Here is a 144,179-nt window from a genome sequence, read left to right on the forward strand (position 1 = left end):
GAAATGGTTTTTGTGGGTTGAGGCACTCGTATTTGGAGATAGTACAGTATCTTTGTTTCTATCTATTTCCATAGCTGACGTTTTTGTTATTAGGAGGGGGGCACTGGTTGGAATGACTTTATCATTCCTAATCATTCCCCCCTCCTTCAGTCTATTTTTTCTAATCACTCAAGTCTTTTTTTCCATTCGTTAGTCCTAAAAACCAATTAGTATGTCCTTCAGTCCTGGTAATCTTTTTATTTTCTTCACTTTTAGCTAGGATTGAATAAAGTAAAAACGAAGAAAACAATTAATGATAGTAAAACTTAAAACACTTGTGTTTAGGTATTTAACCTACACACCTAAAATGACGTAGTTAATAACTGCGTCATTTTAGCTGTTGTAGTTACCAAAAAGACCGATAAGGATCGGTCCTTTGACAGAAAAAATTTATCATGGTCGGATTGTAGTCTTTTTAGACTGACCAAACTCTACTCAACCTTAATAGACCAATAATTACTACTCCTGAAAAAATATTGGAATATCAGGCATCTGTGATTACACAGGGGTGTCTGCAAGATTTTATAGTTTTTTTTGTTGTTGGGGGGAACTTATTTTTTTGAATTTTTTTTTCCAAATTACACATCTGTTCAGAAAAAAAAATTCATATATTTAACTTTTGGAAAGAAATTTCAAAAAACTGTAGTTATTTACATAAAAAAAAAATTTATTGGAAAAAAAATTAAATTTTAATTTCTGTTTTATGCTTCCTCTCGAAGAACTGAAATTTCTCAAGAACAATAGGCAATAAACGCGTCTCTTAGTAATTATAAATCCTTTATAGCACAGAACATTACTGTATACGGGGCTGTTAATCTTTATGATAGATCTATACTTATAGCCGCTGCTACAAGGTATACTACACTCTCTTTGAAGAAACCAACGTCTTATGGGGTTACGTGGAATTATGCATCAGATTTAATAAAATACATAACGCACGCCCCACCAGTGGGACATGGCAATTTTTTGGTGGGGCATGCGCAGGACGTGTTTTTTTAGATTACTATACTAAACCACATAAATAAATAAACAGACAAAAACAATAATGTGAACTTTAGTTTTGATTATGATGTTTATAAGAGAAAAGTTCCGATGCCTAAAATAAATTTTGGTGCAGTTATTGGGCTATTAGATTTATCGACGTAATATTTGTTTAGTTGCTATATAATTTTACTCTGCAGTGACGTCATCACTACGATAACATAATACGGACAAAGTACAAAGTGTAAAACATTCCGGGAAACATCGTTATCAGAGTTTTTGTATTATATAGATATACCAATCCAACTCTGCAATTATGTAAATTCAATTATATCTATGAATAGCCTACTTTGTTAATTAATTAATAATTTTATTCCTTTCAGTAACAAACCCTATGCATAAAATGAGTAGTGCAAGTTGAAAAAAGTTTGTCAATATTCAGAAGAATATTTAAAATTTGGATTCATCCCTGCTGTACATGATGAACAGTCACCTTTCTGCCTCTTATGCCAACAATGTTTGACCAACGAACCAATGAAACCAAGTCGTCTTGAGTTGCATTTGAAGGTAAAACATAGTAGGTATGTAAATTCAGATTTAAATTACTTTAAGTCTTTAAAGGAGAAGTTTACAAAAAGATCGACAATAAAGTATCTGTTGTACTCTTGAAGTTAGTTATGAGATATCTTTACTCATTGCTAAATGTGGAAAAAATCATACTATAGGAGAGGATTTAATAAAACCATCAATATCAGTATTTCTCAAAACAGTCATGGAAAAAGATGAAAACGTTGTTAAAACCATGCCACTCAATAACAATGCTGTTATTAGAAGAATAGTTGAAATGGGCGAAGATATTGAAACAAAACTTGTCGAAAAGTTAAAATCTAGAAATTTCTCACTCAAATGGATAAATCTACCCTGAGATACAGTGAAGTTGTATTGTTACCATATACAAGATATATTGATAAAGGCGAATTTGCTGAAGAAATTATATTCTGGAAATCATTAGAAACCACCACTTCTGCTACTGATATATATGGTAAACCAACTAATTACTTATACGTCAATAATATACCTATGGAAAACATAATATCTTGCGCGGTAGATTGTGCTCCTGTTATGATGGGCAAGAAAAAAGATTGCCTTAAATTGATGTCCAGAAATGATTCTTGTACACTGTGATATTCATAGAGAGAACTTAGTGGCCAAAAATATTACTCCTCCTCTTAATGAGGTACTACGCTCAGTTATAAAATGTATTAATGCTATCAAAGCTAATGCAAAATGTGAGCGTCTATTCAAGCATTTTTGTGAAAATGAAAATGCAGACTATGTGAGACTTTTACTTCACACTGATGTAAGGTGGCTTTCAAAGGGAAATTGCTCAAAAAAAATTCATGGTTTTATATGATATTCTTAGTGTCTTTTTAAGTGACAAGCCTGAAATGAACCAGCTGCTAACCGTTGATGGTAAATCATTTGGGAGTTATTAGACAGATATTTTTGAGAAATTGAATATATTGAATAAACCACTTCAAGTATCAAATAGAATTCTTGTGGATGCAAAGACAAACATATTTTGATTTTGTTACATTTATTTAGGTATTTCAAGAAAACATTGCTCACCAACTTTTTGACCTGTTTCATGCCCTAAAAAAATGTAAGGTGACTTATAATGCTGTACTTCTCATTGTCGATCATTTTAAAATAATTGCCTCTGATTTTAAAGAACGATTTTCTGATTTAAAACACATTGAATTTCCAACATGGGTGATGCAGCCAATGCTAGTGAATATATCTGATGTTTCGATGTAGTACCGAGAAGAACTCTCGGATATGCAGAATGAAGAGTCAGTTAAAACTTTATTTAATATAAAAGGAGAGATGCCATGGCTTTGTGACAGACAGAAACCAAATACCCACATTCAACTAACTTTGCAAGAAAATTGTTGTTACCCTTTCCATCTTCATATTTAGCGGAATGTGGCTTTAGTGCTGTCAATGATTTGCTATTGAAAAAAATAAATCAACTGGATATTACTAAACGAGGAGACTTGAGAATGAAGTTGACTAAATTGGAGCCCGATATAAAATCTCTCTGTCGTAGATATGATGCACAAGGATCTCACTAACTTACATCTTTAGGTGGGCTCAGTTTTTATTTTTATTACTTCAATAATTAAAATGATCAAAGTATTACAGAATAAACTTCAGTGGAATATTTCTACTTCTGATTTCAGTTCTTTATTATATGTTTGGAATCTTTATTTATTTAACTGTTCCATCGTTTTATATTTTTCTCTTCATGTTCGTTGGAATTTTCTTTAAGTTAATGGTTTTTTAAGCATTCTTACCATGAATAACAGTTAATTTTTAAACACCGTACATCCGGAGCATCAACATTTCAGAAATGCATTGGTGGGGCATGGGTAAAATTGGTTGGGAACTACTGCTTTAGAGGGTGTTTTATGTATTATTTTATGTTTTTATGTGGTATTATTGAAGTTTCGATTGCCTTTGTTTTTATTATTTTCAATGAGCATTTTACTTAATTTTTGTTATGAATAATAAGGTTATATTTAAGAATATTAATTTTAAACTATAATTTTTAAATATGTTTTTTTACATGAACACAAATATTCTTGAAATAAAAACCTTGCTGGTGAGAAAAAAAAAAAACTTCAAATATTAAATTTTTTGGATATTTTTCAATAACCAAAACTATTTACAACAAATTATATGTTTTGGAAAAAAAATTCAAAAACCACAGCTATTAACAAAAAAAAACTTGTTTTGGCAAACATTTTCAAAATTAAATTTATAATAAAATTTTCTAGTAAAAATCAATAATTCCTTCTTTTTTCTTTTCTTTTTTGGTGGGGGGGGATTAACCCCCAGCCCTGCTTCTACTACAGACGCCCATTTTATTTCCCTGATATACTACTGCCTTAGTATGCCTTACTACCAATCAAAATCCTTTTGTCGTTTCTATGTATTTATATCTATTTCAATTTGGAGATAAGTCCAGTAGCAGAGTGGCAGGAGGCGGGATCCATGCCCTACAGCAATAAATATTTAATAGGTTGGTAAAAGTTATGAGGGCGCGAAATTAGAACAAGAATCAGGAAAATTTAAATTCTAGAAATCTTATCAAAAAATAATTTTCTAAAAAAGGCCTCCTCGAAAGGTCTTATTAAAAAAGTAATTTCAGAAAAATGGAAATGATTACATTAAAAAAGATAGATTTTTTCTAAAAAGGCAAATATATATTATTATTATCTAAAGGAGATTTGAAATTTTTTATAAATAATGGTGGGTTCAATGAAGTACTTACACAATCATTTCGCACGGATATCTTCTCCTCTTTCAATAATACTATCATTCAGTCCATCTTTATTGCATGCAATAGCTCCTTCTATTTTTTGAGAACCGTTTGATAAAACCTTTCTTTTTTTTAATAATTTCATTTATTTTCTTTTGATTTCTCCTTTTACAAGCATGGAAAAAGGAAAACGCAAGAAAATTGGAAGAAAAAAGGAGGTGCGGATGATGTTGGAACCTTTTTAATGATCTAATTTTAAAAAAAAGACATATGTAAATATGTAGTGAAGGGGCAATAAAATTTACACATGGAGGCCATGTTGAAATTGTGCCACTCTGCCACTGCTCATCCCCTTTTCACACCTTCTTTTCTACTATTAATTTCTTCTCTTCATCCATTTTATATGTACCTTTCAAACTTATTTACCAGTATATCGAGACAATGTCGAAATATTAGTTTGTATAACCATTTGCTATTCATTTATATACATATGTTACCGACATAGTATGAAAATCCGAAGTATAATGCCGGGTTCACATGTCGGCAAACAACAATAATACATGTAAGTTACAGACTGTAAATAACAATACAAAGTCAACATAGTGTATAGGTATTTGTGCTTTGTACGCGTTAACATATTTTGTGTAATCAGCAACATATTTCGATTACATACTCATCAAGGTGGCATGAACTGAAGACTTTGAATTAGATCAAGGAGGGAATACTTTCAAATATAATAATAATTGTCCCAGACCTTGAGATATAAACAGAGCATTCGTCCGCTCAAGAAATCTTGAGCGTGCTCCCGCTGGGTTACTAATTTTGTGCGCATTCTACCGCCCCTTTTGATTTTTTAAAGAATAAGAGCGCTCCTGCTCTATTAGAAATGAGCAGCGCTCACTTTTTTTGCTCGTGTAGTAGTTTTTTAATTTGACAACTTTTTATGATTGCAATTAATTTTCAGAATTGTATATATTCGTATACGAGTATAATTTATTCCAAAAAATAAAGACAAATAAAGAACCAGAATAAATAAAACTTTAAGATCTAGAATTACATTTAAAATTAAAAAATCAATAATATTATTTAATTCATTGATAAAAGTTTTTACTTTATTTGTCGAAGTTTCTTTTAAACTCTTGCATCTATCCTTAAATAATTCGCCACCTGTAGAAAATACTATCTGAATGGTAGCTGATGACAGCCGTGTATAAATCAAAAGGTAACCTTTGTCCTCGATTAGATTTTTTTTTAAATTCTGCCAAATATTCAAATATTTTTGAACAACAATTATTTAATTAATAAAATTCAGATTACCACATGCAAATAAGATAGTATTAAGAGCTAATGGTTTGTACAGTGTGTTTTTAGGCAAGTTCAAGTGTTCCGTACGATTTGTGAAAAATAAATTTTTTGATGTTATCTCTTAAGATGCAGAAACAGAAAAAGTAATACAAACTTTCATAAATGAGGAAAAATTCGAACAATTTGATCGCTCTTTTAATATGGCGAGCGTACTGCCGCTCGTTATTCAAAACAATGAGGGTGCTCCCGCTCTCCTTCAATAATATTGAGCGGCGCTCACTCATGCTTTGTATCTAAATATATTCGAAGATGCAAGAAGAGGGTTTTACCGCACAAATTGAAGTTTGAATATAGCCAACCTAGGTAATTTGTCCTTTAATCTGCTTTATATCTTTATAAGTTATATCTTATAAGGACACCTTTCGATGACATCATAATAACGAAGTAATATTTGATGAGTTTTAAAACGATGAGTATCATTGTGATAGTAGCGTACATTTTCCATCAATAGAAATTAAGCATCAATTATAAATAAAGGTTTCTTTTGCTTGATGAATCAGAAAAATAAGACAAAGAAAATAATATCTATTTTTGAAGTTTATTATTTCAAATGCCTAATTCATACTAAAGTTTTCTAATCTCATCTTGTCAACATTTAATACTTTGCCTAAACAGTTACTGGTTTACACGTATATATAATATCTAGGTATTACTTAGAATACTTAGAAAAAGTATTAAAAAACTTCATTTATTATATAGATTGCATGGCAGCATCAGGCATTATATACATTACCTAGGTATTCTATATAATGCCTAATTATACACATTGCCGGTCACATATATATATATACCTATATGTACATTTTACAAGAGTAATCAGGGGCGTCTGCAGGATTATATTTTGGAGGGGGTGCTACAGGCCCTCCCCTCTGCAGATACCCCTGTATAGCGTTGTGTTTGTTCTTATTTATTTGTCCAATCCAGTTTTAGGGCCAGTCCTATCAGTCCTAAAGACCTTTCCGTCATTTGGACTGTCATTACGAGAACTGATTTAAAAAAAAGAAACTAAATGGAGTGACGTCATCAAGAACTGAACTTTATCAGTTTTATAACTTATATGCAGGACTGAACTTTACCTTACCTCACATAGGGCATGAGCAAACTAAAAAATATATACTATTCGCCAGGTGGTGTGACAGACCGTAGCTTGTTGCTTAAACTAATTGTTTAAAAAATGGTACATGCTGAAAAGAATTTTCTCAGCGTCTTCTATGAGTAACATTTAGGGAGTCGTATAATTTTACCGCACTCTCTGTCGCTTTGTTTACAAGCAAATATAAATAAACAAAGCTCAAGCTCTATCATAGTCTCTCCCATAAAAATTTAAGTCTAAATTTTTAAAAAAATGTTATTCGTCAAATTTAGCATTTATAAAAAACATTTGTCAAAAGGGCCCAACACCCCCTCTCAAAAAAATTATTGCGAACGTCCCAGATATGTATCATTGAAAATTAATTCTGAGAATGTAGAAATGATGTATACTTCAAATTATTTAATTTTAAGTATGACATAAAGAAAATTTCATTCTTCTACTCAAAGAGAGTAGAAGAATGAAATTTCATCTTGATCGAAGTTTAAAAAAAAAGGCTAAAAATAATATAATAAATCAAATGGGATTAAAATCAAACGTCATTCTTTATTTTTAATAATACCTTTTTGACAGACATTTTTCTTACCTATAAAGAATATAAATAAATTTATTTAAAAAAATCATAGTACTATTGAGCAAAAAGTGGAAATAACCGAAGGAAATTTGATGATCCGTGTATATTTCTTTTATGTTATCAGAAAAGGAAACACCATATAAAAAGAAATCTATTATTTTTCCAATAGATGGCTTTAGTAATGTGTATTTCGCGTTGTCTAAGTGTGATTGGTATACTATAGATGGTGTTGGAAAGATAAACTTGTGTAGTAAGTAATTTTTGTGACAATTTTGTGATTCTTTGAGGTCAAAGCAAAGATGAACACGAGCAAAGAGAAAATACGACATATTTTACAGTTTTTCTTAGGTAAAGGCGAAAAAGAAAGCAAATTGCTCCTGAAAATGTGTATAGTATTTATGGTCTTAATAAAGTAACAGCTAATCACGTGCAATTTTGGTTTCTTCAATTCCATTCTAAAAAATTTGATGTCAAAGATGCAGCTAGCTCTGGAAGGCTATGCGTCAAAAATGCAGATAAAGTAATGGATATCGTAGAGTCCGACTGTCAAGTAAGTACTGTTTTGATTACCTAGAAAACCCAAATCTATTTAAAATAATGGATTTTTTAATAATACATACACTTATTATAATACAAATTTCGTCTATTCATATTTTATATATGTATGTTAGGAAAAAGTTTATCAAAAAGGGTCTAATGCAAAACAACTAGTTTTAATCTCTGCATTACCTGATGACATCTTTTCCACATTAGCAATCACCATAGTACGAAAAAAGTTATAAAACAAACAATCCTACTAAAGACCCTTAAAATATGCGGGAGATGGAAAAAAATCTGAAAAATACTTACTTTTCATTATCTCTTTCACCCTTTCCTCTTAAGAGAGTAAGAAAGGAAGCCCAAAATAAAACAACGTTCATGACAAAAATAGGTGTTTAAGTAAGAGGGTAAGTAGGGTAATGCTATGAGCTTTCTTCAAAATATATGTTTTGAATGATCCTATGAAAAACCAAAGAACATTGGAATGGATTCGAAGAAATCTCCCCTACGGAGAAACGGGGGCAATACAATACTGATAACACTGTCCAACTGCAAAAATGGTATAAAAACAGTATATGCTTTATTCAATAGAGTTTGATCCCCTAATTTCAAGTATGGCCCTATTTTTCCACTCATAGCCTCGTGTCCTTTAGAAAAAGGCAAAACATTTTTTGTTATTTTGGATATTTTTAAAGTTCAAAGCTGTTTTAAGCCCACGGTGTTGAAGATAGGAATAAATTATACTTTTAACTCTAGTTAAAAGTATGATGCAGAAATTTTAAGAATGGCTTTAAAAACTTTTAACATTCGGCAGGCAGCTAATATCAAAAAGAGTCTTAATTTATTAATACCATATGTTTCGCTCACGCCTTTTCCTTTTCCTCCTTTTGTCATTACAAACAGTTCAACTCTATTGATAACGGTTGGTCAATCACAGTAAAGGTCAGTTTTAGGGCGGCAATTGCCCCAGGCCCTACAGGACCGTTACTAATATATACATATATTTCTTTTTTTTTGACAAATCTTTGACAATTTTGGCATAATGTTTTCTTTTTAACAAATTTGACAACAATTAGCTACAACTAAAAAGGTGTGTTTACCAACTAAATCCCTCTGGTCATGGGTTTGAGGCCCCACTATTATAATTTTGTATTTTTTTTTTTAATAGAAATAAATTATATTCTCAGAGGACACCATTTATTTTAAAAAAGACCATAAGAAGATCTGCCCTTTCCTATAAAAACGACCAGTGAAAATTTCAGAAAAAAAACCCGATTTGATTTTTATTTCCTTTAAAAAAAGGGTCATTTGAATGGAACAAACAATCATCTACTAAGGATTTTATATTAATAACTATGTTAATAAATTGGTTTGAAGTTCATTTATCAGAAAGTTTTTACTAATGAGAGTCACCACGTGGCTTTTATAAAAATCAAGTATATTTTGAATGTTTCTAGCATATTTAATAGTATTGTAGACAAAACATTTTATTAATATTATATGGGCGCTTAACATTACACTCCTTCCCGTTATGGGTTCTTCAAAAGTAATACATTTTAGAGTGGTCTAGAAGGTCTCATTTTCACTAACATAATAATAGCAAAGTACCTCAGTTTATCAAATAAATTAGTATTTTTCACAAGGTGTTGCTTTTCCTACGACATCATTCATTTATTTATACTGAAGACAATAACAACTAACAAGGGTTTATCAAGAGTATTTTCTTCAGAAATATTTATACAGTAAAGTTGAGTTAATTAAATTATTTTTCTTTTTATTTAGAAACTAATTATGTCAGATGTTTGTTTTTTGCCTAAAATAATTTATTTATATTCTACAATACAAACAGTGTAAATAATGAATACACATCTAGATAAAAGTATAATTAAAAAGCAACAGGACTATTACGTTTAAAAAAACATAAATGAACAATGTCAGATGTTAAGATTAATCTATCGGAGTCTTCTGGTAATGGTTTAGTCTGTATGCTCTGCAACCTGTCCTTTAAGGGGAGCAGACGAGCTTTTTGATCGCGCTAAGTCTCATTTTGAATGCAACGAAACATTCTCAAAAGATTTATCAATCCCTTCCGATCATTTCCCCTGCAAAGATTGTAAGGCTTTACTGCCGACTGTCGGATACGTGGTTGAACATTCTTGTTTTCATGTTTTGGAGGAGTTCGATTCCTATGAGGAAGTCCAAATTGAAGACTAAAACTTTAATGTTGAGGAAGGAATTCTATCGGTACCCTCGTTTCCTTCGAAATCGTCCTTTGTATAACCAAAAAGAAGTGTGGGAAGTCTTCCACCAGCTAAGAAAAAAATACATTCATATCAAGTCAATGAACCTTTTGATTATATTGAAGCAAAGGAACCGGCTGTCTCCTTGTCGGAGGATACCCCTTGTTTTATAAGAAAATAAATTTTCTCAGATGAAAATAAACATCGGCTGGGTTTGGCATTTCTTTTTCGAATGGGTGGTTCGAGTTAGGATAATGTTTTCCAGAAGAAATAAAATTACGCATCGATATGCCTAATGGTATAACTTTTGCTGAAATTATGAGCGAATTTGCGTGTAACATCTTTAAATAATACAATTGTATACCTACGGAGATGAAATCAGGAGAGCTGAAGGCATCTTTTCAGACTCGTTTTGCAGAGTGAGCAGTTTCAATGAAATTCAAAATATAATTTATATTATTAAGACCCCAATTTCTTTGTATCTCCTGAGATAAGTGAAGTATGACCTCAGTGTTTCATTAAAGTGATTCACTGGCTTTAATTGTCTACCAATATATCTTTTGGATCTTGGTTTTCCTATGGAATTTGATGAGTTGTGTACACGAAACCCCTTTTACAGACTTTATCCACCTTCAGAGATACCCAATCAAATTATTTCATGAAGGATTTAAAGATCGAGCATTGAAGAAAAAAAAAACTCAATTTGTCCTACTCAAGAACTTCCTGGTAAATTTTAGAATGGAACTCTTACATAACATGGAGATGGGAATGTTCCAGTAGGTATCATATGACAGTGGATAGTTAAGTCATAAAGTACTTGTACGGGTCAGTTGACTAGCAGAGTTTCTCTCTAAAATTACTGTTGATATGGTCACAAAGCTCATTTGCTCCATTGAAGGACAAGTTGCAGAGCTGTCAATGCAGACCAAACATACACCTATCATCCCACATGATTTATCACTAACATAATTTAACTATAGTCAGAGTTGGGCAAAGTTAATGTAATTTAAACTTAACTTAATTAACTTTTAACTTAACTAGTTTATTATTTAAACAGCATTATTTTAACTATAAATGAACTAATTAATTTATATTTATCAAAATTAACTTTTAACTGAATTAGTTAATTTTTTAAACTGCATTAGTTTAACTTTAACTTGACTTGATTAAGTTAAAGTTTAAGTAAAAATCCGCAGACATGTCATTGAACGTGTTTTATTCTATATTAGCCTCTTCCGGTAGTCATCATATGAAGCAAACTTCCCTTGCATTACTCTTTCGCAGAAGATGTTGGGAATTTGATTCTGGATTTTTTCTTGATCGTTCATTTGGAAGTGGAGAAAATCCTAGCCAGACAGACAGACCGACAAAATAATCTTTATTATGTAGCCTTGATAAATTTCTCAATTGACTTGAACTTAAATAGTTATTTTTTAGTATTAAAATTAACTGAACCAAGGTTCGGTAAGTTAATTTAACTTAAATGTGATAACTTATCAATTATCACGGATATATTTCATATGGGGCATCATAACGGTTGATGAGTGCATATTATTTTTGTACGAGAGGCAGGAGGGGAGGGATGAAAATTGTATCTTCGGACACTCATTTATACAATTCCACACACACCCCTGTGCATAAAAAGAAAAGAAAAATATGGCGCCATTTTCCTTGATAAATTCCAAACAGTATGACTGAAGACGTGTCAGGGCGACATGTATTGTGTTTTTCTTTTTTTCAACAGAAAATATAAAGGAGCACACACCATAGTCGGTTGGTTTGTAGCCAGGTAACAACGTCAAACAACAACAAAATGGGTTCGTCACAAATTTTAAGGAGAATTTAAATGCTAGGCCTTTCAACACATGTGGTGAAAAAACAACTGAACCCTTTTTGTAGTAAATAAATAGACTATCATTCTTTTTTCTATATTTATGATTCCTCTCTCTCTCTCTGTCGTTTGGTTGTTTTGTAAGGTCAACTATGACAAATCCATTCAGACTGAAGCACATCTTTTCAAACTAGAGCCAACATAATTTTTAGAATGATTATATCCTTATAAATATAGGAGAAATGTTCTTCTCTTTTTCCCAAAAAAAAGAAAATAAAGAAATGAGATACTGTTAGGTCATTGTATAATCTATTCTCCACCAATTAAGATTGATAGTTACGAATGCGAATACTTATTGTCGTATTAAAGTCCCCTTAATCCACCACATTGATGATTGCTTCCTAAATATGATAATTGCTCCTTGTAAATAAAGATGACAAGCTACTAAGTTTATAATTTAATTATTTTTGTAATTTGTAGAGTAAGAAAAAAATCTTTTGGAATAGCCACCGATCTATATAATAGGTCGGTTGGAATATCAAATATCCTTAGCAATTATAATAATAATGATTTGAGTTCCAAGGGGAAAAGAAGAGAGAGGGGAGAAAAAAAAAGAGAGAGATGATCCGCAATGTATAGAGTCTCTCATCTTCAATATAGATCAAATAATATCATTCGAATATATATCTATTTTGGATACTTGATTTGAAAATTACATAATAATACGAAGTGAACGGTACTAGTTTTTTTGAAATATATTGTAATTTTGCGAGGATTTTTGTATGTCAGAAACATCTAAATAAAGTAGAAATAGGGGTCTTGAAAGAAAACGAAGAAGTAAGCAGTTTACTTTCTCCGTGAGTTGATTTTTGCGTGTATGTATGTTGGTCACTTATTAGTTATTATCTGTAGAGTCCCATAGTGCGTAGATTAAAAATTAGGAAGAGAGAAGGAGAAGGAAGAAAAGGAATAATGATATTTGAAGCACTCACTGAGCAGCATTTCATACATTATTATTTTGTAAGACACGTACTGTAGTACTACAAGGACTATACAGCAGCTAGGGAGAATAGAGAGAGAAAAGGGAAAAGAAATGATGCTATCATCGGTGAATGGCGTCGTTTTTCTCGGTTTCTTAGCAGCATGGTGTTACGTGGTTGCTAGCGCCCTCTGCTGATAGTTACGAAGGAAAAGAAGAAGCAGCGGTGTTTGGTTGCCTGAGCTGCGGGCTAGCTCTTTCTTCTTCTCTTCTCTTTCCAACGTTTTTTTTCTCTTTCTTTCTCTCTCCTTCCCTTGCTAGTTAAGCATGAATTTAATAATTTTTCCCACTCCTGTTCGAGAGTAGCGACGACAACTTCGTAGACAGGCACAACAACGACGACGACAACTACTGTTGTAGGGATAATATTCAATAAATATATTCCTGGTTGCAGATATTTGATCCTGAATTCACACATCGAGGAAAATGGGTCGAAAGCGAAAGGTGGAAGAGGAAGAGGAGAAGGTTCTGAAGCGGGAGAAAGAGGAAGAAGAGGTTGATGTGGCTAAGGGTAAAGGAGGCTCGAGCAAGAAGAAGAAGAAGAGTAAGGACAAGGAAGGTAAGTGTGGACTATTTCTGTACTCTGAGGGGGATTCCTATTGATAATGTTGGTTTTGCATTGTAGCCGTGGTGGAAGAGCCGCCCTCACCACCCAAAAAGAGCAAAACTCCCCGAAAAAGCTCTTGCAAAGTTCTCAAGACTGAAATGAATGAGGAATCCGAAGCGACTCAAGTAGCCAAGAAGGGTGTTTCACCCACAAAGCCAACCAAACTCAAGTCTCTTCCTATTCCCAAAGAAGAAGAGGAGAATGAGGGGGAAGAAGAGGGGAATGATGGGAATGAGGAGGAAGAAGAGGAAGTGGTGGTCCCTCCTGACGTGGACCCAGAAAATCTACCTCCAGTAGATGTTCTCTATAAACTCCTGGAACGCATGGAATCCCATCTTCCCAAGGAAGATAAAGTCAAATATGACTCTCAAGTTCGTAAACTGGACTGGGAAAAGATTGCTTTTGAGGGCTTATCTGCCTCGCAGTGTCAAATGACTTGGATGTATATTCAGGAAAGGATACGGAGATTCAGAGTTCTAAGTGAAATGATCCCGGACGCTCGGGAATGGATTCAACATCCATGGACCAATTTCTACAAGTCTCGTACTTTTAATCGTCACCCGGATATGCCCAAAAAACCACTAAGTGTATACATGTTCTATTACTCTCAACAAATGAATAAAATTCTTAAAAAAAATTCCGAGCTTTCCATGCCTGAAGTTGCCAAAATATGCTCTGAGCAATATGCGCAGCTCTCTGAGGAAAAGAAATTGAAATACAGGGAAAAGTGCGACGAAATGAAGTTAGAGTATAATAAGAAATTGGAGGATTTCTATAAATTTCATCCTGAGATGGCTCCGTCAGCTAAGGGTAAGAAGGCAAAACCACCACAGCCTATACATTCTGAACAAGTGAACATTCAACACCCTCAACAGACGCAACCTCAATCCACTTATGTTATGACTTCTCAACCTGTTCTTACAATCCCTACTGCGCCCATGACTTCTACACCTAATAACATCGTTTATGATCCGAAATACTTGCCAAAATATGATAGACCCATTTATCCTGGTGCTCCTGAAAGACCCTTCAAACCATTTGATTTATTCTTTAAAAAAGAACTAGAGACCTGTGGCTCTGATCCATCATTTGATCGACAAGTTTTTGCCCAAAAGTGCCGGAAAGAATGGAAGGAAATGAAATGTAAGAAAAAAGCAAAATGGATTAAAACTGCCTTTGAAAACTACAGGAAATATGAAGCAGAGTTAAGGGAATTCATGGAACAAAACCCAGGATATGTTCCGCCTACAACTACTCACAAAAACTTTCTCACAATAGAAGATCAAAAAATTCTTGATAGATCCATGGGCCGCCCGGAAAAACCCTCATCAAGTGCTTATTCTCTCTTTTCTAAAGAAATGTTAAACAACAATGACATTAAGAAATATCCCTCCAAAGAAAGGATGGCACACATATCTGAACTCTGGAAAACACTCCCTGAAACAAAGAAAGAGAGGTAGACTATCTTACATTATCTAGTCATTACTTTACTCCGTATTTTGTTTTTCTAATTTTCCTTTATAGCTATCAATCTGAAGTTAATGAAGCCATGGGAATTTATCGCCAAATGTACGAGGATTGGTTCAATGGACTAAATGATGACGAAAGAAAGGCCGAGTCGGATCGCAATAACTCCAAATCAATAGAAAGGCAGCAATAAAGGAGAAAAACAATCCTCCCCAAGTCATACAGATTCAAGCTCCAAATCAATACATAACGCTACAAACTCAGCCTCAAATGACTAATGTGGCTCTTCCAACAGCTCCTGTTATGCATGCTGCAAATGCGCCCCAAACTCCTCTTATCATGGTTCCAAAACAAGTTGATATGTTCGATGTAATTAAAGACGATATTCTTAAAAGGGAGCCTATTGAACCTGCCAAGTCCAGGAAGCAGTTGTTTATTGCTGAATGGCTTCTATCTCATAAGAAGAAGCGTGTTTCTGATGCTAAAAAAGTGTGGAGATCTATGGGTAAGAAAGAAAAGCGGAAAGCGCAAGCGAAACTCGATCCTCAAAGACAAAAATATATAGATGATTACACGGTTTTTGTTCGAGGATTAAGCAAGCAAGAGTTGGAAATCTATACAGAACTCAAACAGAAGCGGGATGAAGAAGAAGAAGCTAGACTAGATTCAGACGAGTCAGATTCTAGTGATTCAGAATTGAGTAGTGAATCGGATTAAATCCTGTATTTTATATATTGTATATATCTTATACATGATCTTTCTTTTTAGAGCTTATAGAAGTAAAACTAATTTCATTATTGGTTTATTATTAATAATCAAAGGATATCTCTCATAGTCCCTTTTTATAATTGATATATCTTAAAATGTATTTGCTCGGGAAATGAGTAAGCAATATGCCATAATCAAGGTTTTTTGTTGGGGCCTGATTGAAGTGACTATGGATGACTCATCATTAATAGGCTGATAAATATTACATCTGACCCTCTGTGTTACGACACTGCTACTCATTTAAAAAAAAATATACCGTTGTACGCTATCCTATTAACACTTTGAACCTACACTAACACATATTATTATTCAATTAGGGACGACTAAGTCAATATTTTTTATGAAAATACAAAAAATTGTTGGTATGTTTTATCAGTACCAATCTGCTCTTTGATATCTATATATAATAAATATTTATGTAACGTATATTTTATTTCCTTCCATTGATCCATATTTATATCAATTATTGTATAAATTGTAAATAACTTTCCTTAAAGTCGAATATAGAAATTGAGACTCTCATATATAATTATGAAAAGTAAATCTTGAGGTCTTATAAATTCACTCATGGGCTTCGTTCAATATTTTTTGCAGTAAGATAATAAAAACAGATAAGAGCCTTTGTCTCCTGCTGTGATAAGTATGTATTCATGTATATTTACCCCACTGAACGCTGCTGTTAATTTCCTAATAGCTTGAACATTTTCCTAATATATTAAATTATTATAGTGACTTGGACCATTTCCTTCTTTGTAATTGGCAAATTTATTATTAATTGACCTTATAGCTTCTTATTAAATCACGTATATTTTATTAAAGATTCGTCAAATAAGGATAAAAAATTGATATTATTACAGGTATACTAATGCATCATAATTTGCCTTTTGTATGTATCGGAATCGGCTATATAATACTGATTCCACCGATACCTTCGCATAATAATTTACATGTATAATATGACTTATTTGAGCTCATTTTTGGAGACAAAATTACAGTTACAAATCAATAAAATGGTTCACTGTAAAATGATAGTGGGTAATATCATTGTAAGCAATACTATTGTGAGTAAATTCATCGCAAGTCAATATTATTGTGAGCAATTTCGATGCAATGTATTATTAATATTATATTCGGACGATAAAACTATTGAATGATGAAGGGTTGAACCCTTCTAACATCCTGTAATACACCCTGGTCCACAGATTGTGTAGAGAATTGCTGGGCCCAAGGCAGTTTAAACTCCCACGCCGCCGCGTTTTTGACCACTAAGGTAACCTTCTAATATGCTATAATATACCACGGGTTGTCCAGGGCCAAATCCACTTGATAATCTTCATACTTAACGTTTTAATAAGAAACAAAAGATAACTATGTAAACTCTTGGTAGTTCTACATAGAAACATTGATAAATGGAATTAAAAAAACATTCAGGGGTGTTATATATTATGTATATATATACTTTTTTTTTAATTTTTCACCCCATAAACGAATTACCTTTTAAGTACAAAAGAAGTCATAATTTTTTTTTACAATATCCTTTTTTATATATAAATATATATAAATCCTTTAATTTATTTCGGGGGAACTAAATTTTTTTTTAAATTTCTCTTTTTTTTAGGGGGGTTAAACTTCCTTGGAGCCCAGTACTTCACCTTTACAACTTCAGGGCCGGGCATATTTTGGGATATTAGAAGGGTTCTATCCTGGCATATTTTTTCATCATTCAATAGTTTTAATTTCCGAATAAAATGTAAATTGCTGACGAAAATATTGTCTTTCGATGAAATTACTCTTAATCATATTTCTTACAATGATGTTGCTTCACGATAATATTACCCACAATCATTTTACCTCACGCCCATTTAGACAAATTCATAAAAAGAAAAGAATGTGCGAGGGGAGAGTACATAGAAAGATTATTCAAGTTTCCAGGTTTGTACATGAAATAATCAGATTTTTAGTGCACCATACATTTGAACTGTACCATGAATTGTTCAAAAAATGCTGTAACGGTAGGAGTTGGGCTTAGTTTTGAAACCATTAACCCATTTCTCCCCGATGTACTTATAGGAATATAAAAAAGTACATTTTTTAATTGGCTACTGTTTTTCTCCTTAATCATTTACAATAATATACACATTTACACATAATATTTTGTACTTTCATTAGATTAATTATTTTTTGCAGTCTATTTCTGTAGTTTTTGAACAGTGACTACATAATTTTCGTTATTGTTCATAATGTCAAATGATATTGATAAATCATTGTTGGTCTACAAATCTCGGATAGTATATGTGCTTTATATTTATAAAGTTAGTTTCACTACTATGTGCAATAACTGATCTACACTTTATGTCCATATGAACGATTTTTCTCTCTGAAAAAATATGTAAAATTTTTTAATTCTTCAAAGTACGTGTGGGCAGTCATAATAAGAAATTCACTTTAGTATTCTTTTTTTTAAAAACTTTTTTGGACCTAATGGATTTATAAAGGCTGTTTAGGACTATGAGAAGGAACAAATTTGAAGTTCTAGACTTACCCAATAAATCAGCACGGTCCATAATGAAAAAAAGGATATATGAAAACTATTTAATAGACCAAGATTTAGCTGCAACCAGGACTCTACGCGTGTATTTGTTGGCTCAAACTTTTTAGGCCCTCACCCATTTGGATCTCTGAACCGACATACTCAAAGCCAAAAGAGAAAATCGAGTATTCCATACCCAAATTTTCATAATGAATTATTCAAGTTATATGGGAGGAGTAGAATTTTTTGACAATGATGTGGCCAACTATAGAATATCAATAAGAACAAAAAAAAAATCTTTGTAATGGGCATTATACAATTGGTTCCCAAGTATAATAAGAGATCAAGCTTGGAGACTCCTTAAAAAGTTGTTTCCCGTTCTTCGCCTTAAGCATGAATTGAGACAATAGACAAGTGTTACTCCCTTTATTTTCACTGATATAAAATAACAATAATGCGTACATTCTGATTACATCATTTTCACTTCTGAGACATATGTAATACCAGTAAATACATTGATTAATTGAGTGTTTTGTACGAGCAGAGGTTACTTTAATTGTTCTGTGGTTTTTGAGGCTATTCCATTTCTTGAGGGTCTATAGGCGTATCTAACCTTAAGAATTGTGTTCCATCTGTCGAGGGTTGGTGTACACTTTTTGATGTAAATGGCCTACGATTATCAAGAAGGATTTCTCTTGGTAGTCCAATTTGACTGAATATTTCTTCCAACATAGTCGTTCATCCACAAAGCAGAGCATATACATATAGAGGTCTAGTTACAGGCACTATTGGTAAATGTACGACAGTAGCCCCCCCCAACGTTTAGTGTGTATCAACAAGACAGATAAGTAAATAAATCTTCAAAAAATTAAACATTTCAACGAATATTAATTAGAAAGTTGGTTATAATAAACTTTAAGCCCCTTAAAAGACACTTTAATATCGCTTCCATATTTTAATGGCTTGATTAAAAATTTGTCACTTCAACAAAGAAGACTTAGTTCATTGACTTTTCAGTTTCCTTAATCCAAAATGAAAATGGGCGGGTGACTTATTGTGCTGCGATAAATTTTTCAACAATTAGAAAGCCAACGCCCCAAAAAAAGGACCGATACCTAATGCAATCCCCACTATGTTTGATTTACCTAATCCTCCCCCAAAGTAACTCGATAACCTCGTCTTTTTCTACGTTGTATTCAAGATAAGAGCCCGATTCGTCTTACTTTACTTGAAAAACATTCAGCAGGTATGATTATGAAATATACTAATAATAAGATATAAGGCTTTGAAAAACATTTTTTGCAGATAATATTTTCATGGATATCTCTACAGTCTCTGCACCCGGTAAATCCGAAGAACTTTATCTATTGCTAAAACTCAAACAGCATATTTATCTCAAAAATGGGGCGATAAAAAGAGTGCAACAAGAAAAAAAGGCAAAACTCACATCTCTGACAAATGCGAAACACATAATCTCTACAATGCAGCCATACCTTTCTAAACTGCAACATTTTCTTATATCTATTCAGGTCCGTGATGCAGTCGGATAAGTTCAAGACTTTTACTTTCAGTGCCTACTACAAAAGTTCATCGTGCTACAGATTTCTCTCAGCAAAGTTCAAACTACCCAATGTTTCATCAATACAGACTGAATTTCAAAGTTTCTTGAGATTGGGGGTACTGTCCTAACTTGCTAAGACCATCAGCATTGAGATGTAACACTTTGGACGAAAAGGATCGAGTGTGCAATTTAATTGTAGATGAGATAACATGGTGCAAATCTGTAGATTTTTACCCCATCCTTGATGGGCTGCAGAGAATCAAGCATTAAAATATTTTGCTGAATATTGTTTATGAACTCTCAACAAGTTGCATGTTGTTATTTATGAGACATACAGTTACCTAGACTCAAAGCTAACTGTGTTTTCAACTTAGATTGAAATAAGTGAAATGTTCTTGTGGCTGAAAAGATACGATACAGACTCATCAACCTTTTCCGTACCTCAGATGCCAAATATGTTAAGAATATTTTACTTGAGAGCAACTTCTGCTTCTTCCGTCACTTATTATGCAATGGGATTCTTAAGGTAGGTTCACTGAAGTGTTTACGCACTTATTTAGAACGCATAATTTCTCCCTTTTTATTATTATTATCTTTGAGTCTATCTATAGCTTCTTCTTTATTTTGAGGACCTTTTGACAAGACCTTTTCCTTTTTAAATAATTTCAAATATTTCTTCTTCTTCAAGAAGAAAAAAGTTATGAAATTAGATAAAAGGGAAGATACGAATGAAATTGGAACGGTTTCATCGGTTTAGTGTTCAAATCAGTGTGATTTACTTACAAGTTCGAACCATATCGTTATAAGGTTGTTACCACCATTACGTCATAGAAAAACAAATACATTACTGATTACTCCGATCGATGGAAATTTAAATAAGATTCTTTGCCGGGGCTTAAAGGAAGCCTTTTGTCGCTCTTCGTGACATCCATCCAGTGAGTACTATATACTATATACATGGAGAGTTCACGCATTTTCTGGAAACACATAGTTTGAAATTAACAATCTTCTTTAATATGTCTACGTGACTAAAAAACTCTTTGATTTTATCAGATTATGGCCATGGGTTGTGATTTGATTAATTATTCGACCAAACGACATCATATTTGGAAATCTATCTCATTTATTCGTGAGGAACGTTCGTTTGGCAAGAAAAATTCTCTATTCGTCTCCTAGTCTCAGTTTTCTTATTTCTTCGGAAAGAGTTCCAAGAGGAGCTTCGAGTGACTCTCATCATCTTCACCTCGATGCTAATGTAAAAGAAGTGCAAACCTCAGAATAGGTTTCTTTGGTGACTAAGGAACGATTAATGAAGAAAGTCAAGAGATTTTTATTGTTTTGAATGATTTTTCAAGTGAATGATTTAAAAGTTCATTCATGAATTACTCCTTGACACGTAGTGACGAATGATTAACATAAGCAGACTTCTAAAGAATATTAACTGGCAATGATAAAGGGTGATTCAAAACGAGCGGTTTTTTTCCAGTAGGGATTTTTTGACAGTCGCTCACGAGTTCTGTCAAATTCTTACGTCATTTTTACTCAGTATTGTTTTACAATTCTTAATGGAAAGATAAACGTCACAACAACGTGTACAAATTGTCCAATTGTACTATGAAAATCAGCGTTCGGTGAAAGAAGTTTTTCGCAAATGACGCCCAACTTATGATCCAGATAATCGACCTTCAGAATCCACAATTCGCAGAATAATCGAAAAATTTGAAGGGGCAGCAACTTGTTGGGATGTCCCGTCGTCTAGTAGACCGCGTACAGCTCGTAGCGTAGAAAATATTGCGGCCGTAGCCGAGAGTGTAGCCGAAGATCGTGAACGTTATCGCGCCATGGTAACATACTTTTTGGTATCTCAAATTGAAGCACATGGTCTCCACGATATTTAGTTCCAACAAGACGGTGTCATTTGCCACACAGCGCGTGTAACAATGGACTTATTGGGACATCATTTTGGTGAGCAATTAATTTCACGTTTTGACCCGGTGAATTGGCCACAAAGTTCGTGTGATATCACACCTTTGGACTTTTGTCTATGGGGCTACGCAAGAGCAAAAGTATATGTGGATAAACCAGTGACGATTGAAGCATTAGAAGCAAATATTGAGCGAGTTATTCGTAAGATTTTGGTCACAATGCTCGAACGCGTCATCGAAAATTGGCGCGAAAGAATGGACCATTTAAAAGCCAGTTGCGGCCAACATATGAAGGGCATTATTTTCTAGAAATAATTGTAAAGGATTGTTTTTTCGGTTCATAATAAAGTTTTGACCATAATATAATATTTTATGTGTTTTATTTCTACAATCCAAAGACTACTCTTTTTGAATCACCCTTTAGATTTGATACTTTTTGATATTTTGAGTTAATTATTATTAAATTAAGCTTTACAATATTACTTACAAAAAATTGAATTATGACGTTAAATTTAAATAATATAAAATTTTAAAACATGTTTAAAAATTTCCAATTATTTATTATTTGACTAAACTATTTTAATATGCTCACTTATAAGGAGCTCAATAAATATTCAATCCAGATTTCATTTCTCATATTCAGTTTTTTACTTACAAATATATTGTCTAAATGATTTTTATATAGTTTCTATTTGATTGTTTAAGAAATTGTGACTGTTGAATATCCAATAAGAACCGACAAAAAGTTTTAATTTTGATATTGTTTAAAATTTAGAAATTATTATATTTTATTTATATTGAAATATTTGAAGTATGGGAGGGGGGGGGGGGTATTAATTAATGAAAATGAGTAAATTTAACTTTAGTCAAAATTTTCTAGTGACTACGTTTGTTTAAAAAAAAACAGCCGCTAAAATCTACCCCATACCCCAAAAATTACCTTTTTAACCATGAATGCGTTTTTTTAATCGATTTTCAATAAGAAGAAACTCGTAATTGTCGTAAATTTTTTTTTTTTAAGGTCAGTGGTAACAGAAAAAGTAAACTTCTTCTAATTTTTTATTTTAACGTGTGTATTAGGAAGTCCTTTATGTAGGGTGACCTGTTAATTCGATTTCTTGTTATATTTGGATGAAAAAGTAATGTTTTTAAAGTTTCAAAGAGCGGTTTTTTTCCTCTATAGCCACTTGGAATTTACTTTTTTTTAACAACATTCTCTTCTTGTAAAGGGATTCAGAAGTTTCAATTTTAAAGTTATGTGGTTCAATTTCAAAAGTTTCTTTTAAGTTCCTTTTCTCAAGTGATACTTAAGAATATAATCAATATTTTTCATTTCGAAGAGAAAAAAAATTGTAGCCCAACGAACTAATTCGTATACTCAAACGATCCAAGGCACTGTATTGACTTCCAACACGAATAAAAAAAAGTGTTAGGCCTAAATTTTGTTGCAAGTGGCTCAAGTAATAGAAATTACTCTCATGTGGAGTGTCAAAATCAAATGTACACATAGTTGGACAACTGATAATGAGAAGAAATAAAAAATAAATTTTATAAAAAAGTAATTTAATATTACTGAATAATTTTAATATTTGCAACGTATATGTTAGGATTGATGTACTCGAACTTTTCTCGAACCATCAGAAAAATAGTTTTTATGACTTCATTTTTTTTGTGTTAAAACAATTAAAATATTATTGATGCAAAAAATTTCCTAATACAGCTTTATAATTTCTGGATGTCCTTTAAGTACTTGCTTAAAGTGTTAGGGTACATCATTTGGGTTTTAGTTTATGACTCTTACTTTTCTGTAATTTCACGTTTAATATACACTTAATATATTAAGTATAAGTATTTATTCTAAGTAGTCTGTTTGCATTGAAGAGTAATAGTTACTGAGTATAGGATAAAATATAAAGACATCAATAATGAAGAACATTGATATAATCCCGATATAACTATATTTATAGTTTCATGATTCCGATCGTGACTATTAAGTTTAAGGTGAAGTGCTGTGCCCCTGGATGCCGTCAAGGTTATGACGGCACCCACAAAAATCCTATACATTTATGATCAAATCCGTTGGAAGAAACTAAATGGATGTGGTTGTCAAATTAAACGCTGAATTCCTCTTCAGCAAATATACTCTAATTATGAAAACCCTCTATCAAATCTAATATATCGTTGTTGCCGTATTAGTTGATAACTTCCCACTCAACAGGAAGTTTCTTTGTGGTGGTGAGCTCCAGACTTCAATTAGTCACCCACATAACATCAATAGAAAAGTTCACCTCATCTTCGACCCTCTATACAATTTTAAATTTATTTATATCTGCTTCCAAAGACAAGAATACTTCAGCATTCCTCTGAAATGTGTAGGAGTTACACCCTAGCTTTGCTCACATCAAAGAAATCCACCATAAAGAGTCGAGAAAGAGCTCAGTAACTACAATCGAAGCAATGGTTGATACTGTGCGTGATCAAGATGACAAACGGGAAAGCATTCTTGCCAAGATTTCACAAATCTTTTTCAACGTGATCGGAAAAAATTTGGTTTCTCAACTCAATGACAACATTCGACAGAAAGGCAGAAAAAGATCATCAGCAAACAAGCTCAAATCTAGAAAGGTTGCCAAACTTTAATTTGATAATGTTCAAGTTATGAATATTAATTTTTCAGGCGTGTCCTTCTATTTTTGAAATAATTAATGAATATTATATTGCAGCTTATTTCGTCTTGAATTCTTTTAATTGTCCTATTATGAATAAATATTTATATATTTTAACTCATAAAATCTATATTGAAAAACCGTATTACTATATTTTTATTTAAAAAAATAACATATTCGTGAACTATTTCTAACCAGCGCGCGTTTTCTTGTATGTTGTCCAGGTGCCCGAGACGTGCAGAGTTTTATGTAAGAATATGTAATCAACTTTTGCTATATCACCCCCAATCACTCCTTTTTGAATGACCATCCTCTGACATCAAAGCGCCACTCCAGGGGGGTTGTATCGCTCACTTTGGAAAACGCTGTAGTAAATTGACATAAGATCTCAAAATATCACGCAAGCATAAGTTCAAAAACTTGAGAACCCTGTGTTCAATCTCAAACTAATTATCAGGCTTAACTGGATAATAGTGCATGAAACCTTGTAATTAAGTGTCCTCTAAGATAGTGGTTCTCAAAATTTTTGTGCACTATGCACATCAAAAGACTAATTATAATTATACCAATTTAATAATTGTTATTAAAAGTAATTTGAATATTTGTGAGACTTGCCGTTAGATCAAGCACAAATGCTATCTTCTGATTTATACACTGCTGTCGTCATAGCAGTTGATAGAGTATTTTCTATAGATCTTCAATTATTTAAGGATAGATGTAAGAGGTTAAAGTATGATAACTTTGAATTTTTTTTACTAATGGCTACTTGAGATAGATTTTTACGGTTATCTTTTCACATGTAAAAATAATGTATGTATGTATTCCAAGTGTATGAAATGACATATTTTTTTCAAAAATCATATGCCAAACTACTTAATTTTTGGCGGTACCGCTGACATTGTCAGGGAGCACCCAGTCTGCCTTGGCACTCACATTGAGAAACGCTGGTCTGGGTAAACATTTACACATACTTATTTAGCACTTTTCATAATGCTATTAACATCCCTGCCTCTAAACTAGGAACCTCTCTCAATGCAATTCATCAAAGATGTTAATTAAATATCCCTAAAGCTTTAAGTAAGTCCAAAAGTCTACATGTCTCTATAAAAGTTGTGAAGGGGACCAATTTGAAGATGGTGCAGGGAGCTCAGAACTCTTTATTAATATGACAAATATATATATTTTTATTGCTGATCTTTTTTTTTAAGTTGCACAAAATTTACCTTAAAGAATAATTCAAAGCGTCAACTCTAAAAAAAACATTGTTAGGTCAATTTGCATTACCCTCATTGCCGTTTCAACCCATAATTATAACATGCATTTAATTTTTCTTCCATAAATATATAAAGGAATATATTATTCCACAACCTAATACACACTTCAAAATGATGCAAGGGCCTTTTTCACTGAGCCCTTCTTCCTCTCCAACGTTTCGGACTTGCTGACGGTGTAAATGGTGGTCCTGGAGACGTACAACTGCTGTGAGTCTCTATATTTGGAAATTCGTTGATCACATTCAAGTGTCATTTTCTCGACTTACACGTAAGCAAGAGAGCTCAGGTTTTGTTTTGCTTCGGAACTAATTGTTTATGCTTTAATATATTTAAATATTAATTAATTTCAATCACTCTAACTTCATTAATTATTGAATAAGAAAGGGTTCAGATTTTAATAAGCCTCCCGGTATACCCGTATGTATATTAACTGACTAGCCAAAGAAATAGGAAAATACTTTTTTTGTGTTCTCCATTTCTTAATAGGTATACTTCAATTAGACTTTCATGCCTGTATTGTATACACATGGAGTAATATTCAATTAAGATCACAGTCGTACATGCATTAGTTGACATAATTAATAATTAAATGAGGGTAAAGGTAAGAAATAAACGAAAGCTGAGAGATAATGAACAATTAAATAATTAATAACTAAAAGATATATGTAACTCCTTGCCGTTCATGTTGAATATTTATTAAAAAAAAAAAAAAAAATAGGGAGAAAGACTCAAACACTTGGCTCACAGTATCTTCGGAATGGGTCCATTAATCATTTTTTCTGCATTGGAATAGTAGATAAGCACTAGGATGTTGTCCAAATTAAAGTATTACTTTAAAAAAGATACATAAGATAAAGGAGAGAGTACTAGAATACGTCATGAAAATTGGAATACGCAGCACTCTTTTCTCCCTTTTCGTTGTTCATTCATATTTAAGGAAATTATTTCAGAAAAGAACAATACGCAGATATGTATAAAATATGACCTAGAATGTGAGAGCGTTTTCTTCTAGTTAGCAAAATGAGCAGGTTTTTAATTTTCCAAAGATGCTATCATTATTGTTTAATCTTTACGAAGATAGCATCTAAGTACAAAGTTATAAGTAGAGCGTGTGCTCATGAAAGACGGAGAGTTACAATGAGGGTTGGCTCAGGAGTTATAAATAGTGATGAAAAGCAGGAGTATTTTTGCAATCCGCCCGGTTTTTTTGGAGTTGGCAAATTGAAGAGTAAATTTTCTTTTACTAAGATTATTTCATTCATTAGAGGTGAATATCTTTTCTACTACATATCATATGAAATCTGATGGAATATTTCCGTGAGCTCATAAAAGACGGAATTTAACCTTGAGGATTTTTTGCAGAGTTATAATTGTATGTCCTTGCTGGACTTGTAGGCATTACTGCTCTCCTCCAAAATATTATCAAATTATAAGGGTTACCATCATGATTTTCGTTTTTTTTTTTAACATGCCCAAAATGCTCCAATAACCCATGACTGATTATAAGTATAAGTAATTGTTGGAAACGGAGTAGAATTGAGAATCAACATCCGAGTCATTCTAGGCTATACGTCCTTGCTATATACGGAGTTGTATTGTCGTTTATTTACTTCCTCTTATCAGTGGCTTGCTGCTGATATAATACGACGTCATGACATCTAAGCTGCTCTCCTTCCAAATATTCTTTAAATTGTCAGGATTAACTCGTTTATTTTAGGTTTCTTTAATTTTTACATACCGGCAGGTACACTGACAATACATACCTACTAGAATAACTATAAATATATGCCTGTTGGTTTTCGGTCTGGAAATCCTAAATCGGGCTGAGACTGTTAAAATTTTAATTAATTCGGTGCAACTTCGGTTTGGACAAGTTTCGTTGTAAAATCTAAAAATCTGATTTTTTTTAAAAATGGAGGAAATAAATGAGTTTTTTCTAAAAAAAAAATTTTTTTTTTTAATGCACTAACTAGTGTTGTATTGGTCCAAGGACTGATTTCCTTATCAGTCTCCCCCCCCCCCTCTTTAATGTTTTCTTTTATTATTTCTATCATTTTTACTATTCATCAGTCCTTAGGAATTATTAATCGGTAAGATTGAGTCCTACTCGGTCTTACGGTTCCAGTTCTTGAACTCCTAGAACCAGAACCGATAAAGTCAAACCGATACCTAGGGTAGGGAATCGTATTTTGCGCAAGCGCGCCCGCAAATACAACTTCAACTATCTGGTTCCTCTGTTTTCTTTTGGACGTAAATTTTTTTTAACATTACAACTGAACTGAAATGTTACTACATATAGAAGCTTTCCTTTACCAAAATTTAGCTTTACTTGGTACTATTTAATCAAAATAATATTATCAAGAAAATGTGTTAATCTTAGTTATAATTTATTGTATGATACAAATAGTATTAAATATTAATTGTCATAATATAAAAATTAGATTACAAAATCCAGACAGAAGGCGACGTTATATTTGGCATTTTATTCAGTTCTCTATCGACTATCAGCATCTAATATTATATTAATATTGAATAATAAAGGCGGAAATGATAACGTTCTTGATAGAAGAAGATGTATATTATTTAATCAATGATGCCATGCGTATTTATTCCTTTCTCCTCGCACGCTTTTCTATTCTTAGCAAAAATATCACCCTTACCTATATTATAAAAGAAAAGTTTTTTGTTTTAGCCAACGTCTAAATACTTCAGACAATGCCAGTTACTACAGCTATTATATATATATATATAAACATAGGAGGTCCATGCAAAACAATGTTTCAATCCCGCGGCTTTTGAACGATGTAGTATTTTGAATGATTCTGATTCTCCCTATAAATTAAGCTAAACAAGAATTTTTAGTAGTTGATGAGTTCGTTCATAGTATGCATATATATATATAATTTAATGGTATAATTTTGATTAGATTAACAAGAAATTGTACTCATGTCCTTTTGGAAACGGAGCAAAAGTAAATTATTTCGCTTATTTATCAAAAAGAATAGGTTATGAAATAGCCATATAGTATCAAGTAAAACGAGGGAATCAACAGCTGATAATAAAATACATAGGATATTTTTTTGTGTTAGTGAAGTAGCTCTATGCTAAGAAATAACACTCTGTATAACTGTAGCTCAGCGTGTCATATTAAAAAGAAAAGAATAGGGGTGAACATATCTACGAGTATATTATTAGAACAAACTTTGTCTGTCTTTTTGTCGACACTCTAGTTATCCGAGCTATTCAAGTGACTACTACCTGTAACTAACATAGATCATGAAGTTCGGCATCCACTTTCATAAAATTAACATAAATAAGATATAATATATTAATTATTGTTCATAATTAACTAATTAGGTATTATCATTGATTTATATTGTCTGGTTGGATTATAGGTACGTACAATCTACATCTGTCTGTAATTGAAAGAAAATTACATCTAAGTGTATTTAATAGACAGTCAATTTATTTTATCCAAATCCTCCAACAATAAATTAATAGATCTATATGAAATGAGAGAAGAAACAAGACAGAGAGAGACATAATAGTAAGTACGCTGCATCACTCCAACCAATCAACCAACACAAAAGATTGATTCCTCCAATAATATTTTTCCTCTCTATGTTTAACAAATACACATCGATTTTACAATGCATATTTGCTACTTAGAATCAGTTGATATTCGTTGTACCTCTACCAAACAGGGGAGAGTAAAGGAAGTATGGATCACTTATGGTGCTGCTCAGTCAAAACTTCAAAAAATACATTCGATTCCCGAAATTCAAACAAAATAAGATTAATCTGGAGACGCTGGAATCAAAAGGATATAAATACACAAATCAACGTATGTTTTGCTATTAATACATTATTTTACAAATGATGACATTCCTAATTCACTATTTAAAAAAAAAAAAAAGAAGTTAAAATCCAAAAACCTCAAACGTGAATATGTATTCTTCCGCTTAAGCATATTTTTGCGAAAGATGCATTGTACTGGTGCGGGCTTTTGATATTTAAATTCCAGACTGGTCTGAGACTGTTATCATTAGTCTTGTGTCGGTCCGTCTGTCCAGCCCAGTCTTAGGGTAGGTCCTTAGGACTGCCAGTCCTTAAGACAACTTCTTTGAATTTTTCCTAAAAATGTCGATGGTCTATTAAGCCAAATATAAGATATTAAGATCATTTCACAAAATATTTATGTTTTCATTATAATGCAATATAAAACTAATATAATATATACTTATTTAGTTAAATGATAAATTATATTACATATAATACAGAATAATTAAGAAAGAAAAATGATGTGACGAGGGATCGATTTTATATTCTTTAAGTACTGACTAGTAGTTCAACTGGATTGAACTGGGTGTTACCAGACTTGACTGGACTTTGGTCCTCAGTACTAAATAAGAACTGACACAACAAAATTCAAAAGTGATCCATATAAACAAAAATAATTCATTTAAAAAAAATACTTTTTGTGTATAAAGGATAATGATAACTTTTGATTTCATTGGTAAATCTGCTACCAGTTTCATTTGTCGATTTTAACATTTCAAGGGACTGTAATACATGGTTTTGAAACGTAGGAGGACTTCAATAAAGTGCTCGTATCTAATAAACGGATACTTTTAGTAAACTAAAATTTGGTGTACGTTCTTTGAAAAAAAGTCAAATGATGACATGGTTGAGTAACATTTATGTCTTTTCATTTTTTGATTGCACATAGAATGTGGGAGACCAGTTTATCTTTTACCTATTTTATTTTTAAGTAGATTTTTTTTTTGGTTATCATTTGTTGTGCAATACTATTACTTATGTAAACTAGTGTTAAGTCTACAATGTTCATTAGGGTGGCCCTTACTCTGTACTAAAAAAATCAATGCTTTTATTGTCCTTCTCTCACACTCCGTTTTTATAGTGAAAATATATTCTTGTGTCCAAAGTGTAACATTTGAGCAAAAAATCAAATAAAACAGTAAAGACAGTATTGATAGAGTTGAAATTTTTGTAAGGAAAAAACTACATTTAAAAATCGAGAAAGAAAAAAGAGTTGTTGCGTGTTTTCTTTCTTCATTTTTGCTAATAATTTACTAGGTAGTCGTGGTGTTAAGATCTCCCTTTGAAGTAAGTATTATCGCCTATCTTTAGTATAAAGTGTTGTAAAAAATTGATATTTGAAATTGCACTTTTGAAATTTTTTTCCAAATAATTTAATTCTTTTATATTCCCCTCATGTGGTAACATAAAAGTCTGCATGATTATTCCAGGTCTGTAGAATTAAATGCTATTGGCACAAAATATATTTATGCCTGCTCACAAAATTTGTGTTATTATTCAAAATTAGAGAGGTCAAATATTTTCGGCCTAATTTTCAATATAGAACATTAAGGAGTGTTAAATAAAAAAGAAAGTCAAAAATATTTTACAGAGTGAAGCTTTATTATAAGAAGAACAAAATAGAAGTGTGAGACAAGTCAAAGTAAAACCTTGATTATTAAGGCTACCCTAATGTGTATATCCTTAATCTTAACTACTATTTATCAATACACGCCTATAAAACTATGTTTGTCTCAATTGTTATGTACACACATTTGTGTTATATAACAACAATAGATGGAACGTGTTGACTTTAGCAACAAATAACAAATCATTACAGTGATAAAAAAAAAAATATTTTTGTAATAATTGTAAGTATTTTTATTTTTCAAAATCTAGTTGAATCCAAACCTGCATGAAGTACAACGCAGTCACTCAACTATAGAGCGAGCTAAAACTCTCCCAATCTCCGGTTCGACATATATGGTTAATAAAATGAACCCTTCCAAATCTGGAATTAGTCATGGTAGATCACAGCCCATTTGCACTGAAGGGATGCGATTTTCACAAGAGAAAAAGTTTACCATGAATCAAAGTGGTCTTTCAAGAGCATTCAACTTCAAGTCCAGTAAAAATAATCTCGAGCCAGCACAACTAAATCTAAATTTTCTTGGGCAGATATATAAAAATTAATTTTATGTTCATTTTGTGAATAATTGCGTTTATTTATGTAGTTATATATGAGGTTTACAAGTTGTTATTTGTCCGTTCAATAACGTCTTATAAAGTTATTTGAACTCCAATTATTCTAATTACCAACTATTAATTGGGAGTAATTGTATAATCTCATTTTGAGCCAACAATTTGTCATGTTTATTATGTACTAGCGGGAGAACTCGGCATTCCCGGGTGTTATTAAGAGGGCTCGACAGCTACACTAACCTGCAGCTGTAAAAAACCAGTTGGGCTAGTGCAGGTTGGCCTGTATCTAGTCCGTTTTCCTACATAATAAATACTACATATACGCAGGCAATATTCGGTTCAATTCAAGAGTATTATCTTGTGTCAAAGTCGTATAAATCTTATTTATTTAGAAATGATTAATTTTTACCTCCTAAACAAGGGCAACGACAGCAGACGAACATCTATTTTTCATCATACAATTTATAGAAATATAAATGTTATGTTTATCGGAGGGCTTTGATCCTTCTGCAATGGAAGGAAATATCGATGTTTTAATAGATTGATGTTAATTTCAAGGGTGTTTTTGAATTAGATGCTCCTTTTAAATTTATTTTTCATATTGAAATTCATTCCAAAATATTGATTGAGTTTATATTTTTTTCATTAAGTTATACTTAAAATGATTTATTTCAGAATCTATGGGTTGCGGCTAATTACAATTAGTTGATTTAAATTTATTCGATCACTTGTTGGAATATTATAATATTAACAAAGATTAGGGAGACTTTATTTGTGATTTCCACACTATGGATAGAATTTCATAATTTAAGAAGATGAAGTGGATCAGAAAAAATATTTAAATACTCTTATTTAATTAGAAATGAATAGGGCCCTTTTGAACCTAAGATTGAGAATAACAATGCATTTTTAAATAATAACAAACTTTTAATAATTATCAATATAATTTTCCGATGTCAAAAATACAAGTTATTGTTCGTTCTTGTATATTCCTGAAAATCGTCCACTCTCTGTATAAATCTATATAAAATAGAGTTTGTGTCTGTCTTTTTGTTTATAGGTGCCCACACAATGATACTTAGAAGGATGAAATTTTGCAAATGTGTCTCTTTGAAACCTGGTCAGGCTAAGACGACGGTGGCGAATTTCAGGGCTGGAGAGGGTCCTATAAGAGGTCTTATTCTATACCCAAAATCCAAAAATTGTTTTTTGAAGCTCAAGGAGACTAGATTGGGGGTTGAATTATAAATCAAGAAGTTTTTTTAGGTGCAAAAAATTGGATTTCCAATAAAATATTGGATTAGTATATGAAATAAAGCTTGTAGAAATTAGTCTGGAGATTCGTTTGCATATACAATTTTTGCTTAACTAAAATATCTGTCTTTTTTTGAATAATTTTTCAATTTTTTCTCTCTTTATTTACTCACTTTATCATCGAACGTCAATTTTCATTTTTTTTAAAAGAAATACCCTTTGACATAAAACTTAGAAACTAACATCACATTAAAATATTTTTAATACCCAGAAGATTTTGTTATATAATTTTTGTGATATTTGCAAAAATAAAAGAGTTATCGAGAGTATTTTTTTCCACAACATTATTCTTCATAACTTTTTTTTGTTTTTGCAAGTACGAAAAAATATTGGTAGGTTTTTTACTATTGCAATAAATGCTATTTAGTACTTCATTTGTAAAAAAAATAGTGCAAAAGCCCCCCCTCTCCAGAGGTGCTAGTGACCCAATTGCCTAGAGTATTCAATTGTATGTGATTTTTAGAAAATTAGCTTCACTAATTAGACGATTAATGATTAGAAACTTGTCATTTGAAAATGTAAACATTTTCACCTAAAAACTAAATTTATACAAGTGACTTCTGATTTATATAGTAAAAACATTTATAATACGTATCTGCTCAGAGATGATCAAAATCTCAGTACAATCATTATGACCAAGCTGAATATAAAATACGTACAATTGTGAATGGTTAACCTATTTATGGGGGTTCTTCTCGTAAAACTAGAGAGAGAGAGAGATTTACACTACAGTTTGAGAAACCCTGATAATATAGAATACTAATCATTTCATTTTTCTTATCAGAAATAAAGTGATATCTCATTAATTGTGCAGCTCCCATGTAGAACAGTTTGGTAATTGATCCCAAAAAAGTTTTGATTTCAAATAGTTTCTGAAGTCAAACCAAATTTCATAACTCGAATGATTAATCTGTGGACACCCTAATAATTTATTGAAAGAGGCCTGTTGATTTTCTATAATTGGACTTTCCTTTTAAATCAATTTTCAACATACGCTGATTGTCCCAATTAAAACTGGAATTTATGTATTTTGTTCTTATATGCTTTTTTTTTTTTTTTTTTTTGCTTCTTTTCCCCTTATCAGTGTTCTGAACGTTGATTGGTTAACTTCAAAATAACCATTTTTTATAGCTTTGAGCTATTCCCACCAGCTATGGAATAGTAATTCTAAAAGTGGGGAGTTGTTGGCTTACTAACAAGGGATTTTAGGTCTTTTTTGCAAGAAATATATATCTAAAGATAATGACGTGTTCTATTGTTAGTGATGTAAATCGCTTGCATTTTTAGTTGGCCTGTTTATTTTGGAATTGGTAATTTCCTTAGCAGTTGTCATTATTATTTAATTTCTGAGTAGTAGACTTCCATTCCTACTAGACGAAATTATATTCAAAATCTAATCTATAGTATTTACAATAAGATTTCTTACAAATATAATTTCTTAAACTAACTTTTCATCTATGACAAATACAAACATAAGCGAGAAGGTTGTATTCATTTCCTAATAAAATAGATTCATCTAACTGCAAGTTAAATGATATTGCACCAAGAATGTTGCTCAATTTATTTTCTACGTTTTCTGGCATTTCATCTATTTTTTCTTGAACTGAGTTATTCTTGAGAGGTATAGAGTTCATAATTTTGTCTGATGACCTATATACAACTGTATATATAGTCTTTGTTACTACCCAATTGTGTAAGCATTACCACATCTAGCAATCAGCAAAGATATGTTATAGGAAGCACGCAAACCTTTATTAGATTGTTGTGAAGGGATCAACGACATATTTGTAATAGATTTTCGCCTCTTGAACTTTTCTAAAAATCTGAAGACTAATAGGTTTCATGAATCTCAAGGACTTTTTGCTTAAATAGTTAAAGAAATAAAAGATTATTGATGTGAAATTTTTTTAAATATAGTTTTATAATTACTTTCTTGAAGTTTTAAGCTTCAGAATTTGGATTTTATTTTATTTTTTATCTTAAGTATAAGTATTTATAATAAGAAATCTGTTTGTATTTGAGAGTAATAAAAATACTGAGTATAGGATGGAATATAAAGGCACCAATAATAAGTTGTTACATTCATAAATCTCGATATAGCGTATTTTTATTCTATCCACGGGATAATATTCAAAATATTCATTGCTTTTTGTTACATTTTCAAGAAATTTCATGTTTGAAAAAGTAAAAAGAGGTATTTTTCATAATTATACTTGAAAACGGATCATTTTGACCCATAAGATAAAATAAAGGTTAATAAAATATATACATATGTGGTGCGTCAACATAAAAAGTAATCTTTCACAAAAATAAAGAAAAGCAAGAAGTCCCAATTTATTATTTTTCTTTGTATAATAGGCGTAAAAGTATAATTATATCCATTATTTTTCCAATAGATGGATTTAGTTATTGTATTTCATATTGTATAAGTGCGATCGGTATACATTACATGGTGTTAGAATGGTACGATTTCTTACAAAAAAATCTTAAAAAGATTTTTGAGATTGTTTTTTCCCAAGAGAAAACACTTTTATTTTATAATTATTCTTTGAACAAGGGTAAAACGCAAGGCAAGCTGCTGAAAATGTGAATAGCGTTTATGGTCCTAATACTGTAACAGACAATAAAAAAATGTTAGAATTAAATCCATTGTAAAGATTTAGTGCAAAAGCTAATTATGTAGTAATGAGCTTTCGATATTAATCCTTATTAAGGGCATCAAAAAAGATTCCCCTCCCCCCCCCCGTTATTTATACTTGTATAATAGATTATACTATTATGATGAAAGATACACACAATTGTTAATTATAATGCAACACCCAATGTAACTACCCCCATTGTTGTGACCATTTAAGCAGTTGTTTTTGCCTTTTATGAGTTTTCTGAACACCATTTCTGGGAGCTAATGGTTAAGTGATAAAAAAGTAATATTTATTGACTATGTAATATTGGAAAACCTAATGAGCATACCCCAATCTTTAACTGAAGAAACTAATGTCAGACAACCTAGTTACGAAACATCCAAAGCTACTACCCCCGTTGTTGTGACCATTTAAACAGTTGATTTTGCCATTTAATGAGTTGTGTATCATAATTCTTGATATGTTTAGCTAAAATATAATCATATTTTATGGTTAGATTTAAAAAAAATTGAATACTTACTGTTAGATAGTACAAAATTCAGAGTTCCATTTCGAAATTAGTAAATATTTTATACTTTTTACTGATAACTTGATCGTAATTTAGTGTAGATGACTCAAAACATGCTGAAAATTATGCTACCGTTCCACAACCAGTAACCTTGAGCCTTCACTACCCTTCTTCATAGCAGTGGAAGCACTCTCTAATAGTAGAATAACATCCTTAATTAGCGGTGATAAAAACGAAGTGTCGTCTCTTGTCGTCAAGAGAAGATTGGAGAGATTGGGCCTGAAGTAAATGGTAAAGGTATTAAAACCAAAAACAATATTGGAAAACTATTTAACAGATTCCCATCAAAAATGGTTAAGATACCGGTTCTTCTTTATTTACAAATAAGTCAAAACAAATGGTTGAGTCTAGAATGTGCTCTTTTTGTAAAGAAAACATCGAGACCTCATTCTATTTGTTTTATTTTTGCTTAAAAGTGGCTACCGTTGTAGAATGGTGTATTGTATTATCCGTGGAAAGTCAGATTTTAACTACGGCTAAATAATATATTATAAAGAATGATGGAACATGTTCCAACTGTCGTCATTCCCTTGTAACTTTAATAACGAAACTTGAAGAGGAGGATGTTCATCAACGCTACAAAGATAGGCTTCAACCTATCAAACCTTCAAATATTGAGCATGGTAAAATTCTGAATCGTCATGATATCTCGGACATCATCAAACAGCTCAGGGTCAATTGCCACAACAGTTTTAGGAATTTAAAAAAAAAATTCCAAAAATTGAAATTTTTTATTTTTTGGTTATTAAATGTCAAAAATCCACAGCCATTCAAAAAAAAAAAAAAATCAAAAATCCATAAGTCTTTTAATTTAATTTTTTGGAAATTTTTTTTAGAAAAATTAAATTTTTGCGAATTTTTTTGGAAAATTAAATTTCAAATTTTCTAGCAAAGATCAAAAAATGATTATTTTTTTGGGGGGGAGGGTCTAATTTTTTTTTGAACATTTTGTAAAAAAAAATAATAATACGAGCCAGTTTTACATGCATGTAATAAATGCATCTTGTCTGATAGAGAAATATGTCTCAGTATTTTTTGAACGGGAGAGAGATGTAATAGTTAAATGAGATTAATTCACATGATTGTTGTCGAAATTACTAATAATATTCGTAGTAGTTGCAATAGGCTGAAATATAATGTATTTTCAACCAACTAATAGCAATGTGTCCATATGTACACTATTTATGTTATTCAAATGAACAAGGTCTAATTAAATATACATTGTTTTCAATGTTATTGACGCAGAGTGACATGAATCCAATGCAATTTACGAATACCTGAGTAATGTATATATTCGTAAGATCAAGGCATTGGGAAAGGACCTGATTGCTGGAATAATGTTATTTTCAGCAAGTGTCCTCTTAGTTACATTCATTTGTAGATATGAATAGTATACGTCCCAAAAAGTGGGAGTAGCTTTTTTAGTTGGCATTTGAACAGAATTTCCAAAGCTGAAGTCATTATTATTTAATTGTTGACCAAGGTTCGAAATAGGTGCAATCTTTGAGGAATCTTATGTAGTAAAGCCTCAGAAAATCTGGAAATACAACTTGGTTTTTTGTTATAAAAGTGGATTGCACCTTTTATGAAATAAAAAACCCCGGAAAATAGCAGTGAAAAGTGAAAGAAAGTAGATACTGGTATGTAGTACAACCCTGGACTAACAATATTAATTGATAACGTGAATGTTTAATTGTGGGGTCAGTATAAAAGCATGCCCGAGTAAATTTTTGTAAAGCCATTATAATTAAGTGGTTCTTGACGCTATTTTGAATTTGACACGTTATATGGGATGCTAAAATGAGTAGGCATAAGTATGATGCACTAGGGTTAAAGTCTTAGTGCCATGAAGCTTCGAAATTCTCGAGTTAATTTTTTCTTGACGCCATTTTGTTTTTGACACGTGATATAGAAGGCTGGAATGAGTAGACATAAATGTGATGACAAGTCTAAAGACCTAGAATCACATAACCACAAAATAATCGAGTAAACTTTTTTGTGTTTAACTCCATTTTGAATTTGACATTTGATATCAATAGCTGAAATTAATAGGCTACAAATGTCATAAGATAAACGATTTAATCCGAAGTACTTTGACGATTTCAAAGTAAAAAAAAGAGAATGATAGGTTATGGTGTGGGTGTTGCAGTACAAAACTTCGATTGAAACCAAGAGTGCAAAAAAAAAAAAAATGAGAAGTATCTGACCAAGACCAAGGTAAATAGAAATACAAGGTTATACTATTGTACTATATAGTGGTTGACTTCCACCATGTTTTTAATAGTGACGTCATAGTATCTAACGTTTCAAGACAAACTTGATTTAAATATAATATATATATGGAAGGCCAATTTCATTATTTCTGTATTGACACAATGATATCAAAGATTTTGAGGAAATAATAATACCCTTTTGGTAGGGCTTCAAAGCAGATGACTTAGGTAACACCACTTCACCATTTTTATTTCGCTTAATTTGCTTCCTTATTCTAATCACATTTATCGTGCATTGTAGAATATTCTTTTGTATATCCAAATTCACTCCAGAGGCTCCAAACTATTCTAAAGTCAGTTTTTGGATTGTCCCATGAAGAAAAGGTGTTTGCACACAGATTTTTACTGTTTATATTACAAAAGGGATTGTGTCAAAATTGAATTGATGCTTGTATTTAATAGTGACTCAAGTTGAAGCTATAAGAAATCAAGCAAGTAATCTGATATTTGACAAATCGCAAGATGATATTAATATTATGTGATAACCTGTCCGCTGTAGATAGTAGAAAATTTAAGGTATGTTAAGACAAGAAATTCCTTGCTGTAAAAATGCTCTCGATAATTCCATGTGCGATATCATAGTTGGATAGATCAAGGCTCATAATAATAGCACAGTGAATAAGTTCGCTGATGTTTTGGCTAAGGAGGGAGTAGGAGAGGGTACACCAATCTCTGTCCCCAATTCTTTTTTGTCAAGGTAAGAATGCTCTCAGAAAAACCACTTTGAAGGAGCGGTGAACTATTTGGCAACAGTTGGACAGCTACCGCCAATCTAAGCAGTTTATCATCGAGCCATATATCGTAATAAAATACAAATACAAGAGACATTAAATCTCAATTATAGTGGCCGCATAAAACTCAATAGACATCTTTTTAAATTGTGTAAAACCCTGAGCCCGATCTGTCGACTCTATCAAGAAGATAAGGATTCATTTTCATTTCATTTTATCCATGACTGTGGCCGCACAATATTGGAAATGACTGGACTTGCTATGGAGTCCTTAGAAAAGAAAAGATCAATAGAGGAGTTACTTTTGAGGGTTTTTTGTGTAATTATGGTTTATTTTGCAATAATAAAATTAGAAACTCATAGATGAACCTCTACCGGGTGATATCGGATTGAGTTTCACTGTGGTGGGATGTATTTAGGAGCTAAAAAACAAATTATCATTCCCTGTAAGTTTAAAAAGAACCCAACATTGGATTTGCTTTTGTGGTGAATATGAAATACCTTTTAATCCATTTTTATAAGTTCAATTTGAATATAAATTGTCTAAAAAGTCAGCCATTAGTTTTCCTTTGTTCCAAAATACACATTTTACAGATATTTGGTGTGTCAACAAAACAAATGAAGAAAAGAATAAAATTTAATTTATTTTATTACTTTATAAAACGTATGAGTCAATATTTCATAGACATATTCGAGTCAATATAGGTTTTGTATTCATATCACTGCGATAAGAGTAATAGCTAAAGTTGAAAACCTTTATTTGTTTTAAGATACTTATATGTCTTGGGCTGGATACGGCCCTTTTCAAACATAAAATCAATCAATTTATCATTCTTTTGAATGTCCTTGACTCCAACTCTGACGCCAACACACAATTGTTTGATAAAATATTTTATAGCCTATATAAGTACTATTAAGTCATTTGAGTCTAGAGACTCTAAATTTAACTTATAGTTATATGTAGTGAATAATTATGCCAGGCATTAAGAAAATATTTGGAATATAAGATATTTAACAAGATGAACAACAAATGAAATGGATCAAAAGGTATCTATTGCTTATACATTCAGCTAGTGCCAATGCTGTATAATAATTTAGACTTAAGAGATATTCGAAAATTGTAATTGTATAGACTATCAAGCACCTTTGAAATTTGAGAAGTAAACTTATAAATGAGTAAACTTTTAAGGTTAATAAATTTACAGTACTTAATGCTTATTATTTATAACAATTTAGAAAAAAAAAAACTTTAACGACTTTTATTTACATGAATTAGACTAATGTTTATAGCTGGAGTTGGAGTTGGCACAAATTTTCGGACTCCTAACTCCGATTCCACAAAAAAAAAATTACTGACTCCAACTCCTACTCCACGATTTCGACTCCGCGCCCCGCGTCGAAGAATACAAATTTAAGCCAAACTCAATTTTAAGATAAATAATTTGAGTTTGTGTTTACGTTGACGGATCACATATATAACAATAAATATAAATGGATTAGGAGATTAATTATACTTAGTACTTAGCAGAAGTTGGGAAAAAAATCAAATGCCAAACTCTGATACTTAACTATAAAACAATGTTCATTTGAAAATCCGTACAAAGTCTGGAAGATGGCACTACTGGGACGTCTCGAGGTTATGTTTAGTTGGTAGTATCTCTTCGAAGAACACACAACAATTTTCAGCCAAATCGGTCGATTTCTTTCTGTTTGGCATCCGTTTGAATTGAGGAATCTGTGGAAAGATTATGGGGACTGTCTTTTGGATTTGCAAGGAATAATCCTCCAATAATACTTTCAAGAGATGCTACTAACTAAACATAACTGGATACGCGCCAGTACCCTTGTATTTGTGAAAATTGACGCCAGATTGAGGGCGTTTTAAAATTTGGACGTTATTTAAGGACCAATGGTAATAACAGAGACAAGACGATACTTATTTTAAGCCACACATTTAGGACTGATACAATCATATAATTTCCAATTTCAATTAACCAGAATTAATTAGGGATTTTATCATCCATGTACATTTGGCATTTGGTACAATTAACTCTTTCACCATCCCTCTATTTTTAGTTATGCGATCTCACCTACACAAGTATATAAAAAATTATTTATCTAGAACAAGGTTAACCAGTGGCGATTTAATTTTAGGGATTGGGTAGTTCATACTCAAATGCACATTGCAGAAAAAGATCAAACCAAAAGTGTAGCTGAGATCAAATTGAGGGTTGTGTACCAAATTGTCATAACTCAAACATTACAAATACTATAGTTATTGCCTATATGTCATCCTGGTAGTTTAATATTCAATGTTTATGTTTAAGACCAGTAAAAAATCAGACTGCTGAAATGAATTTTTCAAAATCATTTTATTGTAAAAATTGGAAAATACAATTATTCATTATGAAAGAGTAGAGTTTCCAAGCTTAATTCTGTAAAGTAAATATTTGAATTACGACAATTTAGCTCTCAAGCGATTTTTATGTCATATTTGAAGATTTTTTTAATTAGTTTATACACTTTGAGACACTTTAACGTATAATTTGGTAGATAGCCAATTTTTTCGAATTATATAATTATTGTTTAATAACTGTTCACAGATTAATAATAGCTAATTTTAGTTCAATTGAACAACGTTCAGAACACTGATAATGAGAAAGGAGCATTGATAGCTGACAACAAAATAAAGCTTTAATTTTTGTGCTAATAAGATAATAAGAGTCTCAGTCTCGGATAAGGGGTCTAAATACAATACTTCAATATTTTTTTTTTTAATCTAAAGTGCTCTTTTCGAATCACCAATTTTTATATAGTTGAATGATATGAATGTTCGTCTGAAGCCTAAGTCATGAATGTAAGTCAAACATCCGTCGTACATGCCTTATTTCTTATATTTCTATTAACCTTGGTTGCTCGTAGAGAAGGTATTGTGTAGTTTGAAGACTACCCAATCTAGGGGCACAGGGTGGGAGGAGCTTTTAAATAAAGACTAAGACATTTCGAATATCTTCATATACTGATTCATATATTTCATATGTATAAGATGTGAGTACAATATTTGTACCATAAAAGATATGTACCAAAAGCCCCTCTGAAAGTTTCTGAAGCCCCCTCCCCTCTAAAAAAATAAAATATACATATATTGTGTACAATTTGCGAAGTCTGTACGATTTGCAACTTGTATAAGTACAATTTACTAGCTTTATAGAATGCATGTATAGTAGCCAAATTCTCTTGTCCTAGAATGCATTGTTATTAGCTAAGAAGGTTTGAGTTATTTTTGCAGTGAAAACAATGGCTTATATTGCTAAAATTAAATAAAAAAAAACCTATTTTTAAACACGAGAATGAACTAAAAGTCTTAAATTGGAATACTTCGGATTTCAAAAATTAATGTAATTATTATTACATTGTGGGGATATTACAAGGGCTATTTGATGCTCAGGGAAGCAGGGGCAGATAAATTTTACTTGCATCGGGGCCCAGTAGTCCACTTACACAACTCTTGGGCCAGGGTGAATTATAGCACATTTGAAAGGTTCTTTTATACTTAGAAACGTGGCGGCAGTGGAGTTTGAACTTCTTTTAGGGCACATTACTTCAACTGTACAACCTGAGAGCCGCTGTGTATTTGGGATATTATAAAGGTTCCTTGATGCTCAGAGAAGCTGTGGCAGATAAATTTAACTTGACTCGGGGCCCAGCAGTTCACCTGCATAGCCCGTGGGCTAGGGTGCATTATAATATATTAGAAGGGTTCTTTGTTCTTTGGTATTTATAAATGCGGCCGCGGTTGAGTTTAAACTGATTTGGGCCCCCAGCACATCACCTGTACAACCTGAGGGTCAGAGTGTATTTGAGAATATTAGAAAGGTTCCTTGATGCTCTGAGAAGCAGTGGTGTATAAATTTAACTGGACTCGGGGATCAAAAGTTCACCTACGTAACCTGTGGGCCATGCTGTATTATAGCATATTACAAGGGTTCTATCCAAATGTTTCTTCTTGATGCAATAGTTTGATCGTCCAAATAAATTATAAATTACAACCAAATTGCGCACGATAATATTGTCTTGCAATAAAATTACTCACAATCATATTGCTTACAATGATATTACTTCACGATGATATTAACCAAATTGTTTTCGTCTCTCAATGGTAATGTACACCACGATATTACCCCAACGTTTTTACCACAATCATCTTACCGGGCACCCTTCTTCCTCGCTACATTTTTGACGTGGTCTTGCCTCTTCTTAACATTGTATTTGTATAGGGTCTTACGAGTCGGCCTGTTGGAGTGTGACTTGCACGAAGAAGAGTTGATACCCTTTGCAATGAATCTCACTATGATGCAATTTCACGCCCGATTTAAAACATTCACAAAGCAGCAGAGGCTTGAGACAAACGAATACATGTACAAATACAGACAATTTTAATTTATCACACAGAACCTCTCAAATCAGTATAATAGAAGTGAATATAAAAAAAGCTACAGCCATAAAGCTTATGTTTGTATAATATAATATAGATAATGGTGGAAAAAAAATCAATAATTTTTATCGACTTTCCCTAGAGATATTTAATAAAAACTAACTTTGAGAGGTTAAAGTAATCCATTGTAAGAACTTTTCTTTTGTCATAAATCATTTATTTTATTCATTGTTTTAACTGTAACATATATATATATATGTATCATTGGAATTATGGATTAATTTACTGTCAGTTGATATAATTTTGTCAAGATTCAAAGCTCAATCAGTAATCCTTTTTTTACTTCTAGGATTGCCCTCGAATTTACATTTGTGCATTTAAGAACTAACTATATATTTTGCACGATAGCTTAAACTATCATAACGTAATTCCTTTATTATTAAGAAATTTAAAGCATGGATAAAATATAAATGAACATACTCAAATTTTATAAATACTTATCTTGATTTATGTATTTGAATCATACACGGTCAGTTTACTTTTCTGCTTACCTATGGTATTTTCATTAAAAACCTTGGAAATAACATCTTTTTAAAAGTTTCATTTGATCAGGTGGAAGGAAACATCTATATATATGTAATTATCAAAATAAGAAAATTCCCAATGTCTTGTTTGAAATAATAATTATAATCTTTTTAGTTCAATCAATACTTTTTCATTTAATTATATATATAATAAATAATTGGTAGCTAGTTAATAGTTATGTGTTTACTATCTGCTTATCATAATGTTGTATCAAATATCTAAAAATACAATTATACAAGTATAAATTTCGATAATAACCTTTAGAAATTTGCCAATGTGAATTCGAATATTAAATTTTTTGAAAAATAATTTCAAAAATTTATAGCTATTTACATAAAATTTCAAAAATTCATAGCTATTTACAGAACATTATTTTATTTTTGGAAAATAATTTAACAATTAGATTTCAAATTTTTTGAAAAAAACTTCACAAAAATATATATTCTCAAAGAAAATTAAGTTTTTTGTGAAAAAAAAAAAAATAAAAATTTAATATAATGAAAAAAAATAATTAAAAATTCATAGCTACTCAAAGAAAATTAAATTTTTGGGAAATTAAATATGTATATAAAATCAAATTTTTTGAAAAAAATATTAAAGCTGGAGGGGCTGTAGCCTGCATTTCAGTCCTAAAAACTTATAAAGTTCAAATTTGATGACAATACTCATAATTATTCTTTGTTTAATCAGTTCTAGTTCTGATTGTCCTAAAGACCGGTACTAAGACTGGACTACCAAATAAATAAAGACCGACACAACACTACGTCCGAGTATTGAGTAAGTAGCTCGGTGTGAGTGTATTCATGAAAAATTGAGAGTAACACCAGGACTTTTTTTGCTAGTTTCTTTTAAAGTTTTAAAGCAAAATTTGTATGTTCTTCGACCCTTAATAACTCCGAGCAATGATGGGTACTACAGCTAGTCATCAATAATTTGTTCTAGTCGAGACAATACTAATTTTAACACCTATATTATGTCATCTTTCCTAAAATAACTCAATTTGAAGAGAGTAACTTCTCAATTAGCTAATACATTAGAAATGCATTTCGGTCACAATATCCTTTACGACATTGTTTTTTAACCCTAAAAAATGATGGAAAGTAACTTTATTATTTTATAAAGTAGTCATAGGTGAATACATAACATGTTATGCAAGTTTAACAAGGGGCATCCACAGAGGAAGGGCTGTAGTTGCCCCCCCCCTCCCGATATAGGAATTTTTTATTCTTACTAGAAAATTTTATATTCAAAATTTATTTTACAATAAGTTATTTATTTGAATTTTAATTAAATTTTTCCAATTTTCTTGCAAAAAAATTAATTGTCTGTGAATAGCTTTGGAATTTTGAATATATATTTTAACAAAATTTAACAAAAAATTCCAAAAACCAAGTCTCTCTCCCCCTCCCCACCCCCAAAAAAAAAATAAAAATATATATATATAATTTTGTGGACGCTTCTGTTAACTGTATAATTTTTTATGCTAATTAATTAATTATCTATAAACTATTTGTTATATACATTATGCAATATGCAAAAATTCAATATAAACTTTATAAAGCCTATAAAGTTGTTTAGCTAACTACTATACATATTGCTTATCTCTTGTCTCGATATCTTTGATGATGTTGTTCACATTGACATCCAGAGTGTTCAAAAAGTTATCAATAGCATCATTTAAAAGAGCCATGCCCAAAGACTCATCATCGTCCTTCAAGCTACGACTTGCATCATTTGGAACTCCAAAAGCAGGAGAATCTGGTAGTTCACTCAAAACAGACCAAAAAATCCATTTACCTAAAAACTATATAATCGGTTTATTATTTGTTAATAAATAAAGGACATAAAAAAAGACAAAAGAGATGGATTAGGATATCACGTTTTAGCGTTACCCCAAAAGAACTTGTAGTAAAAGTAATTTACCCCAAAATAGGGCAGAATAATTAGCAGGATTGTATTTTGTTCAAAAATACCTAGCTGTTCACAAAAAATTACTAAAATCCACAGCTGTGCACAAAAAATTTTCAAAACTCAATTTTATAAATAAAAATTTTTGAATTTGAGTTTCAAAAATCCATACCTATACATAAAAATTAAATGTTTTGTAGAACAATTTGAAAAATTAAATATTTTGCAGATAAAAAATTGAAAAATTAAATTTTGCTGATAAAAAATTTGAAGAATTAAATTCAGAAATTTTTTTTTTTTTAAATCTAAGTTTTTGGAAATTTTTTTCAAAAGTCTACAGTTATTCACTGAAAAATAATTTTTGGAATAAAATTTCAGACATAAATTTTTTGGAATTCATAAAAAATTTAATTTTACCTCTAATTTTGCGTAAAAATTTTTCAGCCTGACCAAATAAAAAATCTAGTAAAAAAGCAAAAATTCCTTAATTGTTTTTAGGATGGGGGGGACTACAGCCATCCTGTAGACACCCTTGCTGTGTTTATTTCATTTACCAGTAGGAAGTAGTACTCCCATTACCCCTAAAATTTTAAATATTAGTCAATTTGGGGTAATTTACCACTGTTCCTCGACAATGGGTTAGGATCTAACATACCAAAAGAACGTTGATAGATATAATCACGGATACACATTGCGGACACAATAGTCTATTGTAGATATCCACAGAGTTCCCTCCGCTACGAACATGGTCAATGATGTTATATAAACGTGATACACGAGAATCCGTATTTTTTGTGGGCAGGGGTCGACCACTCCAAAAGAATGTTGGAATGATCCATAGGAGTAACGTAAATAAAGTCTGAAATAGTTTGTGGAAATCATGCGTAATCAATACTCTTTGGGGTTGAATGAAAATAACTTACAAACCCACCACTGATGATTAAATTCTGAGTTGCTACTTTGGGATCCGTGTAAAAGTTAATGAGATCATTTCCATTAATTTCCCCCTCTGAGTTCTGCAAAAGCCTAATCAGTGATTTAAAAAAAATAAAGTTTAAAAATGAACTATTATTTCAACATTTTTTTTACTCACAGCTCATCCGAGTCCCCGGAGTCATTTGAACCGAAAAAGAGAGTAATAATATTGAAGGGAAATTGAAGTTCATCACTCCTTGTTACTGTTCCTCTCCAGAAAAGAATGTGGACAATCAGCCATCCAATATTTGAAATGAGCAACTAAAAAAAGAATGTAATTAATCAATTTTAAGAGAATTCTTATTAAGTATTCATAACGTGTGATTATTAACAGAGATCACATAAAATTATATCAAATTATTGCAATTAATTAAGTATAATTAAAAAGTGTATTTTGCTTCTACAAAATATTTATGAAGTAAAAAAATATGTTTGTATATAGAAATACATATACCTATAATTAAGTATTAAGGATAATGGACCCGTCAACACAAAAGCAAGGTAGAATGAAATAGAGTGTAAATTACATTAATATTCTTGGACAACAAATTATTGTCAATTTCTATCAACAAACACCCTTTGGGTGTGCCGCCAATTCCCCTTAAAGCATTCAAAATGTATCGTCAAAATAAAAGATATTTATACACATAAATTGATAGATTCTATTTGATAGGGGCCATATGGGGCTAATATAAGTCTCATAAATTAAATAAAGGGTCTAAACTATAGCCCAAATTCTTGAATATCTATTCAAATCCATTATTTGAATAATAAATCTATAACTTACTATATATATATATATATTGAAATATTCTCTTTAATTTTTGTTCGAGATTGTTTATATGTTGACGCACGACATATAACGAATGAGTTGACATGAGGATGTTATAGAAAAAACAAATCGTCCCCCTTTATACCTATATTTATTTATATTTTCTATTTTTCTTTTCTTTTTTGTTAAGGAGGGAAATTTAAATTTATCCTAAGGAGGAAAATCTCTTTTTAATAATAGGTACTGTATTTATTTTTTACATTTTCACTCGTCAAAATAGAGGTCATAATATAATATACACAACAATAAAACAGCCGTGAAGGGACCTTAATCCAACCCCCAAAAAGACATAAAATTTAATAATACCTTCAGGCATTATATTTGAGATCTAAAATGAACCAAGTATTTATTACCGAAGAAAAAGCTCTAGTCATGAAAAACCCGACATCTTCGGGGGATTTAATTGTATTAAACTCTCCTCCAATATTCACTCCTTTCCATTGGGGTAAAAACGGAAAGTACCATGGAAAAATGGATCTCCCAGATCCCACATCCTCTTGAAGCACTTTTTTTTCACTCTCATTACCAAAAGTAATAGATAAAGGAACACCAAGAATTGTTAGAACAAGAAGGAGCACAGATAAATTCATGTCAGCGTTGTTATTTATGTATGTTGGATCTAAATAGCTTCAGTCTTCTTAAATGTCTTGTATTTAAATGAGCCTCCATCGAAATAGGGGTTTCATTTTTATCAAATCGTTTCTTTTTTCCCCCGTTGCTTTCGGGCACGCCTTTAAAAAATAAATTTTTAGGATTTTGATTTATGAAGTTTTTGTTCCTATAAACCAAAAAAAAAAAAAAAAAAAAAAGCGTCTCAAAGAAAATCATATTTAAAGTAAAACAAAAAAAGTTCATTAAAAAGAAATCTCATTTTTTTTCTCCCGAAATATTATTTTTGTTATTAATATATTAAATAATAACATTTTTAAGAAATGTTAATCAAATAATCCCATGATATAATCTTGGATATTTCTTATTTATCATATTTAGTTGTTCCTTTTAATTTTGGTTCGATATTAAGGTTATATAAAATATGTGTGAGACAATTGTTTGCAAATATATGTAGCTCTATAAATAAATTTTAATATTTAAAAATACATTCCCGCCAACGAGTTGTGGGCTGCTGGTTAAATTCTTCCACCACCACTCCCCTGAGCAACAAAGATCCCTTATAATATCTGAATACACCCTGGCCCTTAGGTTGTACAATTAAACTTCTAAAAAATGTAATTTAAACGCCATCATGTCCTTGAAGGCCCAAAAAAATCTCATTAGAACCGTTTCTGGACCCCTAAGAACCTACTTGAAAAATTTCAAGAAAGTCCATCAATCATGTCCGAACCAATGTTCAGTCGTGATTGAAGGACACACTCACATACACAGATATTCACATTTAATAAATAGAATATAGCCCAATATTACGTAGGAATATTTGAGTCAATTATAGGCTTATTATTCAAATTTGTAGGAAGAGTAAAGATATCCAAGAGTTATAAACTATTGTTTCTCTCCAAACATACCTCATGTCAACTCCATTCTTTATGTAAGTCTCGTCCTATACCTATCTACGTATATGTATAGTCGTTTCTTGATTGTCGTGACCGGTAATTTCATTCCCATTAAATGCATTCCCTGTAAAATTCAACCCCGGCCATTTCGTTCCCACTTTGAAAAGGGTTATTTAGTGACGTTATACGGTTAATGTTTCTAAACTACCTAGTGGTTTTTGTGTAGGGCTGTAGAAGAAGGCCTGGGAAGTGGGTGCTGGAGTTGAGTGATTACTAGTGATAGATGGGAGACGGAAATGAATAATATATGGTGTTTATGGATCATAAATGACGTCATGATAAATTTTAATAGTGAGTAGGAATAAAATCCCGATTGGTGGATAATATTTATACTTTGGGAAATAGAAGCAAATCCAGACATTACTCTTCCATCCATCACTAGGCATTAATGACTCACCACTCATCCCCAGTGACGACAGCCCTAGCCTTTTTCTACAGCCCTACACAAAAACTCATATTAAAAAAAAGAAAAATATGAGAATATTAATATAAAATTGTATAAAAACGTTATGGAAAATTAAGAAAATCTTGAAGGCGTATAAGTCAACTCATATTAAAAAAAGAAAAGAAAAGAGGAAGTACTTATATAATAATAAATGAAACTTTCCATAATGTTTAGCGACGAGCTAAAGTACTCCCTGGCTCATCAATTCATATTAAATATTACTTTTCTCAATCTCAAAATAGTGAAATGAAAAAAACAGATTTTTAATGATTTTTAGCTTAGCCTAAAAGTAAAGTTTGTCTCTTCGCCAACACCTACAAACTCAGGGCAATGATGGTTACAACCCCTCACTAAAAGAATAAAGAAGAATAGACAATACGAAAAAAGTTGATGCAATTGATCCCTTTGTACTGGATGTTAAAAAACTAAAAATTTCTCCTCAATGGGTAAGTTCTGAATTTTGGAAAAAATTATATCAAGTGCCAGTAAATTAAACCATAATTCAAAGGATCAATATATATTACTGTTAAAACCATGAATAACTTTAATGAACAATGAAAACAATATTGTTCTTCTATATTATTACTTTTGGCCATCAAAATCAGTTTTTGTTCAAATCTAGATGATTTTTGTGGTCTTAGTTTTTGATGTTAAAAGTGTCGCCTGTCTCCCCTAAGTATGTACAACTCTTAATGTGTGTAGAATTCATTTGATCTAAGTGTACATATTTATGGAGAAGTTGTGTCTATGAAATATAATTTTCATGGATGGCTAGATGCGTCGTTGTCTAATAAGAACTCCATCTCTTGATCTCCCTCTCTTGTAATTCCATTACTCATGGGTACCTATCGGAGAATGGGAGGAATCAATCGGTAAATGCACAATTTCTACAAATTTTCCATAACACTTACCCACGTATTATTTATGTGATGTTAGTTCCCACCCCCATTATATATAATGGGTGTATGTAAGACAGTACAAAGGATAATGGGGTAAAACACTATACTTTGTTTTACATATCACATTATATTTAATAATATTTGTAATTGGGGCTTTTAAGCGTCACAGAAGCGTCAGCAGGATTACATATATATATTTTTTAAGGGGGAGGGGGCTCGTTTTTTAGATTTAAAAAAAATCCAAATATTAAAATTTTTTAAAGAAAATTTAAAAAATCTTGTTATTCACAAAAATAAAATTTTTTGATTTTATTTTTCGAAATTCATGGCTAATCTCATAAATATTAAATTTTTAAATTTTTTTTTCGAAAATCAACAGTGATTCTCAAAAAAAATTCAAAGATCCGCATTTGTTTAAAAAAAATTAAATTATTAGGAAAAAATGTCGCAAATCCAAAAATATTCCCTGAAAATTAAATTTAAATAAAAAAATGAAAATTTTTATTTTTTTGGAAACAAATTTGAAAAATTAAATTAAATTTCAAATATAAAATTTGGGTTACTATGAGGTGGACCAAATTTTGGAATATACATAAAAAATTGCTTTGTATAAGTTGCAACCAAGAAATGTGAGGAATCATTTTAAATGAAGGATTTACTGGACTTGGGATTAGCGTTGTGTCGGTGTTTATTTAGGACGTAAGACTGTACGCAGTCCAATTCAGTTCAGTCTTGGTCCGTTACAGTTCATTCCTGCGTATCAGTCCTAAAAATAATTTATCAAGATCGGTCCTTTATGATATCAATCAACTTTATTTCTTCTTTGTGTAATCAGTTGTAGTACTGATAGTCCGAAAGACTGAATATCTTTTGCACCGGTCCCCAGGAACGATAAGACATATCTAAGGGGCGGACGAAGGGGGAGACTGATTACACAGGGGAACAATTAGGGGGGGGGGATTTGTAAAAATGAATTGAAGACAATAATCGAATTTATCCATAAACGTAGAATCAAAAACTGCTCTCAGTTTTGATCTCAGTCATCTAAATTCTGAAATATCTGAGATTCTAGTAATTCCCAAAATAAAAAATGAGATCACATAAAAAATAAAAAATGGAAGAAAAATTCTTGGAGATGCATATTTTTTAAATAGATCTTTTTTTAAATTATATACATTTTTCTATTATATAAGCTATGATATTCCTCATCACTATGTATTATTCATAAGTAACAAGGGTCTTCAGAAGAGTGTTGTGTTTTTCAAAAAAATTCAGTCTAAAAGTGGAAATAAATAGAGTTCAGAACAAGATACAGAATCAATAACAACACTTATGTATACGTTTTATTACTCCGTCCTTTAATTTGGTGATAAATGCTCTGTTTCAAAAAAGACAAGAATGCAATTTCTTGTTGATCCCCCGTCGTATATTATATTGGCTATTTTATTATTAAGCAATGTTATAATTCAGTTTCCAATAAAATACTATAAGGATTTTAATATTATGAAATATAAAGTTATATGTAATTCATTTTAAAAATTGTGGAGAAATAATATGGCAATGATAGTCTGGGAGTACTTATGAGATAATTAGAAGTGGGTATGATTCGACTTATTTGACTAACTACCAGATGATTTCGGCTCTTTTTTTCCTTTTTAGAAGAAAGGTTGCATAATCTAATATATGTAAAAAAATAGCCCCCTTCACTCCCCAAAATAAAGAATTTTTCCTTTTTACTAGAAAATTTAATAAAAGAAATTTACTTTCATTTTTCAATTTTTTTCAAGAAATTTAATTTTTTGCAAATAAATATGTATTTTAGTAATTTTTCTACAAAAAATTTAATATTTGAGTTCTTTTTAAAAAAATTGTTATTAGAAATATAATTTTTGAAATTTTTTTTCCAAAAAATTTAATACTTCAAATTATTTTCTAAAATTTTTATTTTGGATGAGCTGTGGATTTTGTTAAAAAATAATAATTTTTTTGTAAACCACTCTAAATTTCTATCCAAAAAAGTTTAATTTTTTCAGATTTGCCGTAAGTTTTTTAGATTTTTTTCCAAAAAAAATTTGTTTTATAAATAGCTTGAATTTTTGAAAAAAAAACTAAAAATCAAATTGTATATTTGTATTTTTTTTCAAAAATATTTCAAAAACCAAGCTCCTCTACCCATATATACTCCTGTAGTCGCACGTGAGAGAAAAAAAATGTATTTTTTAATTACTATTTAAAATATTAAAGTAGCGGCATTGGGATTTTTTTGGAATCGTCCCATCACTACTAATGAAGAAGAACATAGGCAAATTCACAAGCAATGTTCTCAAATACCTATTTGTAAGGGAAGAAAAAAAGTACTTCATCTATAATAAAATCTGATAACTTAAAAATAATAAAAAATATATTTTCTCTTTCCTTCGTTCCTTAAAAAAATCTTATGGTCACTACAGAAGGGAAAAAAAAGTTTATATCCTTGAAAATATGTTTACATGTTACTCACATCCGTCGAGCAAACTGGATTTTTTTTTTTAAACTAAAAAAAAAATACAAAACATGAAAGTACTAACACATATTTGACAAAATTCAATATTATTACAAACATAGAATGTTATATCAAACTAGTAGATGCAGGAACAGTGTATTTTTGTTTGTACACGCATTTGTTGTCAACAAAGCTCTTCTTTATTGAAAGAGATGAATGTTTAAATACAATGTTTATTTTTATAGAGTGCATAATAATCATTTTCTCAGACTCATTACTAAATTTAATTAGTAAAATACTGAGGTTGAGATAACTAAGAGTGTTGCATATAATTTAAAAACTCTATTTGAATTCAACCTATAGGTGAATTTGTGAAATTTCTTTTAAATTTATATAACTACCGAAAATACGTTAGAAAATATATGTTTAATTGAAGAAGCAATAATAAATTAAGGGTCAGAGGATCATATTTGCAAGGGGGAATGGGTATTTAAACATATTAGAGTGTTTCCTGTTAGACGTTGTGTTGAAATGTTTGGATCTTTGATTCAAATCCGTTCCTTTTGATAAAAAAAAATACATTTGCCAAAGTTTGAGCAAATTTGAACAGTGTTAAGAATTATCTGAAAGGCCTTAAAGTTTTGAAAAATACCCATTTTCTTGATTATCGTGAAAATTTGCGGTTTGATAATTTTTTCCTGATGACTTAGTAAATGATACATTTACGTTGTTCAGAGAAATATATAAGTGAATTATAGCTTAAAATATTTAAAGGTAAAACTAATACATAAACGAGTATAAGGTGTTGCGTGCAATGTTTTTATGTTTTCCTTCTTTTTTCACTACAAAACACAAAGATTTTTTATGTAATATTTTCATTTTGTTGAAATATTTAAGTCTTACATTGACAATTGGTTCTTTTTGATGAAAAAAATACAATGGTAGCTCAACGGCTTTAAAAATGGATAATTATCCATTTTTATGAAAATGAAAAGCAATGAAATTGAACCAAGAATATTAGTTATATTTGAGCGCAAAATCCAAAACTGATCTTAGTTTTTCTCTGGGTTGTCAAGCTTCAGAAATATTTGAGATTATAGTAATTTGAGACTATTATTGTTCAGAGACATTTTTCATCATTAAGACAATCCCCAAATTGAAGTACAATGAATAAAACTGATGTAAAATTTATTTTATGATTATAAAATTGTTTTTTTTATTCTGTATTCTCTTCTAAACTCGACATATTTCCATTTTTAAGCTGAAAATGATGAAAAACAACACTCTTCTTGGAACCATGATTACTTATTCATCATCCAAAGTGATAAGGAGTAACATAGCTCATATAATTATAAAAAATATTTTATCTTTTATTTAAAAAAATACCAATTTAAAAAGAAGGATCTCCAAGGAACTACGTCGATTAGGTATTTTTTTGAGTGATCCCATTTTTTTAGGGGGGTGAACAAGCAAATATGTAACACTATCTTATATTTTGTACGATTCCAATGTCCTCATAATGACATCATATCCCGTGACAAATAAAATCATAACATAAATATAGTGAATACAGCGCTTGGCTCGAATTCAAATAAAATAATTATTAATTACTATTAGGTATATTTTGAATATTAAAATTATCTACACATCATGAATGGATCTCTTCATTGTTTCTATCCTGGAATCCCCTTTCCGAATAAAGGAGTCCACTTTACTCTCTTATGAAACCTTGTAGTTTTTCTCGGACGAATATTCATCACATCGTCCCTCGTAGAATACGGAGCTCTGAACAAGACTAAGAGCCTCTCTTGAGATGGATGATTAAGTTATAAGTATCTACCTTTAGTCCAAATTCTTGAAGAACAAAAAAGTCCACTTTTTCAGGTATTCATGAATGAATCATAGGCTCTAAAAATTGTCTAAGTAAAATTGCATTTCAAATTCAAATTGTAGTATATTTTAGTTTTATGGCTATAACTCCTCATTGTTGTAGTACCTAATTAAGAAATTATTAATGATATATTTTACATCTAGAGCATTTTATCTGAATCTGAAAGTAAATGGATCCCGTCATAGTTTCAACCGTTGAATATATTCATTGTTCCATATGGACGGAGAGATTCGCACTAAAGGAAAAAGTCGACTCTACTCTAGTATGAAGCTTAGAAGTTCGTGTTTCTTCTTCGGCTAAATTTTCATCCTGTCACACTTCCGTATATATTGGAATTTGAGCATCTGTTGTTTAGGATAAAGTATCTCGGATCTCTTCTTTTGTCCTAACTCATAAAGACAATTTTGTCTTTAATTAATGAAGATCAATGGTGTTATCCGAACATGAATATTATACATTAGCTACAATTATAGAATTTAAATATATTAAAAATAACATGGAAAAATATTTGAGTAAATGGAGCGACAAATTATAAACATAAAAGTGTTTTTCATTTGCTTAGATTGATTTTCATTAATTAAAGCCAACATTTTCTTAAAGCATCAATTATTTCAAGGGATCTCTTATAATCATAGTTATTTTAAAATAAAATGGATCGAATTTAAAAAACTCTTCTGGGAGTTTCAACATCTGAACGATATTGTTGTCTTTTTTATTGGAAAGTCTTCTAATTTATTTACAGATAAATTTTTCCATAGAATTTTGATCTTGTTTTTCCTTATTTTTCATTTCAAATTATATTTTCTTTTTTGTGCCAAACTGACTCAACTACCAAATAGAGTAAAACCAAAAAGCTTTTCAAATCAATACAATAAATTCTTCGAAATTTTTTGAGACGCTATTTTTCTTAAGACTATGTATTTCGGAATGATTATGTAGTGGTTTCATCAAATCCAAATAATTAATTGGAGCATCTAAGGCTTGAGGTGCTGAGATTTATGTTTTCAAATATATTTGTACCATAAAAGTACAAATATCCTCGTTCCTCTTTGAATGTTAATTTAAACCAAAACTTTAATAATCAAATTTTTAAACTATACAACACTTCAAACAAAGCCAATAAGCCTCGTGCATTGAAAGAGTAACATAAATTTAATTTCACGTTTTGTAGTACAACTAAGAAATATTATTTAAAGTTCCAAAATTATTTTTAATCATCTCTTGGAAGAATCTGTTGAAAATGTTTATTGGCAAAATTGATAATTTCTTGTCGTTTATTTAGAATCTGACATGCAATTCCAGGCTCATATTAAGTTTTTGGAATCTTTTAATTGTAGAGCCTCGGGAGAAGAAAACTTAATATTTCGTTTTTTTGAATACTCTTTTTAATTCAAAATGATAATATAGGAAAATAACAAAGCCACTTGTAATGAAGGCAATTTATTTCCAGTCAATTTGGTAGCAAATATCCCATAAAGATATTACTTATTTTTAGATTGTGTTGATTTTTCCACAGTGTCTGTCTTTGCACTTTGATATTTACCCTACTTTTGTCAAATAAACTATGATCTTTAACTAAAAATATGCCAGGAATATATATATTTTTTACTTGTAGGAGGAAAATGGGGAAAATGCAAAAAAATTGCAGGCAACACGTTATCCATGTATAAGTTTTCTCTTCAAATATTGTACTTTGTAATTCACATTATATATATTTTTTCTCAAAATAACATGAATATTTCTTGGAGTAAATTAAGTGATCTTCAAAAAATTATTAAACAAAAAAAGGCTATATCGTGAACTGTTTTCCATATAATCAAGAAAGAAGTCATTCTTTTTTTCAAAATTGGCAATTTTCAAAACTTTGAGGTCGTTGAGCTACTTCTAAGCACTGTTCAATTTTGCTCAAACTTTGCCAAGTGTATTTTTTTATCAAAAGGAACAGATTTCGACTAAGCGACCCGGACATTTTAACAAAATAAAAAATAAGAAACACTCTAATATATATATGGTGACTCGTAATTCTACCTTAAACTATTTTCCTCAGGACATTTCGCTTTAAATCTATTTTCACTCATGGATATAAAATATAAATAATGAGGTTTATATTGGTTGAAATTGCTCCCTTTAAATTTTTAATAAAAATATTTAATGTATAAATACTATAGAATACATTCAATGCTTGTTTTTTTTGTTAGAATAATGTTTTCCCTCATATTATGTCAATCCATGAGTCTTTTCTAACATGAATAATACATCAAGTCATAACAGGCTACTAAGCAGGCTTCTTCCGTTGGAATCATTGCCTTTTTGTTTATTTTCTTAATATACTCATTGTATTTACTAATTTGTTGCTGGTTCGAGTTCATTACATAGTAAATTTGGATAATATGTATTTATTGAAATTTGGGGCCATATTTATATTTTAAGACGAAATATCCTTGAGGATAATTGGGTTTAGGGCGAAATGGTTTAATTTAAGAACTCCTGAGTCAAAATAACTTAAAGCAAAAGTACCTAGCACCTATATATATACAAATATCTTTTACAAGTTACTGTTTTGATCATGTTACAACTTGTATAATCAAATTGAACAAGTTGCAACCAAAAAATGAGATGAATAATTTTTAAATGAAGGATTTACAGTATTAGAAATGAGAATAATGCAATAATTGAATATTCCATGAATGACCAATATACTAATTGTGTAATTTTTTACTATTTTAATACAAATTACTATAAAATAAGTAGTTTGTGACACATTATAGAGTTCAAATGCTCACAGTTCATAAATACTCATTAATAAATAATAAACAAGGTTAATAGAAATCCAAGGTTAGACCATCATGTAATCGGACTTGCTAGAATTTTCAATTTGATGCACCGTATCGATTACTGGGCAAGACCAGAAAGTTTTTGACGTCATAGAGTATGACAATGGAATATTAACAGCATATCTACTATAATATATATGTATGTTTTTCTACTAATAACGCATAGGCTAGGATATTTATTTCAAAAACGGAGACGGATACAGACTTTGGACATAAAAAAATAGTTGTTCAAAATTCTGAGTTACGTACATAAGTTTAATGTTTATGTTTCATTCTGATCAGGCCAGATTTCTGGGCTCTGGATGACAAGTTTTTTTTTTTCGCGAATAAGTTAACTTTTTTCATTAAACAAGATCGATTCCCTTTGTCTCAAACTTTTTTAAGGTTCGTCATCCCAAGTGTTGAAAATACCATATCTTTATTCAGTAGAAATACCAAGTTACCATTATATTAACATATTTCCGAGTAACATGACTTCCCGACGTTACTTTGAGTATGTCTTTTATTTACAAATGAAAGAGTGCCTCAAATCCACGTCAAATATCATGTCACTGATGTCAAAGGGCAAGTTATGATATAGTGTAACAAAGCAACATTAGCCCCATTTTGCGGCAAAATAATACAACTTCTTGAATGCTAATATTATTCAATAAAAATATAGATGTATGTTACACATATAGAGGGCTCTTTGAAAATTCTTCTCAGTATGTGCCATTTTTTAAACAAACGTTTTAACAAAAGGTTATGGACTGTTATACCACCTTGGAGATGATATTTTTTTAGTTGGCTGATGTCGAACAGGGGTGTTAGTTGGATTATATCTATCTATGTATATTTTTTTTTGGAGGGGGTGCATGGTTTTTGATTTTATTTTTAAATCCAATATTAAATTTTGTTAAAAAAAATTTGAAAATTAAATATTTTTGAAAAAATTTCAAGTATTTAACGGAAAAATTTCAAAAATCCACTGATAACTAAATTTTTTGTAAAAAATAGAAAAATTAAATTAAATTAAAATTTTTGGAAAAAAAAAATATATTAAATTTTCTATTAAAAAGAAAAATCTTTATTTGGGGAGTGGGGCAATCCGCTCCAGCCCACCCCATGCAGTCGCCCCTGTCCTATGAGCGCCTGGTTTTTAAATTACTGATTTAGGCTTTAGAGTGTTTTTGAAAACACTGACATTCAGATAACTACTTTGAATATTTAATAGACATTTCAAATATGAATGCTATCTGTAGGATGAACCAATTGTGAAAAAGGGAAAGTTGAGATCCATTATTACTTTTTCAAGTTTGTTTTTTTATGGGGTGGAAAACGAAGAAGACGAATAATAACTTTACTCATTTTATGAGCATAAGGGCTTCAAGCACCACTATAGTATATTTCTTTATTAAATAAAGTCATTGGATCGAAAGGTTAACTTAAGTGGTCAATATTAATATGAGTATAATCTTTTTGAGTTACAAACAAAGGGGATTTTTGTGGTTGAAATCACGACAATTCCCCTAATATAAACAGGGGGGGGGCCGGAGAGAGTGGGATATTACCCCCCCCTTTATTGAATGTTTGCTTTTTACTAGACAATTTAATCCTTAAAATTTAATTTTGTGTAAACAGATGTCAATTTTTAAAAAAAATTCCAAAAAATTAATTTTTTGATAATAGCTATAGATTTTTTAATTTTTTTTGTGAAAAGCTTTGGATTTTTTAAATATTTTGCCAAAAAATTTATTTTTTCTAAATAGTTGTCGATTTTTGAAAAAATAATTCAAAAAATTAATATAATATGATCCGGCAGACGCCCCTGATATATGACCATATATTTATAACACGAAACTTTTATATATTGATAATTCATTGGCAAATTTTGACAATTACTGATTATGTCATATACTGGATGCGTTGCCCATTAATTTTGATGTAAACTATTTATCTGAGGGCACTTTGCCTTAAAGCCATTTTAGCTCAAGGATATTTTGATTTAATATATTATATAAATGTATGAAGTTTATACAACGTTTGGTTTATTTTTGGTTGAAATAGGTGTTCTCTTTGAATTTTTAGAGTCAAAATATATCATATTTATTGCTATAAAATGTTTTTTTTCTGTTGGAATAATGACAGAATATGATCTTGACTCCTGTTATGATTGTTTATCACTTCATGAGTCTTTTCTAGTACAAATAATTCATTAGACATGATGGATGTTGGTGTATGTCTTGACATTTTGGGGCATGATTCCATCATTTTTCCAAAAGAAAACAAACATTTAATTAGTTGTATAGTAATAGAGAAGGTTGTGTCCTTATCGGGCAAGCGGTTCAAGTGGTTCCGATTCTTGAACCGCTAGAACCGGAACCGACAAAGTCGAACTAAGACTGGAGTGACCCTGAAATATTTGCTATCAGTCTCGATTCTTTTGTTCAGCGTTTTCCAATATTTTTTTTTTTACATTGCCAGGGTGATATATCTGTATCGAAGTTCCAAATAGCTAAGGGCTTCTTATGGATCTGGAAAAGTTATTTTAGACACCCGACGGTGTCAATAAAAGAGGGAAGGGGTTGGGTAGATTATGGATCCAGGTCCACTAAGTTTGTCGGGGATCTATAATATGATAACTATAATACTTTTTTAAGCTATGGTTACCCAAACGTCACTATGACTAGGCCTACTACAATAATTCATTTTGAGCTGAGACTTCCTTTATACGAAACATGTGTTCTATGTATGTGTCAAATGAAAGCAATCCTCCATTCTCCATCTTGCTGCACCCCTCTTCCTAGCCTACTCTCAATATCCCCACTTTGAAAACCATTGTCTCAAGCAACCTTAGTTTTAGGGCCCCCTACTAGAGCTTGGGGCACTATGCACTCTGCGTATAAGGTAGCTGTGACCTTGTTTGTATCTTATATCCTTTCTTGGGTCCGAATTTTGTAGCAATGCCCTTGTTTTAAGTGAACTGTCACCAAACTGAGCCTTTATAAAGAAGAAGTGAGACCGAAGACTGGAACCGAGACAGATAAAACTGAACTGGAACCAAAATAGAAAATGTTGGGATGAAAGAAAGAAGACCGGTATCAATATACACCGGGACCGATAGAACCGCTGAACTTGAACCGGGCACAACCTTGGTAATACACATTACATATTTTGAAATAAAAAATCAAAGGGAACATCAATACAACAAAAACAAAAAAAATACGTATCATTCTCATTTATTTATAAATTATCAAGCACCACCGGATGCGACGTTGAAATTTGAACAATCAATAGTCTAACTTTAACGTTTTATTTTTATGGTTTTTTTTATTTAAACTTTGCGCAAATTTCATTGAATTTTAATTTACTTTTTTTAGAAAGGTAATATTCGATATTTTTTATGGCTTTTTCTTGTAAATTTCATGTTATTTTAACAACAAAACCCCGTGCTTTTGATATATTAAATTTAAATTAACATAATAAGGTAATTTTGTAAGATGGATTAAAAAAACAAAAACTGATTTGCAGATACAATAATTGAAAACACATCTCACCCAATTTAGGCAACAACAACAGCCTCGATTTGGGTTCTAAAACTCGCACAAGTCTGTGGAAGCAAAAGCCCGACCTATTTTTATTTTTTTTACATTCCAGGACGATGGAGTCGACTTCATGGGTGTTTGACGACCTCTGTTAGACTCAAAGTAGCTTCAGACAAAATAATCCGTCGGATTCAGGTCGGAGGATGTAGGAGGGCAAACATACTTGGTCACCGAGTCGTAGCAGTGCTCTTGGATCCAATGCTGAGTCGTTGGTCTCCCCCAGGGCCTTCTCCTTTCGATCCGATTCATCTTTGAGACCGTAGCATTGCTAATATCCAGATTACAAAATTCATTACAACAAAGAGCCTGCGTTCGCCTCTCAAAATATTGTAGGGTTGAAATTTTTGTTGACTCCATGGCGTTGTTTTGGCTACCGAGTGAAATATTTATATGTATATTACAGAACAAAAAAAGAAAAAAATGTCGTGTTTCGTCATCATATATGCTGTAAAAATCCAGAAATCTTAAGTGCCCTTTCCCTGTTCACCTTGTATAATTGTGCTAGAAAATTTCACGAGGAAACGGAATTGACTAAAATTTGGTATGTGGTAAAATTGATAGTATTCCTACTCATAAATAAAATATTGGATCCTTCACTCAATCCAACTCTGAGTTCTGAGGTCTTAAAGAGGAAGAAATTAGCATTTTGATGAATTTTTGATTTGTGATGTATCGTAAATGTGGGGAAGTCTATGGTGATTAGATAAAATCGGTGAATTTTTTAAAAATCTTTAAATTGACACTAATTTACATTTTTTGTCAAATCTACTTGAAAAATTTCATAAATTGCACATATGAATGTCGATTAAGAGCTCATTTTATGTATTCGCCTCCAACACGAATAATGTTTGGTTTTTAGCTAAAAATATAATCAATATATTAATACTCAGTCTTGTCTCCAACCCAAAGGGAAGAAGGAGTATAAAAGAGGAGACTCCGGACGAGGTATAGTTTAAAAAGAGTATATTATATGGTTGCACGGACTAAAGTACATAAGAGCTAAAATACAGGGAAGTGACCCGACCCACGTGAAAAAGGGAGTGTAAAATATATTAATTTTAATATATAAAATATTCAAAAGTACGCAATGATAAAACTACTTTATGAAAAAGGATTTACAAGATTAAAAAAATAAGATAATGAACTTAGTTTATATTTCTTTATATTTCCAGCTTGGTATCTTTAGCTTTTCACAAAAATTTTGCCATCTAAATATAAACCACTTATACTTCTTTTAAAAAAGTATAGAGTGGTTAAGTGATTGTGATTTAAAAAAATAATAACTTCCTTTATATTTTTTTTTTTTTGGTTTTTTACATTGCTTCTATGTTACGCTTTAAAAGGCCTGTATGATTAAGTCTTCTTTTTTTTTTTGACAATATATATATGAATTTATTTTTCTGCTTGGGATATTCAAACAACAGTTGGGCTTTGGGCGTTTCCACCTAAAATTAGCCCATAATGTAAGTAAGTAGATTACTTTTCTATTACAATTCTTTTTGATTTATTGAAAAAATCTAATTGTGAAAATATTCATTCTATGTCATTTATAAATATTCCAAATATTTTATTCTTGTTATTCTATAACAAATTTTTTCTATCTCCCCCCTCCCTTTCTCCGTAAATTCCTTGGATAGTATCATGAGGATCTCTTTATACAAATAGTATATAAAATGTATAATTGTATAAATTCGAACAAGATATGTACCAATCATTCAAAAATTAATTTATCATGTCTGATCATACAAAATTATACAGTATGGTGATTTTAAATCCCGAGAATTTAAGGATGATGCTTATTACTAGTTATTTCACCTTAAAAAAATAGGATCCAGATTAAAATTGTAATAATATTATTAGATACGTTACCGTATACCCCTTACCGTATCTTGCATCCTTCGCCTAGAAAAAGGGCAAAATTATTTGGTAGTCGGAAAATTATTCCCATCTATCAAATTGTTATTCAATAATCACTGTCCACAACTTCATAAGAACTCATTGGAATTTAACCAATCAAAATTAAGTAAAGTATTTGAAGGAAAAGAAGAAGAAACATTAACGACTGACAACAGTGTGTCGGTGAGGTCACACCATGCGGAATAACAGCGGGCACCAAATTAAAAGCTAACACAAAATATACTGTATATTTTGATGAGTCTGCTTCTTTTCTTCTAATTAATGTTTGAATTTTGATTAGTTGATATAGAATTAGCTCCTTTTAAGCTGTTAACAATTCTCAACAGCTATTTAATAATAATTCCATAGTTGGCAAGAATTGACACTAATAGATTTTGTACCTTTTTTCTTGCATTATTTCTTCTTTTTTTTTTTTTGAGAAAAGGTTGCGTGGTACAATAAAGATAATGCCGTTTGGAATGCAATTGTTTATGTTGATGTCACTCCAAACACTCATCAAGATAAATATAGATGCTACGTTCGATATTTATATATATATTTTTAACTAGGATTAAGTAATACTATAAGCTATTAAAGACACGAAAAATCTCTCGGATCTTTTTTAAGATCCATAAAAAGTTCGAGTACCCTAATTCGGTTCGAAAAACTGATCTTTTCGGATAATGCAAGCTTACTGGGTACTTTGGATTTGGGTCCAAGATCTATCTTATCTCTATTCCCGATCCATGAGACTCCTTGAAAGCCTTGGAAACATCACAAACAGTTGATTTGGGGAACTTTATAAACTCAATAATCTCCTGGCACGGAATGCTACACGGCGTTCGTATTTGGAGGGCATTTCAAGATTTTTTTATTTTTTCTAATACAATTTTGTCAGCTAAATCTGATGAGCACACTTTCATAAACATAGATTTCATAGTTGCCAAGATATTGAGGTCCAACTTGTTCCACATTTATAATCACCACCTTGTATATGTTCTTCGTTTTTTGACGAATTCAAAGCGAAACAACAGGTAAAAAGCTCCTAGTATAGTTATTAACTTTACTAAATCAATTGTGTAAGATAAAAAAAGTATGTTATCTTTAAAATATTATGATGGGAGCATAACTTCTAAATATATATATATAAAGGTACATAGATAACTTAAAATTTCCTTTTTGAGGTTTTTATATGTACTGGGTGGTCCAAATAAATTGAGAACATCTTTAAAGGCTTATATCAAACGAATTAGATAGGTTAGAACCATAAATTTGTTATTATTCGGAAGCTGCGTTTAATGAAATTCAATTATTTATAATAAGATCTGCCTTTCTTGATAACCTCAGCCACATGGCTCCGGAAGCTTTGATAGGTCTGGTCGACCTCCTGCAGATCCAGCATTGCCCTTCTACGGTTAATAGACTTCTTCAGGGCCACCACTGACTAATGATACTTGGCACAAGCCTCATGCCCGACCCTTCCCTTTTAGATAGAAATTGCATGGTTTCAGGTCCAGGCTGTTTGCAGGCCAAAAATCAGAACTCCAAGAGTGTGGCCACCATGTGCTGGGCCAAAACTTCATGAACTTTTTTTGGCTTTTTGCCCAATGCACTGTCTTGTTGGAAGGTGTAATTTCTTCCTTTCGCTTTTTCATCCATCCACCTAATGTAAATTAAAAGTGAAAAACCAAAACAAATACTAGGACAAATCTTTATCCGATCGATGTCACCCGGAGTCTTCCAAATCTTCCTGTTCCATGTGGCCGAGGTTATCAAGAGAGGCAAATCTCGGAATAAAGAATTGAATGTCATTAAATTTGGCATTCAAATACTACAAAAATTATGGTTCTACCCCCCATATAGTTCTTTCGTTATAAGCCTTCAAAGATTTTCTCAATTTATCAGGGCCACCCTTTAGTATCCTGATGTGATTTCTGATACTCTGTGTTTTGATTAGGACATGGAATTCAACCATATTATAGCTTTTTATATGGTAAAAAAATATAAATGAAACGAATATATATACAAAAACATAGGTATATGAAATCCTTCAAATATGCCAGAGGCGGAGAGAGATACTTGTGTTATTCATAAAATAAATTGACCCCTGCTATTTATGTAGTCTCATATCATTTTGGAATCGGATCGAAAAAGTGTTGATGGTATCCTTATAACATCAAAAAGTTATATTAATTTTGTGTCAACTCACTGTTGAAATCTCTGTTTTTGGTTCTTATTAGTAGAATAAAATGTGACCTGCAATTATGTAGAAATAAATCCAGTGGCTTAAGGGAATTAAAGCAAGGTCTACAATACTTATAGAGGTCTAAACACTGGGCCTGAAACCACTGCCGGTTTTAAAAGAGACCATAAAACAGAATTGCCCGGACTACTCGCTTAATTGTCCAAAAAATATATGTCCCTTGTATTTAAATCAAATCTAATATCTGTATTTATATAAAATAGAGTTTGTGTCTTTCTGTTTGTGTGTGTGTGTCCTTTATGGGTGCCACACCGTTGTACCTAGGAGGCTGAAATTTTACAATGCCAATAAATGTTTTTTCGTACTTTTTTGTGTGCAAAATTAGTGCGAAACTTTTTTTGCAATTATCTTCCCGAATTTCGATTTGGCAATTTTATTACAAAAATAAAAAATGAATTTCTCATATAGACACATTTTTTCATTTATATATTTTGTTATGTTGAAAGAAGTTTTTAACGCATTTTATTCTTTTTAAATTCATAATAACACATATATTATTATTTATTATAATGCTCGTTCGCACCGAAGGGGTCAAAATTTTAGAAGAAATAATATTTACTATTGTCAATGTGATTTCCCGCTCCCCCCTTGGTCCGAGGAAGGCCGAGTAACCCCGGTTGCAAGTAACTACATATAAACCAAATTCAAAAAAAAAAAAAAAAAAAAAAAAATTCCCAATTGTTCACAAAAAGTTAAATTTTTTGGAAAAATATATTTCAAATATTAAATTTTTTGGAGAAAAATTCCAAAAATCTATAGCTATTCACAGAAAATTAAATATTTCAGGAAAAAATTAAAATGAAATTTTTGGAAAATTTTATAAAATTTAAAATATCAACTTTTTTGAAAAATCAAATCAAATGTTAAATATCATATAAAAAGCAAAAGTTCCTTAGTTTGGGATGGAGGTCTACATCCCGCTTATTTACAAACTTATATAAGTAACCAACGCTCATGTCCTATTCATATGTTTGTAGCTAAAAAAAACAAAAAACAAAAAAAACGAATACACACAACTATAGACAATTGGTCAAGTTGCAATATAATATCACCTACCGGTATGCTAAAAAAAAAAGAAACCATTTTTTGAATATTTTGCGAATAGTTTTCACAGGGTTTTATTAGATCAGCAATAAACAGCTGTAATAAGGAAGGAAATAAATATAAATAAATAAATAATAAAACTGCGGACATAGGCAGAAATTACTCTGATATCGATCCTCAATTTTATTGGACATACACTTCCTCGAAAAATCCTCAGTATTATCCTCCGTCTTTCATGAGCACACGTACCAGTGATTACCTTATACTTGATTTTAAATCTTCAAGAATTAATGAATGATGATAACTACTCAGTAAAAAAAAATCTCTTCAGATTGCCAACTACAAGGTTGGGCAGCAAAACTAATTAATATTATTTATGTTAATTAATGTAAATTTTCTTATTAATATAGAATGTTAGTTTTTTTTTTTTTTTTTTTGACATTTTGGTTCAGCCATCCTTTGTTCTTAAACAAAGTATAATAAACATTTCTTCGTCATCTCGTCATCCTGAATGAGCCAAAAAAGCCAAAAGCATCTCAGATGATGGCAAAGTTGAGGAGGCGAATATTATGGACATTGTGTTGTGCTACAGGGGCCTGGTTTTCAAGGCAGCCAAGATGAAGAATGATAGAGAAGACCTCTCCAAGAAAGCAGGAAGTGGAAAGCACGATTTAAAGAAGTTTTTGTTCAGTTTGGAGAAATAGATCAAGGAATACTCCACTTAATCGATTTATGGCCTTACCAACGACTTCTCTTGGGATTGTTCTCATACACGATGATCCAACGCTACCTTCTGACAGAGGTCATGAAGGCCAGGGTGCTCAAGAGGTAGAAGAAACTCCTGAAGATTGTGATCCAAAGATATGTGGCTCCCTTCCTCACCAGGTTTGAACCCGCTGGACTTTGCAGTGTCGGGCACTTTTGAGAGGAAAACCAACAAAACTCCGCACACAAATTTGTACTCACTGAAGGCTGCCATAGTAGATGTGGATGACAAATTGTCTGAGGGGTTTGTCATCAACTCCTGCATGGCCTTTCGACGACTTGTAAAGGCTGTATTTGAAACTGAAGGCGGCCAAATTTAGAAATTATTGAATTATTCTTAAATCAACCTCTTGAGTCCACGTTTTGCTGCCCAAAACTGTAGAAAAAATCTTGCACGTGTTCTAGATTATATTTCATACAACTCTGAGATGTATCTACATTTTATAATAAAACCTCTATCAATGACCCATCAATAAACATCCAGCCCGGAAAAACATCGTGGTTATAACTTATAAGAAATTGGATTTAATTGTGAGTTGGTAAGTAAGCTTTTATGTTTATAACATCCCCTTATAAAAAATGACTAATCAAAAAAAAAAAAAAAAATGAGTTTCACAATCCAAACAAGTTTTGAATTGAGTTTATTTTCCTCCTCCTTGAGAAAATAATTTTCATTAATAAAAGGAGTGAGACAGGGAAAAGAAATCTACTTAAGAGGAGTGAGACAGGAAAAAGAAATCTACTTAAGAGGGATGAATGTTCTAAGAAAACAAAATGTACGACTTGTAATGAAATAAAGATTAGGCCAGAAAGACATAGTCATAGATAAGGGTGATAATTTTGGTAAGAATAGAAAAACGTGCGAGGAGAAGAGAAGAAATACTTATGGCATCATTGAGTAAATAATATACATCTTCTTCTATCAATCAAGAACGTTATCTTTTTTAAGCCTTTATTATTCAATATTAATACTATCACCATCTAATATTATAAAATTTTATATCATTCCTGCCTTTATTATTCAATATTAATATAATAGTAGATGGTGATAGTCGATAGAGAACTGAATAAAATGCCTAAAATAACGTCGCCTTCTGTCTGGATTTATGAAAATGGAGGCCCAGGAATTTGGAAAATACTTACCGGATGAGAAACAGATGGTTTGTCGGATTTGTCAATATAAATGTGACTTTAGTCCCCTGTCTAGAATAACACACCCCTCATTATCCTCATCTCATATCAAGAGCATAGATATTCATCTAAAAAATCAAGTTAATGATGAATACATCAAGTCACACTTTAACTCTGATCTCACAAAGATTAATTTTGTATATTTAACATAAATCTATGATGGTGTATTTTTTATTATGTAGATTATATTTAATTAAAGCCTTCTTTTTTAAACTTGGAACTTCAAATATATTTCGAAATACTCTACTTTGTCGTTTCATTAGTTCTTATTCTGAGAATAAGGTTAATAATGAATTACAATTTTATGCAGTGTGACGTTATAAAATCTACTGTAACGGATAAAAAACGTCTAAGTCAATTATACGTAGTATATCTTCATTAAACATTTTGCTAATATATACTTTCGTTATACCCTCAAAAATCATAATAAAGTAGGCAGATGATAATCACATCAGTATTTTAAACAATGATACCATATGTATTTTTTTCCCCTTCACCTTGCACACATTTTTCTCTACAATATTATCAACTTTAGTCATAGATAATAAGCAATAATAACCACTGAAGTTAATGTATTAACCTTTTATAAATAAATTAATATTATTCTTGATTGTATCTCGCAATCTTTCTATATCAAATTTTATATTAAAAAGGAAAAAAATCATTGATTTGGGGGGGATACAGCCCCTCCAGCCCACCCCTGCGGACGCCTCTAAAAATCACAGGATATCCACGCTTTTAGGATAAACAAAAATACAAAAAAATACTATCTTCATCTGTTTTTTTCGGTTTTCTGAAAAACAGTCAATTACACATATTTATATATTTAAAAGGGGTTTAATAACAGTTCGGGGACTAAAATAGTAAAAAACATTTATTTAGCAAAATTCGATTTATTTATTCATTGTAGTTAACTTGGAGGGCAATACAACGATTATAGGGGGTTATAAATTTTCCGATAACATAAGTAGAACGATTTCTCTTTATTCTCAAAATAAAACTAAGTTTCAGCGATTATCTCTTCTTTACCTCTGAATTTTTTTGCAGCGAGTATTCTTTTGAGGTCTGCAAACAGAAAAAAGTCACTCGGAACCAGATATGGAGAATATGGTGTATGGGGAATTCGTAGTTCGTAGACTAATCCATCATTTTCAGTGATTTGTGACATGGTGCATTGTCTTGATGGAACAGCATTTTCTTTTTCTTATAATAGGGCTGTTTTTCGTGATTTCATCCTTCACAACAATGTAATGTAACAATCGCTGTTGAAGGCCTGACCCTTTTTGAGGTAATTAATGAATAATCATACCAGACAAGTATTTCCACACTTTAGATTAGGCTCATCGAGTGTAGTCTACTCGGCTGACTAACCATTGCACTCTGGAGTGTTGTAATGGAGTCACGTTTTATTTATAGTCGCACGTTATCTAAAACGTTTTTATTTATTACGGTTGAATTTAGCTTAAAATCATGAACACGGTGTTACGTTTGATCGTTTGCAAGAGAGGTTTAGTCACCCACTTTGACAAAGCTTTCGATCGTCAAAATATTTAAGCATTGTATGTCCAACACGTTACTTGATATTTGCAGAGTCTTAGATTTGTTAATCAACTTCACATTACAATGATTCAAAATTATTTTGAAGACTTTTTTGATGTTTTCGTCGGTAACTTACTGCCTCTTTCGGACATTTACCGTGTGCATAGTCGACACTCATTTTACCTCGTTTAAATGTAGCAAACCATTTTTAATGGTTGATTTTTTGGGTGTAGAGGTATTTTTTTTTTTATTAACCAAAAAATAATGCTTCATTAACTAACGTTATTATTGTGTATTCATATTTTTCAAAATAACGAAAGTTGCTTCACTCAAACTGCTATATTTCACGACCAACTGTTCAACAACTGGCAAACTTGTAGACATATCTTTTTAAGGCTCATACTAACTAAAAATCATATGATCGGTCCAATTTAAAACTAGGTATGAACCGATTCTATAAATGAATTTTTGATGATGTCATGTGTTTTTTTTTTAATTGTGAACATCGATATATACCTTAGTCTTAATAATAATAGCTAATACAAGTTTTTATTAATTTTTTATTTCTGAAAAGAGAGGTTGGGAGTGGATAAAAATAATTGATGTGAGTTAGATCTATTCTTTTCAACTATCAAACTATTGTTTAGCCAATACTCAGCGACAATTGCTCACTTCAAAGAGCCGATTTTTTGAGCTGGATCATTCGTGATCGACACATCATTAATAAGCATAATGCTTCATATTCCAAATTAACCATGGGTTAGATATATATTAATGAATCCTTTACAAAAAAGATTCAGTTGATGAAGATATATAAAATATTTCATTAGACATTTGGGAAGCAGTCAAAAGTATAGCTTCAATTAACATAAAATTACTGTTTAAATTATTGGTATAAAAAAAAAAAATATACTTGGTCTGTAATAGAAAGGATTCCTAAAGGGGAGGAGGATTTCCGACATATCGATAAATATTCCATCTGGAATTTAGAGTTTACTAAGTAAGTGGAACTTTGGTGCAATAATTACAATTGACTTTTGTAAGGTATTTGATACCATTTTACTTATATGTGGAGAACAATAAATAAATTATTTTCTAGAAAATATTTCTACCCTATTAGAGCTTTTCTATTCAATGGTACGTCGACTATTACATTATGTTATTGGAAAATTAATACAACAGTTTAAAAAAAAGTTGAAGCCAAGGTTGTTCTTTTCTCTTCTAGGCTTAAAGATCTTGGAGATTCCATAAAAAAAAAAGTTTGGTAGTTTTGGAGTTGGTTTTGGAACGTCATACAATGTTGTTGATATGCAGGCTGACGATATAACTTTGATATTGGAGATAAAGTCAGAAAACCAACCAACAAGGAGGATTGAAGTTTTAGTGAACTACTTCAAGAAATATGAAAAAAGGTCAGGTTTGAATATTAATAATAAGAATACAGTTATTATCCCCCTGGGTAAATGGGATCCCTCTGAAGGATTTAAAATAGCTGATTGCTATATCAAAAAGAGTCTCGATATTTTAAGAATTAAATGAGACAATAAAGGAGCCTCTTTTTCAAACTGGGCCAATCTAAAAATTTTTTTATTAATTATTCTATTCAAAAATGGAAGGTATTAAATCTCCAAGAAAGATTTTACCTCTTTAATTAACAAATTTTTCCTAATACTCCTCATAAAACAACGTCTATTCTATGGTTAGCCGAAAAGGTCATTGACGAAGAAAATTACTGGCTTAATAAGCAACACAGATTCCATAAAAAGACAAAATAATCATTTAGGAGGAGGGTTGTCGTTGCTCTTCGGAATTATTTAGAAAATTTATAAAAATATTCTAGTTTATCTTTTAAGAAGCTCACAGTCCGAGTGGCGTGCATTTGTTTCGTCCGATCCTACTTACAAATGGGCAATTCTCTCATTCGTGGGTAGTGTTATCTATGAATATAATCATAATTTATGATCTAAACTTTAATTCTTTGTTCAATAGTGGAAAGTTTTTCTTTGCACAGAAAAGAGCTGCAAAATGCAAACATCCATCTCCCTCCAATTCTGTTGCACTTAATAATGAATTTTCCCTCCAACTCTGAAGAAGAGGAGGATAAAATCTGTGACGGATTTTAAATTGGTTAAATTTACCTAGAACATGGCAGAAGAGGATCGCGAAATCCAAAACTAAAGTCAAGGATTGAAAATGATTCACTGACAAATATCTACGGTGGATTTACCTGACTCATTGTTTATTAGCCTGTTGATACTGTTTTTTATTCTTTCTTTTCAAATATATATATATCAATCAGTGTATTTCGTAATGGTGGAGATTTGACTCCGCTAAAAGTTTTAACAAATTTAATAAAATAGATATATAATTAATGTTTCTATTATTATAAAAGTTAACAAAGGAGTCCATTAGGACAAGTCCTAAAGATCACGGACAATTCATTCTATTCTAGTAGTTTATTTTTTATTACAACCTGTATATAATGTGGTAAAATGTACAATAAAGTTACTCATACGTTTGAGAGTTGTGACGCCCTCCAGATTTTTAGAGATTTTATCATGCAGAACATACCTCGAATTACAGAAAAATTTATAAAGCCTTTAATTTTATTTGGTTTCTCCTTAAAAAATCAAAGCGAAGCAATAAAAAAGAGCTATGGAGCTATTGTGATCGTAACCACACCCCCATATTCTGCCTTCTCCTTAGTCTTCATGGAACTATGCTATGGACATATTACAGTACTGCCACTCATTGTCAAATAAAAACTTTAAAATTTTTGCGCCGTTTAATACACAATCATAAAAAATTAAAAAGCTATTCCGGATTTAAATAATCATTATGGTCGTTTTTTTATCCTTTTATTTTAAATATTATGAAACTATTGGTCCTTATTTTTTATTAAATATTTAGATATTTTGTGCCTTTGTTTTTTTTATTTATTACCGTCAATTTTTTTAGAGGGAACTTTTTGCTGAAAGTGAATTGATTAATAACATCATATCCAGCAATATTTTTCTTAGTTTAGATAATTAATTTTAAAATAGAAGGTTTATATATATATTGTATGTAACTTCTGTAAATGAAAAAAATAAAATCACATTAAATTACAACAAACAATGATTGATTTTAACAATTCAAAATCTCCTACAATTTTACTCTTCCTGACATTGAAAAGTAATTGACCTCAAGCATTGTATGCATGTAATATTTAAAAATAATAATAATAAGTGTTTGTGCTATAGAGGCAAAGTATTTAAATGAGTCATTCATTAGAAAAGTTATCATAAGTTTAAAAAAAACGTAGAGAATATTTAAACGTACATACTTCCTTAACAAATTTTCAAATTTGCGTCGTTGAATTTTATACTGTTTTGACAAAAATTAGGTCATTGTAAAGAATTTTGTTTGTAAGTCTTGAAATGACACAATGATTCAAATTTCCCAAGTTTACATTTCCAACATATTTCTGTAAAAATACTACATTTATGACTCACTTGGATCGTAAAATACGACGCTTCACATATTTTAAACGTGAATATCTCTTAAATAAATAAGGCAATTTATATATAGTTTATGAGAATTCAATGTTTATTCAAAATCAGGCATAATTAATAAAGTTAAAGACTTTTCAAAACATATATAAATAAATCAATCAAAGAACGGAAGTTTTAAACATATTTCATCACTCAACTTATGATTCAATTCTTGTCAAAACGTAACCATACAAGGATCTTAAGTCATACCAAAAGAATGTTAAGGTATGTGGCTAACTCATTTCTATCGAAAAGACCGATTTTTTTAAAATATTTGTACATAATACCAGAATTTATTGACACAATCTTCATTCAAACGTATTGTTTCAGATTAATTATATAAAAGTTGAGACTCGGAGATTTACTAGTCCACTTTACGCACAAATAACCCGGTGTTACCTCACTAACTGAAAAATGTACGCTACATTTTATTGTCAGTTGTCGATTTTTATGTTCTTTCCTATGATCAGTATTGTATAGGTATGTTGCAAAATGCCAATTTACGGAGAAGAAAAATCTTGCAAAAGGTGTGCGCAGAAGTCTTGAAGTGTTTTTAAGATTCCCGTAGAAATGCTGGATGTTTATTACTTTAATTGGGGAAATCAATTTGACGTCATTTTTATTTAAATGACAGTAAAATCTTAAACTAGTTGTTTTTTTCCTATCTGTTGAATCAAACCACTCGCTGGAAAATAAGTTATTTCAAGATAGCTTACAAAATCATAAGTAAAGTGTAATAGATTAAATAAAAATTGTACTGGAGTTTACAAATCTTATTTATATAGTGTTGTGTAGAGTTTGCAAAAATATTTGTTAATGCGACATACATCAATTTTAACCCGACATTTGTACTTTCAATCTTTATTTCTGCGCATTATGAAAGTACTTAGTCTTAATTTTTAATTTCTTGGTTTTTTTTTTCAATAACTATCATTAATTGTCTGGAGAGCGTGGATAGATATTCATATACTCAATTTTCATTTTGTACAATTCAATTGTAGGCATTTAAAAATATTATCTTTAGCACAATACTGTACTCTGTAATTCCTGAAAATATCATTCAATTCCCTTGATATTGAATTGAAATATCATATTTTATTATATCACAGATTTTGGTGTAGGTTATTATAACATAAACCCTGCCAAAAAAGCTGCGAAATTTCGATGATAAATTGGTCATAACTTCCTTACTATTGAAAGTTGAGACAGGATTTTCGTATCAAAATGTCTTTTTTACCATTATCTATTAGATAAAATTGGTTTAAAGGGACAAAATTTAATTTGATTTTTTTTTTGTAACTTACCTATGTATATTGTGAACGTTGATTGCTTGAATTTGAATTTTAACTATAAAAACAATAGAAATTATAAATGATTATAATATAATATAATTATATATATTCTTCGCAACTATAGAATTATTCTATAGTTGCGAAGAATAGGACATGAGCAGGCTAAAAAATAAATCTGCAAGGTGGTGTTACTTTCTGTAACTTGGGGTAATGTAAATATACATTACTTGAGGGGGCAGGGGTCTCCTCTATGTGACAAGAATAATTATCATCGGGGAATTGTATAATTTTGTCGGAATACGGCGCCATTCTCTTATACTATATTTCAAAACTAATATAAGCAAACAACGCTCATTCCCTATTGACGAACTATTGAAATCATTTTGGAGCCTTTTTCTGTTTCTTTCTAATAGAAAGATTGCTCGATAAAATATGTAAGGCAATGGCATGATAAATCGTCTAAAATAATTTTTCTGCGTTTTCAAGGGAACTACGTAAGTTTACCTAGGGACGACGCTAGGTGTTAAATTTATTTTTATATTTTCCGACTGACATTATATGCGAATAAAAATAAGCAACTGAAAATAAGCAAAAACATCTACAGCTGACAACAAAATACAGTCTATATGTTGATGTTAGCAAGGTAACGACATATTAGTGATCCTAAACTATTTGTTGTTAAGTTGTAAATATTTTTTATTTATTAAAAAGAGAATAGCCCAACAGTTTCAGAGAACAATGACGACATTGGCTAATAACCAGTTAAGTTTAGGCCTTTTTTCTTTCTTATTGAGAGGAAAAGTTGAGATATGGAATAAAAAATGGTCAAACAGTTTGTCAGTATGTCGAAAAGGACAAACTACGAGTTAAGCTCAAGTCTTTACTCGTTTTTCTCTTTGAGAAGAAAATTTGATAGATGCAATTAGTGTTTTGTCAGTCCATATTTATTCTTTTTAGTCCTGTTCATTCTTAGGAACGGTCCTATCAGTCCTTGGGATCGTTCCTTAAGTTTATCGATCCTTCGGACTGTCAGTACAAGATCTGATTTAAAAATGTAAGAAATAAAGTTGAGTGACGTCATCAACTACCGAAATTTATCAGTTTTAGGACTGACATGCAGAACTGACAGGCACATAACTGGACGGACTGCAGTCCTCAGTCTTGAAAAAGGACTGACACACCACTAGAGGCAATTACTATTTTTTATGTTCTCGTAAAATTGGTGTCCAACGTTATACAATCCTCTATTTTAGCTTAAAAAGAGTAAATTATTGAGATATTTTTCAAATTTTGATTAAAATAAGCATGGTGTATAATGTTTTTGCTCTTTGAATAACGAGTTTTAAGCTACTTTTCTTCGATTTTTTTTTGTCATTTTAATAGCAATCAGGTATGCGTTTACAAATTTCAGTCTCTTACTCTGGTTTTTGAGATGAAATGATTTTTATACTATCTACAGTGTAATTGGGTTGCATATTATTCATAGAGGAGTGTTTCATTAATGAATTGTTTTGTTATTTTTCTTTTTAAGAGTGTTTGATTACAATTTATTCTATTATTAAATTGCTTACGTTAGTACATATTTTGTATCTAGAGTATATATATAATTGTTCTCGAGAGGTCAATGGAGCTTATTCCTGTCTTTTTCGTTTTTTATAAGGAAAGGGTGAATCAAATAGATATAAGTACATCTAAATATTAACTTCAACACATTGCTGTTCCTATTTAAAACACCGCTCAGTGTAAGGAGTAGTGTTATATTTGTAGACTCGTCAGGTTATGACATTTTTATAGTGTACATATGCTTAATGCTTATTTACATAGAAAAGAACTGAAATGAAATGGAAAAAAACAAAAAACACTGACTTTCTTTCCATATAGGTATATTGCTTTTACGGGAGACTTGAGTCAGGAGCAGGAGCGGAGAAGCTCCTCGGAGACAACACACACACACCAAGGGAAGCAATTCACTTTCTTTGCGTGTCCGGACGGGGAAGGATATCTTATTCTTTCATGCTCATAGGATGAAACTAGAAATAGGAAGTGGAGGTGGTGGCGTTGGAGTCCTAACCTCCGCCACTCATCAAATCAGTAAGAATATATCTTCATCATCCTACTCCAGATCCAGAGAGGGAGCCAAGCCACGAGGAGCATCTCCCGTCATAAAGAATGGATTTAGTGGAAGCATTTTCCAAAGAAAGATTGCTAAAAAGGCGGAGATGGATCAGTCAGAGGGTAGTAGGAATGGTCTTAAAAAGACCACTGACAATGACATTGCCAGTGACTATTTTAAAAGCACATATGGGGCAAATGAAGAAGTAAAGGATTTGAAGGAGAATCCCTCAGTAGTTGCTAATGGAAGCGAGGGAGTAACGCGACGAAGGAGATCCGTATCCAAATCCACGAACACTCCTGGTTTGTATTATTTTCAAAATTAGAACTTTATGATCTCTTTGAGTAAGTTTGACGAGTTTTGTGTAACATATAAACATAGATGAATTATTATTTTGGTGTGTTTTCAGTCATCCTTACTTGGCTTTCTATATTTATAAACTTTCTTTCCTTTCCAAAAATATTAAAAACGACCTTCTTTTTTTATTCTTGAATACTTTAAATACTTTTTTATTTATATATATATAATTGACTTGTAGGCACATTTCCTTATGCGAGCTACGAACAACATGACTTGATTTAGTATCCATTTCTCACTTTCTAACAAATCCCTTAACCTTTATATGTATACAATTGAATATTCTTGATTAATTTTTTTTTCAGGTTCAATAACATCCTCCAAGCATGACTCAATAAATAAATTCACTGCATACATAGTAGTCAATAGATTTATCTATACATAATCGTCTAAGTAACGACAAAGTATTTTGAAAATGTTTCAAAAATAGCATTTGTTTGTTGTTAAAAATGGATGCAAAAGCTCCAAAGGAAGGATAAAGTTTTTATAGTTATTTTTTCATGCAAGTTTCTGTTTGTCAAAGGGTCACTCCCCGCCCCCCCCGCTCTACAAGAGATGCAAAATACAATTTACTTCCACTCATTTTGCAACAAATATATATCGATATACATTGGTGCAATTCCTTTGTATATTTATTTTAAAAAGCTTCAAGAATTTTATATATTATGTAGTTTGACTCTATGGTCACAATTGCTATGTTTTACAGAATTCAACGTTACGTAACAAGTGTTATAGTAAAATTCCTTCTAATGATAGTTGGCCCTGTTTCAAGACTTTTTCCGAGTTGTTCTTGATAGGTTATAATATCAATTTCGTGAAAACAAAATTAAGAACTTCCTATCTAAATATAATCTATTCTTACATACTTTTTAAAAAAAATCTAATACTTTTGTGTAAAAATTATCTACAATGTTTTTAAATTTAATATTTTCGTTTTTTAAATCTATATTTGTCTTGTTTGTAGATCGTGAGAAATCTATTGAACCTCAATCCTGCAAGGACTCTCCAAGCCGTTACTCCAGCTTCTCCTACCTAAATCTCCTTCCCCCGGATGGAAGCTTTCCTCATCGGACTCAGCCCATAGGAGACTCTATCACAAAGTCCCGTAGAAACTCAGAAGTGGGTGACTCTGGACCTTTAAAAGAATTCACTAACGTGACAAATAATAGCAATTTTATGGTTCGTAGTAATCCTATTGGATTGGCTGAGCCTTCCAACAAAAAAGATGGATATGCAGTAGGAAAGGATGGATCCCTTTATAGAAGCTCTGAGAATTTATACATTTCTTCTACCCGAGATTCTAGTAAAGAACGATCCTCTTCTATTTCACTAAGAGAAAATGGAAGTGGTAATTGGAAAGAGAGGAGATCGTCATGGAGTACAACTGTGTCGACGGGTATTGGACTTGGTAGGGGGTTAATTGAAACAGGAAAGCCGGCAAAAAGCATATTTATGCCCTTTGGCTCAACCAAGGGCGTTATTAAGAGCTATTTACAAAAGCATATGAACAAAAATAAGAGCGAACAGAGTAGTAATACCTCTTTGAATACCACATCAATGACAATTAACAAGAAGAAACCAGATTCGATTGAAAGAAAGAAGGAAGAAAGTTTGGACATCCAGAAAGGAATTGAGGAAATTCGTTCACTTACTAAGTCTCATTCGTGCTCTTCTTCCTCCTACACCATAAAAATGACTAGTAGTAGTAACTTCAATAGCTCCTCAGAGCGAAAATCGAGAAAAAGCGAGTTTGAAGACAAGAAACAGCAACAGAGCCATTCATCAACCAAGGTTGGAATGGCTTTTAAGGAATTGGACGTCTCTCTCAAAGCCATTCCATCTAAAGATGACGTACAAACAGTCACACTACCCACTAATAAACGTCGAACCCTTAGTTTGAATAGGAAGTCGATAAACGAATTGCCTGAGGATAATGTTACCATTTCTCTTCCTGGGTCACGCAGAACCAGCAGGAATCCTAGTATTGAACGAAAACCTTTACGCAAGGACTCGAGTGTTGAGATATTTCGGGGATCTTATGATATAAAAGTTGGAGTAGAGAGAAATAGTAGCAAAGTGAAGGAAATTTCAAGTGATGTTGTTCTCATGAAAGGAAATTGTCAAGAAAATGAATCTGCTCACGCCGTCCTCCATCTTGATCAAAAAGCGTGCAAAAAAGTTGCAAATCTCGATAGCGGTTCAAAGAACCAAAAAATTATATCGATGAAATCCATAAAAGATGAAACCAAGATATTTAAAAAGGATGAATCTACAAAAATCGAAAAAGATGAATTCAAAAAGAGTGAGTCCACAGAAACCGAAATTGAATCTTCCAGCAACATTTCCCATAATTCAGAGTCCAATGTGACAAGAAGTATTCATCAATCCATGGAAAGTGAGAATACAATCAATATGGAGAGTCACAGATCTGAGACCTGCTCTCAAACACTTACAACTACAATTTCCTCTACTCTGCAACAAAGCTCGACCACAACAGAAAATGAAACGAAACACACATTGACAAACAACTGCGAAGGCGTGGGTCATGCATTGAAAGGCTTGGATGTTGCATTGGAAGCTCTAGCCAAGGAAAGAAATGCTGCCGTTCACTCTGATTTCAAAGCATTGAAGGGTAGAAAGATGAGTGCTGGAGCCAAAAGTTGCAGTAACAATAATAATAGCTCCAAAGGAGGCAGTGTCCTAAATATCACTGTAAGTCTTCCTGCTTCTCGTAGAGGAAGTCGATGTCCATCAACGGACAGAAATGGAACTGCATCACGGAGTCGAAGAAACAGCATGGACTTGTACTCTGCTGAATACAAAATGAAGCTTAGTAAGGACGGAAAGAGCACACTAGAACAAAAATCCGTTTGCCACATCAAAGTGGATGAAAAGAACAAGGATGACTTAAATCTCTGTGGCAGGTGTCATAATATGAATCATTTTACTGCTCGGTGCACAGAGTTCGGTAATCTAAAATGCCCTCGTTGCCTTGAGTGGGATCATTGGGAAGATACTTGCCCTACAGCTTTGATTTCTACGGATTGTTCTATTTGTGATAAATGTGGAGCTAATGGACATGTGGGTATCATTCATAGTGCCACTGACTTCAATCAACGTCGATGTATCGTAGATATGTTGGGATGGGTGTCATTTCAAGAGTGGTTCTATGAATTCAATTTTAGATCTTGGTGGCAATTAAATGGATATGTGGGTGTTCCTCTCTACAAAATATACAAGAGAAATACCGAATGGAGGTTAGAGCCAAAAGTCGAAACAGATAAGAAACCTCCTTCTAGCTCTTTTCGAAGTGAACACTCAACAAGAGCCAAAGGAGGGTATGTTCTGAGTAGAGATGACTCCATTGATGAACTCATGAAATGTGTATACACTCCTCGTAAAAGAGTGAATATCTCAACACACGAAAACGATTCCGGGAGGTCAACTCCTGAGTATTTGAAGAAATATCCAGGATCTACAAAAACACCTGATGATGCTTCTGATTCAGAGTCCTCTATTAAGCCCACGAGGCGAAGAAGAACCTTTTCTGAAACACTTAGTATGCTAGACGATGATATTCTGGCTGAACTTGATATCAAGTAATTTTGTGTAGCCTACATGACATGGATTGTATGTAGTTGTTTTATTTAAATGTACCTTTATATTTCTATATGTACGTGTTTAGAGTGATCACAAATTATTTTTTGTTAAAAAAAAAACCTTCGTAAATTCCTCTTAATAAAAAGATGCAAAAATATATGATAATACAATATGCTTAATGTGTGTTTTTAACTGTATTTTTTGATTTGTATTTCTTTCCTATCTCATATTTATCAAAAAGATTTTCACAACAACAATTTTATCAAAAAGATACAAGGAATGTTAAGGCATGCATATTACATAAATAGTTTCGGCCTCATTATGAAAAAATATATAACAATGAAAATGAAAATATTTCACTCATAAATAGTAAGTAATTATTTCCTCTGTAAATTATGATGCATTGTGCATCAATTGAATATCTCTTTTCTTCTTCCTCATGGAAAAGTCTATAATATATATATTTTGGTTCATGTTGAAAAAAGTCTAGGGTGGATGATTGTATGTATGTAAGTCAAATGAAATACAGGAGCAGCGATCCAGGCTCTGGGATACAAAAAGGGATCAGTGTATTCGAACTCCAACAAAATGAGTATAATGCCATCCGCCATCACGGATATTTCCATGATAGGCAAACACTCCTACTTCATCCCCCTTTTCCAAATTGAGGAGCACAGTTTGACTCAGCATTCCCTCTGCTTTCGAGTTCTCGAGTCTCTGCAAAAATAAAACCCAATAGTAAATAATATATATATAATATATACAAATCATAATAAATATTTTACATCTTTATAGTCTGGCATCCCTTCTGGCATTTCTACCTCATGTCGTCGATAGGAACCAGCCACGTTTCTACCATTGTGATTAAGTTTGACATAGGAAGGCTGTCCGTCCTTTGTAAGGGCATGAAAGGAAAAGAGATAAATACCCGGGAGAGGAGCTACAAATATCCCCGTATGTGGATTTAATCCTCGTCCAATATTAACATTCGTACCATCGTAATTAATGTAGCTTTGAGGGCGATAAAATGGCTCATTCCGATAAGCATCAAAGGCTACATTCATGTACTGATCCCGATCCCCTGAGAGAACCCGATTTGAGTAACTTCCGATAAAGTTACGAGGTTTCCTTTTATTCAAAATAGACTTGGAGTCTGCTGTTTCTTCAAGAAGAAATTCCAGGTTTAGAATACGAGTCTCAAGTTTTCGAAATTGTTCATCTGAATATTTATATGAACTTGCAGCACCTTCACATTCTAAATTAGGGATAAAATGAAAATGACGTAGAAGCTATTTGTGTTGTTGATAAGATAACCGATTTATTTACTTTCTTGCACTGTGTTTTCTAGTAAGGCAATCCTTCTCTCCTGTTCGATAATGATGGATTGGAGATCATCTGTGCTGATTTTGGACAAATCTTCTGTCTGTAAAAAAAATATATGCAAAATATTAACTAGGGAATAGTTGGTAGAAACATTTTAAGACAAATACAATGTATTTACTCGTAACTACATGATATATGTAAGTATGTAAATAGTTTCATTGACTCGTATTGTCATCATTTTCTCCTTTAGCTTAACGACCCAAAGACATGACGTAAATTTACTCGAAAAGAAATCGGTTGCACACCAGTTTGTTATCACAACAACTAGTATTGTATCAGTCCTTATTTAGGACTGAAGACTGCAGTCCCGTCGAGCTCAGTTCTGAATATCAGTCCTAAAACTGATAAAACTCGTTCCTTCGTTACTTCACTCAAAGTTTATTTCATCCTTTTTAAATCAGTTCTGAGTGTCTAAAGGTACGTCCCGATAGACTGAAACGAATAAATGAGGACGGACACAATGCTAAATACAACCACCTGAATAGAACTCTTACAATATATTCCTTTAAGAATACGATTTTCTGTTTAAAAAAATATTTAATAAAATCACACATATGATATAAAGTCATTCATACATATATATAAGAAACTGTATATTGAACAATTTAATGCACTTTGTTAGTTAGTAAATTAAAATCTTGAGGCAAGGTAAGAGACTGCTATAAGGGAAATATATTTATAAATAAATGGCGAACAGTTAGATCTTCCTCAAATATCTACAATATATTTATAATTCTAAAGTCCCTCTGTTACCAATTCCACATACTTCATATTCATAATATCACAATATGGTATCATCACACTATCCTTGACATACATAGATTTTCGATTTGTACATATTAAATACTTCAAAGTGTCGACACATTACTGGACTTAAAAAAAGAACACAAATTCTAACAAGACAATGGTATAATTAGGGACTTACAAGACTTTTTGCTGAAAAGTCCGTCTCTTTTAAAGACTCTGAAATATCTTTTAGTAGTTGAACTAATTTATCATCCACTACACTAGTGTTCTTCATGTTGCTATGATGATGGACATATGAGGATTTATTTTTAGCTCCAAATAAACGATCCTCTCCTCTGATCTCCAAGGAAAATATGCCCCATAATAAATAACAAAACTTTGCTTCAAAAGAGTTTACAAATTTCATATTTCAATCACTCATTTATTATGGCCTTAACTCGGCTTTTTTTTTTTAATTAAGAAAATATCACCAATTTAGTGGAGTAAAATTAAGTTCCTTTAAAGCTCTTTTAGAAAGTATATATTTTTTTTTTATTATTCTAAAAAATCAACTATAACAATATTTTAATTCATTAACTAACGAAAAATTTTATAAGTATGCTGTATTTCACTAAGAATGATTCACTACCTCTGATGTTCCAGTTCGAACGCTCGCGTTAGACTAACATCTATGTAAAATATTTTACCACTTATTCTTGAAATATTTCTTTTTTTTCTTTTTCTTTCGGCATATAATGTGACGCTTGACTCTATGATGATAAAGAATACACGAGAATAAACATTATTAATATTAGGTGAGGAGACGTACCCATCTTCAGTAGAGTAGTTACGTTACATCTACAATTGTGGGAATAGACGCTAATTTTTTTTCTATCTGGCATACAAATTTCATGTTTGGCATTGTTGTCTTAATGGTCTTTAAATAGTTATATAATTAGTAGGGTTTCTCATTTCTAGGAAGACTATCCTTAAGGAAAAGCGCGGGATCCCAAAATTATAAAAATGTCAGGATGAGATAGTAAATAATAAAAGGATAGGGTGGGATCTAATGAGTAGTGTTATAGCGGTTATTATTTAGGACTAAAACTCTAGTCCTGTCCAGTTTAGTCTCGATCCGGTCCAGTTCACTCCTAAAACTGATAATGTTTGGTCCTTGATGACATCACTCAACTTTATTTCTTTTTAAAAATCAGTTTTAGAAACACGGCGTTACCTCGCCAACACAAAAAATATTTTGTTGTCAGTTCCGTCATCTCACTTTATACGTTATGGCTATTTCATAATTAATTCTTTTTGATAAATAAACAAAATAAATACTATGTTCTACTATGCAATATTGCCGCCCTAACTGATTTCCAGCTAGATTTAGCTGATTTTTGACTAGTCTAAGTGGAAAAAATATAATCTAGCTTATGACTGGAAATCTTACCTGATTTTTGAAATAATTTAGCTGATTTTTGTATGATTTTCGGTCTACAGATAACCAAAAGAAGACGTTTCTGCATTAATACATATTTTCTGTGTATGTCATTTAGCACAATTGGCTGTTTTGCACGTACGTTCTGATACAATGCTCAGAAATCTAGAATTTCTGGTTAGCGACACCTATTTGCTAGATCTTCCACAAGACAGCAGGCTAAAATGTTAATTAATTTAAACTAATAAATGATGGACATGAATCTCTGAAAATTGTGCAGGCTAGCCTGACAAGATGGTTATCTATAGCTTCCTTCTGCTTTACAAAGATTGTGAGACTCTTGGTTGGAGAAAAAAACTAATTTTAGTTAAATCAAACCAACCGAAAGGTGTTACATATCGGAAATGCTCCACTCTTAATACTGTGATGAAAATAATCATGGTTATTGGTTATTTTTGAAATCTATACGAAGGATGTCCAAAGAGTAAACAAGATTTTTGTGTCCAATGATAGTGATCCTACCAAATTGCTTGAACAATTGACTCTTTCGGTTGAAAATTTGGTAAATAGGTTTACTTCCTACCAATCAGCCTCGGATGGTTCATTTCACCTGTAATCTAGAAGAATACTTTGTTCCTAAATTGTACTTAGAAAGCTGAAAATTTCCTCTCTATTTTGCCCCATCACTTATTGGAGGATGGAGATAAGAGCCTCGTGGATCGATGTTCTCAATTTTTGATGAAGCTTATTAAAGATCTTAGAAATAGACTTTCCGACAATGTGAAATTATGAAAAACAATTTCAACACTTGGTGTTGGTAACACTTTGTTTGTGGTGAAAAAGTATATAGTAGCCTTATTAAAATCATTGGATATACCTTCAGGACATATCAAAAACAGAAATTCAATGGTCTAATATAACCCTTGTCAAATGGCTGGAAACAAAAGACACAGTAAAATATGGGTCGTCTAATCTATACCTTTTTGCTTAGCCTCATTATGTTGCTTTAACAATATTGAGTTTGCCTAGTTCCAATGCTGAAGTCGAAAGGGTATTCAGCCAAACCGATTTAATAAAAACCAAGTTAAGGAATAAAATAGATCCTGAAATAGTAAATGCACTACTTCATATTATAAGATATGATAATAGATTTATAAAAAAATATTTTGCCCATTTTTTAGATGTTTTTTCTTGAATGTAGCAGATTTTAGAAGTACAGCTAGCTGATTTTTTTCTTACACCCACCTGGCAACACTGCTACTATGCTTATACTCCGTTTTCAGAGAGACAGGAATACAATTTCTTGTCGATCCCTCGTAGTCGTATTTACATATATATATATATCACTTCTATGAACAAATTTTGGCTATCATATAGAAATAGAAATGTATAGCTACGCACATATTAAAATATTACTAAGTAATATTATAATACATTATCGATAAAAAATACTATATAAGATTTTAATATTATACATACATTTATGTAATTCATTTTGAAAATTGTGGAGAAATACAACTATAGTCTGGTAGTACTTAAAAGATAAATAGCAGTTTGTATGATTTGCATATTTGGCTAACTATGATATCGGACCTTTTCCTCCCGTTTCTTTTCGGGGAAAGGTTGTTTGATACAATAAAGGTAACGACGTGAGAACTCACACGGTGTTACCTCGCTAACACAAAAAACAAAGAAACATATGTATAAAGGTGAATATGCATAGAGTGTGTCGATAAAAGATTTCTTTGCTTTTGTTTACAATTGTACTGGCTATTTTGATGTCGTCATAGAGGAGTCAACTGAGGAGTAAATTCAAGTCTATATAACTAATTCTATTAATACATCATATAATAGTATTTTCTTTTCGTATCAGACAATTATATTAATGTAAACTTTTACCCTTCTACGATAATGGTACTAAAATTAATTAAAAGATATATTAAGAGTTGTTTTGAATAAAAAAAAATAGTTCAGAATACACATTTTCAAATAAATATAGTATTATGAAGAAATCAATAATATATTAAGAATAAGTGGATATTATGCACTAAATATGAAATGCTCATTTGACAAACATAAACTAAAAATAAGATCTTAATTTGTCATTTATCTTTAATATAATAAAAATAGAGTTAAATGTAATTATTTTGCTAACATAACCGAATATGATGCCCTGAAAAAGCCTCTTTTGCCTTGTGATTTTGACTCTTTCTTCCAGAGAGAGATATACATATATATTAATAGTTGTAGGGAAATCAAGTTTTTTATAGAATCCCCACTTTTATATAGCATGGAATAGTTAGTAATACAAACCAACAATAGTTATTTAACTAATAATAGGAATGATTTTGAAGTATCTACTTGCTTGACAAGAATCTCAATAACCAAATAACATTTGCAATTAAATAACTTATAATTAGCTCGTATGGAACACACTTAGTAATTTATTTATTTATATAAAGATTCCAGATTTTCGAGAGAGTAATATTCTAATAAGCTAACAAGCAATTTAGCTACTTAGAAGATGATTCCTGAGTCAATAAGTTTGGAAATTGCAAAGACATTCAAATATTCCAATAAAATCTACAAAAGTTAAGAAGTCACTTATATTTTTAACACATAATCACTTAATAGTTCCGATAACTATTTATAAGCAATATCAGAATAAAATATGCTTTGCAGATTAAACTATCTTAAAAGTCTAGAATAATCTTCTTCTTGTTTTCCAATCACAAAAGGGACTCACAAGTAATAAATAAATAACTAATCAGGGTCAACTGAGGTTTAACGTGTCCAGGTTATATAATTATCTATATAGACCATTCATTTCTGCATTATATATACCAAGGACACTTGCCGATGAAATTGTTTTCTTAGAGTAGAAGACGGATCAGAGTTAACTTAAGGAGAAAAGGACTCAAGAACTTCAATTAGGGAGCAGTGGATGGAGGATAAGAACTAGCCATGTGTTTCCCAGAATCTTTCAGTAGATTATTCGGTCGTTTTATGTAACCCGACTACAACTCCACTGTTTCTTATCGACACACCTTATATAAATATAGTCACCTTGTTCTGTATTTTGTTGTCAGCTATCGATGAACTCGTATCATTTGATACGTCAGGGGTATTTCATAATTTATTCTTTTGATAAAAAAAAACGAGGTAATAATTCATCCAATACTTATGCTTAAGCATAGGAATACAATTTTTTGTTGATCCCTCCTCGTATATTTACATTTACTTACATTTACTTATTATTTCTATAAATAAATTTTGGCTATCATATAGAAATAGAAATGTATAGTTACGCTTTTAATAAAATATTACGAATCAATGTTATCGCAGGGTGACGATAGGTCTTAGGACAAATTTAACAGTCATATATATTTATTTCTCGAAACATCTTTTTAGACTATAGAAATCACGGTGAAATTCCCTTCAAAATAATTCTCAAATCATTCCACATTGCCACCATTTTTGGCAACATGACCACTTTAGCTTAATGATAGGCCACAGGGCGGAGAAGATTCGTAGGTTCTACCTGAGATAAATAGCAAAAAATATAAATTTTTTTTTATTTTGTTCTGAATTCGATATATTTCCATTTTTAGGCTGAAAAAAATCAATTTAAACAATATACATATCAAAGGATTCTTGTTCCATGCTGTATTTCTTTGGAAATGAGATACAAGGATCGGAACGATAAAGCGATACATTCACGATGAGTAGAGAACTTTAATATTTCAAAATGGGATAACTTAAAAAATAAAAAATGGAACAAAATTTATGTCATATTCATTATTCATGCTGACAGTGAGGACTTGTTGATTAGTATAATTGTTACCTTGTATATTTATAGTCCATTTAATTAATTAAATATATCTCTTATATCATTATCTCTTCCTAGGAGAAAACGAGTATTCCATATCTACAAATAAATATGTAGGTATACATCGGTTGATCAAAAGAATAACTTTTTGAAACACCTGCTACAATATTTTTATTATTTTACCTGAATTTTTTAATATTAATATATATATAATTATGAACTTTAATTTTCTATTTATAAAAAAGGCTAATGTTATAATTATTGCTACCTTATATTAAAAGGCATAGAGAAATAAATATATAGAAGCGACAAGATACTTTTGATGGCAGTTTGGCATTGTGTAGTAGCCATCTTTTTGAATATACAGCTCGCTAGAAGAGAGTTCATCTGCTATAAAAATGGCATGGGTAGAATTCAACGTCGACCCTATTTATTGTTTTTTTTTAAATCAGCTGAGTTAATGAAGTTGATAAAATAATTGGCCAAAACAATATCCCAAAAGGAAGAGAGAAAAAAACTCCCAATGTGAACGATTAACTCGTTAATACTGTGACTGTCTTGGGAAAAAAATGTTGTGGACTGCCTAAAAATACTGATACATACATCTAATTCATAGTGATGGATTTTTCGTACGAATATATACATTCTTTGAGTTCCTAGGAATTCATATTGCATTTGGATATCCAATACGTCTTCTGATCCTCTCTTCAATTGCATGTAAAAGTGGTCTTGCCTCTTTGTGCATCACTCGGTGGATATCCTCTCCTTTAATAGAAGAATCCTCTATTGACATTGTGCAAATGCGCTTCACATCAAGGACTTCTGACCTCGCTAATCATAGCCTCTATGTTCAAGGATACATAAATTCCTCCATATTTTTTACAAGATCACAGTATAAATAAGAACTATGGAGTTCCATAACACGACGGAAAGATCCATTAAGGAACATGAATAGATCTCGTCCTCCATCTACTGCTCCGTAATGGAATTTCTTGATTCCTTTTCTCCTTACGTCAACTCTGCTTCGTCATTGATAAGTGACTTTGATGTATATAATCCAGAAATCTATTGTCTATATGGATAATTTTATAACCTGGACACTCTAAGTCTCACCCCTGATTAGTGATTTATTTATTACTTGTAAGTCCCTTTTGTGATTAAAAAACAAGTGGAAGATTGTTCTAGACTTTAAAGATAATGTTCCTCTCTTTTCTTGATAGTTTTGTCTGCAAAACATATTATAATCTGCTATTGCTTATAAATAGTTATCGGGAACTATTAAGTGATTATGTGTTAAAAATATAAGTGACTTCTTAACTTTTGTAGATTTTATTGGAATATTTGAATGTATTCGCAATTTCCAATCTTATTGACTCAGGAATCATCTTCTAAGTAGCTAAATTTCTTATTAGCATATTGGAATATTACTCTCTTGATAATCTGGGATGTTTACAAAATTTAATAAATACTAGATGTGTGCCATAGGATCTGATAATAAGTTGTTCGATTGAAGACAATAGTTAAAATGTATCAAAATATAATTCAATTGTTTGAGTATTAATTGAAAAAATATAAATAATTAAAACTTCAATGATATTCTTCTAAATTTAAATGACCGGTTATTATGTTATCTGTGCAATGAACTGCACTTTTTTATAACTATACGACTGTATGTTATTGAGTATTAATTGAGATAATAAAAATAATTAGAACTTCAATGATATTCTCTATTAACTCTTAATTCTTAACATTAACTCTTCTCCATAATCTTTTTTTTATCTTATTGATTTATTTGGTTTTATTTTGGACATGCTATTTCCTTATTGAAATTCTTGTCAGACGATTTAAAATTTCAAAATCCTTCCTACTATTAGTTGAGCTATTATACATACGTGTTCCTTCTTTAAAAATTGATACAGTGTAGTTTATGTAAATTAGCACTGTATCACATTGTTGAGATAATCCTGACAAAGGTCTTATTGCTCTGTCTGGGTCAATGTGCCGTTTATTATTTATGTAAAAAAATATTTCGCAATTATAGACACTCATTTTCGAACATCGACGTAAAAAAGAATGTGAATTGAAGTTCTTACTAATATTGACATGAATTCAATATTTTTAAGTTTATCAGCTCACACTTTAAATACATAAGATGGAATAAATCAAGGGTAGGCAACCTTTGAGACATGGAGTGCCAGCTTCAAAATTCGAATTAATGATTCTACCACTATCAACAATAATGGTAAAAACACATACAAACTATGGAAATTTGTTCTGATTTGTGCGTGCCTGTGGATATGCCTCAGCGTGCCATAGGTTGCCGACCCCTGGATTAGAAAACCCTTATCTAACCATGATTCATTTAATTTCAGTAAAATATCTATCTTTCCAATCCTCTTGGACGAAACATACAGTCGTAAAGCTATAAAAGATTCCAGTTCATTGCACAGATAACGAATATTTCAGAACGTATAATTTATTTGTAATTTTAATGATATTTAGTTTAATAAAATTAACAATCATGTGAATTAAGATAATAATTAATTAAAATATATGATAAATAAATATTTAATTATACATTGTTTGGTTGATAGTTTCAGTTCCATTTTAGTTTATTTATGAAACACGTCTATTGATCTCACCTTCCTAACTCAAGATTGTGTTATTCATTAACATAAATACTAAAGTATCAGTTAAAATACACCTACAGTGGAGATGATAACTGTTAATAATGTTCTTTATTGAATACACACAAATCCTTAGATGACTCAATCACTTTTTATTGAATACTCCTTCATTTGAGCATAACATCCTGTACTGTAATCGAGTCCACCTTTTCCGTGTTAAAGTTATATTTACGATCCAAAACTACTTAAAGTCCTTATGTCCTCATGTTATCTTGTTGGAGTTGAGCCTGATTCATCCTGCTCAGAGTCTAAGTCTATAATACAATGATTCAAGTACCACAGCTCTGGTACTATCCAGCTTCATAGTAAATTATCAATATATGGAGATGATATCTATCACTATGCACACAAAAATATATCACATCATTTTTGGTATCACAGTCGCGCAGAGATACGCCATAGTATATACTTTTTCTGTGTCTCCATGCCTCTGAGGTATCTGAATCCGATAAGTCCTCATGCTCCTAGACAATTAAAGAAAAAAAAATGAATTGAGAGACGCACGGAGTGATGGAGACCGTATAGATATTATTGAATTCACAAATACTTCCTTTCACTAAGGTAGTTATAACTCATAGCATCAATGGAATGACTACGTAATGATCCTCCATCATTAAAACAAATGATTGATTTTTTTTCTTCCATTTATAGACATAAGAAATTCAATCAAGGGACAAAAGTATTATCCACCACTGTGACAAGTGGAAACGACAATGATGAAAAAGGCTCAATTCATTTCAGATTATGAATCAAGCATATTAGTGAAAAAACGATGAGAAAAATACAAGGATCCAGATATGTTATAAAGTAAACAATAAAAATTAAATAATAATAATAAATAAGTGCTATAGTAATCAACCTTCTTCTAGATCCCTGTTTGTGAACAGCTGAAATTTATTTCAATATTTCCCGACTTGTCTTTTCTCTATATATTTATTTCTCTAGGTTAAAAGGTTTTAATGTTTGTTTTTTATATAGCTTTGAGTATTGGTTCAACACTAAAATCCTTCAAATATCCACAAATGGACACGTTGTTTTTTAATTGTTCAGATGGAGTTGCTCTGATTAGGTATAAGTAAACAATATAGTATTACATTTACTGCACACAAATACAAATAATGTATGTACACTCTCTTGAGGATTAGAGTTGAAATTGTCTTAGAATCACCAAACAATACTTGGTTTTAGTATTGCTTTTAGGAAATGTCTTATAATCCAGGCAGATATTTTTACAGGTCAGTTCACATTATTCATCAGTGGTCTATCTTCACGTTTTTGTAGTGTTAGATTGGTCTAAAAACAAAAAGACTACAGTTCTATCAGTCAGGTCCTAATAAAATTTGTCAGTCCTAGGACTGGTCCTTATATGTCTTTTGTAAAACTACAACAGCTGTAATTATGTACTAATTGGAGTCGCTGAAGTGACATCATATCTCATATCCTGAGCGACTAGAACATATTATAATATATTATACCTATTCTTTTTCTATTTTTTTAGTTCTTATATTGTTGAATCCTAGCTATGAGTAAAGAAAATAAAAAGATAGCTCGCACCGTAGGACTGAAAGACCGATGTATCAGTTTTTAGGACCGTTGAATTGTAAAAAAAGATCGGATTGATTAAAAAAAAAGACTAAAAGAGGCGGGGAAAAAAGACGCCTAAGGTGATCAGTCCTAGGACGGATCCAACACTACGTTTTTGATGTAAATTCCATGCTAATTTAAAAAATATTTCTACGTCAAGCACATAATTTTACAATATGAAAATTTCGATTGAAAATGTTCAAATAATGTAGTAAAAAGAAATGCATTATTTTCAATGGACTTTTTTTTTTTCATCAATCTCCTTGCCAATCAAAATAGTGCTTACATGACGGTCGCACCTGACGATTTCCATTATTTTTCCACATTTTTGATAATAAACCTTCCAGAGCGTGGTGCATCTTTAGCCTCAAAATTATTTGAACAGAATCAACGAAACCAAAATTGCGCATGATTGTCTATTACAGTATCAAGATTATAAATTCTATTCACATTTTCCGCCACATGGCTTACATTTTAGCCTTTATTGAAGAAAAACGATAAGATATGGCGTATTTTCTTTTGCTGGTGTCCACCATTTACGCGCTTAAACAATATTAAGTCAAACTGACGTAGAAATTATTTTGGTGGGAAATCTTATCTTTCTAACATCATTTAGAGTAAACCAATCGCACTTATACAACACAAGCTGCACCTGTGCGAGAGCCGTCTATTGTAAAAAGAATGCATTTATTTTTAATACATCTTTTATTTCGAGGACTTTAATAGACAAACAGTAATATAAATGGGTAAATCATAAAAAAGGAAATATAATTAAAACTTATCCCTATCCTCTGATTAATGTCAAATGCTTAAACTCGTTGGCATTTTTATTATAATAATAACACTTATTGTCCGAGAGCCTGCCAAGGAAGATTTCACCCCCATATGGTACAGAAAGTTTGACCCCTGAAATTACTTATTTCACCTAGAACATTGAATTTTTTTTGTCAGCCTGACACTCTCTGCTGGGTCTGGCCTCTACTCCCGCCTGAAAATAGCCTCTGGACGGATTTTCTTAACCATAAGGTACATGGACAAAACTCGCACCATTGTATGTCAGCTATAATGCTTTATCAGGACAATCCCAATCTTAGCGATATATAAGAATAACTCAGATGCATACAGCACTTTGTGATACATTCTGCAAATCAATACCTGCCTATCATGCCTTCACGAGCTATGATTATACATCGTCATTCAATGGAAAGGGAAAATAAGACTACTATAGCTCCTCTAGAAAAACAAAGAAGCACATTCAGCTTTTAGTCAGCTAGAGTCAGGATCAACTACTGACGCAGTTTAAAAGTTGAGAGGGAGATTTACATCAAGAACCAAATTATATCTGTATATGAAGTGCGGTTCCAGTTGTTTTTGGTCAAGTACAAACCAAATAAAGATAAGGAATGAATCACATGTGCGCAGAAGTACCTTTACTTTTTTACTACCGTGATACAGACCACTACTCCAAAATAATATCGCACTCATTTAGTTGCAAAATGGTGGCCTACTCCAACTAGATCTACAAAAGCATAATTATATCTTCAAGAGTATGGATGGAAGGAAGTAAATGGTTGCTACCAGTTGATGTAATTTGAGGGCGATTTTTCCCAAAAATAATTAAATGTTATTCGCACAGGGGCAAATCTCTTCCTGGGAAATAGTACAGAAGGTAAGTTACGAATTGCATGTTTACCTAATCAAATTTTGTGGGTAAAAAATTTTTCAAGAAAAAAGTCTTAGAAACTGAGAAAGAGTGCAAAGTTCCCTGAGAACAAAATTGGGGTAAATTAAACAAAATTGTACATATGTTGGATAAATAGGGTATTTCAGTTTAAAAGCTGAAAATTCTCATGCCTGAACTTTGTCCGACTAAATTCCCTACTAATGCCATATACTTCAAAATTACATTTTATCTCAATTTTAAAACTGGTAAATGGATGACATTATTTAGAAAATTATCTTAATGAAATTCTATTTCTTTTGTGTTTTTTCTTTAAGTGTATCTTGACGAAGATGACGATACTAGTGAGGAAAGTGAAAACAGTGACGAGGAGATTTTAAATCCACACTTATCCATGGCAAATGCCTTTGTAATTTTCACATATGTATATAGTTTTACAATATGTAACTGAAAATATGGTGAGATTTAGATTGTTATAATGTCCTGATAAAGCACTATCAACATATTGTTATAATTTAACTTAATTTTCCTGTGCGGAAATTTGTTGTAAGTCTTTTATTATGTCCTGACATAGTACTATTCATTTATGCAAAATTTGTCCATGTACCATATGGGGTAAAAAAAATATCAATATACGGTTTTTCATAGTACTTTGTGGGAGGTCTGACCTCAAGTTTCCGACTGAATTTTTTTAGCCTGTACTTTTTATAAATTTAGGAATATGAAGACTTTAGCAGGTGCTATTTTTTTATATACAAGATTTGTGATATGTATTGAATTTACAATTCCATGATTAAAAAAATAAATAAATAATAATAACACTGGCCAGCACAATTTTTCTTGCATAGGGGTTTTATAGTGAATCTAACTTTATTTTGGCTGTTGATTCCAAATCTGTCATTAGTTTTTACCTATCACATCAAGTTTTTGAATAAAGGGGTGATGAAAAAATACTACAACACATTCCAAAAATCCTTAATTTACGAGAGAAAAATAATACATTATTTTTGTTTTTGTGATTTTATTTCCATATTGGTTGCTGATTTCAATGTGTCACTAGTTGTTGGTTATCATATGAGGTTTTTTTAACTATAGGTGGATTAAAAGGTTTTATTTTATTTTTCAATACAAGGCACAAAAATATAATTATAGCTCATTTTTGGGGTAAACTTCCTTTTTTGATGACGCCCTCTTATGTAGAGCCTCTGAATGATCCCTCATCAAACTCCAGCAGTAATCAGCCATCATATGCGAGTCTCAACGACCTTGATATCTGTCTTTTATGACTTTAATGTCTTGGTGGAACCTCTCACCTTGTTCGTCGCTAACATCTCCAAGGTTGTCTGGAAACGTGTCCAGGTGACCGTGTAAGTAGTGCAGTTTGATGCTCATTCTGCACTCGAGCTCTCATAGACTAAGGAGAAGTTCATCCACAATCTCGTGGTAATTATCGTTTTTCTTATTCACAAGAAAACCCTGCACCACATTAGTACATGCAGTCCACGCTTGAGATTCGACAGCAGTCATCCTTTCAATGAAATGTAATGTTATGATCTGGGGTCCGTCGAATATTCCTGCCTTTTTCTTTGGATCACTAAGACTTGGAAAGGTTGGACATATGTATTGAAAACAATCACCATTGTGATCAAGAGTTTTTACAAACTGCTTCATAATACCGAGTTTGATGTGCAATGGTGGAAGGATGATGTTTTTTCGATCAACTAGTGGTTCATTATTGATATTCTTCTCTCCAGGTACCAACGTATGCCTTGATGGCCATTTAATTCTAAACCAGTGATTCTTATCAGCTCTACTGTCCCAATAGCAAAGGAAACAAGGGTATTTTGTGTAACCTCCTTGTTGACCCAAAAGGAAGTTCACCATTTTTAAATCCACACAGATTAACTACTGGGGATCGAGGTATTTCAATCGCTCAAGTACTATTTTGATATTTCTTAACTCCTCATTCATGCAGACTGAGTATCCATTAAGGATACATCCATATAATTTACCATTGTGAAGTAAAACACACTTTAAACTTCTTTTTGAGCAATCAATAAAGAGTCTCCACGTCTTGAATGATACGCAGATAATCCCATAGCAACAAGAATCCCTTCAATGTCACTACAGTATACAAAGTAATTGTCGGAATCAAAGAACTTCCTCAGTTCTGCATCTCTGTTACGATAAAATGTGACACTTGGGCCCTGAGCAAGCATGTTTCGCTCTTGCAGTCTGGAAGCTAACAACTCAGCAGATTGTTTAAGTAAATTCAAATCTCGAATCAAGTCATTCAATTCAGGTTGACTATACAGAAAAGGTTGAGCAAATAATGAACACGATGGTCTATAATTTGCATCTGTATCTTCTTCAACATCATCATCGACTGAAGTACGCACTTCATCATCAATATCTGCTAACTTGGTGAAAACAGGTACAGTTATTTCGTCCGAATGAGGAACTGGTCGTATTGCAGAGGAGATGCTAAGGTATGTCATTTATCGTTTGTTCTTTTTATTGAATCCTTTGACATTTACAAGGCAGAAGTAGCAATCATCTAGGTGGTTTGTTGGTTCTCTCCAAATCATCGGCACACCAAATTTGAGCTTAGCAAGATCTCAGAGTTTCGAGACAAGTCGTGCGAGGTGCCCATTTTTTTTTTTTTTTTTTTTTTTTTTGGTCTCCAAGCGGTACTTTAAAATAAGAAAGGTACACACTCTTAACGAAGTGAGTTATGTTCCGTCTTTGAGATGATAAAGTGAAGCATCCACAGATAAAGCAGAATATATCTGGGTCGCTACAATACTTTCTCCCCCGTGAGGATGTAGACATGGCTAGCTTATACACTTATATAGATGTGTTCGGATTTCGTAAGCAGCTATGATGGGGTTTAAAGAATATTTAATATATAATCTCCAACGTTTACTAAATCCAAATGAAAGCAACAATATCCAATGAGAGTTTTACTGGTATAGGTTGGATTAAATAAAGAATATATTAATTGCTAAAGGAAGAGCTGGCACACATCGAGATATATATTAAAACACGTTCAGTACTCGAGTCAAAGAGAGAGAAAGATATATACATAACAGGAACATGGTATCATTATAGGCTTTTTTATGTAAACATCCACAAATATTAAATATCAGATATCACAAAAACTTGATGTGATGCGGCAAATCTAAGCATATATTCTGAATTAGCAGCCCAAATTCGCTAAGAATCCGTTGTCAAAGTTCATGTAAGAAAAAATTTTTTTTTTTGTTGACCAGTGTAATGTATTATCAGAAGGAAATTTTATATGTTTAAGTTAAGAAAAGTTTAAGTTGAATAATGTTAAACTTTGGTTACAAAAAAAAAAAAAAATATATATATATATATATTTTTGTCCAGTGTTGGTAAACCTAAATACCCTTTTTGCATACATGTAACTTGTGAAACATTTGTGATTGTCGGACAATTTTCTTTGAGCTAGTTATTAAAAGTTTCAAATTTATATACATATATTATATATTTCTTTTTTTGGGAGAAGGACTTGGTTTTTGTAATTTAAAAAAAATCCAAATATTATATTTTCTAAAAGAATGCAAAAATTCCTTAATTTTAGGGTAGGGTGCGAGCTACAGCCCCTCCAGCCCACCACTTGCGGACGCCCCTTTGTTGATACTTTTTCCCCCGACAAGGTTGTAAAATGGATAGTTAACTAAATATGAAGTATTTTTTATTTATGCCTATGTATATATATATATTTTTGCTTTGTATATAATCTAGTTTGTGTATTAATAAATAATACTTCACTCTTTGGCTTGAGTAAAAACCACATTCTAATTGACCTTGATCATCTATTCTTTCAAATCTAGGACATAAAAATTTATAAAGAATTTGGAGGACTTGTAACGGAGTTATAGGTGTATGTTAGACCTGTTCAAATTTTAACTTTTCCTTTCAAGCCTTTTAATATTTGACTTTTTCCCGTAGATAATAAAAACTTAGGAGAATAATTAAAAAGATAAGGAAAAAAATGGAAAAATATAAGAAACAAGCATTTTTTAACATCTTGGGTAAAATTTACCCATGGGCGCAATTAAAGGGTTAATAACATAATTTATACAAATTGAAGCACAGTTTATTAACTTTGATTTGATACTCATATCAATACTATACGATAAGCTACATTGCAAAGCTATAGACAAAAGAATACAAACAATCTCTTCTTTTTTTTACTTTTTTTAGAGCTACCAACAATAAATTTTCAAGGCCCATGCGGCAGGCATAGCCACGGTCCAAAATCCAAATAAATAGTATATGTAGATTTTATAGACCTTAGAAAACAGGAAAAAGTAATATATTGAAAGGTTAGAAAAAAAGTTAAAATTTGAACAGGTGTACGTACCGTACACCTGTTCAAAATCGACATTGGGTTATGGGGCATAAGTTGTTGTTTTTACTTTTAATCGTTTGTAAACAAAGTAACACAGAGTCTTGTTACTAAATAACTCTCTGAATGATAATATAATATAATGAAAAATAACATATGTTTCTGTCAATACCACTGTCAATATTCTTCTGAGCATGCACAATTTTTTAAACAACAAGGTACAGACTGTTATACCTAGTGTTGTGTTGTGTTGGTTCTTAATTAGGACCAAGTATTGCACTCCAGTCCAATCTCTCTTGTTGGTCCTTAAAGAAGGTAAAAAATTGAGGAGAAAGTTATAAAGGAAGTCAAAAGATATACCTTGTTGAATATTACATAATTAGAAGAATTCCAAATCTATAACAAACTGGTGGTTCCAGAATTTGTCTATCTCTTGAGATACATACCATATGCCAAAAAAAAAAAAAACATGAAATAGAATAGAGTGTATCGAGAAATACCTTGTCTGGAGAGACCAACGACAGTTTATCTCCAATAGCCACCTTATTACCTCAATTAAAATCTCGGAGTTAGTTTCAGTTGACCCAGAAGTATTTTGGGAAAATCTTAACCTTAGTTGGCTAATAAGACTCATGAAGAATGAAGACGATTGTACAAATATAATCTAATACGTGCTCGAAAAATCATCTGGATATGGATTCTCAGACAGAATATTTTCTGGGCGACCTAAGTTTTTAAAGTTATAAAGACCTGTGGTATAATTGGTATAGAATGGCAGTTTCTTTCTTAAACCACTCAACCTTAATAACGCCTTAGAATTGTCGATCAGTACTATAAAGAACATCCCTTAACATTAACAGGCGAGCTGAAAAGATTCACAACAAATATTGCCGATTGGATTCTTCATGCAGGGGACACATCCTTTACGGTTACACATTTATTTTTATTTTATATACGGGACTTCTACCCTATCTTTTAATTACTTATAAATCTTTCATGTGTTTTTATATAACTGGAGAAAACTCCATTTAATATTTTATTTTTTTGTAATTTAAAACATTAATCTTTAATTGAATATGCAGAAAAAAAAGAATAAAACAACTTATATATCGTGATGAGAAAGTCGGAATAAAAAGAAGGTAAAATTGATCCCTCGTGACGTCATTGCGTGTTTTCCCTTATTTTAATTATTCCATTATATAATTCAATAAATTATATAACTGAATAACAATGTAATATTTTTGTACTACATAGTACAACAATGAAAATAGGAATATTTTTTGTAAGATGTGTGCAATGACCATAATAAATATCTTATATATATTTAACTTAATAAACCATCAACATTTTTAGGAAAAATTCCAAGTATCAAGTATCAAGAGTCCCAAGACTGGACTGGACTAGATCGAATAAATAAGGAACGACACAATACTAGCTGGGGCGTCCACATGGGGTGGGGCTGTAAACTCCTCCCCAAATGAAGGAATTCACAGTTTTCGAAGAAGATTTTTTTAATATAAAAGGGAAAAAATGATTTTTTAGCTCAAAAAACTTTAATTTTGTGAGATTTTAAGTTAAAATATATGGATATCTATAAATTTTTGTGAATAGCTGTGGATTTTTGAAATTTTTTGTGATTAGTGAGGGATTTTTGAATTTCTTTTCCAAAAAAAAGTAATATTTGAAATATAGTTTATGATTTATAAATTTCAAAAATTTTAATTTGGAAATTTTAATTGAAATTATGTAAATGTTCTTATTAATTTTTTTTATAAAAAATAATTTTTGAAATTTAAAGTGAAAATTTATGGATTTTTTTTTCAATTATACTGCGGACGCCCCTTAATATACATATCCATTTAGTTTACTCATTATTCTTGTCTATGTTCTTACTAGATACGGATTGGCACTTAAATTCCTCTCTTCTTAAATATTCGTCAAATTTAGTCAGAATTACTTAGCCAATTTTAGATTTTTTTATAACATACCAAAAGGTAGTGTTATGTTGTTCCTTATGTATTTGATCCAGTAACCCTTCGGGCCAGTTCTATTGGTCCATGTAACCAGTCCTTGGATTTTCCTCTAGAAAGTCGATGTTGTATAAATAAGATATATGAAATATGTATTAAGTACATTGCAAATATCTAGGAAAAAATATTAATATTTTCGTTATGATGCAATATGATAACTACATATTATGTATTTCTACTTAATTATACGCGTATAATTTTTTTAATACTGAATAATTAAAAAAAGGAAAAAAAAAAACCTCAATGACGTCACGATAAGGATCCATTTTACCTTATTTAAAAACCGACAACTTGCACTATTAAAAACCTCAATAAAACCTGCCCGATTGACAGGGTTGGTTCTACAGTCTGACATGCCAAAATAAGGGATACTATCCTTTTTTTCAGAACAAATTTTACACGTAAAGTAACTTTTTGTGCTAATCTTATAAAACTTCATGACAGCTAAACAGTTTTCGTCATAAAAATTATTTTATGTTTTTATTACATACTCGTACTGTCAGAATTTACAACTTTAAAAATACTTTGCATGAGTACTTTTTGTTAACCTGGTCAGGTTAATTCGAGGTGCTCATGTTCGGGAGGGGCTCATATAAGGGGTCCTATTCTACAACAAAAACACAAAAACTGTTTTTTGGAGCTCAAGAAGACTATATAGGAGATTGACCTATAAATTAAAAAGTGACTTGCGTTTCAATCAAAAACTATGCGAAACGTTTTCTAAATTTATTCAAAATCAGAAAAGTTCAGGGGAAAAAAAAATCTGTGAAAATTGCAATTTCATTTTTTCCCAGGTGTAAAAAATTGGATTTCTAATGGAATTGAATGGATTTATAGGTAAATTAAAGTTAGCTAAAATTTGTTTGCATATAAATTTAACAAATAAAAATTGATATTTAACTAAAATGTTTGTCATATTTTTCAATTTTTGTCATTTCTCTTCTTTTTCATCAAACGTTAATTTATAATATTTAAGAAGAAATGCTACAAAACGATGCATTTTGGAGATAAGATTGCACCTTAACCATAAATTATAGTATTTTTAATTTCTGGTATATTTTATTCGATAATTTTTGCAATATTTGCAAAAATGATTCAGTAATAGAGGTTGATATTTTCTACGACATTATTCTCACTAACTTTTTATTTTTGCAAGTACGAAAAAAATCTCTGTTAGATCATGTTCCTCTTCACAATTCTAATAAATACTATTTACAACTCTTTTTTTTTCAAAATTAATATTTTTTGTAATTTTATTATCGAATTTCTATTTAGCAATTTTTGACAAAAATAAAAGATGTACTTCTTATTTAGAATTTTTTTTTCATGCATATATGTTTCTATATTTTTTGAAGTTTAAAATACAATAATTTTTTTAAAATTCCCAATCATACATATATTATAGTGGTCACCTGCACCGAAGGGGTCTAAAAATTAAGAACAAATAATATGTTAACCCTTTGCTAGTATATTAGAAAAATTTGTGGGCGCTTAATAAACTTTTTTTTTCCAAAAGATAGTAGCAATGCCAATGCTCACAACACACTTTGGTTCGGCACTTGAATTGAATGAGTAAAAAATGGCTTGTGAACAGCTTGGCTGCAAATTTTTATAAAGATGGTCAATTTTTAAACAGTTTTTATATGTATTTGTTTTTTTTGTGGGATGGACAGTTTATGTAACGTAAAACATTCCAGAAATTTGACATTTGACTTTTTCTCATCGTTTTTCATTTTTCTCCTTTATTCATGTTTTAGAAAATTAATGATTACGTTTCAGAATATGTCAAATTTCATTTTGTAAATGATTTAAAATAAATAAAACATGAGTTCGATCCAAAAACAATCGTATTAATCTTATAAGTAGATGAAACCATTTTGAATGTAAGCATTTTGACTTTGACAAAAAATCTTGATAATGTGTGTAAAAGTAATTAAATTATTTTAGAAAGAAAACGTGGAGAAAGTGATTGTATTAGTCATTTAATTGTTATACAAGCAGCAATTAATAAAGTTAGAAACGGTATCTACATAATTACAACAAAATACACACGGTTTTTATATGTATATATTTTTTTTGTGGGATGGACAGTGTATGGTAACGTAAAAAATTCCAGAAATTTGACATTTGACTTTTTCTAATCGTTTTTCATTTTTCTCCTTTATTCATGTTTTAGAAAATCTCTTAAATACAAAGAAAAAAAAAGTATCCCAATTGTATCTCCAATTACATCTAAAACCAAAACAGTGTCGGGTAATTTCATTATGACCATCTTATCCCCTATATTTTCATCCAGTTCTAGGGCATTTTGCCAAAAAATGCTACATATGTGGCGCGTCAACATAAAACAATCTTGAACAAAGATGAAGTAGCAATTAATTAAGATTTTATACGCATTATTTTTTGATTATAAAGTTCATTATACAGCCAAACGACAGGTGAAACAAAAATAAACAAGCTTTGTTTTAATCGCATGTCTCAATGTGTAAAATGTCGGAGCAACAAAAAAATCAGCACGTGTGTGATCTCCTAATTGCGGATGTCAGTGCTGAGAAGGCTGCAGAGACCGTTGGCTTCTCCATTTAGACTGTTGATATCATTACCTTGTCCATTAAGGAAGGGACTGGTTCCATACAGCTAAGAAGAGATAAAGCATCTGCAGAAACAATATGGCTAACTTCTGGCCTGCCTCCATTACTTTTCAGTTTAAGCAGTCTCGGAGAAGAATGTCTGTTGAGATCCGGGGCTGGTTTTTTGGAATTTTTTTTTTTTTTGAAAAAGAAAGAAAAATTAAAAAAAAGTTAATAAATCTATTGCTATTCCCAAAAATTTTTTAATTTCAAAAATCCATAGCTATTTACAAAAAATTAATTCATTTGGAAAAAAAAATCTTGTAAAAAGCACAAATTCATTAATTTGTTTGTGTAGCCCTCCAGCCCACCACTGCAGACACCCCCATAAAAAAAAGAGATAGGATGGGAATATACCGCACTATACGGAGACCAAGAATAATTCCAAACATTGTGTTGCGAAATCTGCGGTGTTGGAAACTCCCTTTCTGCGCCTTATTCAATATCTAAATACGAGTACTGTTGTTTATATACAATATCTTGAATCATGTAAGAGTTATCTTATACAAAATTTATAGGAGATTGACTAACTGTTTAAATTTACATATGTTTAACTGGAAAATCGACCATTAATATTGTACATATTTAAAAAAACAAACAAACTTAAAGGTCCTTCCCACTCAGTAGGTATTTATTAATATAAGTACCACATATGTTAACTACCTGATAACTTACTGGAAAATACATTAACACAATATTCATCAGAAAAACAAATGAGTCATTGTGTTGATTCAATCCACATTATGTCATTATGGATTTAGCATCTATACTTTACATAAATATGAAGGAAAGTATTCGGATTGTATTATTAGAGTTGTAATGCTATTTATTATTAGATTTAAAAGCAGTCCAGCCCCATCATCCTATTTATCTTTCCTTGAATCAAGTCCCAAATTTTAAAATCAATCCTTTTAATTAATTAATTGTTATAGTAAATTACCTCAGTGGTCACTTTACCAATTGAGTGAAACTTTAAGCATCTTTAGTAATAGTTTGCCATAATTCTTAATTTAGCATATATTATTCGTATAACAATTGGTGATGATGGATTGATGAAGACGTCTCTGACTGAAACCTATGTTGACATCACTAAGCAATGAGGGTTCTAAGGACAGTGTATAAGATATATTCAAGAACGGCTTGTTCTAGTTGGTAATCTGAACAGGCTATTTTATTTTCCAAAGCTGCTATTATTATTATTTAATTATAGAGAAGGGGATATGATATCTTAGTATAACTAAGTAATACCTAGAGCGTGCGCTCATTAAATATGGAGAGTAACAATGAGAATTTGCGCGGGAGTTATAACTCTAAGTCCTTGAGTAGAGTAGAGTTAAGGATCGACTTTGGGGTAATTCCAGCCTATATTTCATGGCTATATACGGTGTGGGACTTGTTTTTATTTCATTCATCTCATGGCTACTTGCAGCTGATATAATAAAACGTCATGACAGCTAAGCTGCTATCCTTCCAAACATTCTTCAAATTGTAAGGATTACACCGTTAATTTTCGGGTTTTTTTATTTCTACATACAAGCAGGGCATGTTTTATGTATCACTGTTTGTGCATATAATACTTGAGACCTGTAATCGAAGGCTCAAGCTTACCCGCTACAAAAGGGGTAGAAGAAGTTAGAAATGACTACAATGACATAACAGTCGATACTAAGGCCATTCATCAACAATTTGTCATATTTTTAATGAAAAACATAACAACAACCACTCATTAGATTTAAACAGTTGAATGATTACCTATACCCTCAAAAATACTTTGAAATTATTTGTCTTAGGTAACCACCTATGTTATGTTGCCAAGGCATTGAATTATATTTTAAATTGTAAAACTTATGACAATATAAAAAAAAATATTTTTTGTAGCATTTATCTTCACTCTCCCCTAAATATATTTACTCGTATATTTTGATTTTATAATGCATTTTTTTAAATCGTGCACGGACACATTGCAGAAAACCTTATTCCTGAAAGCCATTATGTCGAATGAACATTTTTCCAAATGGACATTATGCAGAAGGACCACGTTGCTGAATAAAATAATAAAAATATTTGATGAATATTAATGTTCCAATGCTATGTAATTATGATTCCCGTTTATGTCACTCCAATTTTAAAAGATAAAATGTTTAATTATCTGTCAAAAATTACAATAATTAAGTGTTCATTAATTAATAATTAATTGATTCATTTAATTATGAGGATGCTTCAAAAGTTGTTTCGAACCGCAGTTAGAACCGTTGTATCAAAAATCATGACAACTGCTCAATAAATTAATAAATGAATTTGAAAGAGAAAACATGTTTAAAGAAGAGAGGGAGTCGAGTGTGGATTAATCAATGACCCAATGAGTGTCGATTGAGATTCAATGGACAATACAGATGAAGAATAATTTGGATAGGATGTGTAGGAGCTCCTATGTACCTCGTTAAGCCTTGATGACCACTCCTCGATCTTGATCTGGTCTGAGTCTCAATAATTCTCAAAATGTCCTTTTGCTTGGAGTAGAATCCAACTTACACAACACAAGGAGCAAAAATAATAATTAAATATTACTTAGTATGTTTAACAAGATTTTTCTTTCTTTTCATAGAAGTTGCTGTCCGTGCCTTAGCTTCAGAAATGAATAAAAAGATAATCAGACAATATATCAACTAAAGAAATATTCATATTTCCAATCTAGTTTCCAATGCTAAACTCTTTTGAATTAGTATAGCCTATCCGAACTGACTCACTTCACATATCTCTTTATAAAGTATTCACATCTATTGTGGGATATAAAAACATTACTCTTTTCTTGGTTAATTATATTTATTGCTCCTTAGTCCATGGCCTTTCAAACTGTTGGGGAACCCCTAAGAAGTATCCCTAGGGGAAGGGGATATTGAAATCATTAAAATTGTTATACATATCTTAAAATTACCTAGTTATTATGAGTCCAAAATCCAGGATGATTACAGTACATTCCCCAAGAACCAATAGCTGTTGAAACTAAATTATGCAAAAAAATGATATATTTACATGATTTATTTATGTAATTTTTTTTTACATGTAATTAAATCAAAAAAGTACTTTACAAAGTATTATATTAAACTTAAATAATGCATAACGATGAATAAATCTTAAAACTTATAAAAATTCCAAGCTATGTTTCTTAAATATTCCATTTTATCTTCTGGATTATAATTAAGAGTAATGTTATAGATCCTTCTATTTATACTTGAATATTTTTTGGATATCGATACTATTTCACCCCTTTCTAAATCACTTTTTTTCTTGCTAGGCTCTCTTTCTTTTGAAGAGGGTATATTACTTTCCATAAGTTGGTATGGATAGTACAAACAGAGCTCTTGAAAGGGTTATGAAATCCTTCTACTTTATTATTCGTTCGAATCGTCATAGCTTGAGTCCTCTCGTACATATTCCAAATTTCAATTGGAGATGACGGGTGTACCCTCCGTCGGATTTCTCTATAACCCTGTGCTCCTCCAATTTAATTCGTTTCAAAGTAAGAAACAAATTCTTTTGGTATACTATCGTCGTCGGTGAGTTCTATAAACTCATCAATTACATCATTGACTGGGAGAACTTCCAAGGCAGTAAGGCACTTGACTTTATTACTAAAATTTCAATCGATTAGATATCTAACTTTAGAAATTTTTAAGTTTTCGAAATCAACCATTAATGCACGTGGACTCAATGTTGGGTGTAGACTCTTTAAGATGTTAAAAAACTTTTTGGTCATATGAAAAATACCAACATAAATGTTAAAAGTCGGGAAAGTTTCCCTGACTGCATTTAATATTGTCTTTTCTAAGTCCACCATTAATGCCTGTGGACTCAAAAATAAATTTCTTGAGATTTCCCAACAGCAAAAAGAACAAAAGTGATATACTAGTCTGATTAATAACAATATGCAAGGTTGAACAATTGATAAAATATATTTCTTGACCACATTTGAATGTCCCATCACATCCCAGTTTTTGTATTCTTCCAAGGTCGTCTAGGCCACTTTGTGTTCCAAATACAAGAACTCTTTAGACATAATACATTGACCAAGTTAGATATTTACAAGAAGTGTCGAATATATTTATTTAATGACGTTTCTAAAGTAATTAAATACCTATATATGCACATTTATTCAATAAATTAGTTAACTGATGGAGTTTAATACTCATTAAGGTAATTATAATAAATTAAGTTACATGTTCAAATGTATCCTATTAAAAAAATACAAACAAAAATTTGCTCAAAGAGCCTATAACTTATAAGTCTCTTGGTATGGTTCTCATAACTTGGATTGAGATCAAATGGAGGTATACGTTTAAAGTCCTCGTTACTCAACTCCAAGGATTCATGTCCCTAGAGTGACTACGTTATGCACCCTATTTCGTACTCTTTGTGTGAGAAAGAAGGTTCACGAAGAGATAAAGAACCGTCGTTCTCATCTTTCTATTCAGACTCCAGATTGCTCTAACTATACTGACCTTTACAGTTTATCTCGCTTACGTCTCTTATTTTCTACGACCCGACCTCCACGAACCATTTCAGTGGTCTGCTTCACTATAGTGTTTTCTTCTGAAACATCCTAGATCATAACAATATAAAAATCTGAAATCATTTATCTTCCCTGATCTGATGTTAGTTGTTGATGTTTGTTCGTCCATCCACGAGTCTTTTCAAATACAAATAGTCCATCAATTAAAATTAAAATTGATACAGATATATTAGGGTTATAACTTCTTACAACTTCTTCCATTCTATCGAATTCATAGGGATATAAAGTCTCTATGAACGAATCATTGTCGTGTTTTTTTATAATTTAATTTATTTAAAGTACTACAACGGTAAGAGATTTGAACTACATACTACTATGTTGTGTTAATATAATAACCAATAATTCATGTTAACGTTTCAAAGCATCGTCATAATTAAATGAACACTTAATTATTGCATTTTATGACAAATAGTTAAAATTTTATCGTTTAATTTTGGAGTAACATGAAGGATAATTACATAATATGGGTGCATGAATCATCATCAAATATATTTATTCGGCAAAGTGTCCGTTCGGCAAAATGTCTTTTGACAATGTGTTCTAGAACCTTTTTGAATAACCAAATATAAGGTGTAACAACACGACAATCTAAGAATGAACAAAAAAAGAGTACAATCATCAACTGTTTTCCTTTTTTAATATCTTAACAAAATTCTTTCCCTATGTTGTTTTGACGTAGATAGTCAAAATTTAAAGATAATAGTACACGTTTTTGATGATTTTTTGCACTTATAGGTTGACAGGAATTACACCAAGTTTTATTCAAGTTTGTCCATTAAGGAACGAATAATAGATAACAAACAACTTTAAATAACAAACAAACAAAAAAAAAAATACCAGTTTGTCATATTTGTAAATAATACTTGTCAACAAAATCAGAGTTTTGTATGTTTCAAATACAAAGGACCATGTACTTATTAAAAATTGAGCTATATATTTCAATTATTATCTCTGCCAACGAAGTTGAACCTAGGTTATTTTTTGCCTCTGTTTGTTAGTCACCAGGATTACAGAAATAGTTAAAAATCTATTTTGATTAAACTGGATACGAAGATTTTATATCGTCATAGTAAAAGACAATTTAATTTTAGAAGTCTAGGTCAAGGTAACACAAAACGGAACAGTGCATAATCGACCATAACTTTGAAAAAAAATGGTATACATAACTCAATTTTATTTTAGGCTAAGGTTTTGCGCTCCACCGAGCAATACCTTTATTTTTCCTCTAAAAGAATAAGATCCTTTTGGAAAAAATTAAAAAGTAGTCAGTATTTTTCGCAATTTTTAAGATTATCTTTTTCTTGTATAAACCGCTTAAATATATTTTAACTAATAATATATTTTGAAGTAACATAATATCCATAAAAAATCTATTATTTTCAAGTATTTTTTCCATTAATGTTTATCTGCTTTGCAATCAAAACAGTGTTACATGACGGTCGGATTCGACGATTTCCATTATTTTATTTACATTTTAGACATCTGCTAGAGCGTGATGCATCTTCGACATCAAAATTACTGAAACAGAACCAACAAAACAAAAAATAAAGTATTAGTACCATAAACACTAATACCATTTTCAGCTGCTATGCTTCCGTATTCACCTTTATCGAAGAAAAACTGTAAAACATCCCGTATTTTCTTTTTCCTCTTTGAAACGCGCACAACCAATACTGAGTCAAATAATAGCAAAACACGAGATACACATTACTAAAGCCATCTATTAGTAAAATAATGGATTGCTTGTTACTAAATCTAATATTTATAGGCTCTGTATCTTTTTTTATAATGTCTTTATTATGTATTGAATTCAGGTAATTTTTTTACTTGGTTAAGAAAATTAATGGTGTTTTTTTTTCAAGGGTGCATGGTTTCAAGGAAAATAAGTTTTACAGTAAAAATGTTTTAACTTTTGTTTCAAATAAGGAGCACCTTCAAAAATAATCTACGTCGCTGTCAACTTGAGATAAAATCACCCAAATATTTCAAGATTAAAGTCTCTTTTTGGTATTTCAGAAAATTCGATATTTTAATATTATGTCAGAGGTTCATTCATACATTGTGGGAAAACATCCACTATCATGTCCTCCGGATACTCAGCCCACTCCTTCTGGATGGTTAACACAAGCAACTCCAAATTATGGAAAGGAGTAGCGTTGACTTTTCTCTCTATGATGTACCAACAGAAATAGTCAAACAAATTAAGATCTTGGGATTAAGGAGGCCAATAGTCCTTCAGCCAAAATTTTGAAAAATAGTTGGTCAAGAGACTCTGCACTTTGTCCACTGTATGCACCGGCGCATTGCCCTTCTGCAATTTATAATTTTCCAATGCAGTAATGATTCTCCTGAGGGTATCATTGGTGACTTTGACCTCGCTCGCGTGGGCTCTGATTGTCTTCTTGAGTCAGTCGTTATCCTATTCAAAAACTCTTCCATAAAGCCGTCCTGTAGAACAAAGGTAGGTATCCCTAATTCTAACTTCCTCTCATGGGTTACTCCGTCCCTTTTTATACCTTGCCACATGTTTCACAGTGCTTAAATGGCATAAATAGTGGCAGATATATCTGTTTGCTTCAGCTAGGCATCCATGTGTTTTGATACCTATTGCCTTTTTCCCTCAAGGTTCACCATTTCTTGAAAGATTTTTTTCCTTGTTTGTTCATGTCGACAGTTAAATAATATTACTCTTATTTCCTGCAACAAACTCAATTTTATATTTAAAACAATGCTATTTACTCGAATAAGGAGCCTTCTGTATTGTCTTGTCAATTCTTTTTATACTTGAGATAACTATTTAATATTTTATGTATTCAAGTTTATACATTTTTACATGGTCGCTCCCCTTTTTACCCGTAGGTCGAGTTACTCCCTGTATTTTAGCTCTTATGTCTTTTAGTCGTGTATTTAAGTGCATCCACATAATATAATCTTTTTAAACTATACCTCGTCCGGAGTCTCTTCTTTTATATTCCTTTAACCCGTTGGGTTGTCGACGATATATTGATTGTATCTTTAGGTAAGAAAACAACACCTTCAAAGTTGATAGTCCACCCAGTACAATGTACTTGTGAAACTAGCTATGAGTAAAATGCCAAACATGGGACTGGTGTAATATTTAAGAAAGATCAAGAAATAGAAAAATTTACTTTAAAGTATTTGAAGTTTAATTTATAGTGCCCAATGAGAGACAGATGCCACTTAAAATAATTCAAAAGTGGGGAGGAGAGTTTTATAAACCGATGCCTTATATTGATATAAAACACATTTTCACTGTTATTGTCTTTCAAATAGTGCACTTCCTCTTTCGTTGTCCATGGGAGGGGAACGAGAAAACTTTCTTAAATCAGAACTTTGAAAATTTATGAAATTTATAATAGAAGGTTTATTTGATGCATTTTCCCTTAATTAAAAGATCAAATAGGGTTTTTTATACTTTTTTTCATTATATAATGAGAAAATGGTCCCCCCCCCTCTCAAGCCACAAAAAGAAAAAAAGAAAATCTTTTAGAAGATGCCTATAAGTAACTAAGGGGTCCTTTATCAAGTTTGGTACAAAGGGAACAATTGAAACATATTAGGAGTTCTACAATACACGTAATTTGTTGGCCTTTAACATATATAACAAAAAAAATAAGCTTGAGAGGTTAAAATAAATAATTACCTGAAAACCAAATTAAACAATTATTAAGTCATAAAAAATAAGAAATTGTCTGTCTCAAACCAAGTTATTTACCTAATATTATGATAGAAATCAAAGTGTAACAATTTTAAAAATTAATTATCATCTTCATAGATCGGGGATGATATTTCTACTCGAATACTTTATAGATAATTTTATCATATTCGAATTGAAATTTATGCTCTTTGTTATAGACGATTGAAATATTTGAAGTTTCAACCACATAAATGTAAATGATGAAAAAAGTACTCATGGGAAGGACCTTTTAATTAAATTGCCTTTTAGTAGAAAGAAGTAAGTTTTGTTAGGGCGGGTTAATTTCGAGTAATTTCGTATTTCCCGTTCTTTTTTTCTAACTAAGTATATATTGTTCATATCGGATCATCCTAGAACATGTTACAAACGCTTTTTGGACAGTATTGTGCTTGGCCGGTTCAGTCGGGAATTATCGTGCGTCAAGTATGGAGGTCTAAAGGAAGAAATCCGGCATATTTATATTTTTACTAGCTGTATAGAAAAATGCGTCGAAAGCGGGCAAGAAAATTTGCAATATATACAGGGCCAATACAAATTCGGATGGGGCTGCACAACAGTGGTTTGAGCGAAATCGTTCTGGTGCAGTGGATGTGAATGATAACCACGTACTGACCGGCCTGTCGTCGAAAATATCGGAAAAACATGAAAATCATTAAGATAGACCGTCGAATTAGCTGTTGTAGCATCGTCCAGGAGCTGAACATTGATCAAAAAACCGTTTGAACAATTTGCAGAATGCTAGATACAAAAAGAAACTCGAATTAGAGAATAATCGTGTTTCATCGAGACAACAACAGGCCGCACAGATCTTTGATGACGTATAAGAAGCTCCGGAACAGGGAGTTTGGACTCTCGAGCTTCATGGCCTTCATTACCTCTGTCAGAAGGTGGTGTTCGATCCTTGTTTTTGAGGGCAATCCCAAGTTATCCTTCACAGCCCTCCTGATTGTCCTACCAACCAAGAAGAAGTCTATGGCGAAGCGGTTCAACGATTTAGTGGGGTACTCCTTGATCTTTTTCGCCAAGCTGGTCAGGAACTCCAGATCCCTCTTTAAATGGTGCCCTACACTTCCTGCTGTCCCTGATATACCTTATACATCATTTTTCATCTTGGAAACCCTGAAAGCAAGGCTCATGGAGCACTTCACAATGTCCATAATCTAGCAACTTCGGTATCTTAGTGATGCGCTGCCTTTTGACTTCTTGCTCATTCATGATGACAAGATAACAAAAGTTTATGAAAGTGTTTTATGCATAAAGGATGGCTGAACCAGAATGTCAAAAACTAATAACTATATTAATGAGAAAATTAACATTAATTCGCAGTCGGCATTGCACTTCCCACCCCTGTATATTATTTGAAGTGTATACAACTTTTCGCCTTTTCCTACTTGAACTGTTATTCTTCACAAACGAATGGAATGCAAGCATTTATTTCGTCATTACATAGTACTCATGAGTGTGTTGCGACTTTATTTATTTATATGTATTTGCAAACATATGCCGCAAAAAGAAGAAGCAAAGAGTTGACCATTCTTTTTTTAGTGTGATCATTATGTAATTAACATATGATTATTAATTTAATTAGTTTATGAGCCTTTTTGAAACAGTATTTTTAATCTTTTTGTGTAATAAATTGTTGTTGGTTTTTTTACACAATATTAAACAAAGAGACTACAATAATCATACGTAGATGAACATAATTATTTAGTTATGAGAAAAAGAAAATGAAATTTTGAAATCCCCAGCATTCCTAAGGGTCGTGATCTTTAGAGATACAAGAGCGTCTTGTATTTAACTTTTTCTACATGAATACTTATATACATATTTTTTTTACACAGAATACCTTACTATATAATTGAATTCGGCGCCAAATAAAAAAAAAAATATAATTTCATAACATAGTTTCTTTCTTCACGTTTGGCATTCAAGGCATGAGACGAATAAATGATCTTCTCATTATTAACACGGACTTGTGGCAAGCGAAAGACTTAATCCAGGGCCGTCCACAGGATTATATATATATTTTTTGGCTTGGTTTTTAGAATATTTTTCAAAAAACATCCAAAAATTATATACATATTTTTTTAAATTTCAAAAATCTTTAGCTATTCAAAAAACAAAACAAATTCAAAACCTAAATTTCAAATATTTGGATTGGATTTTTTTTTTTGAAGAATTTGATTTTTTTTGGGTGTGGGGGGGGGGCAACATCCTTTCAAGCCCACCGCCTGCGTACACCCCTGTAATCAATAGACAAAATCCACAAAAAACAAAGATGAATTAGCCTTTAAAAATACTAGCCATTTTCATGACCCCTTTTAAATCATTTTTAATAATAATAGGGTGGAGATTTTATACCTGGAACAAGTTTATACCTCAATTAATGGTTAACTTGAAATATATGTTTATGGAAATAAGCTCATTAAATTTAACTCACAAAGCTGTATAAAGTAAAATTCTTTTGCTGCCGTCTGAATACAAACCCCTGGGTGCACCCCCAAAGAGATTATTGAGTGTACAAAACTCCCCAAATTAACTGTTTATGAATTTAATCAAGGAGTGTAATAACTGGTAAAAAAATAATGGAATATAAGACCAAAATTAATGGACAATTGACCTCCTAGCTTTTGTATCTGAATACCTTGATCTATTTTGTGTGCCCTACACTACTATAGAGAGTCCAATAAACTCCATGTGGGCTTCCATTCTCGAGGCAGTGAATGAAATAGACAAAGAGTTCCTCATCAAACCAGTACCAGGTTCAGGGTTAGATTGTAGGCTGTAGTTGAAGGTGGAGACTGTTGGTTTGAGTGACTTCACAAAGAACCCATAGATGTAAAAGAAAAAGATTTGAGAATTGATGTATACATTTCGGGAAATAAATTGTAATATACATTATCCTTAAATTTTTCGGATTTAAAATTCCTAGGCTGTAGGTATATATATATGTATGGACAATTTTAGGGTTTGTTTTGGTTCCATAAAATATTGTTGTAACATATGTGGTTTTAATAAATAAAAATATATCCAAGTCTTAGGGGTTTATTTTTTATGGATTCCCGCATTTCATTGGGGTTTTTTTTATGGGGGGGGGGGCTACAACCCTTCAATCCACCCCTTCCAGACGCCCCTAGACATAGCATTACTTCAATAACACCAAAATATCCCTTGTATTTTGTCGTCAACAGTCGATTCCCTCGTCTCATTGCTATTTCTTATTATTTTTGATAAATAAACGAAATAATAAGTTATATTATAATTATGCTCCGTTTCCAAAAGGACAAGAATATATTATTTTGTTGATCCTTTACCGTATGTGTATTGGCCACTTTTTATGGAGAAATAATATGACAATGGTAGTATAGGAATAATTAAAAGACAAATAGCAGTTGGTATGATTGACTTATTTGGCTAACTACAAGATGATTTTGGGGCTTCTTTCTGTTTCTTTTTGGATGTAATGTTGGCCATAGAGAGGAACAGGTAGTAGTCACTTGGTGCCAGGTCCAGTTGGATTGCATACGAACTTCCCATTTGAGCTCTCAGAAACTCTGGCACGGCATCAACGATGTGTGATCCCTGGTGTTGTCATGATGATGTATTGTTGTCTCCTATTCATCAATACTAGCGGATTCTGTATGATCACAAGCTTCAATTGGTAGAGTTGTTTACAGTAAAGGGTAGAATTGAGCGGGGAAACAATCGATTGAACCACTGTTGTACAGCACAAGTCGGAAGAGTATCGGTCCCGTATTCATCGCTTTCGACGTGTTTGTTCCTTACATGTAGTAAAAATTTCTTCCTTTGAAATCTCCATACTCGACAGATAATAATTCACAACTGCACTGGCCATGTGCAATAATGTCCGAAAAGTATTTGTAGTATACACTCACACCTTTACAACTGATTATAGTATGATCCAATGTGACCAATAGTGAACAAGATATACATAGTTTAAAAAAGAAGAGGGAAATACGAAATTACATTTTTCCCGACCTAATATGAGTATATTTTTCCATTCCTTTTTTGTTCTTTGGTCTTGAAAAAAAAGAGTTCTTATCCGACACAAATGTACAAGCAAACTTTTATTTGATTAATTACTATCAGAGGGTGCCCACGTGGCAGGGTTGAATAAAAGGGAATAGAAACAAAGAATGAAGGTTAAAAAAATAGACAGAGAGAAGGATGTAGAAAGAGACAGAGGGAGAAGAGAACAGGAAAGAAAGATAGAAGGGAAAGGATATTGTACTTTCATCAAAAACAGCCTCTTAATGATCTTCGAGGCCCAAAAAAATATATTAGGAACATGCTTGGTATTTTATACGTCTACTTGCTAAGTTTCACACTGATCTGATCGACCATTTTGGATTCCATGTTTGATAACACCAAAAAGAGACATGAAAATGATAACATTATATATAATTATACTTTACAGTATGAACATATGTTTGCAGGTCAGGACAGGTCCCTGAAAAAGGATGGTATGAGTGAATTACTCCAATCTATATAACTGATCAGCATCTATTTATAATCTTAATATATATTTGGTTTGCTATATTTCATTGAAAGTCAACACTTCATTTATTAAAGAATATTGTTTCCGACTCAAATTATCTGAGTAGCATTTGTAACATTTTACACGCATTCAAATGCAATTTATGGAAAAATTATTGTCTTGTAAGATTTCTAAATGGAACTAAATAATAGCAAACAAATTAATCATGTTGTGATAAATTTTGGTTTTTCGAAATCTAAGTCAAGATAGCTTTTGGTAATTGAGCCAAACTTAAAAAGTGTTCCAATCGTCCCCTGTCTCCTGTATATATAACACAATCATAAAACAGAATAAAAATTTAATTGTTTTATACTGTATTACAAGTGTTTATTCAATTAAAGTATGACTGTGCAATGTGTCTTCAGATGGTAAGTTTAAAATATGGGTTTGTAAAGTTGCAATTTAAGCCTCTTTCTTGAGGTCATTTACAACTTAAATTTTTTTCCATGTATTGAACGTATTCAACAAGATCCGAGAGATAATTCTAAAAAAGTTGAGCCGAACATTACTCATTGAAAAATAAAAAGTTACATCATTAAATCATGATACTTTTAAAGAACAAGAAGGAAGGTATGACCAAAATTAGTGGAAATTCTTTATTATCAAATTTAGCTTCGATGATAGATAGACACAAAGTAATGAATAATTCTTGATCATAACAGTATTCAAAATAAGTTTATTAATTTTAGAGAAAATCACAAAAAATGCTACTTGTTAATAATTTTATGGATAATTATCAATTTATATCTTACGGTACAGTGCGTTCTAAGGGTATCAAAATACCCTTAGATTGAGATAGTGTGTTCCTGATTGTATTTACCTTGAGAAACATAAAAATGACCTGGATATACCAAAATTTCAGCTCTTGTCGCATACAGAGGGTAACATTTTATATACATTATACACTGTGGAGATTTTAAATCTAAAAAAAGTTTAGATATCAATATCTTGGGAACCCTGAGATCTATGTTTATGAATGTGTGTTCATCAGATTCAATTGACAAAATTCGATAAGAAAAATTAAAAATCTTTGAAAGTTCCTCTGAATACGAACGCCGTGCGGCCATTATTATGTGCCTCCTCGCCTGGTGCACAACCAAATAGATAATTAAGCTTACATAGCTGCCCCATTCAACTGTTTAAAATATTTACAAGACTTTCAATTATTCTAATGAGTCTAGAACACCTCTATCGTGACTCATGATCGTTGTGAGACAAAAAACGCACTCCAAACAAAGGAAATGTGGCCTCCTAGCTCGCCGGATCTGAACCTCTAGGACTACTTATGTGTGGTGCTTCTTGGAGTGAGAGTACAATAAACGGGGAATTTTTTTTTTTTTTGACTCCTAGCATTAAATTTTCTGGAGAAAAAACTCAAAAGTGGGCTTCCATTTTTGAGGCAATCGCCAACATGGATAATACGTTTTTCATCAAGGGCTGTGCCGGATTCAGGGCCCGTTAAGAGGCTGTGAAGCAGGAAGTGGGTTGATTGAGTGATTGAATTCACAACGGACCCTATTATTGTCATATAAATGTATGCACAAAAATATTGTGTCAACCAACAAATCTTAAGTAACTTTTGAAATATTTGTTTTTCTCTGTAGGTAACAAAAGTAAATATTCCGGCTTAAAAAAGTCATTTTCATGAGGGTATAGTTAAAAACAATGAGGAAGACATCTTCTTGGTCTGACGGATAAAAATTTTTAAATTTTGTTCATTAGTGTAAATCAGCAATATGAGGAATTGATTTTTGATCTCATTAATGAATATACCTCAATATTTCATTGATATAATTGGGTCATTTCACATATAATCATTTTTTTAATCATATTATAAAAACAGGTCAATTAATACTATAATATTGATGTAATAGACAGCATTTAATTGATAATTTAAATCCAAATATCTTCAAAAAGGTTTCTTCATATAAACATATATTGTAAATAATATTGAGCTGATAAACTCTGCTCTTTCTTTAAGAATGATATTGAATCCTTCTTACATTTGTTCTACGAACGTAGTGAAATTGAACCTGTGAGGAAAATTATAGGAACAAAAATAGAAAAGAGTATGGCCTATAAATTAAGAAATAAGATTGGATTATGGATATGCCCCCCACATCAATGACTCACCTAAAAGCAAACTCTTTCATAACGAAAATTTTAAACAAAGTATATTTCAACCGAACGACAGACAAAGTCTTTTACGTCTGGCCTTGACGACTTTATAAATGGAGAATTTAAAATATTATGGTCGTTTTAAGTTGTAACATAAAATTGATAATGTTGGAGATGTATTCTTATCTTTTGCAATTTCTGGTTTTCAATCTGATTGAATGCATATTTGCTAAATATTGTAGGATGTGAATGGAGATCGGTGACGACTTCAAACTTCGGTAATCCACTAAGGTAAACGTGACACTTTTTTATTGCCCATTTCATCGCAAGAGACTTGAGCTCTAATATTGCATAGTTCACAAATCTCGAGCTGTATTTAAATAATTTCCATCTCTCTCCATATTTTTGTACCAAATCGAATTCTTAAGTCCTTGAGGCATCCTTTTCGAGGTATGTACGTCTCCTTCCTGTGATCAAAAATAGCAATAACAGGGGTATTCATTCATCAACACGTCTCTCACTTCATTCATGGCTTTCGTATGTACATTTTCCCAAACAAATTCATTTTTTGACTTCCTCAGATACCATAGAGCTTGCTAAATTTCGATGATAAACTTGGAAGCTGATTTCCTAAGCCAATAAATGATTTCAACTCTGTTTTATTTGTAGGTGTAGGGAATTCACAGATCTCTCTTTTAACTTCTTCCCAAATGACGCAATACCATCCTTAGAAATCTTGTAACGGACGAAATTGATATCTTCACATGCAAATTGGAACTTCTCTTTGCTTAAGGTATTCTCGACATCTTCAAACCACCAAGACATAATCGACAACTGTATGACTGTTACGAATTCCTTCTATTGCTTGGTCGCACCTAAAATTGTATGCATCACCATTGGGTATGAAACCCATGGGTACTCATTTGAAGAAATACCTTCCATATAGTGTTATAAACATAGTGAGCTTCTGGCTTCCTTCATTAAGAGACATCATCCAATATCCATTCACTGCATCAAATTTGGTAAATATTTAGATTTTGGGTTAATTTTAGATACTGCCCCTTTTATCATTTTCATAGGGTGAACTAATCTTCTTACTTACGAGTTCGATTTAATTAAGTCAATTGATAACTGTATCTTTCTATTACGCTGTGGTACTGCCACGATCAAATGACATCATTCAAGTCACCTTATTCTCAATCTTCTCTATCAAGTTCTTCTTTACAATATCATACAACGTCATCTTGACTTGGTCCCTGTAGCAAAAAGATATTTTTCTCGATCCATGAATCCCATGTATGCATACTGATAGATAAACATTTTATCTTGGCCATAATTATTGACAGAATACACAATTTTATTGTGCTGACGACTTCCGAGTCTAAATATCAACTCAACATTCTTACGACTTTCAATCACGAGCCCGTCAAACCGACAATTTTGTCAGTGGTTCATGAGATCCCTGGTTTGCTTGATGGTATGTCTAAGTCTTTATTAACTCGAACGCCTGCAATAGAAACTATTGCACCACTACAACATTCTGCAATTTTGTTGCTAACGAACTCCCCGCTGGTGTCCATTATGCCAATTGGGAGTTTGTTCTGCTCAAATTCACAAAAAAAAAACGGACTATTCTTTACTAATGCCTTTTTTTGTAGCAGTTCTGGCATTCGGCATTCCATTGCAGGGCACGTTCTTCCAAATTGATGAAGAGCCTTGAAACTACACTTTCCCCAGAGGTTTTCTTCACCCTCGTCCATGATCTCCTATGACTTTGATTCCTCCTTCTTCCATGACCTCTACTATCATAATCAGCTTTCGAAATTCGATTTTCACCCTTCAACACTAGATCGTTTAAGCTGTTTGAATTGCTCTTGGTCGTTTCAACGATTCTACACAAGGTAATGGTGTATTTCTAATTGAGCTCCGGAGTTTTTCTAGAGCTTTTGGTGAGCATCTTCATCCTAGACTCCGCAAGTGATGGGAGTGACCAACCAATCCTCTGATTTCATCTCGTAGATTTTGTCGTCCTCTGCTAACATTTTTAACTCATAATAGAATTCATCGATTGTTTCAAAATTTGATTGCTGACGTCGCATCCATTTGCAATATATTTTTTCGATTTAAGATATTTACACACTAATTCAATAACTTCCTCTAAGGTTTTAGAAATGACATAATTTTGACGATGTGCCGTATCTTGATGAGGAATCCAGGTGAGCAACATGTCTATAAAATAGCTATTTGCTCTTCTCTTGTTTTTTCTTATAGATAGGTTAACTTAACATAATTATCCCAAGCCTCATTTTATTTCAAGAACTCTGATTTTACGATGTGGTCTTCGATTTGGTTTGGCAATTTGGCTTGGATATTTGGGAGAGTTTGACTCCAAACATTGATTGAAGGATCCATCAAATCTTATGAATTTCTCTCCAAACATACATTTACTTGAGCTTTAAATTCAACGAGCTCTTCTTTCATCTGAATCAAGTCATCTATCAGAATGAGATCTCGTTCTATTTTATTACTTGGGCTTTCAATTGATTATTCTCTCTTTTTATGGAACTTATTAGTTTTTATAGAAGTATACTATTATTCTGTAGAAGATTTGGAGGAATTTATGTGTTTTTAAGTAATTATTCATGATGTTAGAAGTCACTATCATAGACCATGATGGGAAGGGGCATCTACACAATGAACAATCCTTCCATTAAAGAAGATGAGATCCAACAAGTGAGGCACACAGAGACAATATCCCTTGAACAGAACATAAAGAGAGGATCAGAAGGCGTGTGACTAGGATATCCAAATGGAAAATATGAACTTCTAAGGAACATGGATAGATCTGGATCCAATGAATTGTAAACCAGGCAGAGGGGGAATTTTTTTAAGGAACTAAAAAATTAATTATATTGAATATTGCACTAATGTAGATGACAAACTATAGCCTCTATTAGAGGGAGATGTTGTACAACTATTATTAATAAATTATTATTACAAAAATAAGAAAGAAAAAAGAGAAAACGCAACAACCGTTTTCCTTTTCTAATCTAAAAAAAAAAAAGAAATTTATTTGACCAAACGGACCCAGTGTATTTTTTCAAGCTTTTAATGATTTATTCATAGCCATAATCAATTTATTGACCTACTGTATGTTAACTTCAGATACTATATTCCTTGCATCCCCCTCGACATTCAAATTTACCCCTAAAAAAATGACTGGATGTTTAATTAGTTTTTTTTATTTTTGACAAAATTGAGACAAACTATTAACTATTTGACATGATTGTTCTGATATTGTAAAAATGGGAATAGGCCCTATTACTGAGTGTTTCACTATTACCAAAATTGAATTGGAATAGATATGAATAACTATGTATCAGAAACCGACATTGCTTATTTTATTAGTGAATATTTAAAATATTTAACCACTTTTATCTTCATTCTTAAGTAATCTTACTGATTACGTTTAATAATTAATCATTTTAGAGAGTGATATATCTTTATAAATGAAATATTGTTTGAAATGAAAGTATTTAGCATATTCATTTATGCATATCATATATATTCGTTGTGTAAATGCTTTAACTAATTTATTATTGTAATTAATTTACTTTCATTGGTGTAAAATCTTTGTTTAAGGGGGTGGTGATAAGAGATATGTGGTTCTGAAGTCTCAATTACTATTTGAATAGTTGATTTACTCTAAGTGGAAAGAAAAATATTTATCAGGAGATAGGCAATGTTCTCATCGTTCTAGGGGTTCAAGCGTTTCCGGTTCTTAAACCGGAACTGACAAAGTCGAACGATGAACCCCAATATATTGCTTGTGGGTCTAGGTTCTTGTGCTTATTTTTGTTTATTGTATTTTTTTTGTATGTATATAAACTTTTAATATTCCATTTACATAATTATAAGTCAATAAAACATGTCATTACTTATTTTATATTGTATCAAACAACCTTCCCTACATAAGGAAACAAAAAAAGACACGAAATTATCCGGTAGTTGGCCAAATAATTCAATTATATCAATTGTTTATTTTTTCTTTTAATAACTACGAGACTATTATTATCATATCATTTCTTCACAATTTTTAAATTGAATTCAGAATTATACATAATATTCATAATATTAAAATTACCCTCCCCCCTAGACTCCCCTCACGACCCCCTTTGAAAACCCTTGTCTTAAGCAACCTTAGCTTTCGGAGCCTTTCTGGAACCTGGGACACTACGTTCTCTGCGCACAAAGTAGCTGCAGCTCTGTTTGTATCGGATAAAATTTCTTGGGGCCGAATTTTCTAGCAACGTCCTTTGTCTTAATTCCCTGTTACCAAACTGAGCCTGTTTACAAAAAAAATGTGATACCAAAGACTGAGACCGATAAAGCTGAAGCGCGACCAAAACCATTGAAATGAAAGAACCGAGACTGATAGAACCGGACATAACCTTGAGTATATAATTCAATTTGGACATAACAAAGTATCGTGTAACATCCTTTTAAATATTTTGAGTCTTCCCAATTTCTCCAAGTTTAATTAAAAATATACTGAAAAAAACTACTCCAGATCGATGGGTCGTTAACAACTTAGTTGCCCAAGTATGTCAAGGAGTTTTTATTAGAATAAAAGAAGATAAGGATACTTTCGTTGCACTACATGAGACACGAGATCATTCCAGGAGGTTCATGACGGCAATTTGGATGGGCCCTCTGGAGGGACATTTTTTTGGGAGACCTTATCTTATCAACTTCATTGATATTGAGATTGCAAATGCAAAATGTAAAGAACATCGTCTTAAGTTTAGCTTACAAGTTATTGGGAGAATATTTTTTTGCAGTGCAGACTTAAAGTTTTAATCACTGATGCCACTTCGTATTGTTTCAATGCAGGAGAAGATCTTCCAATAAATTTCCCATTATTTATTCATATTACATATGTTGCTCATTGACTACATGGGGTTGCAGATATGGTTCATAAAATTTTCCTCTAACGAACGAACTAATTTTCAATGTGAACAAGATATTTTTGAATTCCAGAAGAGGAAAGCATCATTTTCATTCGAAATTACCCTCCTCTATCACCAATTATATCAAAATAGGGAACTCGGTAAAAAGTATTGGAGTATTACTACCATCACTTCGACGTCTTCAGAGAATATTTAAACATCATTAATGAAGGTTTGGCAGCAACTAGAAAGGTGCAAGAAATAATTAATAATGAATCCATACGAGATAAACTGTATTTATACAAGTAAATTTTCGTGAAATACCTTTGGCAATAACTGCACTTGAGGACAGATTGCCTATGCTTACCAGCCTGACCATTGTAGAAAATATAACTCAAGATTTGAATGAAGAGTAGTTCAAGACCATGTTAAAAGAATTTATTCAAAAGAATCCTAGCTACATGCAACTAAATGTCATCCTTGAATGTTCTTTCAGATAGGAGTTATACTTGTATTTCAGGTCTAACGATGCGTTTTAAGTACTACCAACTGCGCGATGTAATGATGAGTTTGATGTTTTCTAATTAACTGAAAATATAATACATAATTTTAGCAAATATATTATATATATTTACATACGGAATAAATGAATGAATTACTTTAGACTCTTATTTCGATTTCTTAAAAAACTGATTCATCTATTCGTATCAGCAACGCTTACAAAAATGTGCAGGAAGATAATAAAATTATATATAACAATTGTTTCCTTTTCATCGAAGAAAACCCGTTTGAAAAATTCTTTTTTTTTTTTCATCACTTGTTAAATTATATGAATTGAATAGAGGAAATTGACATTGCTGGAAGAAGTGTGTAGAGTTACGAGTCTATGTTGAAAAATAAAAATTCAGAATTTTTTTTCCAAAAAACACTCACATAGTCAGTGCACACAAACGACTGTTAAATAACAACTGGGCGTCCAAAATGGATGAAACTTTGGTGAGTAACTGTCAACAAATCCTTTATAAAGTTGACTAAAAAAAGTGATTCTTTTAAATCTCTTTAGATGTGACTAGTATAGTGCTAGTTTTAAAGATTAAGGACTCCAGTCCCGTCCAATTCAGTCCTAAATACTAAATAAGTATGGTCCTTGATGTCGTCTATCAAAGTTTTTTTTTTTTCAATCCGTTCTAGTACTGACAGTCTTAAGGACTGGTACAAAGGACTGATAGGACCGGTCCTAGGACTGGACTGGACCGAATAAATAAGGACTGACACAACACCGGATATGATCAAGGTTAATAGAAATGTCTATTAACCTTGAATATGACTAACTTTTATTTACGACTGCTGTCATCTTCACATTGAGATTGGAATTTTTTCAATCTCAATTCCGTATAAGATGAACATGCATAAAGAAAAGATTCAGGATTTTCTACTCCTCCCCCTTCAAAATGGTGTTTTTCTATTAATACATTTTTCGATTACATAATCTATTCTGTATTCAGATAGTTAAGGTTAAAGAGCATTATAATTTACGTCATAAATTGCATGATAATTGAAGAAGACATCCTTTTGGGGGCTCAAAGTTGATATTTTCACTATATAAAATAGATATATCTCCAAAAAACCTTGATAAGACTCCATCAGAAGGTTTTTTAGATAAAAAATACGTAACAATTGCATTAAATACTACTTGACGTGAATAGTAAAATGTGATATTTGAATTAAATCAAAGTAATAAGTATCTTTAATATGGCGAGATTTGTACAATTTTTTTTTTCTTCCATCGATTAAAAATGAAATAATTATATAGGATAATTAAAGAAAAATATCTTATTATTTCTATTATAATAGTCAATTTTTATCCACATTATAGAAATATGGTTGTATAACGATGTAATAAGATATTTTTAATATATTTTAGATGTATCAGATATATATAAATATATAATATATGTATATTCAATGAAACGAAGTTTATTTGTCTGTCTGTTTGATTTGGTTTCAACAGTGTTATGAGTACATTTATTGGACTCTCTCTCCAAGACACCGCACACATAGCAGTCCAAGTGACCCTTATGATTTATTAGGGAGTTCTCTTCTATATTGATAGATCAAATTTTTGTCTGTTCTTCAACGCCTAATAACTCAGGGCAATGCCCTGTACTATCGCTAGTAAGACAGTAAGGGTAAAGTCCTTTATTTTTTGGTTCCATTTCTACATCCAATTGTGACAATTCATGATTCCTACAGTGGATGGTAAAGATTTAATAAATCTACAGTGACCATCATTTTTTGAAGTTGTACGTGTTACATCATTTTTACCCTTGTATAATTTTGTCAAAAAGTTTATCTGAAAAGAATCCTCAATATGTATTCATTCTTCAAATCATGAATTACATAAAATAAATGTGTACATAAGGGAAATTTCCCAACAAATTTCCCTTTCCTTTTCTCTAAAACCCCAAAAAATCAAGAAAAATCGAGATCCTAATATTTTGTGGAATAAACCCTAGTCAATATCCATATTTATACTATGATATGAGTGATAATGAAATCATATGAGGTCTTAAGAGAGTTGTTATTTTGTTTTTGGAATTTTTTAATTAGTATATAGCTCATTAATCAACTACCTAAACGCAAACAGAGGAAAACATTTCAAGGATAAACGTTTTTTTTTCTTGACCTTCGATAATAAAATAATCATTATTTTTCATATCCTATTTCGAAATTTATTGAAATATGCAGATCCGTGAAGACATACTGGAATGTGGAGTTCTGAGTTCTATTGGTTATTAAAGAAATTTATTTGTTTTTCGGTGGGTTATAATGATTTGGGTGTTGGTTTTTTATTGAACAATGTATCATATGAAATAAAAATTGTATATATAATATACAATTTGTTAATGCCATTTTGAATAAAACCATATTTTTGGTAACCACTTGTTATTTAGTACTACATTTAGCTGCATTAAAAATAGTACTACAACATGGTGTGAAGGTCTTTTTTAAAAAGAGTTGTTCCCCCCAAAAATTTATTTATATATCTCCCGATGAATAAATGTCAAGGCTCAACCAATGGTTTTCTTCTTCCCACAATATATAAATAAACCATTTAATATGCGGGTGTTTATGTTATAACTCAATCTCCAAAAATATGAATATCCATTGTACCATAGAAGCATGACTTTTTCATTTCTCTCTTAATTATTTGTAGCCAATAGTTCAAACTAGGAGGACATCTCAGGCCGGATCTGGTTTGCGAACCACCAACAACCCTCGTTTGAATTCTTACTAAATGAAAAAAGAATATATATTTTTTTAACACCAAAAAAAAAATATATATATACCATGAAGTATTACGTGATTGGCACAATTTAATGAGGTTAATTACTAATTTAGCACAGTCGGTTTTAAAAAATTGCTAATTTTTATTTCTTAATTTTTTGATTCGATACTCGATCCGATTCAAAAATGAATACTTGGAACCGTTGAAATTTTGTGTATGAACTTTCAAACAAATATCTGTTTTATCCCGTGGCCTACAATGTTAGAGCCTGAGACAATATTATATTCTAAGTTCTTCAGGTATATATCATTTCAAAATGTGATAAATATATTTTAATGACGTATGTATTATAGGTACTTACATATGTTTCCAAGGCCGGTTTTGGAGGGGACATTTGGCGAGTCTTACCATTGATTATAAAAAATAAGAGCCTTGCAAAATGGAAAGAAAAGGGCCCTATAAATTTATCTTTGACCTAGACCCACTCATGATAAAACCGGTCTTGTATGTATGTATTGCTATTTTGTATTCAGGTTGTGTAATGTGTACTCGTCTTATCAAAAATTTTTGATAGAATATTAGGATTTGACTTCACACGGTGTTACCTCCTCGGCTTGCTTTTTTAAATAAACAAAGATGGAGTTTAATTTCTTTTTAGCTGTTTTAATTAAGTTCCACTTCTTAACTTTTTTTAAGCAGTTGAATCTATGTATTTTGAACTCAAAAAAGGTATTGGATTTTTATATGAATTTATATCAATCCAGGGCATTCGTTTATAATTCGTGTCATTTCATTCTCAGCCATTGATATGATTATCAATTTAACTCAAATAATAATTACTATCTATTCTATAAATACTAACTAGCAGTTAGCAACAAGAAAAATACAGAAGACTAGCCACCATACGTTTTTGTTTTTTCAAATTGTTCCTTTCCCTTTTGACGGTCGCGGTTGCGAGTGAATAAAAAAGTTAGTCGTGCTCACAAACATCAAAATTTATTATCTTGTCAGCTCTCAATGATCCTGCTTTTTTTATATTAATCGGTGTTCTGAATGTTGATTGATTGAATTCGAATTAGCTCTTGTTAAGTTGTGAACACTTCTCCACAATTATTGAATGATAGTTGCATAGTTGGGAATAATTGGCCCAGAACTGGCTAACTATCAACTGATTTTGGGTCTTTTCCCCTTGTTTCTTTTTCTATGAGTGAGTGATACAATGAATGTAACAACGTGTGAACGGTTAAGCATCTAACTGCATTTGAAGCATGAATTGGTATTTTGATTCATTTCCTTTTGCTGTTTTCTTTTTCTTTTTACAAAAATAAATAAAGAACAATAATATTAATTTTCTCATAAGACCTTTAGGCATTTATTTTTATTTATTTACCTATAATCATTTCTGTTAGGGTATATACGTAAACAGAAAAGGTCATCAAACTATGAGTCTACTACATGTAAGTAAATTTGTAATACTCGTTATATAGAATGTTGCATTTCCTTAAGTGTTATTGACTATTTTGTATACACATAGAGTTTATGTACAAAAAAATACCTATAGAGCCTTTTCAAGTGACGCCCGAATTCTTGAAGGCAGACATTTTTTTTCTTTTCATAACAATAAAAACCCTTTTTCGTAAAATGTAATCTCCACTCATTTTTGAAAAAAATCATCCTAGCTTGCTTTTGTCTTGACAGGCCACCTATTTAAAATTAAAAAAAGAATGAATATGACTTTATATTTAATGCAGAGTGCTCCCTCTAGTATACTTATATTCACATACTCCGACTTTACTGGGTTTGTTACCGTATCGTAGGAAAATTAGATTTTATCGTTCCCAAAAAACCTATATTCTTCACTAGTTGTTTTTTTCACTCTTAAAAAATGAAGGAATGAACGACGTACGGAAACTTTTCAGATAATGAACGAAAGAACGGAAAGGGGTGAACTGGTCCAAGCCTGTAAACAATTTATATGTGAAAGCGGCCTAGACCGAATTTTATATAAGACCCATTTCTTGGGAACCGAAATATAACAAATTGTTCCTTCGGACCGATCAAGGCGATTTTTTCCCTTGGACCAATCTTGGTCAAATTTTTCTAGGTGACCAGTTTAGACCAAACTTTTTTAAGCAAATGAATTAGTTCAGTACAACCTAAATCTTAATTGTTTCAAACTGGGCTAAGATTTTTACACCTAAACTCCACACTAATAATAACCCACCATCAAAAACATCCCTCTTGAATAGTTTAAGAAAACCAGGCTCCGAAACTGTAAAATTTTTTAAAAGAAACTGAAAAATGATTGCTAAGTGCAGGTGATCACCTGCACTTAGCAATCATTTTTCAGAAAAAAAAGTTTTGTAACTTGTAATAATTCCATATTTGAAAACTGGATATGGACGCTTAGTGAGGATACACACTTAAACCGGTGGCAAGGGTATTTCGAAAAGTATATTCATGCTGCCAAGCTTCAAATTAAGTGGATAAAGTTGCAAAGTAGTCTTGAAAATTGGGAATATTCATTTTTACTGTTCCAAAAAAAAAAAAAAAAAAAAAAAAAAAAAAAAAAAAAAAAATCATTGTTTTTTTTTTTTGCAGTTCAAAAATGAACAAATGAAGAAGAGATAATATGCTTACGTGTATGTCATATTTTCTCTTCTATCTCGATATTGTGAACACCCTTGAGGTGTAAATACGAAAAGTTGAAATTCAATTATGGAGAGAGGAAGCTAAAGCGATTTCCATCATAACTAGAATTTGTAACAAACCCTTGTATGTAGGAATTATCATAAGTTAGACTAGGAGTGTATCCGTGCACTGATGAATAAATTAATGATACTCTTTTTTTCTTGTATGATACAAAATTTATCTATCTACCTTGATCAGAGGAAGCGGCGCAGGAATATATTTTCAAGTAGGGTGAGGGGTAAATTTTATATTAATGACGTCATTAGGAGGAGGCCTGGACGGTTGGACTTTCCTGGCAATTTTGACAGAATTCTTTAAGTGTAAATCCCAAATTTGACGAAAAATCTTTTTTATAAGGGACAAAAAACCTTTTTTAGAGTTTCAATTTTTCAAAAGAGACTAGATTTGAACACGTAACATTTTTTTGAACAAAGGGAAATAATTTATTTTCTCTAGAAAATTATTACATTTAAAATTTTCTAAACAAGAGGGATTTGATTTTTTCGTTATAACTATAAAAATATCGACAAAATGAAGGGCCCATGACTCTTTGGTCCCTAAGGTTCCGCCTTCTCCGATCGAGGTCTAGGAGACATGAGGGCAACCAGTTTGGAAATATTTGACAAAAAAGTAAAATAATAAACGTCATAAAATAAATGTCTTTCTTACAAAAATTATAGTCGCAAATATTTGGTCAAGATTTTGGTTCACCCCTCACTCCCCTCCCCCAAAAAAAAAAAAAAATCTTCGCTTACGCCCATGACCATGCTACTACTCTTTACTCCTTAATAGACCTTGTTTAAAAGATTACAATATTTGAATTTCAATTTTCCATCTTGAGACCGCAACGTTGTCCATATTAACGAAACCGAATTAGTAGATATGACGTATAAATAAAATTATGAACCATAGCCATGTATAAAGAGACAAGTTAAGAAATATGCTTATTCAAAATTTCAGCAGTTAAGAAAGTAAATAGTAAATAGTAAATATGTAAATATTTAAATATAGTAAATATGCCACTAGTATTTTTGCCTCAGGACACATGTGTTAAACCATTTTGCCTTAAAGTCATTTTGTCTCAAGGATATTTCACTTTAAAATATAAATAAATAATGGTAGAATTATGCCCAACAATTTCAATATATATTATAGAAATCTCACTATGTAGTGATTCGAACCAGAGACAAAATAGTTAATACAATGAGTATAATAATAAAAATAAACAAACAAGTCAACGATTCGAACGGAAGAAGTGCTAATCACTACTCTGTTATTAATTTTTATAAGACATGATGAACTATTCATGTTAGAAAAGGCTCATAGATTGACAAACAAGCATAGTATGAGGAAAGGGCATAATTCCATCATTATTCCAACGGACAATAAACATTTAACACGTTTTAAAAACTACCGCCAACACTTCAAATACATCAAAACTAACGCAGAGTCCATGGTTATGAACTTACTTGGTGTCTTTGCCGTTTTTTCATGGGCCTAGAATTTATTTTGAAGTATTTAGAGGGGGCTTAAATAATTTGTGAAGTGATAGTGATGGGGTTTAAGCTACATTGTGCCCCTGGCATACTTTTAAGCAATCCATGGGCTCGGGTTTCATTTTGAAGTATTTGGAGGGGTCTTAAATGCTTTGTGAAGTGGTGGTGGTGGTTTTTAACCTGTATGGTGTCCGTTTCGTAGTATTAAACTAACCATGGGCTTGGGGTTCAGTTTAAAGTATTCGGAGGGGACCTAAATTCTTTCTGAAATTTTCCCAATGGCAATTTTCTACACTCACAATTTTCTCCAGAGCAATTTTCTACAACCCATATTTTTATTATACATTTCAAAGGGAACATTAAATTCAACAAAAAATATAAAAAAACAACATACAACTCATTTATTACATTTTGAATACAAAATATTAATCAAGCAAAATTGTTTTAGGTCAAAATGGTTTAAGTAAAATGTCCTTAGGCAAAATAGTTTAAGGCGCAAGTATTGGTCACCACATTAGAGAAGATACGGAGAACGAGAATAAAAACACATTTTTATTTTTAATAAGTTAATTATCCCAAAAAGGGAGTTAATTATTTTATTCCTTTTGGGATATTGTTTTGGCCATGCATTTAGTCAATTTAATTAACTCAGCCTAGCTTATATGAGTTATATAAGGCAATGAGTAATGGTAATATTGAATAGTCTCAACTTGCTCTTTAAACCAAAAACATCTTTTTTTATGCTGTGGAATTCTTGTACTCGACTTTATATTCAAAAAGACATCTGCCTCACAATGTAAAACGGTCATAAAAAATAACTTTACGGCTCTACATATTTATTTATCTATGTAGAATCCTTATACAAATCCTCAGAATGTCTTCAAATTCTAAAACCTATAACAATGGACTAAGGTGCAATTTGTATATCAATTATTATACCTATTTACAGTAGATATAAAGTCAACAACACCCATTGAGTGTTGCCTTTTATTATAATTGGATTAATTAAGTGATAAAGAAGTTGACAAAAATTGAGCAGAATCATTCTATTTATTATTTATGTTATTAATAATATTAATGTTATTTGCAAAGACTCGCACTTTTGAAGGTCAATAGCACATTTGTCTTGCTTCACAATGAAGTTATATCTATATTATTGCAGTAATTTAATTATGCAACGATCATTTGAACTATTATTTTGCTCCTTTTAATGCAAAATTAGATTATATTTAGCAAAAAATATTTACTTTTATAAAAATATGTAATTTTTATCTCGATATTCTATAAATGCATAAAATATCACAAAGGCAATCATAGTTTGTAGTCTATGTCTCCCTATAACATCCATCACAGCATTTTCAAGTACTTTGTGACGTGTTTTATTAGATAAGAACCAACGACATGTCTGAAAATATTTAATATAAATTAACTATTAGAAATATGTCTGACTTAATTTCACGTCTTCATATTTAAATGGTTTCAATTCCCAATCTCTCAAATAATGTCAAACATTCCCACTTTATAACTTTTTTTATAAACCCTCTTTTCCTACTTGCATTAAAAAATTAAATATTCCTTAACCTTGCATCTCTAAGTACGTTATAAACGTATCGAGAAATTTTTCCTCATAGGATCCGTCCCAAAGATTTAAGGGTGTGTACGAATCAGACACAAAAGTTGTGTCATAGCTTTAGTTAATGTTGTTATCATTTATATCAGCCAGTGACGTCATCCTCAGTCTCTCTTTACCAATGTTTATAAGCATAATTAATACTTCAATTATGCCTAAACTAAGAATAATGTCAATTCATTCTCGTGCTTGAAATATACTAAACTAGTCCATTTGCTAAACTGAGGTACTTTCGGGACTCTGAATAGTATTGTGTCAGTCTTTATTTATTTGGTTTAGTCCAATCTAGTCTTATAACCAATAAGACCGGTTTTTAAGATCGTTGGTCCTTAGGAATGTCAGTGCTAGCAACTTATAGAGAGAAATATATATAAGTGACAAGGCATACAAAAGGGTGTTTTATTGCCTTCAGCTGTTCACGTTTGTCGTATAATATAGGGATATATTTGATACTTTATTCGAACTCGGGGATTTAAAAGAAATAGAGATACAACACTTTGAAAATAACTCATATTTAGGATTTTTAGAGTCATAGAAGTAAAATAATTTTGTCATCAGTGGGAAAACAATTATTTATTTAAAGAAAATACTTGTTTTTGTCCTCATTGGACCAAAAATTCATGTAAAATTTCGAAAAAATCTCTTCTGGGCTTGCTAAATAGTATCCATAAATCCATACGGATTGGTTCGGTAATTTTGTTCAGTATAGAGTTAACTCAAGAATTCGTTCTTCCTCCCCTTCTCTCATTATTCTGCTAAGACAAAAAAATCCCTATGTATTTTGTTGTCAGCTGTCGATTCCCTCTTCTCCCTTGATACGTCATGGCTATTTCATAATTTATACTTTTTGATAAATACACGAAGTAATAATTGATTCTATATTCATGAGTTATGTCCGTTTCGAAAAGAAAAGAAATACGTATAATTTCTATGTTGGCCATTTTATTATTTCTATGAAGAAATTTTGGCTAATTATTCATAGAAATAATATAATAACTAATCATAACCACCTTTTATTCAAATATTACTCAGCAATGTTATAATACAGTATCGAATAAAATACTATGCAGATTTTAATAATACGTAATTTTTTTTAAAAAAATGGTGAAGAAATAATGACAGAGATAGTCTGCGAGTATATAAGATATAAATAGCGGTTGGTACGACTGACTTATTTGCCTAACTACCAGATGGTTTTTGGACCTTTTTTCTGTTTCTTTTTGTAGGGAAGGTTGCTTGGTACAATAAAGATCACAACGTATAGCCCGTACTTGAATTTTGCTCTAAGATTACAAGAAATTTAACACAAAATGTAAGATTTCCTACTTGCAAACTGGGACTGGCACTATAAAAAAGGGAAATTGGGGCATTCCCTTCTGCCATCACCATCACTGATTTTGATAAATTTTGGTCAGGATGTTTATCCCGTCAAAGAAACAAGATGTGTAAAATTTTAGACTTATGAAGTTGCGAAGGGTTGAATTTGGCCCCCTTCTAAAGACCTTGGAACTTGAGTAAACCATTTAGAATATATCATTTCATTTTTTTTCGCTAAAAATATTTTTAAGAGTACGAACTTCAATTCATATTTTATAAAAAAATAGCATATGAGCCAAAAATATTATGAAAGATTATTGCAAAATATAAAAATGGTGCCCCAGCCATGCTTAAAATTGATTTCGCCAATTTTTTGTAGGAATTTTAACCTACTTATATTCTAAATGTGTGCAAAAAATTAGAGTGGGATCTTTATGGAATCACCTTCATTCAGGCCTATAACTGGAAAAGGTCATAGTATCCATAATAGTAAATTCTGTCTTATTTACTAAAAAAAATTATATAAATATATTAATCTATAGAAGTTTTGTGATACATATAAGTCTACTGCAATTTTTCTAACTTGTATTATTGTAACATATACACGTATTTGAGTGTTTTATCCTGTTTGATTATGATTCAGTTGGATGTATAACATTAATTTTATAATTTATTGGAACACATTGGTTGAAAATAATGGGGTACTTGTATTTTCTTGTTAATATGTATTTGCATTTTTTGTTGATTACATATAGACATATTTGTCTTTGAAATTTAATAATAAAGTACAGTATTATAGAGATTGATATAAAGTAAATAATTTGTTAAAATATAATCAATTGTATTAAATTGCTTACTTGCATCGTTAGTTAATATGGTTTGGCAAAAATAAGATATTTTACGAAATATTGTTCAGATCCCACAAACATTCACATGAAAAAATATTATGGAAAATATCTTCAAGAATCCTCAGAACCTCTGTTGAGACAATTTCCGCTGTTATCAAAGCCTGGTCACAAGCTTTGCTCTGGATTTAGAAAAAAAGCTTCCCCAAATAAAAAATAATGACATACAGGAATCTCCAATACCAAAGCTGGGAATTATTAGCTATTAGGTATGTTGACATCTCCTAACCCAAACCAGGGAAAGGAAATACCAATTGATGATTTAAATAAAGTAGTTGAACTTTCGTTCTGATAAATCAAGTAGGATATTACCTGGGAAAATAGACTGTGTCGTTGTACGGAAACATACTGGTAAAACTACATTACAGAAATGGTTAATTTTGAACAATTAAAGAGAACTATTTCGTAATTTTAAGGATAGTAACCGCAATTCATGTATATGTTTTTGGAAATTCGCTTCTCTCCAACCTTTAGAACGCGTTCTTGCTAGTGCAAGTGGGACACACAGTGTATGTGTTTGCACTATTCACCAAAATGATCATAGGATCGAGAATGCCAGAGATAACAGAATATCACTCCTGACGTCACATTATAACTTCTATAGGTTGTAATCCTGCATTTGCCATTTCGTTTCTTTCGTAAATGTGAAAATTGCAGAACAATGCTCAAGGATAAATTGCTCGACCCCTTTGAGGAAAATAGTGTTGATGAAGTACAATTTCAGCAGTGCATATCAACGCATATAAATATTTTATGACAAAGTAGAAAAGCTGGCAAGGCACGACTCTTCATTGGTAAGGCACAAAGTAATTTTTTGGATAAAAAAAAAAAAAAGGTCTGAAATCATGGAGGGTGAATTTGTTGTAATTGGAGACTTTTCCGAAAATTACAGCTTTGTAGTACAGGATACTGCTCAAGGTTTTCATTGGAATTCCTCACAGGCGACGATACACCCTTTATTACAAAAACAAAAAAGAAAAAAAAAAAAAAAAATGGGAATCTTTGCCATGACTCATTCACAATTATTTCCGACTACAACTGTAATGATGTAGATACAGTACATTTGTTCCAGTGCAAACAAATAAGATATTTGAAGGCCACGTTCGGATTTAACAAAGATGTATTACTTTTCCGACGGTTGTGTAGGTTAATACAAAAATTGTAAAATCTTTTTAACACTGATGTGTCACGAAGTGCTGAGTGGCATTTTCATGTACTAGTCATGGCAAAGGACCAGCGGATGGAGCCGGATGAACAATTAAAAGACAAGCCACAAAAGAGAGCCTTCGCTGCGCATAGAGAATCAAATCACTAAACCAATTCATTTGATCAGTTTTTTTTTTCTAACCATTTAAAATAAATGAAGAGAATGTAGACACTAACCGATACCCCTATACGGTATAGGTGTTTCGGTTAGCGTCTGCATTCTGATTTGGTTGGGGAATTATGTCAAGGAGTTTTGAATAGAATAAAAGAAGAAGTGGAAGAAAATGATATTTTCGTTGCACTAGATAAGACAAGAGATCATCAACGGAGGTCAATGATGGCAATTTTGATTGGCCCTTTGGACGAACATTTCTGTGGGAGACCTTACCTTATTGAGTTGATTGATATTGAGATTGCAAACGCTAACAATGTAAAGAACATCGTCATAAACTCAGTTATAAGTTTTTGGGAGAACTCATGCCGCATCGTATTGTCTCAAAGCAGGAGAAGATCTTCGAGAAAAAAAAAAATCCGGAATTGATTCACATTACATGTATTGCTCATAGATTACATAGAGTTGCAGATATGGTTCAAAACAACTTATTTCCACTGTGAAGAAGATGTTTTTGAATTCTGGAGGAAGAAAGACAGGATTAACTGCTTCTTACGAAATTCCCCTCCCTCCATCACCAATTATAACAAGATAGGGAACTTAGTTAAAAGCAGTGGAGTACTACTACCATCACTTCGACGTCTTCAGAGAATATTTAAACAGTCTTGATAAAGATTTGGCATCAACCAGAAGAGCACAAGAAATAGTTAACAATAATTCCTTAAGAGAAGAAGTCGTATTTATTCAAGAAAATTTTCGTCAAATACCTTTGGCAGTTACTGCACTTGAGGAAAGATTGCCTTTTCTTACCAGCCAAACCATAGTAGAAAATCTGACTCTAGATTTGAAGGAAGAACCATTCAAGGCCAAGTTAAAAGAAGGGCTTCAAAAGAATCCTGGCTACACAAAACTAAAGGAACTCAACAAGTGAAAACCTTGTTTACACAAATACTCCAATTGTCAATTGTGATGCTGAGAGAGTCTTTAGTATGATGAATATCATCAATACGAAAAGGAGGTCCAAACTAAGTAATAAGAAATTGAGGGATTTGTTGATCACCAAATGGAATGAATGTTTTGTTATCATTTAATTGTCCTCACGTAACTATTAACAATCTTTTTTACATAATTTGTTACTTCATTGTCTCATTTCTATTTTTTAGATTTCGTGCCAAAGTTACCTATTCATCCTTTATGGTCAGTGGTCACTAAGAAGTTACGACTACACTTCCTATAATGATAGGTTTGATGTTCTCTAACTAACAATATATTTTGTCTTGCATATATTTATTTAAAGTTATTTATAGGGAAGTTATATATTTATAATTATAACAATCCCTCTTCCTTTATGTGTAAATAAATAAATAATTTAAGTTAAAGATATATTCTAAACGATACTCTTTTAATTGGGTTGGAATCGATATTTACTTTGCACTTTTGATCCAGCGACAGATACAATTGTACCACTGTTATATGTAGCTATTATATTTTTGAAGTAATTTCCATGAAAATTTAATGCATCGATGGGTAATTTATTCAGTTCAAATTTTTGAATAGAGTTGATGATAGAAATAGGGGTTTCTTAGACACCTGCATACTCTTGCATAGTGGCCTCTCTTATTACATCTTGTGCATTGGACCCTTTTTGATAGGCAAACTTTCCTATTCTTACGAGGAAATTGGAAACCACACTTTCTACACAATCTTTCTTGGCTCTCCTACAGCTTTCACTTCTTCGATATATATTGAATCCACATGACTTTGTATATGCGTTAAAATCCTTTGATACTAAATCATTTAGACTATTTTGATTATTCTTTTCCGTTTCTACTATTCTCCATTAATATACACTTCACATATTTTGTTTGCATCATCAAATAATCTTAATTGTGCTTCTCTATATTTGCATACCAAAGTTTTATATCATGAAGATTAATATTTAATACTATTTGTATCATACAATAAATTATAACTAACATTAAGACATTTTCTGAATAATATTATTTTGATTAAATATTACCAAGTAAGGCTATATTTTGGTGAAGGAAAGCCTCTATTTGTAGTAAATTTTCAGATAAGTTGTAATGTTAAAAAAATCATAATTGAGATATCTTATAAGTATGTTCGAAATTACCCATCGGCCATCAAGTATGATTTATGAATAAAAGTTTGTTCATGTCCGAAAGAAAACAGAGGAACCAGATAGCTGAAGTTGTATTTGCGGGCGCGCTTGCACAAAACTCGATTCCCACAACCCAAGGTGAATCAAGGAAGTGTGTATAGATCTAGGCTATACCAAGGACTCCAGTAAGTTTTTAAAAGTATTTTACTATGGAAAATCATCAAAATAATAAAAATGAGGCTATATATTTCTAATAAAAGTGGTATTTATCAGTACTTTAATCAAAATAAACATTAAAAACATATATAAAAAAAAAGACACTATCACAAAGTACAAAGTTGGTCCAAGTCTACAAGTCAGAAGATTTTGATTGAAATTTAGCTTTTTTTCTATTAGCTTGTGAATTCTTAGCTGCCATTTTTTTGTTAACAATCGGATGTCATCATTCAGTTTAGCACTTAAATTTTTACCCATGCCATTAAACAAAGCGAATGAAATTCTTTGAAGAAAAGCTAACTAGGAGTGTCCTTCCTCGCACTTTACTCCCGCAACGATGATAATTTAAGAGTATAGACTGTCTTGCATCCTGTCAATGAATGTGGCAACAAATGAATCTCTAGGATTTGGGTGCCAAGTAAACTGTCTTTCTCTTCAGGAGTAGCTGTGGTGTAAGAGGCCATGGATTAAGCATAAAGACAGGAAAGGTAGAGAAGGTCGGATGGAGTCGAGAATCTTCCTTTGCTCATTATGTCGATGAACTTTTTCAGGTCTACAGGCTGATTGGTTGGGCTATCCAAGGTTATTGAGTCCGGAGGTGTGTCTCTGATGACCATTAACTCTTGGCATGGAGTACAGCTGATCTTCTTCTTCAATAAAAAACAAACATACCCAGCAACAAAGTATTACTCTCTCCCTTGGAAGCTAGTTCCTGAAGGTCATCTTGTTGTCAGTTAGTTCAAATGAGCTTAGCTTTCACCAGGTCTTCGTTCAGCAGATCTTTAATTTCTGAAGTAGTCATACCTGAAAATTTATTATTAGGGCGATTAGGACCTTTTTCAATTATAGTCGTAAGTGAAGATCTCATTCTATTTTTTGCGAACATATAGAATTTACAAAAAATTGGGGAAATCAATTTTGAAACTTGGCTGGGGCGCCATTTTTATATTTCACAATAATGATTACAAAAACATTTGTTTCACATATTCATTGGTTTCATTATATTTGAGTTGAAGCTCGTACTCTTAAAAGTATTTTAATGCAAAAGATAAAACTTAATGTAGCTTACTCAAGTTCGAAAGTCTTTCGAAGGGACCAAACTTTGAGGGACTCCCAAATAGGCCCTTGCACCTACACGAGTCTAAAAAGGATTAAAGTTGGTGATGATGATGGCGTAAATTTCCAAAAAGTGTTGCAAAAAGGAGGGTTAGAGTAATGATGCAGTATTTTAAATGCTCTTAACGAATTGCATTATTGAGGAAAATAGTGTTAATAAAGTACAATTTTAGCAGTAGAGATCGACCGATAGGTTTGAGCTTACTAGTATTGTACTTCCAATCCCAAAAAATTTATGACAAAGCAGAAAAGCTGGCAAAGCACGACTTCATGGCTAAGGCACAAAGTTATTTTTTTGAGTTAAAAAAATCTGAAATTGTAGAAGGGGAATTTGTTGTAATTGTAGACGTTTCTAAATATTACAGCTTAGTCGTAGGATGCTTTTCAAGGTTTTCATTGGGAAATCTCACAGGCGACGATATACCCCTGTGTCTTTTATAAAAAAAAAAAAAAAAAAAATTGAAATCTTTGCCATTAGGCAAAATTAGGAGTAGTACATTTATCGTTCTTGAAGCGGCTTTTAATCTGCTTCGAGGCTGCAAGTTTATACTACACAACCCATTGACCAAAAGCATAGGCAATTATACACAGGATTCTTTGAAGGATCAGTGCTGGTTTGTAAGCGGTTTCGAAATCCCGCAGTTATCCTACTTACAAGGGTGGCCTAAAAAGTTTCTGACCTAACAAAGATACAAAACATTTTTTCTGATTTTTTTTTTAACAAAGTCTCTTTGTAACTCTACACACTTCTCCCACCGATTCTTCCATATCTTTAACCATACCAAATAGTAATCGGCGTTTTTCTCTGCAAAATAATTATTCACGATTGTAACTACCTCTTCATTTCATGAAAATATTTACATTCGCCTGTTTGGACGGTATTTTCGTTTCACATGTATAACGGTGTATCCAAGTTTCATCTAATGTAACTAATCAGTGAAAGGACTCGTATTTATTATGCCTAAACTGCACTTACAAAGCGATACTCGATTTTGTCAATTTAAAAATAAAACAAAAAAACAAACCTAACAATAGCGCACTCAAACTACTGTTACATAACAATTTCGTGATCAAAATGGCTCACAATTTGGTGAGAAAACTGTTAACAGATGCTACATAGATGTGACTAGCTTTTATTTACGAGTGCTCCCATCTTCAAGTTGAGATCGGAAACTTTTTACACCACCATCTTAAATCCTGTGTGTCTAGGGTACAATAGGGAAATTAAAAGGGCGATATTATTATCAACCATCTGCAGATCAGAAAACTATCAATGTACCCTTAGATGGATTAAATCTATCTGGGGAAGGGACAAGTTGTTCCTATAGATGTATAATTATAAATGTAGTATAATTGCGGACAATCCTTTGCACAAGGGACAAAACATTTATAAGCATGTATTTTAACTGTTATTTAATTTAGAGTATTCAAGTAATGGAAATAAACAAATTGGAATTTATTTAACAAATTTAAATTTTTTTCATAGGTTATCATCAATTACAAAACGTATAATGACTAAGAATTATTATATTACATAGAATGTGCCTTCTAGCAAATGATGTTGACTGCAAAAAAAGAAAGAAAAAGTCACAAAGAAGGTTTATTTCATTGTATGTATGCATATTTATTTAATCAAAAATAGTGCAAATATCATTGAACTGTACAGTTATTACTGTCGTAATTATGTACATGTGCGTCATTAGGGTTTGTTTCAATTATGTACACACATATTTGAGGAGTCTAATAATAAATCTGAGAATTTAATGTCTAATGAGAGGTAATTTTGGAATTTTAATGTTTTTAATATTGGAATTATGAATGAAATACTCAGGGATTTTTGTTAATATATAATCTTAAATGCCATATATTAATATGATATGTGTTACACCCATGAAAAAACCCGTTACGACGAGGAGGGGGCACCTTCCTATCGAGTATTTTAGTCGGGGAAAAATGGAATGTTTGCACGTATTTTTGATTATTTAAAAAATGAGTGGAAAAAATTGAAATGAAGATATTATTTTGGATATTGACAGAGTCTAGGAAAAAGGACTTTGAATGTGAAAAATGTTCATTAAAAAATACTATTAAAGAAAACCCGTAATTCGATCAAAAAGGAGCCAAATTATTTATAAAAAATGTCCCATCCTATTTTTATTTTTATAGTCGGAAAATTTGAGAAGAATATTAACCCCCTACCCCAATAAAAAATGCTAGTATCACCCCTTCCCAAGACATACAAACTGTGATACTTATCAGGATAGTAAAAAAAAAGAAACTGAAAAACAAGATGGTAACCCTGAAAATTCGGAAAATGTTTGGGAGAAGAGCAGCTTCATTATATAATATGAATATTGGAATATATATAATGGAATATGGAATAAACAAGGACTAGGAAAGAATTACTCTCATGTAGATCCTTAATTATAATTGGAGTCCAAATAGGCCTTACATATAAATGAAGGAGAGTAACCCTGAGGGACTCTCCCTCATTTATGAGCAAAAACAAATGTACAATCTGGTTTCGTATATATCAGTCATATGTAGTCAGTATGTAGTAGAATAATAAGTTTACTCCCTTAGGAGTTAAATAATAACTATAACAGCTTAGGGAAAAAAATTCACACTTCAGTTTGGCAAACTACAAAAAAAAAAAAAAAAAAAACGGGTGAGTTAAAAAAATACTCTAGATTTTCATGACAACATAACATAAATATAATTTGCTTAAGGTGCTTTGCATCACATGATTTTATGTCACCTTTTGATCAGAATCTATATATATATTTTTAGTACTTTTGCCATAGGAAATTGATGGGGGGGGGGTGGGGGTGGGGGTTGGAAATAATTATTTTAAATGAAGGATTTACAGTACTCGGGATGAAGATAATACTATAATTGAATACCCCATGGAATATCGATATATTCATGGTGTAATTTTGACTATTTTAATACAAATTATTCAAATTTAAGCATTTTTTGGCACATTATAAAAGTTCAAATGCCCATATTTATATTACATACTAACCATGCAATTTTAAGTGATAAAAAGGATAGTATTTATTAATAGCTGGACCATTTAATAATACATTTTAAGACGAATAAATGCAATTTGTATAATTTGCTTATTCAAATTCTAACTTGTACAGAAATAGTAAGATGTCCATAATTTATATAGAGGAATCAACAAGAAATTTTATTCGTGTCATCCTGGAAATGGAGCATTAAACGTATAGTATAACTTGTTACTTCGCTTTTTTATCACAAATAATACATTATTAAATAGCAATGACGTATCAAGTTAGATGAGGGAATGGACAGCTGACAACAAGATACATAGAGTATTTCTGTGTTAGCGAGGTAATACCGTGTTAAAAATTGTGTGTTTATTTACCTGAGGATAGTGGCACTACTCTGAGTTTGTTATTGTTTATTAGTAGCTTGTTTATTACAACTTAGTATATCCGCGCCATCTACCAGATATGGATATTATTTTTAGTTTTAAAAGTAGTGGAGAGAATGTTTTATAAAAATGGCGTCATATATTGAAGACAACATCATGCAGTTTCAAATACTCGCAAGTATTAAAATACGTGGTTCTTCCCCCAAAAAAGTACCCGAAACCCATGGCATTCCCTATCATGCACGTAATCCAAGGAATGACTGTTCATTAAAATCTAGGTTGCATGTGTTACATTTGTAGGTACAAAAAAATTATAAATGGACTACAAGCTATAAAATTGCGTTGTAAAAATGTGTGTTTTTAAAAAAAATTATAATTATAAATGAATGACCATATTGATATCATAAAGGGTAATGAAATCCTTCTTTGGATTATATCAACATATGACAAGAACTTGCAATAAAAAATGTGCATTTATAAATGGATCAATTATGTCCTTAAGCATCACCCTTCGCCAACTTCCCTAAAACTACAATTAATTATCTATATTAGCAGAACAGTTGATGCATACCATGAAATATTGATTACACATAATTAGTATACAAAACTAATTAATTAATGTCCAACAAAATGATGTTACTTATATTCAAGGTTGCTTAGGTCTATTTAATTGCTCACTTTTTAAATTCATTTAGTTCATTAATTCGTTTACTGTGAATTTGTTTAGTTCATAAAATCATTAACATTGAATTTGTTTAATTGTTCAATTTTTAAACAGCTTCTTGTATTGTTTTGACCGATCTCAGTAAAATAAAACACGACCATAGTAAATCGAGAAATTTCCTAAACTTTTCATATGTGTAGAAATTTTGGAAACTTGGCTGGTCTAACTCAAAGATTGAGGAATGAAGATGGAAATCAGCCTTGAGAAACCTGTTTACCAATTCCAGGGAGAAATGTCTTGCTACGTCTACAATCTTCACTACTAATGTAAATCGT

General features: G+C 31.4%; 4 protein-coding genes and 2 long non-coding RNA genes across 9 annotated transcripts; 3 read left to right on the top strand and 3 right to left on the bottom strand.

Annotated features, from left to right (window-relative positions):
- Window positions 1-12,994: 12,994 nt before the first annotated feature.
- On the top strand, window positions 12,995-16,409 carry LOC121124843 (uncharacterized). The gene is given in 4 exon segments (XM_071891112.1): window positions 12,995-13,583; window positions 13,650-15,087; window positions 15,156-15,293; window positions 15,296-16,409. Coding segments are annotated over 4 exon segments (2,229 nt in total). The 5' UTR covers window positions 12,995-13,450; the 3' UTR covers window positions 15,816-16,409.
- Window positions 16,410-29,495: 13,086 nt separating this feature from the next.
- Window positions 29,496-31,996, top strand: LOC121124667 (uncharacterized). Its single transcript, XR_005866371.2, has 2 exons — window positions 29,496-29,666; window positions 31,541-31,996. It is a non-coding gene; the product is annotated as an uncharacterized lncRNA (long non-coding RNA).
- Window positions 31,997-42,103: 10,107 nt separating this feature from the next.
- On the top strand, window positions 42,104-81,580 carry LOC121124818 (uncharacterized). Of its 3 annotated transcripts, XM_071891114.1 has the most exons (4): window positions 42,104-42,227; window positions 71,732-71,918; window positions 77,213-77,746; window positions 78,766-81,580. In XM_071891114.1, exons 3-4 carry the CDS (start codon window positions 77,356-77,358, stop codon window positions 81,402-81,404), a joined length of 3,030 nt encoding a protein of 1,009 aa, XP_071747215.1. In that variant the 5' UTR covers window positions 42,104-42,227; window positions 71,732-71,918; window positions 77,213-77,355; the 3' UTR covers window positions 81,405-81,580. The 3 variants fall into 3 exon arrangements, with proteins under 3 accessions (XP_071747215.1, XP_040575951.1, XP_071747216.1); XM_040720017.2 differs by lacking the exon at window positions 42,104-42,227 and having other exon boundaries at window positions 70,088-71,918; XM_071891115.1 differs by lacking the exons at window positions 42,104-42,227; window positions 71,732-71,918 and adding an exon at window positions 77,076-77,107.
- On the bottom strand, window positions 45,852-48,821 carry LOC121124820 (uncharacterized). Its single transcript, XM_040720021.2, has 5 exons — window positions 48,459-48,821; window positions 47,392-47,534; window positions 47,222-47,324; window positions 46,954-47,157; window positions 45,852-46,194 (listed from the first exon to the last, which is right to left on the bottom strand). The coding sequence occupies exons 1-5, from the start codon at window positions 48,693-48,695 to the stop codon at window positions 45,976-45,978; spliced, it is 906 nt and encodes a 301-aa protein (XP_040575955.1). The 5' UTR covers window positions 48,696-48,821; the 3' UTR covers window positions 45,852-45,975.
- On the bottom strand, window positions 74,025-77,040 carry LOC139906338 (uncharacterized). Of its 2 annotated transcripts, none has more exons than XR_011781811.1 (3): window positions 76,903-77,040; window positions 75,344-75,386; window positions 74,025-75,282 (listed from the first exon to the last, which is right to left on the bottom strand). It is a non-coding gene; the product is annotated as an uncharacterized lncRNA (long non-coding RNA). The 2 variants fall into 2 exon arrangements; XR_011781810.1 differs by having other exon boundaries at window positions 75,559-76,933.
- Window positions 81,577-84,199, bottom strand: LOC121124819 (uncharacterized). Its single transcript, XM_040720019.2, has 4 exons — window positions 83,710-84,199; window positions 82,728-82,824; window positions 82,187-82,656; window positions 81,577-82,118 (listed from the first exon to the last, which is right to left on the bottom strand). The coding sequence occupies exons 1-4, from the start codon at window positions 83,935-83,937 to the stop codon at window positions 81,966-81,968; spliced, it is 948 nt and encodes a 315-aa protein (XP_040575953.1). The 5' UTR covers window positions 83,938-84,199; the 3' UTR covers window positions 81,577-81,965.
- Between the last annotated feature and the right edge of the window lie 59,980 nt (window positions 84,200-144,179).

The sequence above is a fragment of the Lepeophtheirus salmonis genome, chromosome 9 (assembly GCF_016086655.4).
Source record: "Lepeophtheirus salmonis chromosome 9, UVic_Lsal_1.4, whole genome shotgun sequence".
Classification (NCBI taxonomy): Eukaryota; Metazoa; Arthropoda; class Copepoda; order Siphonostomatoida; family Caligidae; genus Lepeophtheirus; species Lepeophtheirus salmonis.

Bases quoted from the DNA above. Each gene is read 5' to 3' on its own strand.
- LOC121124820 (XM_040720021.2), bottom strand. From the start codon at position 48,695: ATGAATTTATCTGTGCTCCTTCTTGTTCTAACAATTCTTGGTGTTCCT. The intron at 47,325-47,391 runs GTGAGTAAAAAA...ATCACTGATTAG, and splicing joins TCCGGGGACTCGGATGAGCT to GCTTTTGCAGAACTCAGAGG. The intron at 47,158-47,221 runs GTAAGTTATTTT...AAACTATTTCAG, and splicing joins TAATCATCAGTGGTGGGTTT to ACTTTATTTACGTTACTCCT.
- LOC121124818 (XM_071891114.1), top strand. From the start codon at position 77,356: ATGAAACTAGAAATAGGAAGTGGAGGTGGTGGCGTTGGAGTCCTAACC. The intron at 77,747-78,765 runs GTTTGTATTATT...TCTTGTTTGTAG, and splicing joins CAAATCCACGAACACTCCTG to ATCGTGAGAAATCTATTGAA.
- LOC121124819 (XM_040720019.2), bottom strand. From the start codon at position 83,937: ATGAAATTTGTAAACTCTTTTGAAGCAAAGTTTTGTTATTTATTATGG. The intron at 82,825-83,709 runs GTAAGTCCCTAA...TTTTTTTTACAG, and splicing joins ACTTTTCAGCAAAAAGTCTT to ACAGAAGATTTGTCCAAAAT. The intron at 82,119-82,186 runs GTAAAATATTTA...TTATTTTTGCAG, and splicing joins GGATGCCAGACTATAAAGAT to AGACTCGAGAACTCGAAAGC.